At 38.4% G+C, this 144,179-nt stretch overlaps 7 protein-coding genes across 7 annotated transcripts; 3 read left to right on the top strand and 4 right to left on the bottom strand.

Annotated features, from left to right (window-relative positions):
• Positions 1-1,392: 1,392 nt before the first annotated feature.
• Positions 1,393-2,337, bottom strand: LOC121457464 (olfactory receptor 52B2-like). The gene has a single exon (XM_041666143.1). The coding sequence runs from the start codon at positions 2,335-2,337 to the stop codon at positions 1,393-1,395; it is 945 nt and encodes a 314-aa protein (XP_041522077.1).
• A 9,607-nt stretch (positions 2,338-11,944) lies between these two features.
• Positions 11,945-12,943, bottom strand: LOC121457410 (olfactory receptor 52M1-like). Its single transcript, XM_041666081.1, has one exon. The coding sequence runs from the start codon at positions 12,941-12,943 to the stop codon at positions 11,945-11,947; it is 999 nt and encodes a 332-aa protein (XP_041522015.1).
• A 25,007-nt stretch (positions 12,944-37,950) lies between these two features.
• Positions 37,951-38,946, bottom strand: LOC121457409 (olfactory receptor 52M1-like). The gene has a single exon (XM_041666080.1). It carries the CDS (start codon positions 38,944-38,946, stop codon positions 37,951-37,953), a length of 996 nt encoding a protein of 331 aa, XP_041522014.1.
• Positions 38,947-47,819: 8,873 nt separating this feature from the next.
• Positions 47,820-48,812, top strand: LOC121457408 (olfactory receptor 51G2-like). The gene has a single exon (XM_041666079.1). It carries the CDS (start codon positions 47,820-47,822, stop codon positions 48,810-48,812), a length of 993 nt encoding a protein of 330 aa, XP_041522013.1.
• A 22,864-nt stretch (positions 48,813-71,676) lies between these two features.
• On the top strand, positions 71,677-72,627 carry LOC121458107 (olfactory receptor 52K1-like). Its single transcript, XM_041667233.1, has one exon. It carries the CDS (start codon positions 71,677-71,679, stop codon positions 72,625-72,627), a length of 951 nt encoding a protein of 316 aa, XP_041523167.1.
• Positions 72,628-83,074: 10,447 nt separating this feature from the next.
• Positions 83,075-125,188, bottom strand: LOC121457407 (olfactory receptor 52Z1-like). Its single transcript, XM_041666078.1, has 2 exons — positions 125,143-125,188; positions 83,075-84,009 (listed from the first exon to the last, which is right to left on the bottom strand). The coding sequence occupies exons 1-2, from the start codon at positions 125,186-125,188 to the stop codon at positions 83,075-83,077; spliced, it is 981 nt and encodes a 326-aa protein (XP_041522012.1).
• Positions 125,189-135,869: 10,681 nt separating this feature from the next.
• LOC121457406 (sperm motility kinase X-like) lies at positions 135,870-141,241 on the top strand. Its single transcript, XM_041666076.1, has 2 exons — positions 135,870-137,459; positions 141,068-141,241. Exons 1-2 carry the CDS (start codon positions 135,870-135,872, stop codon positions 141,239-141,241), a joined length of 1,764 nt encoding a protein of 587 aa, XP_041522010.1.
• Positions 141,242-144,179: the final 2,938 nt, after the last annotated feature.

The raw sequence follows: 144,179 nt of genomic DNA, 5'->3' as shown, positions 1-144,179 counted from the left end.
ACATTCATATAGTTAGTAGTTGTCTCTCTTCTTCTCCCACCCACTTTGATTTCTCTCTAAAACCCTACTTCCCATCCAGTTCTCCAACTCTGATGTCTTCTTTTTGTCCCATCCACTGATCTTAGAGTCTCTTGCCTGAGCATGTTTCAGATGTTATTCACTGAAGCAAAGACACTTATTAGTGGTTACACTAGTGAAGAAAATGACACCCCCACCAAAAATCCCTTTTGCAACTAATGGCAGCAAACCTGTAGGAAGTAAACTAGCTTCATTTTTTCTTAAGTTCTGTGAGCAAAGTGTGTGATGCCTTCATCAGGACTGTCTTATCATCAGGTTCTGATGGGCAAGCAAGATCAATAGCTTATATTGATTTGGGACCTCAGTGTTCTTCCTGACCAACAATTCACAACGACGTAGCACACAGTTGAAACTACAATTAATTGTTTAATAACCCTTGGTTTCTGGAAGAAACACAGTCCACATGTAGAGGATACTGCCATTCATCTCTTCCAGGAGTCAAGACTTAAATTTTAATTCCTTTTTATCCCCGAGTAAAATCTCATTGTATATACCTAACATATTTTTATTATCAATTATCCTATCAATAGACCTCCAGAGTCATTTCATTTCTTAGTTCTTAACATAGCTGTAGGGAACATAGATGTGTGGGTGTCTCTGTTAAAGAATATATATACATATATACACATGTATTTATGTATATATATATATATATATATATACACACATAATGATTTAGGTATACACCCAAGAATAATGTGTCTGAGTCATCCTCTCATACTACTTTTGCTTTCTAAGTAATTGATTTCCATAGTTAAAGCCCATTTTCTAATTTGGAAATGCCTATCTCTCAAGTCATTTTATTATATAGCCCATATTATTATTTTATTTATTCTTTAAATGTCTTTAAACAGAGAAAAAGGCTCATTACTTATATTAGTTCAAAGATAAGTTTATACATCTGTTTTCATTACAATTCCTTTTTATAATATGATTGTGTGTTGGTGAAAGGGAAGAAAACTTGAAAGGACAAAATTAAACCAACACTATGTTTATGACACACACTTCAGTTGTACTCTTACACCTTTTGTACAATGTTTTCAGTTCATGTGATCCCACTTGATTAAATAAAACATAAAATTTGCAAGAAAGTACTATTTTATTTCATGCAAGCAAGCACTTGGGAGTTAGAAGATTTTTATGCAACAAGATGGAAAGAATAGGCCCTTGTTATATTTTCACACTAACAGACTTCTCTTGGATCAGGAGTTTCTTTCCTCTCACAGGAAAATCCTAAACTGGCAGAAATTATTTTAACTTCTGGCCAGAATAACTTCGGTGCCTCCATGTCTTCTTTTCATCAAAGGTATCAGCTCAGTCTCTGTGACACTTGAGTACCCGAAACACCCACTCCCGTATCTGTTTGGTTTGTACTGCATATATTAAGGGGTTGACCATGGGAGGCACCAGGAAATACAAATTGTCTATTATTATTTGTAAATAGGCATCCATATGGTACCCTAAAATCTGGGATAAGACGGAGAAGACAACTGGAGAATAAAACAGACCAATGACACAAAGATGAGAGCCACATGTGCTCAGAGCTTTCCTTCTGGCTTGCCAAGATGGAATACGGAAGACAGCATGAAGGATTAGTGCATATGACAGAATGACAAAAACTAGATCCACCCCCACAGATGCTGCAATAACCAGGAGGCCATACACAATATGGGTGGAGATGTCTCCACAAGCAATCATCACCACAGCCATGTAGGCACAGTAGGAGTAAGCAATGACCCGGGTTTGGAATAGTTCCAGTCTCTTTGTCAGGATGGGTGTAGGGGTCAGCACTGCCACAGCCCTTGCCAGTATAGCTAGTGCCATCTTCACAAGTAAGTTGCTGTCAGGGATGGTTGTGTACCTCAGAGGGTACCAGATAGCCACAAACCTATCAAAAGCCATGGCTAAGAGGATTCCTGATTCCATGACATAAAAAGAAGGGATGAAAAACATCTGAGTGAGGCAGGCATCAAAGCTGATTTCTTTGGCATTCATCCAGAAGATTCCTAGCATTCGGGGTATAATGACTATTACCAGGCAAAGGTCCACAACTGATAGTGTAGACAGGAGAAGAAACATCGGCTCATGGAGACTCCTCTCTAGCCAAATTATATTAATGATGGTGACATTTCCTATGATGGTTACTAAAAATATCAAGAAAAATGGCACAGAGAACCAACCATGAGAGGATTCCAAGCCTGGGATTCCAGCAAGGGTGAATGTCAGTGGCCGAGGAATGGAGTTATTACATGAGGTCATGGTCATAGGCGCTCTTGAAGGTCTAGTTCCTAGGGGAAAGAAGGATATATTCACGCTTAGAGACAGTGCTCAGTGTAGCAGTTTATGATGGTAATGACTCATAAATTGATGATCAAGTCAGCACAAGCTACTTAGACAGAATGAGAAAACTTCTGGAAAATTTTCTTTCTAAGAGGAAAAAACTTGAACAAATGTTCTTGTAGTATAATTGAGCATCTTTTTGGTATATGCCCAAGAGTGGTATTGCTGGGCCCTGAGGTAGGTTGATTCCTAATTTTTTGAGAATCTGCCATACTGATTTCAGTGTAATTGTATAAGTTTGCATTACCACCAACAATGGAAGACTGTTCCCTTTACTCTACATCCTCTCCAGCATAAGCTATCATTGGTGTTTTTGATCTTAGTTGAAAGGCATAAGATGGTATGTCAGAGTTGTTTTTATTTGCTTTTCATTGATGGCTAAGGATGTTGAACATTTCTTTAAGTGTCTTTTGTCTAATTGAGCTTCTTCCGTTGAGAATTCTCTGTTTATTTCTGTACCCCATTTTTAATTGGGTTATTTGGAATTTTGTTGTCTAATTTCTTGAGTTCTTTATATATTTTGGAGATCAGGCCTCTGTCTGATGTGGGGTTGGTTATAACTATGTTCATAGCAGCATTATTTGTAATAGCCAGAACCTGGAAACAACCATGATGCCCCTCAACCAAAGAATGGATAAAGAAAATATGGCACATTTACACATTAGATTACTACTCCATGATAAAAAAAATGATATCTTGAAATTTTATGCAAGTGGATGGCACTAGAAAAAAATCCTGAGTGAAGTAACCCAGACCCATAAAGATGAACATGGTATGTACTCACTCATAAGTAGATGCCAGTTGTAAAGCAAAGGATATTGAGCCTATAGTTTATGATCTTAGAGAAGCTAAATAACAAGGTGAACCCTGAGAAAAACATCTATAGATCCCCCTGTAAAGGGATTAATAGACAAGATCTCCTGACAAAATTGAGAGCATGGGGTTGTGGAGAGAACGGAGAGCAGAAAAGGAAGAGAAGATGAGATGGGGAGGGAGGAGAAGAACTTGAGGAAATGGGATAGTCGAGATGGAGGAAGGACAAAGATGAGAGCAAGAAAGGAGATATTTTGATTGAGGGAGCCATTATGGGGTTATCAAGAAACCTGGTACTAGAGAAATTCCCAGGAATTCACAAGAATTACTTCGGTTAAAACCCTAAGCAATAGAAGAGAGGGTGCCCAAATTGGCCTTGACCTGTAGTCAGATTGATGAATATCTTAAATATCACCATAGAGCCTTCATCCAGCAACTGATGGAAACAGAGGCAGAGACCCATAGGGGAGCACTGGGCTGAGCTCCCAAAGTCCAGTTGAAGCGTGGGAGGAGTAAGAATATGAGCAAAGAGGTCAAGACCATGATGGGGACACCCACTGAAACAGTTTACCTGGGCTAATGGGATCTCACCAACTCCAACCAGAGAAGGAACCATCATAGGTCCAAACTAGTTCCTCTGGATATGGGTGACAGTTGTTTGGCTGGGGCAGACTGTGGGGGCCACTGGCAGTGGCACCAGGATTTGTTCCTACTGTTTGTACTGACTTTTTGGTAACCTAATCTCTTTGGATGGATATCTTGCTCAGTCTAGATATAGTAGGGAGGGCCTTGGACCTTCCCCAAAGCAATGTGCCTTATCCTCGTTGAGGAGTGGGGTGGGGGTTGTGGGGTAGGAAAGAAGGGAGGGTGTGGGAACAGGGATTGATATGTAAAATGAAAAAAAGAGATTGTTTTCTATTTTTAAAAAAAGAAAACAAATTTTAAAAAAGAGAAAGAAGCTTTCTCAAAAATAAGTTCTCATTAAGCATATACTAATTCCATGGTTTAGATTTTCCTATTGCTCTGATTGTGTAATACTCAACATTTACCATTTTATAATATGACCACCGAGGTGATATATGGCATGCCTTCCACATTACAGGCAGAGTGTGTACATAGTAACAAGCCAGTCTTTGAAGTGCGTGCTTCAGGCAAGGATTCTGAATATAATTATGTATTAGTCTTGCTTGGCGGATTGGACTTGGTGCTTTAGGATTTTCTCTGGAAATGATTAGATGTAAATAGTTCATTCTAATAAAAGATTTAGGAACTCAGTGTGAAATTTACACAGATAGCAAAATGACCACTTTGGTAGAATAATGAATGATAAACCTGAAGTCTCTAAACATCTCAGCAGATAATAATTTAGTATTTTTCAAGATTATTCAGTAAGGCACAATTGAGGTGTGGATAAAGATCAAAGGGAATTTATGATTTTCTGTGTAACTGTTTGGTTGTGTTTGTTTTGGGAGTAGCACTGGGATGTAATATAATAAATATTGCTACCAAAATACCACTTTATTTTAGTTATTAAATATTTTAAACAACTTTTTTATAGAAGTTCAATTTTTTATGTCATTAAATGTAGGTCAGGAATGTATGTTAATATAGTAAAATGGAAATTATATATGCCTAATAAATAATCTAAGGACATGATAGTAAGTTTTTAAAATTTCACAAGTATAATTACATTTTACTTTTAAAGCTTAGAATTCATAATTTTACTAAGTATTTCAAATATATAATAGTAAATAACACAGAAAAGGATTAAAAATTAAGATCATGAACCAAAACATGCATTCCAAAGATACTTTTTAGACAAATATGATGATATGAATCATATTTCCTTTTTGTAGTCAACAGTTTTCTTAGATTACTAGGGTTTTATAGTTATATTGATATCAAGTCCACCTCCTTCTGTATTTAACATGTTCCAAATTACTTATAAGTCTAATGAATTGGTTTTTATTACTATTATTGTTGTTTTCCTTTAGGATTTTACTTTGAAACAGGGTCTTCCTTTTTTTTTCTTTTTAACAATCTTATTTTACATACCAAATCCCAGTTCCCTCTTCCTGCCACTCTACCTGTCTTCCCCACCCCCATCCTCTCCTCAGAAATGGCAAGGCTTCCTGTGGGAAGTCAACAAAGTCTGTAGCAACATTTTAGGCAGGACCAAAGCAGGGTCTTACCTCAAACTCACTAGGCAGTAAGGTTCTTCTCATATTCATGATCCTCCTGCCTCAGTCTAATAAGTGCTGGTATTACAGACACACCTGGGATACTCACCACGCCTGACCCTAAAGTTTTTGGTATATGCATATCCTTGATTTTATAAAGACAATTCAAACACTCACACATGTTTAGGCTTAGGTTATATAATACAGGAATAGAAGGATTCTTATATAGTTAAATCACTATAAATATGTAAGAGCACAATGTGTTTTCAGCTAAGGTGCTAAAATTCTACTGCAGCCATTTTCACTATGCTGGCTGATTCAGACATTTGCATGATACAGTTGCATTTTCTTAAAGGCACACTGGAGCTCAACAATACACAATAAAAGTAAAGACACAAATTGATTCAAGAATAAACACTTGGCAGTTTGAATGCTCACCTTACGAGACCTGGATAGAGGTGGGCAGTCCTTGGGCTTCCCACAGGTCAGGGAATCCTGATTGCTCTTCGAGCAGATGAGGGAGGGTGACTTGATCGGGGGAGGGGGAGGGAAATGGGAAGCGGTTGTGGGGACGAGGCAGAAATCCTTAATAAATAAATAAATTTAAATAAAAAAAAAGAATAAACACTTGGAAAGTTTCTTTTGTCTTTGCTTCTGTTTTAAACAAGTCTCTCTTGCAATTATAAAAAATGCATAATTTTACGGTGGGTTTAGGCATTTTGTGTTATTGTGTTGAAATAACTGAGAATCTATTTTTTTTCTTTATAACTCTCTGAGTCCCAGGACGTTATCATGCCTTTCTCCCCCTTCTTTGTCTCTTTTCCTGGTGTCGTACCTGAAGACAGTCACAAATCTGGTCACAATGAGCCTGGACTAATCCCAGTGCACAGGAGATCTGAGGAGGAGCTGCTTCACTATGAGTATGATGGAGTGTTTGAGCTTGCGGCCCATTTAAACTATTTTGGTTTTCCTCCCTGGGTCCCAAGTGACCTTGTCTTACATCCATTGTGCTGCTCTTAGCTTGAACATTGTAGGAAAAATCTTGAGGCGAATCACTAAGGACAGACAGTAATACCAGTCAGCACCACAACATTTCTTTCTCTCTCTTTTAACTTTTAAAGCATTTTCTTTTTCTTTTTTATTGATTTTTATTGAGCTCTACATTTTTCTCTGCTCCCCTCCCTGCCTCTCCCCTTCTCTCCAACCCTCTCCCACGGTCCCCATGCTCCCAATTTACTCAGGAGATCTTGTCTTTTTCTACTTCCCATGTCAATTATATCTATGTAAGTCTCTCTTAGGGTCTGCATTGTTGTCGAGGTTCTCTGGGATTGTGATTTGTGGGCTGGTTTTCTTTGTTTTATGTTTAAAAACAACTTATGAGTGAGTACATATGATAATTGTCTTTCTGGTCTGGGTTACCTCACTCAAAACGATGTTTTCTAAATCCTTCCATTAGCTTGCAAAATTCAAGATGTCATTATTTTTTCTGCTGTGTAGTACTCCATTGTGTAAATGTACCACATTTTCCTTATTCATTCTATGGTTGAAGGGCATTTAGATTGTTTCCAGGTTCTGGCTATGACAAACAAAGCTGCTATGAACATAGTTGAACACACATGGTTGTGGCACGATTGAGCACACTTTGGATATATACCAAAAAGTGGTATTGCTGGGTCTTGAGGAGGGTTGTTTTCTCATTTTCTGAGAAATCATCACACTGACATCCAAAAGGGCTGTACTAGTTTGCACTCGCACCAGCAACGCAGAAGTGTTCCCCTTTCCCCACAACCTCTCCAGCATAAGTTGTCATCAGTGTTTTTTGATCTTGGCCATTTTTACAGGTGTACGATGGAATCTCAGTGTTGTTTTAATTTACATTTCCCTGATGACTAAGGATGTTGAGCATTTCCTTAAGTATCTTTTAGCCATTTTAGATTCCTCTGTTGAGAGTTCTCTGTTTAGGTCTGTACTCCATTTTTTTATTGGATTATTTATTCTTTTGATGATCAATTTCTTGAGTACTGTGGAGTAGAAACTCTAGACAGACAGGCAAAAACAGGTGAATAAGATGAGTATTTAAGAAAGCTGAAACTATATGGTGTAGTGGGAATCCAAACTCAAAACAGTGTTGGGCAATGTTTTATTACATGAAATTCATTTGTTTTGAAGTTAAAGCTATTTTTTTTGAAACAGGGTCTTTCTGTAGCTTTGGGGCCTGTCCTTGAACTAGCTCATGCAGACCAGGATGGCCTCGCACTCACAGAGATCCAGTTAAAGCTATTTTACTTCTAGTCACTTTTAGACTTTTATAAATAGACTCAAAGTGGATATTAGAGATCTTAGTTCCGTATTCGGTATTAAAGTCTATACCTATACCCATGAAAAGCATAAATCAAGTAAGGTAACTTTTTAAGAGCATTTGCAACATGAAGAAAAGAAAGGAAAGAAATGATGAAAATTTGAGCAGGAAAGGAGTGCTAGCTGATAAATATCACAGAAGACAATGCTTGAGAGGAAATATTTTAGAATGACTCCTGACAAGATTGCAGATACATCTGAAAGAGAAAGATACTGTTGAGAAGTATTTGGTTCAGAAGTTACTGGTAGAGTATAAGTATCTTAAAGAGAATGATTAGGGCTCTAACTATTTACTGTTTTTCATTAAAATTACTTTTATTTTAAACTGTTTCTCTCTTTTTCTCTCTTCAAAGCCTCTCATACACTCCTTCTTTGCATTCTTTCAAATTCAAGACCTCTTATTTATTGTTTTTATATACATATATGTGTATAAATACATATTTACAACCTTCTTGGTCTGTAGAATATAGCTAGTACATATGTTTTCAAAGGCGACAATTTAGTATTGGATAATTAATTGGAAGGCACTCCACATTTAGTTCTCAGCATTTCTTAGTTTCTTGTAGTTCTTTGTACAGGGTTAAGACCTCCTCGTATTTCTGTAGTCCACATTAGTATATCTATTGTTGATATCCATGTTTAGCTCATGTTAGACATTCATGTTGGTGAGATTATGTGGGTATAACTTATGATATTCCTAGGAGATACAATCTCACAGAAAAATGCACTATAAATATTTGTCATTATACCCACAGAGAACTGTACTTCTTATCCCAAACAAGGAAACTTCTCTTTGAGATAGAGACCATTGCAGAAAACCACAACCAATCAAAAGGCAAAGTTGTGAAGCCCAGTCCGATGGATTCATCTGCAATGCAAAAGTCATACTTTCTTTTCATTGTTTTTATTGCTCTATACATTTTTCTTCACTCCTCTCTCTTCCTCCCTTATTTTCTTGTACCCACTCCTGTGACCTCCAAGCTCCCAATTTAATCAGGAGATCTTGTCTTCTTCTCTTTCTTAAGTAGTTCTGTAATGTTTCTTTTAAGGTCCTCTTTGTAGTCTAGGTTCTCTGGGCTTGTGGACTATAGTTGATTTTTCTTTGTTTTATGTCTAACAGCCACTTCTGAGTGATTGCATATTATATTTGTCTTTCTTGATCTGGGTTACCTCACTCAAAATTGTTTTTTCTAGATCCACCCATTTGCCTGCAAATTTCAAGATGTCATTATTTTTTACCTCTGAGTAGTACTCCACTGGGTAAATATACCACATTTTCTTTATCCATTCTTTGGTTGAGGGTCATCTAGGTTGTTTCCAGGTTCTAGCTATGACAAATAATGCTGATATGAGCTTAGCTGAACACATGTCCTTTTGGTATGATTGAGCATCCTTTTGATATATACCAAAAAGTGGTATTGCTGGGTCTGAGGTACGTTGTTTCCTAATTTTCTGAGAAATCACCATACTGAATTCCAAAGCAGTTGTATAAGTTTGCACTCCCACTAACAATGGAAGAGTGTTCCCCTTATTTCACATCCTCTCCAGCATAAGCTGTCATCAGTGTTTCTGATCTTGGCCATTCTGACAGATGTAAGATGGAATCTCAAAGTTGTTTTGATTTTCACTTCTCTGATGGCTAAGAATGTTGAGTATTTTCTTAAATGTCTTTCAGTCATTTGAAATTCATCTGTTGAGATTTCTCTGTTTTTTATTTGTTTATTTGTTCTTTTGATGTCAAATCTCTTGAGTTCTTTGTATACTTTGGAGATCAGTCCTCTGTCCAATGAAGGGTTGGTGAAGATGTTTTCCCATTCTCTAGGCTGCCATTTTGTCTTGTTGACCATGTCTTTTGCTTTACAGATGCTTCTCAGTTGTAGGAGGTCCCATTTATTAACTGTTACTTTCAGTATATGTGTTACTAGGACAACCAGAACACTTAAGGTTCAGGAATCATTGAAGTATAAGAAGAGGAAGACTGAGGACCAGCTAGTTTACTGTAAGGTTATGTCTATTTTCTCATACATCCTTGTTGCCCAGCCTAAGGCAGTCCTTCAAAAATATATGAATAAATATGAGCATTTCTACACACACACATACACATACATACACAACGTTTTTTCACCAATTATCAACATTGAAATTCCTCAATGTAGAATAACATTGCCAAGGTTGAATGACAGTAGAATCTTCATCAGTATGCTTCACAGAGTAAAGTGTATTTGTTATACTCAAGTGAATGAAATTATTTCTTTGATCATTATGGACAATCTGCATTAAGCTATTGTCTTTATTGACAATGAAAGTTCTTCTGTCAATCTCTAAATATAACCTGCTCTGTCAGTACATAGCATTAACTGCGTGTATGTTTTCAGGATCACTTGGTACTGGATAATAAATTGGTGTGCTCTTCCCTTGGTAAGAGTGCTTAATATACCCTCAGCTTTCCTTAGTTGCCTGTAGTTCTTTGTGTAGGATTGTCTTTATGTTTTAATTATTGTTTTCTTAGATTTCGCAAATCAATGTGGGTATTTTTCTTTCTTCATTTATTACAATGTACCCTCTATTCTTTCATATTGCAAGAATAGTTAACTTCTTTGTTTTAAGTCTCAATAATGTCTTTTAAAATGCAAAATTGAATGTAGTTCTTTTCTACACACAACTCACCATGCCCTATTAGGTCAGCTGTGAGCTCGGCATGTAGCTGAGATAGTCTGCATGCCTTCTTACATCTGCCTGCTACTATACCAGTCTTGCTCAAACTTCTCTTACTCTGTTTAGTGGCAACAGTTTCCACCCTATTCTATCTGAAGACCCATACCAGCTCATTCATTCCATTTTCATGAGCTCCCTGTATGTTGACTCCCTTCATACACACACATTTACACACACACTCACACATACATGTGCCCTCACACACCTGTGTACATGCCTATGCACACAAAGCCCTCTCATACATACATATGCCTTATTCAAAAAAGTATAAATAGTGTTTTTATAAAATGTGTGACTATAGAGGAAATACCAAATTCACAATTATTTATTGAGCTCCTCTTGTGAAAATCTATCTTGTGTAAGGCAAGAAGTAAGGAGAAGAGTTAAATTTTTACCAGGAGCATACGTTCAATTGCTCAAATTGTTTCAGGAAAAATGTATTTTTAATAATTTTATTTTCAGTATCACATTTATTTAATGGTTCAAAACTTTAAACTGATTTATTTTTTAAAAATAGACTTTTACATTAGAAATTATTTTTTTATTTTCTTAATACAAATAAATTGAAATCATGATCAATGTGTCTAGCAAGCTGTGGAATTATTCATAAGAGTGTTGAAACAGTCATGAATAAAATTTGAGTGAACTGGAACAAAAGTTTAAAAAGGCCATATTTTAGTTAGCTCATGTTCTAACCAGTATAAGAAATTAGTCTATAATACACGGTGATTTAAGTATTTGTAGAATGAGCTGCAGAGATATCCCAGTGGTTAGAATACACACTGAATATGCAAGAGACTGGACATCCTATCCCAGCATTCACTTTGGACAGCTCAAAACAACCTGCAACTCCAACACTTATGATTTCTGATGACACCTTTATTCATGTGCATATAGCCCCCTATACAATGCACATATTTAAAATTAAATAATCTTAAATTTTTATTGACTGGATCACTATAAATGATATTTTATATTTACTGTAGGAGGTTTTATGTGACAATTTTTTTGAATATATGAGACATTTTCATGTATTCAGGAGCTAAAAATTCAGATATATAATTGTTATGACAATTATTGGCAGTAATCATTAATTTTTCAGTAGCATATTTTTCATGGAGAACATTTCAGAATGATCATGTGTTTCTTTCCTTTGGAATCACTTCTTATTCTAAGGTAAGCTATTATTCCCAGGTGAAGCCTAGGCTAGAAGAACTGACAAGGAAAAAGACTGCATTTGTTTATCACCAAGTTCTAAAGAAGGCTTATTGTAGCAAAGCACAGAAAAAATATCACAACCACTAACTTCATCAAAATTTGGGGACTTCTATATGTAGTAATTCTTATAAATAAATAGAACTAATGTTTGAATTTCCCCCAAAAGTCCATAATTAGAAAATGACTAATTATTTTCATTTTTTCTTTAGTTTCTATTACTATGTTTTCAATCAATTGCAATATCAACATCTACCTTTTACTCTTAGAGTACTAAGAACATTGTCTCGAATTTTCTTGGTTCTAACACCATAGACAATGGGGTTAAGAAATGGTGGAACCAATAGGTACATATTGGCTACTAGGATGTGAATTTGGGGGGCCACATGGTGGCCAAAGCGGTGGGTCAGAAATGTAAACCCAGCTGTGGAATAGAAAACAACAATGACACAGACATGGGAACCACAGGTGCCTAGAGCTTTCAGACTTGCTTCTCGAGATGGAAGGCGAAAGACCGCACGGAGGATCAGAACATAGGAGATGGCAATGAAGAAACAATCACAGGAGCCAATACCAAAAGCGACAGTGAGGCTATAGCGCTTGGTGGCTCCTGTGTCCACACACGCCAGCTTCACCACAGCCATGAACTCACAGTAGGTGTGTGCAATGATTCGAGTTCTGCAGTAGGGCAGCTGCTTGAGCAGAATGGGGTGTGGAGAAAAGAAGCCTACTCCCCGCAGTGCCACAGCTACTCCCATTTGGGCGATGCGACTGTGGGTGAGAACTGTGGCATGGCGCAGTGGATCACAGATGGCCACATAGCGGTCAATGGCCATGGCCAGGAAGAAGCCAGACTCCATGGCAGTGAAGCTGTGGATGAAGAACATTTGGGCAAGGCATGCATCAAAGGCAATGTCATGATCTCCCATCCAGAAGAGACAGAGCATGCGTGGCAGTGTAGATGTGGAGAGGACCAGGTCAGTGACTGACAGCATGCACAGGAAGATGAACATGGGCTCGTGGAGGCTGCGCTCTGCTCTCACCACAGCCAGGATTGTCACGTTCCCCATCACAGCCACTATGTACATGGAGCAGAAGGGAATCCCAATCCAGACATGGAGGTGCTCCAGACCCGGGATGCCCATCAGCCAGAAGGTGCTTGGAGAGAGTTGGGACTTGTTAGCCGGGCCCGTGGTGGCACTGCCCAGAGCGTGGGGATGAAGTCCTCCTCGTACAGTCTCCATGTTTTGCTAAGGTGGTTACAAAAAACCAGAAAATTAATGAGAAATAAAACCGGAAAAACCAAAGTGTTTGGATGTGCTAAATGCTTTAGACATACTGCTATAAAAGTGTGCACTTTGAATTAAGGTCTTATTATAAAACCAGAACATTATGAATTCTATCAAAGAAAGCTTTGTTAACATTTATCTACAATAAAATTTGTCTATCTCCACTCCTTCATATTCCTGGAGTTTCTTTTAAATATTAATAATATTTTTGTAGTCATCAAACTAAAATGAAGAACATTTTCAATACTACTTATTCCAGTTTTCTTCTGAATGTCTCTAGAAAGACAATTTTCTTCTAACCCATCTGAATACTCTCAAGACAAGCCTTTCATGTCTTAGACAGCCCATTATTTGTGTATTTGGCTTTTTTGTTATTGCCTTAGAACCTGTCCTTAGGAGACTTGTGACTTGTGGATCTCTGTAGGACTTCCATAGGGCAAGGAAGTGCAGTCTCTGCAGGATTTGAGAGCAACAGCAAGTTTTCTTCCACTTTTCTTCACTCATGTGGAATTCCCTCACATCTATTTTCACTTGTTTTAAGCTTAACTTTGAGAAATTTTTCTTTTCATCTCTTCTGTACCTTTCCTAGTGTGCCCAGTTTATTTCAAGTTATATTGTTTCTGTACATATTAATCACAACAGAGGTTAATGCACCAATTATTTATTTTGACGTTTGCATTTTGAATTTGAAGCTATATTTCAGTTCATATCATTTTATATGAGGTAATGAAGGAGACTTACTTAATTGCTCCTAGCCTAGGAAAGCCATTAGTTCTTAAGTAGAAAATCACGAAATCTTTCCAGTTTTGACTGTAATCTTTCAGATAACACAATACACCACAGATGCAGAACAGAGACATGGGCATTGTAGCGCATCTCTTCCTGAGTGCTAAGTTTTTGTTGTTTTATTAGTGGCAAACTCACTATATGATGTTTGAAATATAAAACATATAGGCAGGTCTCTGTGAGTTCAAGGCCAGCCTGGTCTACAAAAGCTAGTTCCAGGACAGGCTCCAAAGCTACCAAAAAAGCCCTATCTCAAAACAATATATATAATTTCAACGAAAATTTTGAAATAAGTTCATGTCAAGTGAAGGGTTCTCGGTGTATCTCCGTAATATGCTTTTTAACTTATTAGTAGTAAATATGTGAAATTTAATAGTAATGAAATTACAAAAATTGAGCCCTGTATTTCCCATTATAACTTGGAAGTCTGGTTGAATATTTGTAAAATGGTGTATGCACTCTATGGCATTCTTGTGTTAATGTAGAGGTCATTAACCCATCTGAATGTTTTAATAGCTATACAGGCTTATTTGGAAATTTCTGAGGTTGACATGGGCTTCAAAAATATTTACTTAATAATTTAAATTATTAAAATTTTACCCATAAAAAATCAAGAAACCTTAAAAATCACAAGTATTTGTTAGCAATGTTATTGCTTCTGGCTTTATCTTTAGTGATTTTGTTCTCAGCATAGCTTCCTCTCATATCTTTTTATTTCTGTATATTTATAGCTATATTATGTTTTAAGTTGCCTGATTTACATGCTTTATGTCTCATACCTCAGTGTCCCATTTTGGAGAATACAGAAAACAAAAGTAATGAAAAGATTAAGATCATTAAACTTTTCCAGGCATAGTGACATATGCCTTTAATTCTAACACCTGGGTTAGGGGGTCATAGACAGGTGGATCTCTGTGAGTTCAGTGCCACCAGGTCTATATAGTGAGTTCCAAGATAGCCAGAACTATATAGTAGGACCCTATCTTGGATATACATACATACATGTATATATATATATATATATATATATATATATATTTGTATGTGTTATTAAAGATTTTAATGATTAATTTAATTGTTTATATAATTAAAATTATATATATAATTATAAAATTCCAGTTAGCAATTCAGAATTAGAGAAAGCAATCAATTATCAGTAAAGCAAGCAAGCATTATTATTTTGTTCATCATTTTACAGCAAAAGTGGATCCAGTATAGTGTCTAACTAAAGACATAGCATAATTAGACTATCAAATTAAGTAACAAAACTCATTCTTGTGACTTGTGTGTCCACTTTTCTATGTTCGGAGAGAAGTGATATAAACTTTTTATTGCTCTTCACACACATGATGCTTCTTTGAATAATGGCAGCTGTTTTCATAGAGTCTTTGGATGGTGGTTCCTGCCCACTGCATTCCCATCTTCCTTGCAGCATTTAGACCTAATGAAATTTCATCTGCTTTCCTTTGATTCCTTGCTGTATCACCTCACATGGACACTATTTTTTGTATGTGTTCTCATTGGAACTTTATAATCTTGCTATTTGGGAAAGGCTTAAAAATTATGATATATCTTGTTAATGAAATGTAATTATTGAGTCAACTGACTTCTTTATATGTTTAAATCTCTCAATGTGGAAGTAGGTATTGTACTCCAGCCCAACTATTAGTATCAGATTCTTTATTTTATCAATAATTTTCCAAGTAATGAAGACATGTTTTAATGTGAAAATGGTTTCATCAGGAAACCAGTTTTAGGTATTGTACATTCTATGCAACTAAAATCTACAACTAAAAATCAGCTGAAAAGCCAAGACAATATTTTTTCATTTATTTTAAAAATTGATATTTTATTATAATTAAGGTATAATTGCCTCATATTACTTTTATCCCTTATTTCAACTTTTCTTGTTTCCCTCTTTTGAGTTCCCCCCATGTCTACTTGCTTACTGCCTTTCAAAACCATGAGGTTTTTCCATCTTAAATAAGAGATATTTCTATTTCACTCCAAAATAGTCTTCCTCTCACACGCTGTACTGTGATGGATTAAACTTTAATGCTAAATAGAACAAAGTAGGCATTCCTTCACACAGCTGTGATATGTCCTGGGCAATTACAATGCTAATGCAAGTCTAATTCAGAATGTCAGTACACTTTACTTGGTCAAAAGATATATTATATATCATTTATGAAAGAATGTACTTCTTTGTATATGCATATAATCACATTATTCTTAACTTTATTATGGATATACTTAGAATGGAATATTACCTTTCTGAAGATCTCATAATTCTACAAAATCATGTATTACAATGCAGCCTTATTTCTTCTTTCCCAACCAATATTTCTGTTTTCATTTTTCCAATTTAAAAGATTCTTGTTCTCCAGAGAGCTGCCTTTGATATGCAGATACATACATGGTCCACTAATAGGAGCTGGAATTATGGCTTACTTGAATCATCCCAGATGGAACAATGATTAGTGGTCCTCTGGGGCCTGGGTCCATTTACCACACTAAAAGCCATAAATTGCTTTGAAAGAGAGTAAATATCATGAAATATTTTAAAATAATATCAATACATACATTGTTTTCCTAAGGTGCTTTGAACAGTTTGAAATCTAATATGTTTCTTGAACATATCCAAGAATATTTTTATCATGAGTTTTCCTGATATCAATTACTTGGATAGTGTTTTTATTTTCTAATCTCTATTCTATATATTGAACCTTGAATCAGGTTCCTGGTTGTTGATCTGTTTATCATATATTATTACATATGAAAAACTTATCTTTCCAGACTCTCACCTTCAAATTGCTCATTTGGTGAAGGAGGGTCTTCTGTCTATGTGTTACTTTCATTGGTTAAATAAAGAGACTGCCTTGGCCTTTTGATAGAACAGAAAATTAGGTGGGTGGAGTAGACAGAACAGAATTCTGGGAGGAAGAAGGCAGAGTCAGAGAGAGCTGCTGCCATGAAGCTGCCAGGTCAGACATGCTGAATCTTTCCCAGTAAGCCATGATCTCGTGGTGACACACAGATTATTAGAAATGGGTTGAATCAAGATGTGAGAGGTAGCCAATAAGAGGCTAGAGCTAATGGGCCAGGCAGTGTTTAAATAAATACAGTTTCTATGTTATTATTTCTGGGGCTAAGCTAGCCATGAGGGAGCCAGGTGGGACAAAAAGCAGGCCTGCATGTCTCATCACTACACTCATTCCCTTTCAATAGCAAGCAGTCTAGTATGGTCCTTTCTATATTTCATCTTTCTCAAAAGTCTATTTGATGGAGGCACATCATTGGATAATTATAATAAAGAAACTGCTTGGCCCTCATAGGTTAAAACATAGGCAGGAGGAGTAAACAGAACAGAATTCTGGGAGGAAGAGGAAGTGAGCTCAGATGCTATGCTTCCCCTCTCTGGGCCAGACGCGGTGAAGCAAGCCGCCAGGTCAGACATGCTGAATCTTTCCCGGTAAGCACACCTATACTGCTACACAGAATATTAGAAATGGGTTAGATCAATATGTAAGAGCTAGCCAATAAGAGGCTGGAACTAATGGGCCAAGCAGTGTGTAAAAGAATACAGTTTCCGTCTAATTATTTCAGGGCATAAGCTAGCCAGGTGGCCGGGAGCTGGGGTGGCAGGAATGCAGCCCGCAGCTCCTACAACATCTATTCCTATTTACATCTTACTAAAACAATCTGCATATACCCAAAGTCAGACTCTACCATTGACCTAAACTTCTTTGTCACTTCTCTGACTTTACCCTTGTCTCAAGTGACACGAAAATCAGGATTGTTCTAAATAAGCCCATTCACAAGGAATTCAAGAATAAAAATGGCAATCCTACCAAAAGTGATCTACAGATTCAATATAATCCCCATCAAAATACCAGCACAATTCTTCACAGACCTTGAAAGAACAATAATCAACCTCATATGGAAAAACAAAAAACCCAGGGTATGCAAAATCATCCTGTACAAGAAAGGAACTTCTAGAGGTATCACCATCCCTGACATTAAGCTCTATTATAGAGCTACAGTAATAAAAACAGCTTGATATTGACACAAAAACAGAAAGGCTGATCAATGGAATTGAACTGAAGACTCCGATATTAATCCACACACATATGAACATCTGATTTTTGATTAAAAAAAAGCTAAAATATACAATGGGAAAATAAAAACATTCAACAAATGATGCTGTCATAGTTGGATGTCAACATGTAGAGGAATGAAAATAGATCCATATCTATCTCATGCACAAAACTCTAGTCCAAATGGATTAAAGACCTTAAAATAAATCTGACAACACTGAACTTGATTGAAGAGAAAGTGGGAAATAGCCTTCAATTCATGGGCACAGGGGACCACTTCCTAAATATAACCACAGTAACACAGACACTGAGAGCAATAATAAATAAATGGGACCTCATGAAACTGAGAAGTTTCTGTAAAGCAAAGGATACAGTCAACAAGACAAAATGATGATCTAGTGAACGGGAAAAGATCTTCACCAACCCATGTCAGACAAAGAACCGATCTCCAAAGTATATAAAGAACCCAAGAAACTAGATATCAAAATACAAAAAACATTACCTTCTCTTCTAGCAAAGAAAGAAAATTATTGTATCCATTCCAATAATTGTTGGAATATGAAATATTCTAATACAGGTCCACATGTTAGACCTCAGCTGTTCTATTTTAGGAGGGTCTAGAATCTTAATAATGCCCAACCTAGCAGTAGGGCTACTTTCAATGGAAAGTAGGCATGAGAACTATCTAGTATCATTCTTCTCTCTTTCTCTCCCTTTCCTTGTAAATCTCCATTTCTCATTCTCCTTCTTTTCTTTCAGTTCTTTGAACACTGGTGTGAGAAATTCTTCTGTATATCTGTTGCTTTCATTGGTTAATGAATAAAGAAGCTTCTTGGGCCTATGAGAGGGCAGAATAGAGAAAGGTAAAAATTCCAAGCAGAGATAGAGGGGGAAAAGGCAGAGTGAGGGAGATGTCTTGTAGCTACTGAAGGAGAGAGACCCTGACTATTATCAGTAAGTCATGCCTTGATTCGATATGCAGATGGATAAAAATGGGTTAATTTAAAATGTAAGAGTTAGTTAATAAGAATCCTGAGCTAATAGGTCAAGCAGTTCTGTAATTAATATAGTTTTAGTGTGACTATTTCAGGTTTGGATGATCAGGAAATGAATGAGCAACCTCCATTTACAAAATGGTGCCAAATGTGGGGCACCTACATCCACATAAAAACTAAGAGGGCTTAGGAAGAAATTCTAGAAACAAAAGAACAGAGTACAGCACAGCTTCTTGATAGCCAATTATTTTAGATGGGCTCTGTTTGCTGGTGGCAAGTAGGGGAGCTGTGGCTTTTTTAAGAGTGGTCTTTCTAACTCAACATTGGCAGTGAAGGCTATGTGGCTTCTTTAGGGGAGGTTTTCCTCATTCATGCTGGGGCTGATAGCACAAATAGCTCTGACTCTTCCAGGAAGTCCTGAATTTAAATGGGGTCTGCACATAGCATGTTACAAATTGCTTAATGAAGACATAGACCTGCAGAGTATCTGGAGCTGGGGCAAAGAGCATGGCTCATAGAGTTGGTGATAAATGTATCTCCGCCATGTTGGACTGGGTGGAGCAAGCAGGAAGGGCTATGAAGTTGGTCCTATCGATGTCCACTTAGCATTTTAAAAAATATAAATAAAAAGCATTCCTGACCATAAAATGATTATAGGTATGCAATAAAGACAGATTTAGACAGAAATAAATCCCTAAATTGGTCATAATGTGTTGAAATAAATGAACGTAGGCTTGGGAGAGAGAAAAAAAAAGATTATAGACAGTTATAAAAAGAAGTAAATGTTTTTAAAATATAAAACAAAGTCTTTAAAATCACAGAGTTCAGCCAGAAATAGATTAAAGGAGTAAAAAATAAGCTGTGTAAAGATGGAAAATATACAGAGAGTATGGACTGTGTATATTATTGGGTTTTCTTTGAATATTATGACTGTGAATGAGCTAAGGATAGAAAGACATGTCATTGTATGGGCTGCTAAGCTAATCCAACATAAAAAATTTAAAAATATCTTGACTTCAAAACTTGAGTCTAAGGATATGTTACTTTGGAAAAGATGTTTGTTCTGCTTTTGCTTCCATAGAGGATAGACAGCTGTGGATTCCTTACCTGCATATGTGGTTTGATCAAACAAGACCCCTGAAGGAATGGCCCAGGTGGTAAAACATCCATGACAACTTCAAAACTGCTGGCTGAGATGGACCTACCACACAGAATACCTCATGAAAGACCGGATTAATAGTGATCCCCATCAGCAGTAAATAGTCTAGAGGACAACACCCAAATTCCCTAAATGAGCATTTATAAATGTTTATTTACATACGAAGAAGGATATGATATAGAGATCAATACTTTGCAATGGTATGGATTTTGGTCTACTGATACAAATTAATCAATTTTGTTATATGTATTTTTTGCTCTTGATTAAGGTATTGTGTTTGTTAGCTCAAAAATTAAGAAATAATTAAGAAATACAGGTTAATAGATAGCCATCTATAATAGTCAAGCTTGTTAGTTAACTATGTTAGTTAGGTTTTCTATATGTACAGAGATGTATTTCAGATGGACAGTTTTTCTTCAAACCTTTTAAAGACTAATAGAATATGGCATTTGAAATACTTTAAGAACTTAGGATTTTTCATGGGAATGAGACACATCTGCTCCTAGCAGTACCAATCTTCTTCAAGAGAATGATGAGCAATGAAGAGGCCCCTTAAGAAGTTTGTTAGCAATTTGGGCAAGAAACTGCTCTTGCCTAGACTGATTGATGGTATACTGTATAAACTGGACGTGCAGGACCTGAGGAAAAATGACTGCTGAACTTGCCAAAAGAAGGTGAGACAGTCCTTCAGGGTTCTTGATTTATGATAGAACTGCCAGAAATTTTGCAAGACACAGAAGAAAGCAGCTGATGAACTTTGCCAGTACAAGGCATAAGAGATCTTCAAATTTCCTGTTTCATGGAAAAGTTTGCCCAATACTATGTGCCTGCAGGCTGAAGATGGATACTGCAATGATACAGATGAACTTTGGGTGACTGTCGAGGCAGTAAGATGTCTCTATCAATTCTAGAGTTTTGGAATTTGCTTACAATGCACTTCAGGACTTAATTAGGTAGTTTAGGTAATACTTTATCTGTCTGGGGTCTCTGATGGAGTTGAAGAATATATAGTTATAATTATACTTTTCCTTAGCTATAATAAAAGATAAAGTAACTAAAAATGTTGTATTTGTAATTATTGCTTGATACCTGTTTGATATAAGTAATTTTACATGTTAAGGTTAAAAACTTCCTTTTTATATGGACAGAAAATAGAATATGGTGTGGGAAGTCCTTATGCATATTTGGTACTTTTATGGGTTAATGGATAAAGAATTTGCTAGAGCCTATGACAGGGCAGAATAGAACAAGTTTGGAAATCCAAGCAGAGATAGAGGAGAAAAGAAGGCAGAGTCAGAGAGACGCCACGTAGCTGGCAAAGGAGACAGACATTGGACCCTTATGAATAAGCCACAGACTCATGCTGATACACAGATTAATAGAAATGGGTTAATAAGATGTAAGAGTTACTTAATAATAATCCTGAGCTAATAGGTCAAGCAGTTTTGTAATTAATATGGTTTTGTGTGATTATTTTGGTTTTGTGCAGTCAGGAAATGAACAAGCAGTTTCTGTTTACAAGACCATTGTGTCATTCTGTACTGCATGCCATCATTAACCTTTTACTGTCGCTCATAACATTTCTAGTCTCCTAAGAACCAAACTACAGTACTTATACAGTTTCCTAAAGTTCATGCAAAGATGGCCCATCTTATGGCATGAGGACTTTCTCTCAAATCCTCAAGCTATGCTTTATATTTAAACGCATTTCCTTTATTGCTGTTCTATCAACTGTTTAAAATTTTTCATATGAACTAAGCCAGTTGAGACAATCCATAGCTTCAACAGTTCCTTCTTTTCTCAAAAGGTAAAAACTTATAGAAGAGTCATGAAGAATTTTACCTTCTCTGGACTGCCTGTGCTTTTTTCTGATCGCCAAACACTGCTTCACTTTCATGTTCTTAAAAACCCAAGCCTATTTTTGTTTGTGTGCTTAAATTTTAATTTTTAAAGTTTCCTATTTTTTCTATGGATTTTTCTTTACCTGGATTAGATTGTTTGCACTATAAACTGATCTTATTGGTTTCTCAAAATATCTCACTTCTATCAGATCATACTACTTCACAATTTTAATTATTTCTAAATGTGTAATTTAATTGATTCTAGGTCACTTCCTAGATAATTCCTGTCCAATATGTAGAGATTGTATAAATATAACATCCATGTGCTTCATATAATCTGTAGCATGCAAACACATAGTGGGAGCACAGCGAATATCCACTAAATTTTGTTTCTCATTTTTATTAGTTCTTTGATAATTTCATGTAGATTTTGCCACATTCATTGCCCTCTCCCAACTTCTCCCACATCCACCCCAATTACGTTCTACCTAACTTTCCATGCTCCTTTTTATGTATTAGTTTTAATTTCATCAAATTCAGCTTTTGTTGTTTATATACTCTTAGATATGTGCCTTTCAACTGGAGTGTAGTCTACTTTCCAATGCTAACACCCTTAAAGATGCTATAATAATCTTTTTCAAAAAAGATTATAATGTGGTTACATAACTTCTTCATTGCCATCATTTTTTATTATTTTTCTTTCTGGAAAATGTTATAACTGAAAGATGTTGTTAAATATCAATATTTTGTTTTACCATTAAAGAAATATATTCACACAGAAGTGACCTGGAACAATTACTAAGTGGCAGTTTATTGGTTTCAAGCTGAGCAATATTGATTTTCATGGTCATTTTTGAAAATTTTATATATATGTACATATCTACTACTAGCCAAGAAAATATCAGAATATGGAAAACTAAGCTTGTAAACATCAACAAGAATTATGAAGAAAAAAGATTTTTCTTTATTTCTCAATGTTGAGTTGGAGTATTTAGGAGCAGAAAGTGTAAGATCATTGATGAATGTGAGAGAAGGCTATAGCTTTTAGAAACTTCTCTAGAACAATAAAAAGGGAACAAGAAAAAGAATGTTAGAATTATCTGGAATATTAATAAACCTTTGGGGAAAGTTTTTTATATGCTATTTATCTTCATTAAAACAAATCTAGAGAAGCAGATTACATTTCAAGAATTCCAGCAAGGCCTTTAGAAGGTATATTCAACAGATATTTTCATATCACAATATCAAGTATTAAGGTTACAAACTGCCAATGCTACATTATATATAATATATATGTATCATATACATTATGTGTGTATATATATGTATATGTATGTGTGTGTGTATATATATTAGCTGAAAACAAAATGGAATACTTTTCAAGGAATGTCAACTAATGAGCCAGTAACAATGCATCAGGAATTCTAAGGTGAAATAATAAGACATTTATGTGTGACAGTAGGATAGGCTTGTAGTATCAAATATATAAGCAAAAATAAAGGTTTGGATTCATGCCTCTAGTGAAAGATCTTATATTGCTGTTATTTAATTTGTTTTCATAAACCCTTATAAACCATTAAAAGAACAGTGGATCATTTAATACTTTTTTTTGGATTTCAAAATTTAGGGGAACCATTCTCTGATTTTCTTAGTTCTAATGCCACAGATCATTTGATTTGCCAAGGTAGGAACAAGGACATAGATATTACCTCAACTGTATGAATGTGAGGGGCCATATTATGACCAAACCTGTACATATTTAAGAAGAGAAAAGCTGATGCATAGGCTACTAAGATATCACAAGCATGGGATCCTCATGTAATCAAGGTCTTCAGCTGAGCTGCTTAGGATGGGAGATGGAACACAGTGTAAAAGATGACAGCAGGACTAGTGAGGAGAGAACATCCCACAAAAGACAATAACTACCCCCAAGTTCTGGATGACTGTGTGGGTCAGGATTGCAGCTATTGCAGAAGACTGCAGATAGCCACATAGCAGTCCACGGGCATGACCAAGATAAACCCCAAGGCAATGCAGCAGAGTGAGTTAGTAAGAAAGATTTGTATCAGGCAGGCTTCAAATAGATCTCTCTGTCATGGAACCAAAAATTGCTGAGGGATGTTAGACATGGCAGTTGGAGAGAGGATCATGTCAGTCACGAGAGCATACAGAGGAAGGAACAAATGGGCTCATGCAGGTTGAACTCTGTTCTGACCATAAAGCGAACAGAGAAATTCCCCAAGAGAGCACAAAGGTAAATGAGGCAGAAAGGCACTGCTATATTTAGCTATGTGTGCACAGCTCCCATTTCTGCAATGCCAAGAAGAAGATTCTGGGATGAAGATTGGTAATATTGGACAATGGGATGATGGGAACCATTTGCTGCATTCTTCACACCCATCTGTCCATTAACAAGCAGATTACTTATTAATACATATACAACACAATGTGCTTTACCCCAAGAGCAAACTAAAATCAAATGTATTTTCCAATGTGAAGCATCATCGGTATAGGGGCAGTATTACTATAATTTAATGATTATCTTTCCTATAACTACTGCTTTAAATGCCACATGAGCAAGTACTTTGCATGACCCAGTAGATAAAATTTAATCCACTTGTATTGGTTAATTGATTTGTAGACAAGATGGTTAATCAGTATCCCTGAACATCCTGGAACTTTGAGAAAAAGAAAAAGTAAAAATGTTTAAAATTCACAGCCCCTAGACATTATTTTCCCTGCTGAGAATATCAGAAGAACGTTTTCTATTTATATACCAGGGTAGAATACTTTTTTTCAATCTTATACTGTTCTTAAATACTCAAATTCAAATTTTTACATGTTTTTATACATGGCATGTTCTTTTGAAAGATGCATACATGGTACAACCAAGATTGCTCTGTAGTTAAAGTGGTTTCCACACACAATAGATCCTCAACTCATTATATATTCCTTGGCTGACATTTCCTCCAAGTCTTACTAGTCTTTGATATATAACTACATGTTAACTTTAAATAGGCCAATTTGAAAGAGAAAAGGGAGAGTATTACATTAAGGTCTCAAAGGGAAAATAAACAAAGGATTTTTTGCATATCTGTTGACAAAATGAAAAGTCTGAAACATTATAGCTCTGTCTCTAGCAGAGTTTAGAAACAGAATATCAAAGTCATTAATAAAATATTGATTATTTCTGAAAACATTTCAGAAAATTTTGACATATTCCCTTTAGTAAAAAGAATATTCTAGTGAAATGCCTCAGAACCTCATTTTTATTTTCATTCTTTTCCACCTGTTTATAGCTATCTTTTAAATTTTTTACTTGTAAACAATTTGAAAGTCCATTGTTTATTTTCATTTTCTAAAATTTAATGATTCTGAAATTTTTAAAAATGTATAGTGATTTCTTTTTAATGAATTGTGTATTACTTATTTATGTATGTATGTGCATTTATGTATGTGTGTTTGTGCATGAGTGCTTACAAATGACATGGAACATATTTGGAGTTAGAGTACAATTTGGAAAAACCTAGTTTTTTGGGGAGATCAGACTCAGTACATCAGGGTTGGTGGCAAGCACCTTTTTCACTGAGTTACATACTGGCCTCAGTCTTCTCAAAAATTTGAATCATTTGATTTATCACAGGATCAACCTTACAACAAACCAATCAGATTTACAACAAACTCATCTATGGAAATTATGAAATATATTAAAATGGCAATGCCATCATTATAGAATGAAATGAACTGATTTTTATTTAATTTCAGTAGTTGAAATTATATTCTGACTGGAAATAATGTTGTATAATTTTAATTATCAGGTATCAATACTCGTTTACCCAAGCAACCATAAGTAGGGGGGGAATAGGAATGGCAGAAGGGGGGGGATGAGGAGAAAAGAGGAAGGGAGAAGAGAACTTGAGGGAACAGGATAATTGAGGTGGAGGAAGAACAGAGACGAGAGCAAGGAAAGAGATATTTTGATTAAGGGAGCCATTCATTACTGGGATAGCAAGAAACCTGGTACTAGAGAAATTTCCAGGAATCCACAAAGGCAACTCCAGCTAATTCCCTAAGCAATAGAGGAGAGGGTGCCCAAACTGGCCTTGGCCTATAATCAGACTGATTAATATCTTAAATGCTAGATACTATCTTAATATTAAACATTAGAATATCTTAGAACCTTCATTCATCAACTGATGGAAACAGAGGCAGAGGCCCATATTGGAGCACTGGGCAGAGCTTTTAAAGTCAGGTTGAAGAGAAAAAAAAGTGAGAATATAAGCAAAGAGGTCAAGACCATGATGGGGACACCCACTGAAACAGTTTACTTGAGTTAATGGGAGCTTACCAACTCCAGCCAAACAGGGAAGGAAACAGCATAGGTCCAAACTAGTCCCTCTAAATGTGGGTAACAGCTGTATGACTGGGGCAGACTGAGGGGCCACTGGCAGTGGCACCAGGATTTGTTCCTGCTGCTTGTACTGGCTTTTTTGGAACCTTTTCTCTTTGGATGGATACCTTGCTCAGTCTAGATACAGTAGAGAGGGCCTTGGACCTACACCAAAGCAATATACCTTACCCTCTGAGGAGTGGGGTGGGGGTAGTTAGGTGGAAGGAATGGGAGGAGGGGAGGGAGTAGTGGGAACTTGAATTGGTATGTAAAGTGAAAAAAAGATAGTTTGTTTTCTTTTTTAAAAAAAAGAAAACCAGAATTCTGTGAAACTGAAAAAATACTTAAAGAAACTAATTAAATATTTAAAAGTTTATCAAATAAAAAAACCTCACCTTCCTTATAAAGGGTTCAATTTTATTTAGAGTGGTGCCCTCTGTAGTGTGTATACTAAGTCCCACGATTGACTCTATAATATACTAATGGGGAAAACTGAAGAATTTGTCATCAAAAATTGATATTGGAGAACAAATAGTACTTATTTGGTTTATTTATTGTATTAATTAGTGAAGTTTTGGTTTTTGAATTAATACTAACTAAAACCAAAGCTTCACTCACTTGGTTAGAGTTTGCTCATTTGGATACGGGAGGGCTATTGGGTTTTGTAAGTTAATTTTCTATTCAGCTACTTTGCTGAAAGTGTTAACTAGCTGGCGGAGTTTCTTGGTGGATTTTTTAGGTCACTGATGTATACTATTAAATCATCTGCAAATAAAAAAATAATCTCTTCCTTTCCAATATCTTGATCTACTTTAGTTGTCTTATCACTGTAGACACTATATTGGAGAGGTATGGAGAGAGTGAGCAACCTAGTCTTCTTCCTGATTTTAGTGGAACTGTTTGAGTTTCTCACCATTTAAGTAGATGCTGGCTATGGTCTTGCTATAAAATGCATTTATTATGTTGAGGTAAGTTCCACTCTTCCCTAATCTCTCTAGCACTTTTATTATGAAGGGGTTTCGGAATTTGTCAAAGTCTTTTTCTGTATCTAATGATATGATCATGTGGTTTTTGTCTTTCAGTTTGTTTATGTGGTGGATTACATTTATCTTTTTTCAGATATTTAGAAGGCATTCTTTACCATAGTGCCATGATGAACTTTTGTCAGTATGGGTTGAAGAAATTAATCTTTAAGACAAAGTTGAGGAGTTTAGGTGGTAGTTGAATTTCCAAGAACCCTTTGTTTTTTCTGTGTAAGAAATATGTGGAAAGGAGGAAAATTCTGAGCAAAGACATAAAAGATAAGGAGAATCCTGTGGCTTGGAGGCAGGTTGAGGCTTCATGGCTAGAAAACAGCGCATGGAAGTGCTGAGGGAACTAAGAGAAACTGGAGAACATAGATTTACTAAGCCTTGCTTACACACTCCCATATCTGCTCACAAGCTTACCTATTATCTACCTACCTATCATTCATTTATGTATCCAAAATCTATTTTTACTAGGTAGAGGAGGCACTAGGTATGTAGTTAAAATAAGGATCATTGAAGCAGTTTAGGTGATAACTAAACATTGGACAACTGTATTTATTAGAGTAAATAAACCCAAATAAGTACTTTTAAGAAGCTTCTATATAAAAGAAAAAACAAAGAATGACCAGAGAAAGGTATAAATAATATTTAGAAATTATAAATTTATATAAAGACAATATCAAATTAGTGAAATTAACCTTGACTTTATTGACTATTTCTGAAATTTTTTTGATATTGTCTCTTTTCTTTTTTTTCTTTTTTATTTTTTTTAATTTATTTATTTATTAAAGATTTTTGTCTCTTCCCCGCCACCGCCTCCCATTTCCCTCCCCCTCCCCCAATTAAGTCCCCCCCCCTCAGCCCGAAAAGCAATCAGGGTTCCCTGTCCTGTTTATTTTCTTTATTGACTAAGAAAGGAAGGTAGGAGTTACTATTTTTGAGGAGTAGTAAATGATTATATTTTGCATAAATACATTTGCATTCTCATTTGCAATTTGATTTTCAATATTTCTGATAGAATAGTCATCCAAAAATGTAAAATGTGTTTTACACACTGTTATGTACATTTTATTTAACAAAAAGCATTGTTATCTAATAATATCAAAAGAATCGCCAGGCGGTGTTGGCCCAGGACTTAAATCCCAGCACTCGGGAGGCAGAGGCAGGCAGATCTCTGTAAATTCGAGGCCAGTCTGGTCTACAAGAGCTAGATCCAGGACAGGCTCTAAAGCTACAGAGAAACCCTGCCAGAGAGAGAGAGAGAGAGAGAGAGAGAGAGAGAGAGAGAGAAAGAAAGAAAGAAAAAGAAAACAAAAGAATCAAGTCCATTGCTTTTGACAGGTCTCTGGGTATAAAAATATACCCAGGTGTGAGGAAGGAAGTTACAGAAGCTTTGAGAACTATTATAATACAGACAGATTGTTAGTTAATATAAAAATTCAGTAGTGAATACAAGTTACTGTAATTTTTTTCACAATGCCTACTTTGTGTAGTATTACAGAGTAATCCCTGGGCTTTGTGCATGCTGGATAAATACTCTGATAATGTCTTCAACCACAAGTTACTAACCACAAGTTAGTGGGGAGAAAATATTCTATCAAAAATATGAAGTTTAGATAAGGTGGACTTATTGGCTGTAGTTTTGATCTCTTCCACGCTTTCTTTTTTTTTTTAATTTATTTATTTATTAAGGATTTCTGCCTCGTCCCCACAACCGCTTCCCACGCTTTCTGATTTAGAAATTGCTGTGCCTATTTCTGTGAGTGCATGCAGTATTCCTTATATTCAGACACTACTAGATCATTTAAAATGCCTCTCCAGAGAATATTGTCAGTGGTTATTAGTTTTTCAGTTATATGTTATTCATGGGCTTGTTTTAAGATTTTTATTTAATTATTTTTATGTGGATTGATTAAAATTCTGTTTAGTGAAATGCTAAGATTTCAGAACTGTATAGAATGAACAAAGAGTAAATTAGAACCCAGGCATCATGTTACAAAATAAGCATCCTGTCAAAGATTTATGGTCCTCATTCTGTTTCTTCCTTTCTTTCTAAAAATAATAAAAATGCAGTGATTGTTTTGCTCCTTCAAAATGACAAACCAGAGAGCAGAACTAAAGCCACCAGTACACATGTCCCTGAGCCTGTCAGCCAATCCTCCTGAGGAGCAGCACACATGTTCCTGAGCCTGTCAGCCAATCCTCCTGAGGAGCAGCACACATGTTCCTGAGCCTGTCAGCCAGTCCTCCTGAGGAGCAGCACACATGTTCCTGAGCCTGTCAGCCAATCCTCCTGAGGAGCAGCACACATGTCCCTGAGCCTGTCAGCCCATCCTCCTGAGGAGCAGCACACATGTTCCTGAGCCTGTCAGCCAATCCTCCCGAGGAGCAGCACACATGTCCCTGAGCCTGTCAGCCAATCCTCCTGAGGAGTAGCAGGAGCCCTGTGACTCAGGAAATTAAACATCATGTTTGGTCCCTCGGTCTCCATCGAATTTTCAGTGTCCTTATAAAAATTTCTTCAAGTGTTTGAGGTTGTGCTTGATTTCAAGGTGTGGAGAATAATATCAGTCTCATACCAAGAAGGGATGGGAGTGAAATGCAAATGAGCGTGATTGAAAATACATTGCTCACAGTGTGTGAACGGCTGACTCAGTGCAGCGTGACTGGGAGGTGAGAAATGAAACACACATGGGGTGGGGATGGGGAGGACCGTGCTATCATCAGATTTATCAGATCTGCGGTACACACGGGCTGCAGTCTGAGAGGCACTGACAGCTCTGCTGTGGGCTAAGAGCATCAGTAACTCACCTACACTTTGCACCACCAAACATTTTATCAAGAATTTGGAAGGAATATAGCAACATTCGGTTTAGCTTAAGCTCCTCAAGGCCTCCGAAATCATTTTTTCCACCTCTTTCTCCACCTTCAGCGGCCTCAATGGTCTTGGAACCACATCCCTGAACTGGGCCATTTCACCTCCGGGTGAGCATGTTGGGCCGTCCTTCCTGGTTGAGATGGAGTCTCATTCCTTTTCCAGTCTGCCCATGACTTATCTTTCCCTCAACTTCTGCAGAACCAATCTGTTCATTTTCTGTGAGACAGACTTTTCAGAATTTGAAGCCAGAACTCCCATTTTGCTAGACTACAGTCTTCAAGTGACATTTTCATTTTCCTTCATTATAAAGCTTGGTAAGGGCTTATGGTGTCTCACTACTTGTTATTGGTTCTCTTAAAATGCCAGTTTTAAAATGAGTCACGACCCGGAGAAGTGGGTCTAATAATTCAAAGTAAAATGGGTTCTCTTTTAATTAAGTTTTTTTATTTTCTATTTTTTATTATTATTTTATTACTTTAAAAAAATACCAATCCAAATTGCCACACCCTCCCACCTCTTTCTCCTCCAATCCTAAGAGAGGACAAGGCACCCTGCCCTGTGCGTGTTGATGTCATTCATTTTTTTTCCTTTTTTTTTTCTTTTTTTTTTATTGAGAAAAGGAGAAAAAAAAACAAGTTTCCACCTCCTCCCAGCCTCCCATTTCCCTCCCCCTCCTCCTACCCTACGCCCCCTCCTCCCACCCTTCTCCCCCTCCCCCCACTCCTTTCCCCCTCCCTCTCCAGTCCAAAGAGCAGTCATGGTTTTCTGCCCTGTGGTAAGACCTAGGACCTCCCCCCTCCGTCCATATCTAGGAAGGTGAACATCCAAACTGGCTAGGCTTCCACAAAGCCATCACATTACGTAGGATCAAAACCCCGTGCCATTGTCCTTTGCGTCTCATCAGCCTTCATTGTTCGCCATGTTCAGAGAGTCCAGTTTTATCCCATGCTTTTTCAGTCACAGTCCAGCTGGTCTTGGTGAGCTCTCAATAGATCAGCTCCACTGTCTCAGTGGGTGGGTGCACCCCTTGTGGTCCCGACTTCTTTGCTCATGTTCTCCCTCCTTCTGCTCCTCATTGGGACCTTGGGAGCTCAGTCCAGTGCTCCAGTGTGGGTCTCTGTCTCTATCTCCATCCATCACCAGATGAAGGTTCTATGATGATATGCAAGATATTCGTCAGTATTGATCTAGGATAGGGTCATTTCAGGTTCCCTATCCTCAACTGCCTAAGGAACTAACTGGGGACCTCGACTTAGGCACCTGGGAGCCCCTCTAGGGTCAGGTCTCTTGCCTACCCTAAAGTGGCTCCCTTAACTAAGAATTGTGGTTCCATGCTCCCCTGTCCAACCTTCCTTTATCCCAATCCTCCTGTTTTCCCAAGGCCCGACCTCCTTCCCTTCTAACTTTTCTCTCCCCATCTCCCCTTACCCCCATTCCCACCCCACCCCCAAGATCCCAATTTTCTCCCCGGCGATTTGGTCTACTTCCCTTAGCCAAGAGGATAACTATATGTTTTTCCTTGGGTTCCCCTTCTTACTTAGCTTCTTTAGATTCACCTATTGTAGACTCCGTGACCCTTATTTATGGCTAGAAACCAATAATGAGTGAGTACATCCCATGTTCATCTTTTTGGGTCTGGGATACCTCACTCAGGATAGTGTTTTCTATTTCCATCCATTTGCATGCAAAATTCGAGAAGTCATTGTTTTTTACCGCAGCGTAGCACTCTAATGGGTAGATATTCCATACTTTCTTCATCCATTCTTCCATTGAAGGGCATCTAGGTTGTTTCCAGGTTCTGGCTATTACAAATAATACTGCTCTGAACATAGTTGAACAAATGCTTTTGTCATATGATAGGGCATCTCTTGGGTATATTCCCAAGTGTGGTAATGCTGGGTCCAGGGGTAGGTTGATCCCGAATTTCCTGAGAAACCAAAACACTGACTTCCATAGTGGTTGCACAAGATTGCATTCCCACCAGCAATGGATGAGGGTACCCCTTCCTTCACAGCCTCTCCAGCAAAGGTTATCGTTGGTGTTTTTGACTTTAGCCATTCTGACAGGTGTAAGATGATATCTCAAAGTTGTTTTGACTTGCATTTCCCTGATTGCTAAGGAAGTTGAGCATGACCTTAAGTGTCTTTTGGCCATTTGAACTTCTTCTGTTGAGAATTCTCTGGTCAGATCAGTTCCCCATTTTTTAATTGGGTTAATTAGCATTTTTAAGTCTAGTTTCTTGAGTTCTCTATATATTTTGGAGATCAGACCTTTGTCTGTTGAGGGGTTGGTGAAGATCTTCTCCCAGTCAGTAGGTTGCCTTTGTGTCTTAGTGACAGTGTCCTTTGCTTTACAGAAACTTCTCTGTTTTAGTAAGTCCCATTTATTCAATGTTGCCCTTAATGTCTGTGCTTCTGAGGTTATACATAGGAAGCGATCTCCTGTGCCCATCTGTTGTAGGTTACTTCCCACTTTCTCTTCTATCCTTTTCAGTGTGTTCGGGCTGATATTGAGGTCTTTAATCCATTTGGACTTGAGTTTTGTGCATGGTGAAAGATGTGGGTCTATTTTCATTCTTCTACAGGTTGACATCCAGTTGTGCCAGCACCATTTGTTGAAGATGCTTTCTTTCTTCCATTGTATACTTTTAGCTCCTTTATAAAAAAATGAGGTGTTCATAGGTTTGTGGGTTAAAATCCGGGTCTTCTATACGATTCCATTGGTTGACTTCTCTGTTTTTATGCCAGTACCACACTGTTTTCATTACTGTAGCTCTGTAATAGAGTTTGAAGTCAGGGATGGTAATGCCTCCAGAAGATCCTTTATTGTATAAGATTGTTTTGGCTATCCTGGGTTTTTTTGTTTTTCCATATAAGGTTGATTATTGTCTCTCCAGATCTGTGAAGAATTTTGATGGGACCTTGATGGGGACTGCATTGAATCTATAAATTGCTTTAGGTAGAATTGCCATTTTTACTATGTTGATCCTCCCAATCCAAGAGCAAGGGAGGTCCATCCATTTTTTGGTATCCTCTCCAATTTCTTTCTTCAATGCCTTAAAGTTCTTGTCAAATAGATCTTTCACTTCCTTGGTTAGATTTACCCCAAGATATTTTATGCTGTTTGTGGCTATCATGAATGGTGAAGCTTCTCTGATTTCCCTCTCTGCTTCCATATCCTTTGTGTATAAGAGGGCGACTGATTTTTTGGAGTTGATCTTGTATCCTGCCACATTACTAAAGCTGTTTATCAGCTGTAAAAGTTCTTTGGTGGAGTTTTGGGGGTCGCTTAAGTACACTATCATATCATCTGCGAATAACGAAAGTTTAACTTCTTCCTTTCCAATTCGAATCCCCTTGATCCCATTATGTTGTCTTATTGCTATTTCTAGAACTTCAAGCACTATATTGAAGAGGTATGGCGAGAGTGGACAGCCTTGTCGTGTTCCTGAGTTAAGCGGGATGGCTTTGAGTTTCTCTCCATTTAATTTGATGTTAGCTGTCGGCTTGCTGTATATAGCTTTTATTATATTTAGGTATGACCCTTGTATCCCTAATCTCTCCAAGACTTTTAACATAAATGGATGTTGAATTTTGTCGAATGCTTTTTCAGCATCTAATGAGATGATCATATGGTTATTTTCTTTCAGTTTATTTATATGCTGGATTACGTTGATAGATTTTCGTATGTTGAACCAGCCCTGCATCTCAGGAATGAAGCCTACTTGATCATAATGGATAATTTTTCGGATGTGTTGTTGGATTCGGTTTGCCAGTATTTTGTTGAGGATTTTTGTGTCGATGTTCATGAGTGAGATTGGCCTGTAATTCTCTTTCCTGTTTGAGTCTTTGTGTGGTTTTGGTATCAGAGTAACTGTAGCTTCATAAAAGGAATTAGGTAATGATCCTTCTGTTTCTATATTGTGGAATACATTAAGGAGTACAGGTATTAGCTCTTCTTGGAAGTTCTGGTAGAATTCCGAATTGAAACCATCTGGTCCTGGGCTTTTTTTGGTAGGGAGGTTTTTGATAACAGCTTCTAATTCTTCGCGACCAACAGGTCTGTTTAGATTGTTCACCTGGTCCTGGTGTAACTTTGGTATATGGTATTTATCTAAAAAAGTGTCCATTTCTTTTACATTTTCCAGTTTTGTGTTATACAGGCTTTTGTAGTAAGATCTGATGATTCTCTGAATTTCTTCTGTGTCTGTGGTTATGTCCCCCTTTTCATTTCTGATCTTATTAATTTGCGTATTCTCTCTCTGCCGTTTGATTAGTTTGGATAGGGGTTTATCATTCTTGTTGATTTTCTCCAGGAACCAGCTTTTTGTTTCATTGATTTTTTGTATTGTTTTCTGTGTTTCTATTTTGTTGATTTCAGCCCTCAGTTTAATTATTTCCAGTCTTCTACTCCTCCTAGGTGAGTCTGCTTCTTTTTTTTCTAGAGCTTTCAGGTGGGCTGTTAAGTCTTCAATATGTGCTTTCTCTGTTTCCTTTAAGTGGGCACTTAGTGCGATGAACTTTCCTCTTAGCACTGCTTTCATAGTGTCCCATAAGTTCGAGTTTGTTGTTTCTTTATTTTCATTGAATTCAAGGAAGACTTTAATTTCTTTCTTTATTTCTTCCTTAATCCAGGTATGGTTCAGTAGTTGACTGTTCAGTTTCCATGAGTTTGTAGGCTTTCTGGGGGTAGCATTGTTGTTGAATTCTAACTTTAATCCATGGTGATCTGATTAGACGCAGGTGGTTACTAATATTTTTTTGTAACTGTGTAAGTTAGCTTTGCTACCAAGTATGTGGTCAATTTTCGAGAAGGTTCCATGTGCTGCAGAGAAGAAGGTATATTCTTTCCTCTTTGGGTGGAATAATCTATAGATGTATGTTAAGTCCATTTGCTTCATTACCTCCATTAATTCTCTAATTTCTCTGTTAGGTTTCTGTTTAATTGACCTGCCCATTGGTGAGAGAGGAGTGTTGAAGTCTCCTACTATTAGTGTGTGTGGATTGATGGCTGCCTTGAGTTTTAGTAATGTTTCTTTTACATACGTGGGCACTTTTATATTAGGGGCGTAGATATTCAGGATTGAGACTTCATCCTGATAAATTGTTCCTGTTATGAGTTTAAAATGTCCCTCTCCATCTCTTCTGATTGATTTAAGTTTGAAGTCAACTTTGTTAGAAATTAGTATGGCCACACCTGCTTGTTTATTAGGTCCATTTGCTTGATAAACCTTTTCCCAGCCCTTTACTCTGAGTAGGTGCCTGTCTTTGTGGTTGAGGTGTGTTTCTTGTAGACAGCAGAATGTTGGATCCTGTTTTCGTATCCAATCTCTTAGCCTGTGCCTTTTTTATATGTGAGTTGAGCCCATTGACATTAAGTGATATTAATGACCAGTGGTTGTTAACTCCGGTCACTTTTTTAGTAGTAGGGTTTGTGTGTTTCCCTTCTTTGAGTTGCGCTGGTGAAAGGTCTCCAGATGATTGAGTTATTGTGGGCATTGTTGGACTCCTTGGTTAGTGATTTTCCTTCTATTATTTTCTGTAAGGCTGGATTTGTGGCTACGTATTGTTTAAATTTATTTTTATCCTGGAAAATTTTGTTTTCTCCATTTATAGTGAACGAAAGCTTGGCTGGATATAGCAGTCTGGGCTTGCATCCATGATCTCTTTGTTTTTGCAGTACATCTATCCAGGACCTTCTGGCTTTCATGGTTTCCATAGAGAAGTCAGGTGTAAGTCTGATAGGTTTACCTTTATAAGTAACTTGGCCTTTTTCCTTTGCGGCTCTTAATATTCTTTCTTTGTTCTGTATATTTTGTGTTTTGATTATTATATGGCGAGGGGATGTTTTTTTTTTTTTTTTGATCCAGCCTATTTGGTGTTCTGTATGCTTCTTGAACCTTCATAGGTACCTCTTTCTTCAGGTTGGGGAGTTTTCTTCTAGAATTTTATTAAGTATATTTTCTGTACCGTTGAGCTGCACTTCTTCTCCTTCTTCTATCCCAATTATTCTTAGGTTTGGTCTCTTTATTGTGTCCCAAATTTCCTGAATGTTTTGTGATAAGAATTTGTTGGTTTTGCTGTTTTCTTTGATCAGTGTGTTTATTTTCTCTATGGTATCTTCAGTGTCTGATATTCTCTCTTCTATCTCTTGTAATCTGTTGTTAGTACTTGTCTCTGTCGTTCCTGTTCGTTTACCCAGATTTTCCATCTCCATCCTTCCCTCGGTTTGTGCTTTCTTCATTGCTTCCATTTCATTCTCCATGTCTTGGACCGCTTTCCTAACCTGTTTGATTGCTTTGTCTTGTTTCTCTTGGTTTTCTTGCGTGTCTTTGAGCGATTTATTCATTTCCTCTCCCTTTTTGTTTGTAATCTCTAATTGTTTATGGCAGTTTTTCACCTCCTGTTTAAGGTCCTCTATTATTTTCATATAGTTCACTTTTGAGTCGATTTCTTCTATTTCTTCAGGAGTAGGGTGTACAATTCTTCTTATTTCGGGATCCCTGGGTTCTGGTGGTGTCATGTTGCCTTTCACGTTGTTGGAGGAATTCTTGCATTGGCGCCTTCCCATCTCTTCCTTCAAATGGAGCCAGGAGAGGCCTGGTGTCTTGGTCCAGTCTTTGCCATGATTGACTCTCTGGGTATATCTCTTCAGTGTAGAAGCAGAAACCGTTCCTGTCCCGATGGGATTCCTCAGCAACTAGACAGGGCCGCCAGTAGCCCAATGATCCAGGGCCAAAAGGATGAATGGAGCAAGGTGGGGGTGGTGGTATCCAGGAGCGCGCAGGAAGCCTGGCGCTGGAGCTGAAGGTGTCTGGCTCCCTTACAGGGGACCCCGGAGCCTGCCAGGTAGGCAGGCACTTACGGCTCTGGGTGGGTAGCCTTAGTTTAGGAGCTTAAAACTGTGCTTGAGCACTGGTCCTAGCATACAGCAGGGCAGGGTTGGGGAGGGGTGCTGGGGGGGCTGGGTCATGCGAAAGAAAGACAGCCCTGCAGAAGGAGCTGGGGGAGGGGGCTTTGTGCTCTCTTCTGGGATAGTCCGCCCCTGGATAGCACACACTCACCTGTCCTGATGGGATTCCTCAGCAACTAAACAGGGCCGCCGGTAGCCCAATGATCCAGGGCCAACAGGATGAATGGAGCAAGGGGGGGGTGGTATCCAGGAGCGCGCAGGAAGCCTGGCGCTGGAGCTGAAGGTGCCCGGCTCCCTTACAGGGGACCCGGAGGCCTGCCTCATAGGCAGGCACTCACCGCTCTGGTTGGGTAGCCTTAGTTTAGGAGCTTAAAACTGTACTTGAGCACTGGTCCTAGCATACAGCAGGGCAGGGTTGGGGAGGGGTGCTGGGGGGGCTGGGTCATGCGAAAGAAAGACAGCCCTGCAGAAGGAGCTGCGGGAGGGGGGGTTTGTGCTCTCTTCCGGGACAGTCCGCCCCTGGATAGCACACACTCACCCGTCCTGATAGGATTCCTCAGCAACTCTGAATCATTCATTTTTAGATAAACTTTTTTCCATTACATCACACTTTGATAAATGCAAGGCATTAAGAGGTGTGTTCACTGCTCATCAGGTTCGTAGTACAGCCCCTGAGAGGCAGATAGATGGCCACAAAAAATTATAGTTGCTAGATTTATTAGAATTAACACATTAGTAATAAGTGAAGAGATTCTTCCTAATATAAGATAAATAATATCTGATTTCCAAGAGAAAATACAAAGATGGCAGTTATGAAGAAGCTTGGATTACTTGCATATTTTCCTCCTATATTCTCTCTGAAGACAACTTCAAACATCAGGAGACTTTTATTCTCAGAAAACTAAGAACATACTCTCTAATTTTCTTTGTCCTAATGCCATAGACAATGGGGTTAAGAAATGGTGGAACCAATAGGTACATATTGGCAATGAAGATATGAACTTGGGGGGCCACATTGTGGCCAAAGCGGTGGGTCAGGAATGTAAAGACAGCCGTGGAATAGAAAACGAGGATTACACAGACATGGGAACCACAGGTGCCTAAGGCTTTCAGACTTGCTTCTCGAGATGGAAGGCGAAAGACCGCACGGAGGATCAGAACATAGGAGAGGGCAATGAAGAAACAATCACAGGAGCCAATGACAGAGGCCACACTGAGGCTATAGCGCTTGGTGGCTCCTGTGTCCACACACGCCAGCTTCACCACAGCCATGAACTCACAGTAGGTGTGTGCAATGATTCGAGTTCTGCAGTAGGGCAGCTGCTTGAGCAGAATGGGGTGTGGAGAAAAGAAGCCTACTCCCCGCAGTGCCACAGCTACTCCCATTTGGGCGATGCGACTGTGGGTGAGAACTGTGGCATGGCGCAGTGGATCACAGATGGCCACATAGCGGTCAATGGCCATGGCCAGGAAGAAGCCAGACTCCATGGCAGTGAAGCTGTGGATGAAGAACATTTGAGCAAGGCACGCATCAAAGGCAATGTCATGATCTCCCATCCAGAAGAGACAGAGCATGCGTGGCAGTGTAGATGTGGAGAGGACCAGGTCAGTGACTGACAGCATGCACAGGAAGATGAACATGGGCTCGTGGAGGCTGCGCTCTGCTCTCACCACAGCCAGGATTGTCACGTTCCCCATCACAGCCACTATGTACATGGAGCAGAAGGGAATCCCAATCCAGACATGGAGGTGCTCCAGACCCGGGATGCCCATCAGCCAGAAGGTGCTTGGAGAGAGTTGGGACTTGTTAGCCGGGCCCGTGGTGGCACTGCCCAGTGCTTGTGGATGAAGTCCTCCTCGTACAGTCTCCATGTTTTGCTAAGGCTGTTACAAAACAAGCAAACTAACAAAAATGAATGAGAAGTGTATCCTAAAGGTTCACAATACAACACTACTGAAACTTTAATGAGAGCAGTGGGTTATCAACCTGGTCATTCCCACCTGGGGTGAAATATCCTTTCAAAGGGATTGCTTAAAACCATAGGAAAACACAGATATTTACATTATGATTTATGACAGTAGTAATGTTACAGTTATAAACAAGCAACAAAAATAATTCCATGGTTGGGGGTCAACACTGCATGAAGATCTATATGAAAGTTTTGTCACATTAGAAAAAGTTGACAACCACTGGAACGAGTGTAAAATGGATCCTTAGTGACACTTGGTAAAACCATGCACCCAGATACCAAAATTTATTAGAAATCGAGTGAAAAATCTCATAATTTGAAGAAATCATAAACTTATTTGACAATATATGATAAAACAAATTTCAATCATATTTTATATTCAGAATTCATTTTAATTCTCAGAAAAATATGGTTTATAAATTGAATAAGTTTGATTTTATATGTATATTTTTCTTTCTTAATATCATACTTAAATCTTCATCTCTCTTCCACTTTGTCTCTCTCTCTTTCGTGCTTGTGTGTGTGTGTTCTTTAAAACTCAGGATTTGTGTTCCCCAATCTGTGCCTTGGATTCTTATTTGACAATACTGTTATAGAATTTATTCCCAAGAGATATTTTCTGCCTTCAAATGTGAAGGGTTTTCTGCAAGCTATATTTTCTAAAATTTGAAAATTAGCAAGAATTTACAAACTCATTCTCTGTTTTCTTAAGTAAAATTTCTCAGCTCATATGCTCCATTATTTTACACTTTAATTTCAAGAAACGTAGTTTCTGTTTCAACATATTCCCTATATGCCCAGTCCTTCTTTACCTCCGTTATACTTAACATAGTTGGCATAAAATGATAATTGTATACTTCTCTTGGTGTTTGTATGTTTGTGTGATATTTGTTACCATTTTCAGACAAATTGAGGAAAGAGAATAATGCCTAGATCCTTCTAAAATGGAAATAAGATCACCTTGGAATGCTCACGTATGCTAATGCTTTGCTGAAACTGCCATGCAAAGTAAATTCTGATTTTCAGCTTGCAGGTACTGAATAAGAGCTTAGAATCTTGGTCTGAACCTCTAGAATTCAGCTATACATCTGTCTCTAGCGTCTATTTGCTTTCATCGTGTTAAACTTAACTTTTCTTGTCACATATTAAATTCAAAATCATGTAGCACAAAATGTTGCAATGCCTATTAAAGCATACTCTTGTCTTCCAGACTTCATAACTGATGTCAGGTTGGCGTAGGTGAAGTGCTGAAAAAAGAGACACAAGTGAATGCTTTTCTTTCTAAACTGCAATTCAGGATAATTCTTTATGGCCCAGCAGTGTTATTCTGGAATTCATTGCTCACTCTTTCTCATCTCTACACACTTCATAACTTGGAGCATGATTGAGTGAATAGTTGTTTTTCAGGACAGAGTCTTATGCAACCTAAGATGCCCTCAAATTCTTTACAAACACTTAAGATGGTTTTGAACTCTTGATCCTCCCGCTTCTGCATTACAAGTGCTAGGATTGCAGAGGTGTGCTACCAGATCCAATACTAAAAACATATTTAAAAACATTTATTTACTAATTTAACATTTCCAAACTGACATGTAAGTGTGCGAATTTATTATAGATGTGAATACCCACAATATTTGATACATGTATGAAGTGGGAATTTAAGTCAATGCAATCATACAAACAATCACAAACATCCAAAATGTCCTTATGGTGAAGATATTAAAAAGTTGTTAATTTACTTTTTAAAAAGGCAATTAAGGTAACTAAGAGAATCTAGCAGTTTGGGATGTTTTGAAACATTGTTTCCTGCTAGTTCTTGCTAATTGACCCTCTCAACAAAGGGACTTCTTTAACTACAGACCTCGATATAATAGATCATTTTTTTAATGTTGAAGAGGCCAAAACTAGTTATTCTCTGAATAAACTGTCTGTTACCATGAGCTGTCCTGGTGAAGCTGCCCAAATGCTATTACAATTCTTACCTGGGTTGTTAATCAGCATAGTTAGCTAGCAAGTAGCTATATTTACTGTATTTACAAAAAGCTAATCTTTTTAGCATGTATCTATGGTATTTATCCTTAACTTTAACACTGTTGTTCAACAAATAAACATTACCATGTTGAGGATTGCATCATTCTACCCATGCAAATGCAAATGTAGCTCTCTTCCCATCTCTGTTCTTATTTAACCATGTTAACGACAGGGCTCCAGAGAGCCACCTTCTATAAGAAACAGATTCAAAGCTCGTTCAGCTTACATCAGCATGGTTTACAATTCTTTCTGGGCTTCATCTGATTAAGTGTGTTACTCAAAGAGCAATTAATGGTCCACTGAGACAAGGGTAATTTTCTGAAAGAAGCAGAACTAAATAAATTTTAGGAAGAGTAATTATTATGAATATCTTTCAAAGATAATTAATGAAGATATTTTCCAGATGTCTTCTGGATATTTTGATGTTTGAAATATTTTTGAATATATCAAGGCAACAGCAACAAAAAATAGTAGGAAATAAAATGTTGTATTTATCCTTTGAGAGCTTATCTTTTGATAGGCTGATGGTAGATGTGTAATGTTCTCTTTTGACTTTTTTTGTCTCTTAATCTTTTGTCTTTAATCCTTTGTCAAAGAAACAAGAATTATGGATAGAGTGCAACACGTGTTGGATTTTAACAGCTAAAAAATGGTGATTGTCAGGATCTGAATCCAGACAGGTCTGGTTTCAAATATACTCCATGCAATTATTGAATTACTCAAATTTAAAAAGGAGTATATTTGTCAGAGCTCAGCTGCATACTTTCTTTTATAACGTACTTAGTTCTGTGGGTTATAACTAGCAGTATCCCAAATGATAAGCAGGTGCTGCTCAACCTGGCTCCAATTGCCAATCTTCACATCACTATCTTATTCCTAGATCTCACTTGGTTTCTGGGACATTTGACAGTGTAAAATTTTGTATTGTCTTCTTGTTTGCTCTATGTTAGTGTTCTTCCTAGTTCCTTCCCCATGTATATTCTATGCATTTTGAGATTAAAGACAGAAAGTCTCTGTTTAATAAAGTACTGATATCAAGAACTAGAAGCAAAACTCAGGGAAAAGGGTGACTAACAGGAGAAGCTGTGGAAGAGAGTCAGGTGTAACCCTCTATAGTAATACTGAAGGACAAGAGGCTGCTGTTTTTATCAAAGACTGTTTCAAAGCAGAATTGCTGCTATTGTTGCTCTTACCATATTTGACCTCCCAGTCATGATCCTTTGAATAAATCCATAGTATTATAAGTTCATCCTGCAGAGAAGGAGTCAATTCCACACAGAAAATGTTTGGTAATCTCAGAATAGTCGTGCCTAGGTATTTCTTGACTGACAGGTTGTAATTGTTGTGTTTAAGATCCACAGTAGGATAAAACCATTTATGACTTTTCCTCCTAGTTACCTGATTAGCAACCCCATTTACTATGGAAGTCAGATGTTTCCCAGTTTAATCTCCCTCCACCGCCTATGACTATAATCCACACTAGATTTTAAATTTTGTAAAACTGTGGATGTGGATTGGCCGTCAGTTATTATTGAGTCACCTGATAACTCTCAGGTGTAATTTTTAATTCTCGCATGCTTCCCCACCACCTATCCCGGTTTTGGAGGTAGTTTTGTTGTTGTTTTGTTTTTAGAGACAGGGGTTCTCTGTAGTTTTGAGCCTATCCTGGAGCTAGTTCTTGTTGAGCAGGCTGGCCTGCCTCTCCCTCCCAAGTGCTGGGATGAAAGGTGTGCGTCACCACTGCCTGGCCTTTGGAAGTAGTTTTTAGTTTTTTCTTCATAACCTTTATGCTTTTTGGGGGCTTTTGGGGTATGCTATCACATGGTCTTCCTATCCTCCCTCATTCCCTCTCCACTCTTAATATTCTCATGTACAGTCATACGGAGGATGCTTCTAATACAGCATCTTACACTGGAAGTCAAAACAACACTTGATGTGCTAGAAGCTGACATTAAGTAGGGCAAACTATAGAAAGATGGCCAGCAAAACCCCTGGAATGAGAAAATGTTTCAGTTTAGAATTTAATGATATGTCGAATTATCTGTTAACACACAGAGACAGAATATTGCAGAATATGATTAAAAACTACATGAACAGTGCCTATGGGAGAAAATCTTATTAACTTTTGAGAAAAATGAAAGGATAAGACACAATAAAGAGAAAACATTACACAGAAGACCAAGGAGAACAATCCATGTCATTTATGACCATCCTATCCATTTAAAAACCCAAATTTTAATCCAAGTGTAGTGGAAAACCATTTTCCACATAAATTGTAATATATGTACAAAAAAGAATTTATGCAAATGTCAGAAGTTGATTCAAAGTTGATTCTATAGTTATTTTTCAAAGTCAGATTCAGATTACTTCTGGTTTCCTAGGGCAGCAGTGAAAAACAGAACCCCAAAGCAAAAAAATATCAGAAATATATTTTCTGTATTTAGTTGGTCAGTTGTTGTTGTTTCTGTTATGCTCAGCTATGATGGTCATCATGATGGTCAGCCATAGTGGTCACTTTAGTGGTCAATTGTAGGGTTCATTGTGTTGTTGAGTGATAGTAGCCACTGTTGTGATCATTGGTGTTCACTGTGATCATCAGCCATAGTGAGTGTGTCAATAAGAGGATCTCTGTTTCTTGAGTCTTTTCTTGGACACTTTTCACTCTGTTTGTCTTGTCTAACTTTGATGTGTTAGTTTTTGTTTTATCTTATTATATTATATTAACCCTTAGAAGCCTGATTATTTTCTAAATGAGAGACAGAAAGAGGGCGCTTCAGATGGGAGGAGAGGTGGGGGACTTACTGGGAGAAGTAGAAGGAGGAGAATCTGTAATTGGGATATATTACGTAAGCAAAAAAACCCATTTTCTATAAAAATGAAGAAAAAGTGGAAAAAACAAAAGAAAAAAGAAAAACAATGAGAAAAGCTGATGAGAGTTTTTATCAGTTGTCAGTAGTGTACCTGTCAAGGCTGTCGGTCAGTAGTGTACCCGTCAATGGTGGTGGTTTAGGCAATCAGCAGGCATGCATTAAGGAATCAATATTGTTGACAATATATAGAGAACTTACTCTATGTGCTCGTTAGTTTTATGTCAACTTGGCACAAGTAGTCAAACTGATGATTATCTTAAATATCACCATAGAACCTTCGTTCAACAACAGATGGGGAACAGAGGCAGTGACCCACATCGGAGCACTGGACTGAATTCCCAAGATCCAGTTGAAGAGTGGAGGGAGTGAGAGCATGAGCAAGGAATTCAAGACCATGAGGGGCTCATCCACTGAGACAGTTTGCTTGAGCTAATGGGAGCTCACCAACGCCAACTGGACTGGGAGTGAATGAGCATGGGATCAACTAAGTCCCTCTGAAGGGGGTTGACAGCTGGGGCAGACTGAGGGCCACTGATAGTGACACTGGGATGTGACTCTACTGTATATAATGGCTTCATGGGATCCTATCCTTTTTTGGATATAAACCTTGTTCAACTTAGACATAGCAGGGAAGGCATTGAACTTTCCACAGGGTGGAATACATGGCACTCCATTAGGTTTGGAGGGGTGGGGGGAGGGCCTGTGGAGGGAGAGGGAGGGGACTGGGAGGAGGAGAGGGAGTGTAAATTTGGGTTGTTTTTTTTTTTTTTTAAGTTATAAGAAAAAAAGGGTTATCTGAGAAGAGGGTACCTCAACCTCAATTAAAAACAAAACAAAAACGCATCCAAAAGATCTAGCTGCAAGAAAGCCTGTAGGGTATTTTTAAAATTAGTGATTGATATGAGAAGGCTGGGATTATTATGGGTGGTCCTAGGCTCAACAAGAGAGCAGACTGAGTAAGCTAGGAAGGCCAGTCCAGTAAGCAGTACTTCTTCATAACCTCTGCTCCAACTCCTGTCACCCGGTTCCTGCCCTGTTTGAGTGCCTGCTCTGATTTCCTTCCATGATGAACAGAGATGAGGAAGCATAAAACTAACAAACCTTTCCCTTCCCAAGTCATTTTGGTCATGGTGTTCCATTAGAGAAATACGTTCTCTAGTATCCTTACATATTCTGGATGCAGGCAAATATTTGATTTTATGTAGTTTCATAAAATTTCCTCCGGATACTGAGGCATACTGAGAAATTCCAAAGCTCACTCCAAAGAGACAGCAAAGTACTTCTGTCTGGGAGTAGTGGACAAAGGCCTTTAGGAAGTAGCATGAAAGGAAATGTTGACCCTGAGGTAGCCACAGCCTCTCTTGTATTTGTCTTGGGGCCTCATGTCTCCTAGGACTGTAGGAAGATTTATAAATTAATCCCACTTGTTTGTTGAGTTGAACTGCCACTCACAATGAGGGGAATTTTTGTACCTAGTATGAGAGATCAGGGAAATATTTAGGTGAATGAAAATGGAAATACATGGTTGAAAAGTTGAGAAGCAGAGTAGTTTAGATATTTATCAGAAGTAGAAGGTAAAAGTCTATGAAGCTGTTTGAAGGTAAGTTTATTACTATTATTCAGTTAAGGACATTATTATGTATAAAATATCATAGGTATCCATGCTTGTGCTAAAAACTTCCGATTATCCTCGAGCGTTTCAAACTGACAAGGCTTGTAGAAGATGCCCAAACTGATGTGGCTCTCGGTCTTTGTTAATGGATTTGCTGCATATAGGAGCCAAAGAGACACTTTCAAACTGAACAGATAAGGAACTGCAGCTTATGAACTAATCCTAGGGACAGACGGCAAGTCTGTGAGAGCTGATTTGAAATCACAGATTATAAGCAGCAGAAAGTGGACAGTGAAAAACGAGTCTTGTCACAGCCTAACAGAAGGACTAGCTGCTAGAGAGTAGACAAGATACATCACATATGTATATATTGGGGTAACCACGGAGTCTAGCAGAGATTTTCAGAGTCATAGCTTAGCAAGTCTCAAGGATTTCAATCTTTGTCTAGATGGATTTTTGTATTCCACTCGGGGCACTATTTTATCCACACTCAATAGAATGAAATTTGCCCTGATAGGAATATCATAGTTATCAGTGAAAATTGACAATAGTAAACATTTAAAATGTTATTAATATATTAATGCTTAGCATTCACTGGATGTCGGTGAGTCGAAATTGATAATTCTCACAGTACAGCTGCTCATTATTCCTTTGGGAAAGGCCCATTCATGAGTGTTTTATATTAGGGTGTTGTGTGTCTTCTCTACTTTTAATTTCTGTAGTAATGAAAGACCTCTGTTTTTTTCATTTTCTCTGTTGTGCTCAGATGCAGCAGAAGCATAATTTTGTGATTACTATCTATAGTATTCATTTTTAAATATTGAACTTACCTCCTTTCCTATTTTATTTATCCTCAGTTACAGCTGAGAATGCTTCTTCATAATAAACTGTATGGTCTGATAAATAAATTAATTCCTGATTTTCATACAATATCTCCTTGGTTTCCAGTACAACCCCACTGAAGTGTCAGCTGATAAAGGATACAACTTTAGTATATACTGAAAAGTAATCACTATAAATAATTAAAAAGAGAATCTACATTTCAACCATAATATAATTCATGCTAATATGGTATAGAACCAAAGAAATACTTTTAACTAAGAAGTGGCATCTCAATGATGAAAACAGTCAATTCTATTTTCTTTAAATATTATATTTTTCTCTTTGTTGTAAAGTTTGCTTTGAAAATTATATGTTACTTAAGTACATTTTACTACTTAATTAACTTTCAGAGGATCAACCCAATTTGCAGAGACTGTGACACTCTCACAGGTTTACATCAGACAAAATACCAGCAGGGATAAGAGGAGTGTACAAAAAGTCTCACCCCTAACCCAAACACTGTTTGTAACTGATACCTGCTGGTAAGGGAAAACCAGTTTTATCCATTGTAGTGCTATTGCTTATATCAGCTACAGTCTGGGCAGACCTTATGCCCAGGTGTGTTGATGAGCAAAAAACAGATTCTATGTTTATCTATGTTTATCTATTTTATTGTGTGTGTGTGTGTGTGTGTGTGTGTGCATTTTGCTTTGTTTGTCTTATTGTTTATTTTTTTATTGATTTTTTTAAAGAAAGAGAAAGGAAGGTGGGGAGGCTCTGGTAGGAGTTGGAGAAGAGAAAAAATAAGCAAAATAGATTGCATAATTTAAAAAAAAAACAAAGACTTACAGTTCAAAATCAAATCATGTTTGGAGTCTGATGTTTGAAGAGCAAGATTATGACATCAGTTACACAATAGAGAATAGTTGGGGGAGAATGAAGCCTGTGCTGGCCCAAACTGAATTGATTTCTCTAAAAATGTTCTAGTACTGAGCATGAAATCATCAAATTTAACAGCGTAGCAATTCAATTTAAGTCATCTAGATAAATGGTGGTGTTAGACCTATCAATAGCATGTTTTTGGAAAGTTTTTGTTAGAAAGGGTGGTCTTAATTTGTGTTTATGTGTTGTATCAGAATGATGTCTTTAGAAGCTCATTCATGTTTAAAGGTGTTTGAATGATTCTGCAGAAATGAAGGACTTGGTGGGGAGAGAGAGAGTAGATACTTTAATTAACTGGCTATAACCATCAGTGGTACTGAGAAAGGGAACTAGGATTGGAATGGCTTAAGGAGTTATAAAAGGTAAACACTGAAGTCTCTTTTCGTTTTTCTTTGTCTTTTTCTCCTTTTCTTCTTAAAATGCAGATCCTGGCCTTGTCAAAGCCTTCCCCATTATATAGTAACTGTAGAGCTGGATTGTGCTCCAACAGTCAGCCCAATGGCAACCACAAACTCCAGCAGCATCATGTCCTCCACATTCTACCTCACAGGCATCCCTGGCTATGAGGAGTTTCACCACTGGATTTCCATCCCATTCTGTCTCCTCTACATTGTTGGGATAACAGGCAACTGTTCCATCTTGCATATCGTGAGGACAGACCCAAGGCTCCATGAGCCCATGTATTACTTCCTGGCCATGCTTTCTCTCACTGACATGGCCATGTCGCTGCCTGCCATGGTATCACTTTTCAGGGTGTTGTGGTCCATTTCCCGAGAGATCCAGTTCAATATCTGTGTGGTACAAATGTTTCTGATTCATACCTTTTCCTTCACTGAATCATCTGTGCTCCTGGCCATGGCCCTTGACCGGTATGTGGCCATCTGCCACCCTCTGCGATATGCTACCATTCTCACTCCAAAGCTCATTGCCAAGATTGGAGTTGCAGCCTTGCTTCGGAGTGCAATCCCACTCATTCCTCTCCTGGTTCGTCTAGCATTCATTCCCTTCTGTCGCTCCCATGTCCTTTCTCATTCTTATTGTCTGCACCAGGACATAATCCGACTTGCCTGTGCTGACGTCAGGTTTAATGTTATATATGGAATGGTTGTGATTACTATGCTGTGGGGCATGGATTCTTTGGGTATTTTAATAACTTATGTTTTTATCCTTCACTCAGTGTTAAGAATCGCATCCCGTGAGGGTAGGCTGAAAGCACTTAACACGTGTGCATCCCACATCTGTGCTGTGCTCATCCTATATGTGCCCATGATAGGATTATCTATCGTCCATCGTTTTGCCAAGCATTCCTCTCCCTTTGTTCACATCTTTATGGCTCATATCTATTTAATGGTGCCACCAGTGCTTAACCCCATCATCTATAGTGTGAAGACCAAGCAGATCCGCCAAGGAATCCTCCATCTGATCTGTGCCCATAAAATTAATTCTTCTGCAATGCAATCATGTCATCAAGACAACAAGGTGTTAAAATAATGACTCAATGCCATGGTGAATTATCTATCCTAAGTATGTTGTACTCAGAGGTGACAAAACATCAAGCAGAAATAACCACTCCAAATGTGCTCATGTTGACTCAAAGAACTAGGCATCCTTACATACTTTACATACTTTAAAATCATCTTCAGTTATTAATGTATTAGAGAGATAGGATGCAAATCACTGTCCTCTGTCCTTGGCTGTTAATAACCTTAAGCTTCATATAAGTAACTTATCTACAAAGTTTGCCTTAAATTGGAAAAAAAAGATTCTTTTTTGTCTTTTTGATATTTGATAATGTTTGGCATAGAACCTTACATGACCTTTTAATTTTTATTAATATTGTGCTTGAAATCTCATTATTTGTTCATATCTATAGATGGTAATAATTTGACCAAAATCATTTTGTTGATCTGTTTGATTTCTTTCTCTTGATTTTCTTTAAGGGATTTGTTGATTTCTTCTAATTTTTTGTTTGCCTTTTTCCTCCATTTCTTTGAGGAAATTTTTCATTTCCTCTTTAAGTGCCTCAAACATTCTCCTAAAGTTATTTTTTAGGTTATTTTCTTCTGCTCCAAGTATATTTGAATGTTCAAATCTTGCTGTTGTAGAGCCACTAATTGTTGTTGGTGTCATGTTGCTCTTTGTGGTATTGAGTGTGTTCTTATCTTGTCTACCCATCATTTCCTCTGATTGGTGTAGTTCTGGCTGTGTCTCTGATGATTAATCTTCCAGGTGTGAGCAGATCCAAGGATCATGTTGCAGTCAGGGCCACGGTTTCAGTCATGTGGAGGTCACTCTGTGTTCCCTGAGGTCGCTTGATGCTCCTGGGTGTCCCTCTCCAATCCCAGAGATTTTTCAGACCTCCTCCTAAGGAGGTTGCTGGCTCAGGCCTGCTGTGGTGGAGGTCGCTGACTCAGGCTTGTTCCTGTAAATGTCCATGGTTTGGGCCTGCTCCCACAGAGGTTGCTCCCTGTACTGCTCCTCTGGAGGTCGCTGACTTAATCTGAAAGTGTAATTTTAAAGTGTTTAAATTTAACTAAATTCAGCTTATGCTAGTAATGTTATTTTTTTCAAAATAGTGTTTTTAAAGCAATTTTCATTGTAATTATTTTAAAGATCAAATATTATCATTTTTGAGATTAACAGTCCTTAAATTGTTTCTAATGAATGGTTCTTTGGTGAAATTGAATGTGCTGAAATAGAAGAGTAACAACAAGTATTCTCAAGTAAAGGATCCGATCTGGGGGAATGAGACATAGGTGTATAAAAACAAAACAAAACAGAAAATAAAACATAAACTATCAAGGAGCAATAAGGAGACCATGGGTTCTTCAGGAATGAAGGGAATGACTGGATCTGAGATCCTAACTTCAAGTTTATGGGTTCCTTTCTATTGTTTTAAGTGAGACATCATTACAACACTTCTTTTTAAAAGATAACACCCAAATTACTTCTCTTTTACTCAATGACTTGTTTATTTCTTTGGGTTTATGCATTCAGTATTTAGGGCTGCTCTTACACCAAGGAAAGTCAAATTCTTGGACAACATCTAGTACAAGATATATGAAAACATATTGTCTTTCAGCAAGGCAGGGACAGTCAGAAGATATGAAAACATATTGTCTTTCAGCAAGGCAGGGACAGTCAGAAGATATGAAACACATTGTCAGCAAGGCAGGGGCAGTCAGAAGATATGAAAACATATTGTCTTTCAGCAAGGCAGGGACAGTCAGAAGATATGAAAATACATTGTCTTTCAGCAAGGCAGGGACAGTCAGAAGATATGAAAATACATTGTCTTTCAGCAAGGCAGGGACAGTCTGAAGATATGAAAACACATTGTCTGTCAGCAAGGCAGGGACAGTCAGAAGATATGAAAACATATTGTCTTTCAGCAAGGCAGGGACAGTCAGAAGATATGAAAACATATTGTCTGTCAGCAAGGCAGGTCAGTCAGAAGATATGAAAATACATTGTCTGTCAGCAAGGCAAGGACAATCTGAAGATATGAAGGACCTTCCCAGCTACTTCTGCATTTTTTAATTCAGGCTGAACTAAATTTCTATTATTATTCCACAATTTATGTACGATTATGAATTGGATTGTTTCAAAGATAGAGAATTTAATTTTAACTAGTGATCAGATTTATGAGAGAATCTAGGAATAATTGGGGAGAAGAAAACATGATCAAAATATATTGTATGGAAAAAATTAAAAGAATTAAAACAAAATAAATATAACAACAATAGAGTCACCTACAGACATTATCTGAAATTTCTTATTTTCTTCTTCCAAAAATTCTAAATAGTTAAACCATGTTTACATGCACTTGCATGTAAATGCTTTTTTACCAAGTATTCTTATTTAAAAAATGTTAAACTAATGGATTTTTGTTATTAGCATCACATAATAATCTCTGGGAACATGACAAAATTATTCTTAAAATTCTTTAAAGTTATAATCTTTTCCACAAACCAAATAAAGAAAATCAGTATTGATATTGCTCCCTTTTAAAGCAACCACACCTCCCCGGATAAGAATGAATATGCATATATTTTCTCTAATAAAAAATAGTGATGCTTAGGCAATGGTTAGTTACCATATAGCAACTTCTGTTTTGACCTACAGTATAAATTCAAGACTTGAAAACCAAAATAGGGACAATAAAGAAAACGTTAACCAAGGGAATTCTAAAAACAGAAAATATGAAAAGATGATCAGGAGCCACAAATGCAAGCATAAACAGCAGAATGGAGAGAATCTCAAGTGTTGAAGATACAATAGAGGAAATAGACTCATTGGTCAAAGAAAACATTAAATATAACAAAAGCTTAACACAAAATATCCAGGAAATATGGGACACTATGAAAAGACCAAACTTAAGAATAATAGGTATAGAAGAAGGAGAACTATAAGTCAAAAATCAAAGAAAATATATTCAACAAAATTATAGAAGAAAACTTTTCCAATCTAAAGAAAAATATGTATAAAGATATGTATATGGAGATACAAGAAGCTTACAGAACACCAAATAGACTGGATATCAAAAAAGTCTCCTTGCCACATAATAATCAAACACTAAACATACAGAATAAGGAAAGAATATTAACGGCTGCAAAGGAAAAAGGCTTAGTAACATATAAAGGCAGACCTATTGGAATTACACCTGACTTTATAAATATAAAAATATAAAATATAAAAACCAAACGTTCCTGGTCAGGCATTATGCAGACATTAAGAGATCATGAATGCTAGCCCAGACTACTATACCCAACAAAACTTTCAACCATGATAAAAGGACAAATCAAGATATTCCATGACAGAACCAGATTTCACTAATACCTAGCCACACACCAAGCCCTATACAAAGTACTAGAAGGAAAACTTCTACCCAAGAAGGTCAGCTACATCCACAAAAACACAGACAATAGTTGATCTCACAGCAGCAAATCCCAAAGAAGTGAAAAGCACACACAATAACATCACCACCAACAAAAACTAAAATAACAAGAACTAGCGATCACTGGTCATTAAAATCTCTTATTATAAATGGCCTCAATTCACATATGAAATTATACAGGCTATGAAAACAGAATCCATTCTTCTGCTGGATACAAGAAACACACTTCAACCTCAAAGACAGACATTGCCTTAGAGTAAATGCTTGGGAAAAAAAAATCCAATCAAATAAACCTAAGAAAGAAGCTGGTTTAGTTATCTTAATATTGAGCAAAATAGGCTATAAACTGAAATCAATCAAAAGAGACAAAGAAGAACGTTTTATATTAGTCACAAGAAAAATCCATCAAGAGGAAATCTCAATACTGAATGTCTATGCTCCAAATTCAAGGGCACACTCATATGTAAAAATACTACTAAAGCTTAAAACACACATAAAACCCCACACACTAATAGTGGGAAACTTCAAAACCCCACTCTCACCACTGGACAGGTCTGTTAGACAGAAAATTAACAGGGAACGAAGGGAACTAACAGATTTATGAATCAAATGGACTTAGCACACATCTACAGACCATTCCATCCAAGCATAAAAGAACATGCCTTCCTCTAAGCATCCTGTGCAACCTTCTCAAAAACTGACCACATATTAGGTAACAAATCAAACCTCCACAGATACAAAAGAATTGAAACAACTTCATGTATCCTATTAGATAACCATGGCTTAAAGTTAGAATTCAACAGCAATACTAATTCCAGAAAGCTCACAAAAACTTGGAAATTAAACAATGCTTACCTGAATCATCAATGAGTCAAGAAAGAAATAAAGGAAGAAATTAAAGACTTCCTAAAATTTAATGAAAATGACCACACAACATACCCAAATTTATGGGACACAATGAAAGCAGCATTAAGAGGAAAGTTCATAGCATTAAATGTCTACATAAAGAAGTTGGAAATATTCCACACTAGTGAGTTACTAGAACACCTGAAAACTCTAGAACAAAAAGATGCAAACATATCTAGAAGGAACAGATGACAGGAAATTATCAAACTGAGAGCTAATACCAACACTCCTCAAACTGTTCCACACAACAGAACAGAAAGAAAAGAAACATTGCCAAACACTTTTTATTAAGCTACAGTTATTCAGATAACCAAACCACATAAAGACATTACTATGAAAGAGAATTACAGATCAATCTCACTCATGAACATTGGTGCAAAAATACTCAATAAAATACTGGTGAACCAAATCCAAGAACACATTAGAAAAATCATCCACCATGATAAAGTTGGTTTTATCCCAGAGATGCAGGAATGGTTTAACATACTAAATCTGTCAGCATAATCCACCATATAAACAAACTGAAAAGAAAACTACATGATCATTTCATTAGATGTTGATTGAGTTTTCTGTCCTGCCCAGTTCCCACAGTTGTTAAGTTCCAAAGAAATCACACAGAGGTCCACCTTAAGTATAAACTGATTGGCCCATTAGCTCAGGCTTCTTATTATCTCTTATAACTTATATTAGCCCATCATTCTTGTCTATGTTAGCCACATGGCTTGGTACCTTTTTTGGTGAGGCAGTTACATCTTGCTTGCTTTGTGACTGGGTCAGGACAGCAGAACAAGCCTTCCTCTTCCCAGAATTCTCCTGTTCTCATTGACTTGCCTCTTTCCTGTCTGGTTGTCACACCTATTCTTCCAACCTGGCTACTGGCCAATAAGCATTTATTTAAAAATATAATTGACAAAATACAGACTATTGTCCCACAGCAATTAGATGCTAAAAAAAGTCTTCAAAAATATACATAAAGGTCTTGGAGAGAGCAGGGATACAAGAAACATATCTAAACATAATAAAGTCAATATATAGCAAGCCAATAGCCAATATCAAACTAGATGGAGAAAAACTCAAAGCAATCCCACTGAAATCAGGAATAAGACAAAGTTGTCCTTTCTCTCCATATGTATTTATTATAATGCTTGAAGTTCTAGCTAGAGCCAAAAGACAACAAAAGGAGATCAAGAGGAACAAATTGGAAAAGAAGAAGACAAACACTCACTATTTGCTAATGATATGATAGTTTACCTAAGCAACCCCAAAAATTCTACCAAGGAAGTTCTACATCTCATAAACACCTTCAGTAATGTAACAGAATACAAGATTAAGTAAAAAAAAATCAGTATCCCTTCTTTACACAGATGATAAAGGGCCTTAGAATGAAATCAGAGAAACATCACTCTTCACAATAGCCAAAAATAACATAAAATATCTTGGAATAATTCTAATCAAACAAGTGAAAGACATGTATGACAAGAACTTTAAATATTTGAAGAAACACCAAAAAAGGACATACCTCCCATATTCTTGGGTAGGTAGATATAGCATAGTAAAAATGACAATCTTACCACGAGCAATCTACAGATTTAATGCAATGCTCATCAAAATTCCATAAGAATTCTTCGCATTCCTTGAAAAATAATTTTCAACATCCTGTGGAAAAGCAAAAAACCTAGGATAGCAAAAAACAATACTGTATAATAATGGAAATTCTGGAGGCATCACAATCCCTGACTTCAAACACTACTACAGAGCTACAGTACTGAAAACAGCCTGGTATTGGCATGAAATCAGACAGGAAGACCAATGAAATTGAATTGAAGACCCAGATGTCAATCTATACACCTATGAACACCTAATTTTTGACAAAGAAGCAACCAATATAAAGTGTGAAAACAAAAGCATATTCAACAAATGGTGTTGGCATAACTGGATATTAATATGTAGAAAAATGAAAATAGATCCATATCTAACTGCCTTGGATGCATACACATACAAGCAACAATAATAAGCTGAGTAGGTTCTAGGTATATATATCTGTGCATAAACATGTGTGTATACATAGGTATATAACAAAAAAGTCAAAGGCTATAAAATTAATACTGTGGGGAATGGGAGAGTTATGAGGGAGAGTAACTGAGGTGTGGGGAGGGAAGAGTGATATAATTCTTCTACTTCAATTAAAATATTAAAATTGCCAGGTGTTAGTGGTTCACACTTTTTGTCACAGTACTCAAGAGGCAAAAGCAGGTAGATCTCTATGAGTTCAAGGCCAGCCTGGTCTACAAGAGCTAGTTCCAGAATAGGCTCTAAAGCTACAGAAAAATCTTATCCTGAAAAAACAAAAAATTAAAAGTTAAGAGAAAATAAAACATTGTATTTTATATATAGGCTCTCTATATAAAGTGATCAATAGGATACTTATTAGGTATAATAATTAGCTTTTATGATTTTATTGATTAAATTATTTGCCTGGTTTATGAATTCATTTATTTCTATTGTTCTTCAGACTAGGATAATGAGCAATTCCTAAGTTCAGAAAGGCATCATTTTATTCTGTCTATTGGAAAACTGACATAAAAGATACATATAATATAAAAACATTTAACTTATGCTAGCCCAATGACTTCACTGTAATTAGTATAATAGGTTGATACACTCAGGGGAATACTTCTCCACTGCTGGTTGGAGTGAAAGCTTGTACAGCCACTCTGGAAATCAGTTTGGCTGTTTCTCAGAAAATTGGGAATCAATCTACCTCAAGACCCAGAAATACTACTCCTAGGAATATACCCAAAGGATACTCAATCATACCAAAGGATACTTGCTCAACAATTCATAGAAACATTATCCATAATAGACGGAACCTAGAAACAACCTCGATGCCCCTCAACTGAAGAATGGATAATGGACAGAGGTGGAGCGGCGGCTCGGCCAGACGCACAGAGGTGGAGAGGTGGCTCGGCCAGACGCACAAAGGCAGAGCGGTGGCTCTGCCAGACGCTCAGAGGCGGAGCGACACCACATACAGGAAGAGGCTTTCGGGGACCAGCGCAGCGGCAGACCCAAACGGCGGGGACAGGCGTGCAATAAGGAGAGCAGATCGCCCTACTACAATTGAATCAAAGAGGTAGGCCTTTGGTTGGCCAGGTCACTGGCACACGGGGAGCCTGGTCCTGTCCTGAAGATCCTTCAGAGGGGTGAGAGTGTTCTTGGCCTGCAGCAGGAACCACGAAAGAGAGAGAGGGCATTTTGTAAGCAGAGCCCTTGGCCAGCAGGGATACCTGATCCGGTTTTTAAAGGACCCATTGGATAGGATCAATAGGAGGAGATGGGCAGGCGCCAAGGCAAGAATTCACCCAATAATGTGAAAAACAACATGAAAACACCAGAACCCAATGATCTTACAACAGAAGTATTTGAACAACCTAACACAGAAGAAGTGGAAAAAATCGAATTTATGAAGACAATAGAGTCCCTTAAACAACATGTAAAAAATGCCCTTATAGAAATGGAGGAGAAGTATAACAAAAAGTTTGAAGAAATGAGTAAATAGGTACATGATACCCTGGGAAACCAAGAAAAAATGATCAAACAGGTAATGGAAACAGTTCAAGAATTGAAAACTGAAATGAAGGCAAGGAAGAAAATACAAACTGAGGACCAGCTGGATATGGAAAATCTAGGCCAACGAGCAGAGTCTACAGAAACAAGCATAATCAATAGAATACAAGAGCTAGAAGAAAGAATCTCAGATGCTGAGGACACCATACAGAAAATAAACGAACAGATCAAAGAAAACAGCAAAGCCAACAAATTCTCAACACAAAACATTCAGGAACTATGGGACACAATAAAAAAAACCAAACCTAAGAATAATAGGAATAGAAGAAGGAGAAGAGTCACAGCTCAAAGGCCCAGAAAATATTTTCAACAAAATTATGGAAGAAAACTTTCCCAACTTAAAGAAAGATATTCATTTAAATATTCAAGAAGCATACAGAACACCAAACAGACTGGATCAAAGAAAAACATCTCCTCGCCATATAATAATCAAAACACAAAAGACACAGGTTAAAGAAAGAATATTAAGAGCTACAAAGGAAAAAGGGCAAGTAACTTATAAAGGTAAACCGATCAGACTTACACCTGACTTCTCTATGGAAACTATGAAAGCCAGAAGTTCCTGGATAGAGGTTCTGCAGAAGCTAAGAGACCATGGATGCAAACCCAAACTACTATACCCAGCCAAGCTACCGTTCATTATCAATGGAGAAAACAAGACATTCCAGGATAAGAACAAATTTAAACAATATGTAGCCACAAATCCAGCCCTACAGAAAGTAATAGAAGGAAAATCGCAACCCAAGGAATCCAACACTGCCAACACTGCCTACAATAACCCAGGCATCTAATGACCATTCACGAGCACATCTCAAAGAAGGGAGACACACAATCTCTACTACCAAAAGCAATAAGAATAACCGGAGTAAACAACCACTGGTCAATAATATCACTTAATATTAATGGGCTCAATTCACCTATAAAAAGGCACAGGCTAAAAGATTGGATACGAAAACAGGATCCAACATTCTGCTGTTTGCAAGAAACACATCTCAACCACAAAGACAGGCACCTACTCAGAGTAAAGGGTTGGGAAAAGGTGTTTCAAGCAAATGGTCCTAAGAAAAAAGCAGGTGTGGCCATACTAATTTCTAACAAAACTGACTTCAAACTAAAATCAATCAGAAGAGATCGAGACGGTCACTTTATACTTATAACAGGAACAATTCATCAGGAGGACGTCTCAATCCTGAATATATACGCCCCCAATATAAAAGCACCTACTTATGTAAAAGAAATATTACTAGAACTCAAGGCAGACATCAAACCACACACACTAGTAGTAGGAGACTTCAACACACCTCACTCTCCAAGGGACAGGTCAATCAGACAGAAACCTAATAGAGAATTAAGAGAATTATTGGAGGCAATGAAGCAAATGGACTTAACAGACATCTATAGAACATTCCACCCAAATAGGAAAGAAAATACCTTTTTCTCTGCAGCCCATGGAACCTTCTCAAAAATTGACCACATACTCGGAAACAAAGGAAAACTCCACAGATACAAAAAAATATCAGTGTCCACCTGTGTCTTATCAGATCATCACGTATTAAAGTTAGAAGGCAACAACCACGCTGCCCCCAAAAAACCGACAAACTCATGGAAACTGAACAGTCAACTACTGAACCACACCTGGGTCAAGGAAGAAATCAAGAAAGAAATTAAAGTCTTCCTTGAATTTAATGAAAATAAAGGGACAACATACTCAAACCTATGGGACACAATGAAAGCAGTGCTAAGAGGAAAGTTCATAGCACTAAGTGCCCACTTAAAGAAAACGGAGAATGCATACATTGGGGACTTAACAGCCCACCTGAAAGCTCTAGAAAAAAAAGAAGCAGATGCGCCCAGGAGAGGTAGAAGACTGGAAATAATAAAACTGAGGGCTGAAATCAACAAAATAGAAACACAGAAAACAGTCCAAAGAATCAATGAAACAAAAAGCTGGTTCTTGGAGAAAATCAACAAGATCGACAAACCCCTATCCAAACTAATTAAACGACAGAGAGAGAACACGAGGACTACTGAGAATTCAAGAACAATTGCAGTGGGTTTTTGATCCTACTGCACGTACTGGCTTTGTGGGAGCCTAGGCAGTTTGGATTCTTACCTTACGAGACCTGGATAGAGGTGGGCAGTCCTTGGGCTTCCCACAGGTCAGGGAACCCTGATTGCTCTTCGAGCAGATGAGGGAGGGGGACTTGATCGGGGGAGGGGGAGGGAAATGGGAAGCAGTTGTGGGGACGAGGCAGAAATCCTTAATAAATAAATAAATTTAAAAAAAAAAAAAAAAAAAAAAAAAGAAATGAAAAGGGGGACATAACCACAGACACAGAGGAAATTCAGAGAATCATTAGATCTTACTACAAAAGCCTGTATGCCACAAAACTGGAAAATACAAAAGAAATGGACATTTTTTTAAATAAGTACCATATACCAAAGCTAAACCAAGACCAGGTGAATGATCTAAATAGACCGGTCTCTCACGAAGAATTAGAAATGGTTATCAAAAATCTCCCTTCGAAAAAAAGCCCAGGACAAGATGGTTTCAATGCAGAATTCTACCAGAACTTCCAAGAAGAACTAATACCTATACTCCTTAATGTATTTCACAATATAGAAACAGAAGAGTCATTGCCAAATTCCTTTTATAAAGCTACAGTTACCCTGATACCAAAACCACACAAAGACCCAACCAAGAAGGAGAATTACAGACCTATCTCACTCATGAACATCGACGCAAAAATTCTCAATAAAATACTGGCAAACCGAATCCAAGAACACAAGAAAAATTATACATTATGATCAAGTAGGCTTCATCCCAGAGATGCAGGGCTGGTTCAACATACGCAAATCTATCAATGAAATCCACCATATAAATAAACTGCAAGAAAAAAACCATATGATCATTTCATTAGATGCTGAAAAAGCATTCGACAAAATTCAACACCCGTTTATGATAAAGGTCTTGGAGAGAATAGGGATACAAGGGTCCTACCTAAATATAATAAAAGCAATTTACAGCAAGCCAACAGCTAACATTAAATTAAACGGAGAAAAACTCAAAGCCATCCCACTAAAATCAGGAACACGACAAGGATGTCCACTCTCTCCATACCTCTTCAACATAGTGCTTGAAATTCTAGCAATAGCAATAAGACATCATAAGGAGATCAAGGGGATTCGTATTGGAAAGGAAGAAGTTAAGCTTTCGTTATTTGCAGATGATATGATAGTGTACATAAGCGACCCCAAAAACTCCACCAAAGAACTCCTACAGCTGATAAACACCTTTAGTAGTGTGTCAGGATACAAGATCAACTTCAAAAAAATCAGTTGCCTTCCTATGCACTAAGGAAAAGGAAGCAGAGAGGGAAATCAGAGAAGCATCACCTTTCACGATAGCCACAAATAGCATAAAATATCTTGGGGTAACTCTGACCAAGGAAGTGAAAGATCTACTTGACAAGAACTATAAGTCTTTGAAGAAAGAAATTGAAGAAGACACCAGAAAATGGAAAGACCTCCCTTGATCTTGGATTGGGAGGATCAACATAGTAAAAATGGCAATTCTACCAAAAGCAATCTATAGATTCAATGCAATCCCCATCAAAATCCCATCAAAATTCTTCACAGATCTGGAGAAGACAATAATCAACTTTATATGGAAAAACAAAAAATCCAGAATAGCCAAAACAATCTTATACAATAATGGATTGTCTGGAGGCATTACCATCCCTGACTTCAAACTCTATAACAGAGCTACAGTATTGAAAACAGCTTGGTACTGGCATAAAAACAGAGAAGTCGACCAATGGAATCGTATAGAAGACCCTGACATTAACCCACAAACCTATGAACACCTGATTTTCGATAAAGGAGCCAAAAGTATACAATGGAAAAAGAAAGCATCTTCAACAAATTGTGCTGGCAAAACTGGATGTCAATCTGTAGAAGAATGAAAATAGATCCATATCTATCACCATGCACAAAACTCAAGTCCAAATGGATTAAAGACCTCAATATCAGTCCGAACACACTGAACCTGATAGAAGAGAAAGTGGGAAGTACTCTACAGCACATGGGCACAGGAGACCACTTCCTACGTATAACTCCAGCAGCACAGACACTAAGGGCATCATTGAATAAATGGGACTTCCTGAGGCTGAGAAGCTTCTGTAAAGCAAAGGACACTGTCTCTAAGACAAAAAGGCAACCTACTGACTGGGAGAAGATCTTCACCAACCCCACAACTGACAAAGGTTTGATCTCCAAAATATATAAAGAACTCAAGAAACTAGACCGCAAAAGGCTAATCAACCCAATTATAAAATGGGGCACTGAGATGAACAGAGAATTCTCAACAGAAGTTCAAATGGCCAAAAGACACTTAAGGTCATGCTCAACTTCCTTAGTGATCAGGGAAATGCAAATCAAGACAACTTTAAGATACCACCTTACACCTGTCAGAATGGCTAAAATAAAAAACACCAATGATAGCCTTTGCTGGAGAGGTTGTGGAGAAAGGGGTACACTCACCCATTGCTGGTGGGAATGCAAACTGTGCAACCACTCTGGAAAGCAGTGTTTCGGTTTCTCAGGAAATTCGGGATCAACCTACCCCTGGATCCAGCAATACCACTCTTGGGAATATACCCAAGAGAGGCCCTATCATACAACAAAAGTATATGCTCAACTATGTTCATGGCAGCATTGTTTGTAATAGCCAGAACCTGGAAACAACCTAGATGACCTTCAACGGAAGAATGGATGAAGAAAGTATGGAATATATACATATTAGAGTATTACTCAGCAGTAAAAAACAAGGACTTCTTGAATTTTGCATACAAATGGATGGAAATAGAAAACACTATCCTGAGTGAGGTAAGCCAGACCCAAAAAGAGGAACATGGGATGTACTCACTCATATTTGGTTTCTAGCCATAAATAAAGGACATTGAGCTTATAATTCATGTTCCTAGAGAAGCTAAATAAGAAGGTGAATCCAAAGGCAAACACATAGGCATCCTCATGAATATTAACCTTCATCAGGCGATGAAAGGGGACAGAGACAGAGACCCACATGGGAGCACTGGACAGAAATCTCAAGGTCCAAATCAGAGGCAGAAGGAGACGGAGCATGAGCAAGGAACTCAGGACCATGAGGGGTGCACCCACTCACTAAGACAATGGGGATGTTCTATTGGGAACTCACCAAGGCCAGCTGGCCTAGGTCTGAAAAAGCATGGGATAAATCCGGACTAGCTGAACATAGCGGACAATGAGGAATACTGAGAATTCAAGAACAATTGCAGTGGGTTTTTGATCCTACTGAATGTACTGGCTTTGTGGGAGCCTAGGCAGTTTGGATGCTCACCTTACGAGACTTGGATAGAGGTGGGCAGTCCTTGGGCTTCCCACAGGTCAGGGAACCCTGATTGCTCTTCGAGCAGATGAGGGAGGGGGACTTGATCGGGGGAGGGGGAGGGAAATGGGAAGTGGTTGCGGGGACGAGGCAGAAATCTTTAATAAATAAATAAATTTAAATAAAAAAAAGAAAAAAAGAATGGGTAATGAAAATATGGCACTTTTATACAATGGGGTATTTTTCAGCTATAAAAAAAAACAATGACACCATGAAATATGCAGACAAATGGATGGAATTAGAAAACACTGTCCTGAGACAGAGACCCACATTGGAGCACCGGACTGAAATCTCAAGGTCCAAATCAGGAGCAGATGGAGAGAGAGCACGAGCAAGGAACTCAGGACCGCGAGGGGTACACCCACACACTGAGACAATGGGGATGTTCTATTGGGAACTCACCAAAGCCAGCTGGCCCGGGTCTGAAAAAACATGGGATAAAACCGGACTCGCTGAACATAGCGGACAATGAGGACTACTGAGAACTCAAGAACAATGGTAATGGGCCAGGCAATGGTGGTGCATGCCACCTTTAATCCCAGCACTCGGGAGGCAGAGGCAGGCGGATCTCTGTGAGTTCGAGACCAGCCTGGTCTACAAGAGCTAGCTCCAGGACAGGCTCCAAAGCTACAGAGAAACCCTGTTTCGAGAAACCAAAAAAAAAAAAAAAAAAGAAAGAAAAAGGAAAAGAAAGAAAAGAACAATGACAATGGGTTTTTGATCCTACTGCACCTACTGGCTTTGTGGGAGCCTAGGCATTTTGGATGCTCAACTTAATAGACCTGGACGGAGGTGGGTGGTCCTTGGACTTCCCACTGGGCAGGGAACCCTGATTGCTCTTTGGGCTGACGAGGGAGGGGGACTTGATCAGGGGAGGGGGAGGGAAATGGGAGGCGGTGGCTGGGATGAGGCAGAAATTTTTAATAAATAAATAAATTTAAAAAAAATATCTAAAAAAAAAAAGAAAGTAAACACTGTCCTGCGTTTGGTAACCCAAACTTGAAAGACAAATATGGCATCTAATCACTCATAAGTGGATATTAGATGTTAAACAAAGGATAACAAGACTACAATTCATGGCTCCAGAGAAGCTAAGTAACAAGGGACACTCTAAGAGGGCTACATGGATCACCCAGGGAAGGGATATTAGATGAGATCTGCTGGGTAAAATGTGAGCAAAGGGGAATCATTAAGGGGGATGAGATGGGTAATGAGAACATGATGGAATGGGATGATTGAAAGGGGGAGAGGGACTGACTGGCAGAGCAGTAAAAAAGGTATCATTATAGAGAGAGTCACTATGGAGATAGGGAGAAATCTGGTGCCAGGCAAATTCCCAAGAATACACAGGTTTGACCCCAGCTAAGACTCCTAGAAATAGAAGAAAGGTTGCCTGAATTGGCCTTCCCCTGTAATCAGATTGGTGAATAACACAAATATTATCATAGAAACTTCATCCAGCAACTGACAGAATCAGATGCTGAGATCCATAACCATGCACCAGGCTGAGCTCCAGGGATCCAACTGAAGAGAGGCAGGAGGGAATATATGAGCAAGGGAGGCCAAGATCATGATGGAGAAATCTACAGAGACAGGTGAAACAAGCTCATAGAAACTCATGAACTCTAGATTTACAGCTGTGGAGCCTCCATGGAACAGAACCAGACCCTCCACATGTGGGAGGCAGCTTTGAAGATTGAACTATGAGGCACCTGACAGTAGGACCAACATCTATCCCTGGTGTATGAGCTAGCTTGGTGAGATGCCACGATCAGCCATAATACATGGGGAAAGGTACTTGATCCTGTTGCAACTTAATATGTCGGTCTTTGTTGTCTCCACATGGGAGCCTTTAATCATGGGCAGGAATGGATGGGGTGGGCTGGGGGAGATGTGGGGGGGTGTCAGGAGGAGGTGGGGAGCTGTGGTTGGAATGTAAAATAAAATTTAAAAAAACTTAAATAAAAATATTTTCCACAGTTTCATCAAACACTTGAAATTAAAAAATGGCATTCTCTAACATGATTTTGTATCAACCACAGTCACAAATCAGCCTAGGAATTGGCAATATAGTATAAATACTAAGTGATAATAATTGCATACAATTATGAATGATTACAGTCTGATGAGTCATTTCCTATAACTTAAAAGAAATACCTTTTATTCAATGAAATATGAGTGTATATCATTTGCTATCATTTCTTTTGTCAATTTCATGTGAGCAGAAACCTGGATATTTAATAATATACAGTGCTTCTTTACTGATACAGAGATGTCAGTTTCAGAATCTATAATTTTAGCCATTGATAGATTCTAATTTACCATGTAGACTCATAGCTTGTCTGAGTCAGTAAGAATGGTAATGGTTTAACCATTCTCTTAACAACTCTTATTGTGATATCCATAAAGCTTCTGTGAAATGACCATGTCCTTCTAGTATGCACACAGGGGAGAGATATACATGCCTTTCTCTGTGTTTCTCACAGATATTTTTAGCATTAACCTAGGGAAGCTTCTCTCTGGGTTGAGAAATCTTTTGAGAATCATTTTCATTGAGAAACTGCTGTGGGACAATGGTCTTGTACCCTGTAAAGATTTGTTACTTAAAAATGCTGATTGGCCAGTAGTCAGGCATTAAGTATATTCAGGGTGATGGGAACAGAATTCTGGGAAGAGAAAATTTCAGTTTGCAGATGTAACCCAGACACAGAGAAAGCAAGATGGGAATGCCTCCCTGATAAAAGGTACCAAGCTACGTGGCTGACACAGACAGGAATTGTGTAGGATGTAAGAGTTAATAAGAAGTCTGAGCTAATAGGAAAAGCAGTTTATAATTAATGTAGACCTCCGTGTGTTTCTTTAAGACTGAATGGCTGAGGGATCTTGTGGGCAGAAACCTCTGTCAGCAAGTAACTATTTCCACATCTAAGACCACAGTTGGAATCTGACTACCAGACTTGCTTGATAATGCCTTTTACATGTCTTAATTGATATTTTCCCATCTTGAACTGAATTTGGTTGTTTTTTTAACTAAAATAAATCTGCTTGCAATGTACGTGCACACTGTTATCAGTTCTATGTTCAATCCTCAAAATATATGAAAGTTTTCTTTTCCATGACACCTATGAAGCATGAACATCTGCAACAAAACAAAACTCCTAAGGGTATTTGTATTTATTTCAGTAAAATACAAAATGCCTGTTAGTGTAATGTTTATGTCTGTTGCTGAAGAAGATTCAATATGTGGTATAATGAGAACTCTCACTTTAATGTGACTTGAAAATTAATAGAAGACTTAGTATGATGTCACATGTCTTTAATCTTAGCCCTTGGGAGGCTGAGACAGGTACATTGCTATGAGATTGAGGTTGTCCTGTTCTACATAGTGAGTTTCAGGCCATCCAGCACAACATAGTGAGATTCTGTCCCAGAAAAACAATCAATCAATCATATTATATTATGCTCTATTGAATATATTATATATAGTATGCTATATATAGTATATAATGCATATGATGTAATATATTATATATTATATTATATATAAAGTATGTTATGCTCTATTGAACAGTTGTATGTTTGTGTAAAACATAAAAATTAAAGAAATGATGCTGGCATAAAGGACTGAGCAACTACATACATAAAGGGAGGTGGGAAACTACAGAGAATCTGTCTGCCAACGTGACTCTGTTCTATTAGCAACATGACCTCACTCCATGTCATGAACCATATTTACATTTAAACACTTTAAACTTTTGTTTACATGAGTATACCTACACAAACTAAATAATTTGGTACTTACAGACGTGTAATATATGTATATGCATAATTAAGAATTATAAATTAGTAATTAATATGACTAACCTTATTGGGAAAACATGTTTCTGTCGTTCTATCAAGTTTAAATTCATTAATAAAATTAATCTACAAGTTTAAATTCATTAATAAAATTAATCTTCACACATAAAGTTAACTCAAATAAAGAAATAATTTCTATTCAATTTATATGGTTTTCATTTTGCTGTTATGAATGAAAATCACTATTTTTGCACACTAAGTTTCTATATAAAATACACAGTTTGGAGACTTGCTTTTTAATGAAATTATTCCATTTGCAAAGGGTATTATTTAGTGCAGAGACTCAAAAATGATTAAAGTTCTAAAGGTGGTTCCTGTGTCCTTACCCCTAAAATGAATATCAGTATCACCTTTCTCAAGGCCAGGTAAAGCTTCTGATAGACGGCAAAAGTCAGAAGATGGAAAGAAAAATCTATTAAAACTCTGCTTTCTGAGTATGTCATGCCTTTATATTATGGCATGCTGCAGTTGTGGCTACCCACAGAGAACTGCAAATGCACACATGCATCATGCATGCACACAACACACAGATACACATCCATTTTCACACTTACTCACACACACATACCACTTGAAGGAAGAAGATGAACTAGTTAGCAAGAAAAGAGGTGTCAATTGGAGTGGGAAAGGAAGTACGAAAGAATATTAGGGGAATGAATATGAATAAATAAATTGAATAAATTATGAAATTGACAAAAATAAATAAAAACATTAGTAAAAAAGCAAAGAAATTATCCTGGAACAACTCTGCCTTGAACTAAAGTGAAAAACTTTCTCCATATTTAGTTAGGCAGCTGCATCTATACCTAAGAAATCCATGCCTTCAAAAGCTATATATTCAAAATATAGAAAGTAGAATGTATTTTTCCTTACAATTGTATTTTTAATTAATATCTCCACATATTTAAACAAATTTTATTAACATGCATGCGTTGTGCATGGGAACGAATAGTATAATTATTTACCTTTAAGTATATCATATGCTCTGACTACATTCACATTTTAAAGTCTTCTGTCCTCCTTTTTCCCTACTGTTAGTGTCCTTCTTCCCAAATAGTTCCTTCGTCAATGTCTACATCATGCGGATGCATTAATGTTTGTATTGCAATAATTGTTTTGAGGTATACCACCATACTCTGACTTATATGATTTCTATTAATATTAAAATTAAGTATTACCATTGAAAATCACTTTTTTGTTTCCTCTAATGATGGACAATTTTCTGTAAACACTGAAAGTTCAATAAAAAATAAGGTCAACTAATATTCCTTAAAATTAAATTAATATTTTGGCTATTTTCATCTTCCCTCAATATTATTTGTTAACAAAGCTGCTATAAAAATCAGTGTGAAGGGAATCTTCGGCATCCACATCTATATGACTTACATTTGTATGGTTCATAAAGTCTTGTGAAATTTTTAAATAAAGTAGTAAAATACCTATAATAAATTATGGTAGAAGATGTAATAAACAACAAAATCACAGTGAATTTTGACCTCAAGTTAAATCATAAATACACAGTAATTTGGGACTACTGGTCTAACTACAAACAAAATTTCAAAATGTGATAAGAAAATGTAAGAAGATGTACTCTTACCTTTAGAGTAAGTTTCTTAAAATATATTATGTTACTGATCAAAAAACTACCTTAGAATTACTTTACTGGGAGATTTTGTGTGGTTTCAATGAACATAAACGCATGTGGAATCACGATAAAATCATGACAGTCAGATATCCATTTTCCAACGCTGTATATGTTGTGTTGAGACTATTGAAAATCTCTTTCAACTATGTTGAAATATATAATACACCGGTCTCACTTTATTCATTTTACTTTGCCATTGTGCATGAGAATGTGTTTCTCACCCTTTCTAACTAGATTTGATACAGTGATTGACAAACTTCTTGTCTCCTTCTCCTTCTACCCTTTCTATGTGCTGGTGACCATTCTAACTTCTTCCGGGATCAACTTTGTAAGTGTTAGGTATGAGAGCTAGAGGTTTAACCTTCTACCCCTAGCTGTTTTCACATAGTTCCTCCAGTGTCATCATCTTTGTATTTTCTAATGATCAGATTTCGTTCTAGGTTATACTGAAGAAAATTCAGATACAATAAAGTAAAGCAAAGCTCCAAAGAATCCTAAGAAAAAGCATCCTGGGAGAAATGACAATGAAGTTGAAATTAAGATTTAGAGGATGAAGATTGTCTCACTTCATTTTGCAGGATTTGTAAGTTCAGGATTAGTTAACATGGCTGAGCGGGACGGGGGGATGGCACCATTCTGTTACACGTTGTACAAATCATTTTCTATGTAATCCAAGGGACATCTCCTTTGAGAATGTACGTGGCCTCCTGAGCATTGGACTAGCACAAAGGAACCATGGCTACTGCTTTCTAGAGTGCCTCCTGCGTGATGCAACACCATCCTCACTGCATTAGAGGTTACAGGACAGTGTCTCATATAGAGAGAATAAGGGCAAGTGAGACATGAATGCTGAACACAGAAACGGCATCATAAGATATATATTTGAAGATAACAAATAGATATCTGAACAGGTTGATTTGCTAGTTATAAAGTAACTATTTCTAAATATCTTATTGTTCAAGAAAGAATTCTTTTGTGTAATGAATGGGTCACGCTCTGTATGTTACCTGTGATACAAATTGCAAAGATTATTCCAGGAAGATAGTTGAAGAAAATGAAGTTTGGACAATAACTGTGAGTAAGCTTCCATGTAAGCATGGACAAAGGCTTTAGGTAGAAATTGAAACAATCTATGGACTGCTTGTGAAAATACACACTATGTTAAGAGCTTCTTATCTACCCTAAGAACTGACTGTCCATCTATTGGCTTACTGTAAGTTCTTTCTTGTGCTCAGAGTCTGATGAATGAGATGATATTGGATGGGAAAAGTGTAAAACTAACAGGACTAGAGTTAGTAACTATTGAATAAACATTGGAGTTAAATGAATCCAGGTGACAGGGATCCATTTAGGGCCTCTGCTATTTATGACTGGGTGACTGGTGATGTACCAAACAAATTATCAGCAACTATGTACACCTAGCAACCTAGGAAAAGGTGTCTTAGAGGAAATGGCTTTGCTTCTTTTCTCTTGAGACGGAAATAAACAGTCATCATGAAGATGAGTTTATAGGAGACAATGATACACTTGCAATTATTGCACATATTTACCAAGGTCAGATGTGTTATTTTTATCAGTAAGGTTTCCTTGCTAAACTATAAGGGAAAAAAAGTGTGCTAATTTGCCTCTCATGGTCGCAGCTGTGCTTAAAGTACTGCCCTGTTATGTACAAATTGTCAGTTATATGCTTGATTACCAAGTGCCAGATAAAAAGGTTAACCTTATTTCGTAAAAGATATAGAAAAACATAATTTTACAGTAATCTCACTCCCTGAAAATACTAAATCTCAAATTTAAGCCATCTATACTAAATTTTCAAGTCCTCAAAATGAAACTCAAGCACATTATCAGCTCACTTTTTCAACACGTAATGTGGTAGAAATAGCAAAATTTCCCAAACAGAAAAGTTTTTATTTTATTTTTTTTATTAAAAATTTCCGCCTCCCCACTTTCCCTTTTCCCTCCAGCCTCCCCCAGAAGTTAGAATGGTCACAAGCACATAGAAAGGGTAGAAGTTTGTCAATCACTGTATTGAATCTAGTTAGATAGGATGAGAAACACATTCTCATGCACAATGGCACAGTGAAATGAATGAAGTGAGACCAATGTATTATATATTTCAACATAGTTGAAAGAGATTTTCAATATTCTCACCACAAAATATATAGCATTGAAAAAATGGATATGTAACTGTCCTGATTTTTATTATGATTCCATGTGTGTTTATGTTCATTGAAACCACACAAAATCCTCCCAGTAAAGTAATTCTAAGGTAGCTTTTTGATCAGTAACTTAGTATATTTTAAGGAACTTATTCTAGGAGCCAGCAACCTGGGCCAGAGCAGACCCGAGACAGGGAACACCACAGGAACAGCTACAGGGAAGCAACTGCTGAGCAAGTGAGCAAGAGCCAGAGACCGCTGAGGGTCCAGACGTGAATCTGGGACCTTCAATGGAGTAGACCTAAACCAGGACCCCTGTGGTTCTGGACATGAGTCTAGGACTTCTGAGGAACTAGGTTTGAGCCAGTCCCCTGCTGATCTAAGCATAAATCTGGGACCTCCAAGGGAGTATGCTTGAGCCTGGACCTCTGTGGGTCCGGGCGTTGGTCTTGTATATCAAGGGGAATAGGAAGGAACAGAAAGCTCTGTGGGTTCAGTCCAAGCGTGAGTCTGAGACCTCTGAGAGAGTAAGCCTAAGCCAGATCCTCTGCGGGTCTGGGAGCACCCAAGCCTAGGAATTCTTTTTTTTTTTTTTAATAAAAATTTCTGCCTCCTCCTCCCCTCCCACTTCCCCCTCCCAATCTCCTCATCCCCCTTCCTCTCCCTCTCCAGTCCAAAGAGCAGTCAGGGTTCCCTGCCTTGTGAAAAGTCCGAGGTCCTCCCTCCTCCATCCAGGTCTAGGAAAGTGCGCATTCAAGCAAACTAGGCTCCCATAAAGCCAGTACATGCAGTAGGACCAAAACCCAGTGCCATTGTCTTTGGCTTCTCAGCAGCCCTCATTGTCTCCCTTGTTCAGAGAGTCTGGTTTTATCCCATGCGTTTTTCAGTCCCAGGCCAGCTGGCCTTGGTGAGCTCCTGTTAGAACAGCCCCACCGTCTCAGTGGGTGGGTGCACCCCTCGCGGAAGGGTGGATATGGGAGCAAACAGAAAAGTTTTTATTCATGTCTTATAGATATGCCATGTGCCTTAGTCATTACACTGGAAAGGCAGTTGCTGTTCTCCTGATGGTAGCTAATTATCAACAGCCCTACTGATCACACCCCTCTTCCTCTCTTCCCAGGAGGGCAACTTCGATGCAACCAATCTACTTCTGTCTCTCTTCTTGCGTTTAGGGTTTCAGTGTCTTAAAATCAACCACCCCTGCACATGGGAAATTTTATGTTTTACAAAATGAATGACCACCCAGTGCTAGAATAGAAAATGAAGAAGACATTTAAATATGTATATTCTCCTTGCAGATAGAAAATATGTATAAACAATGTCTGTGACATTGTTTGCTCTTATTATATTTTATTTGAATGCTCAACTGTTTAGTTATCACTGCTTAGTTATAACAAAGATTAACATCAGTGTTTTAAATGATGTTATATCAAAATATCTTCTAAAGGCTGGAGTATTGGCATATTTTATATTTAAGTCTTTATAGATTAGTTAAGTTTCTCACAAATCATTGGTATAAACAACATATATTTGTCTTATTAAATTCATTTTCTGAGAAAATGACAAATATATCATAAGGCTTAATTAAATATTCAATCGACAAAGATCAACAATTAACAAATGTAATGTATTTAATATTTTCTTTTGCAGAAAATGTTGCTGATGCTCCATGAGATGGGTTAGTTTATCTGAGCCTTTCTAGCATTTTGGAGATGTAGGTTTCTAGATTCCACACTTAAGAACCTTGGAAGAAATGCTTTGCAATCTATCTCTGCATTTTGGAGATTATCCTAGTTATTATCAACTAACCTTAAAGCATCCCTAGTTTTAGCATGGTCAACAATACCACACATCACTACATTTCATTTTTCTACTTGGTTGGTATTCCTGGCTTGGAAAGTTTTCATTGCTTCATCAGCATTCCCGTCTGCTTCCTGCTTGTCCTGACCTTGCTGGGGAACACCATAATCCTTGCTACTGTCAAGCTAGAACCAAGCCTCCACCAGCCTATGTATTTCTTCCTTTGCATGCTGGCAGTGACTGATATGCTTCTTACATGCTCCACAGCCCTGAAAATGCTTGCTATTTTCTGGTTTGATGAACACTGGATTGAGTTTGATGTCTGTCTAACACAAATGTATTTTATCCACACACTTTGCATTTTTGAGTCAGCCATCTTGGTGGCCATGGCTTTTGATCGCTTTGTGGCCATTTGCATCCCACTGCATTATTCGACCATCCTTACATCTTCTATGGTTATTAAACTGGGCTTAGTTGGGTTGAGCCGAGCTCTGTTCATGGGTTTGCCTTGTATTATTTTGATTAAGAGGCTGCCCTACTACACAAGCTATATTATTCATCATGCATACTGTGAGCACATGGCTGTGGTGAAGTTGGCCAGTGCTAATACTCTCATTAGCAGAGCATATGGAATTTCAGTGGCCCTTTCAGTGATAGTGTTAGATCTATTGCTCATAGCCTCATCCTATATAAAAATTCTCCAGGCAGTGTTCCGTCTGTCTTCCCAGAATGCCCGCTCTAAAGCCCTGGGCACCTGTGCTGCCCATGTCTGCACCATTCTTGCATTCTATACACCTGCACTGTTTAGCTTCCTAACTCATCGCATTGGCAAGAATGTATCTCCAAGTGTCCACATCATCTTGTCAAGCCTATACCTTCTAGTGCCCCCCACAGTCAATCCCTTGGTATATGGTATCAAGACAAAACAGATTCGGGACCGAGTGCTTAGCCTCTTCTCACATTTGAAAATAATTGGGTACTAATTTTTAAATAATATTTGTGAAGGAAGAATGCATCATGAAATAATGAGGCATTAAATTTTGCTATAATGATCTTATTAATATTATTTCTCTTTTAAGTTATATTTCATAGTAGAGATTTATGGTGTGTGATATTTATCTATTAATCTTCTCATTTTAATTTCACATAAATCATGTCTAATTTATTTTTTTATTTAGTATATTCACTTTATACAGTCCAGGTTCAGATTATGTACGTATTCCCCAACATTATATATTTTATTGTAAAATTCTCTAACTATAGATTTACGTATACTATTTATTTATTTAGTGATAAATTACAGAGCAAACATATATGCAATGATTTCAGTTTTAGTTTCATTTATAAGAAACTGAGGGGCCTGGAGAGATGGCTCAGCAGTTAAGAGCACTGACTTTTCCTCCAGAGGTCCTGAGTTCAATTCATAGCAACCACATGGTGGCTCACAACTATCTGTAATGAAATCTGGTGCCCTCATCTAGGGTGCAAGTATGCATGTACAAAGAATATTGTACACATAATAAATAATAATAATAATAAAGAAACTGAATACTGTCACTGTAGTCCTTACTTCAGAATAATTTGCAGCAGCTGTGCCCACCTGTACAACAGCTGTACTAGATCAGGACAGTGAATGAACAATTTCTATCCTTTAGTACACTCAATCATCAATTTTCTTTGTCTAGTGTCATCTGAACTTTTTAAAGCATTTTATCTTATTTATGACTTTGTGAAAAAAACTGAAAATTGATCATGTCTCTTCTTTTTACCAGAGAAGTAAGTTTAGCTGGCAAATTTCTTCTTCAATATCTGCAGTCAGTAAATGCAGACAACATGAACTTAATTGAAACAGGAACATTTGAAGCAGGTATGCTGTGCTGTAAAAGAATTTTAAACATATACCCTCTGAGATATGGAACTTAAAGGAGGTGAATGAAATATCTGAGCATATGTGAAGAAAATATACCATTTAAGCTTCATATTCTTTTAAGTCTCAAAATATTTAATATATACCTAGATCATCAATAAAAGTATTCAGACTAAGATACTATATGTTACCAAATGAATGAGAGAAGTGAAAAGCTGCAGTACTGTAAAGGATGTGGTAGAAGGAGAGAGAGGCCACTAAAGGTACCCGCAGTTGCTGGGAGAGAAAACTGCGGTTTGAAAGTGTGGTGAGTGTGCAAAAGCACCTCTAGTTTCTTTTAGAGACATAAGAGATAATACTAAAACTCTATGTAATTCTCAATTAAATACAAGGGAAGCCACAAAAAGAAAAAGAATAAATAATGAATCAATATTATTGTCTCAATAAATAAAGAAAAACTGTAAGTTTGGATAAAACATGAGAACAGAACATATATTGCTACAGAATTTAAATTTTTTTCCCTCTGGAAAATTGGTTATTGATTTTCAGTGTTCATTTTAAATTATTAATATTCAAAAAGATGAACAGCACTTGTATCCCAACTAGAAAATTAGAGATTTTGTCTACTAATAATTGAAGCCATTTCAATGAGCTTCAAAATTTTTTTTCTTTTGCCAACTGAGGTTTTCTGAAACTCAGCCATTGACATAATACAATAACAAAGGAGATAGTCTGTCTTCATCACAAATTATGATTAGATTAATTTTGAGTTAAATGTCATGTAATAAATTTGCTGAATCATTTTATTATATGATATATATTTATTGAATATACATTCATATGTACATGCAAAAACAAATAATAAAAATGAGCCCATGAGTGGGAAAGAGAGCAAGGATGGATGGATGTGAGGATTTTAAGGGCAAAAAGCAGAGGGGGAAATGATGTAATTATATTATGACCTCAAAAAATAGATAACATATGTGTGCCATTTATTTTATTATATATAGTTATGTATATATATAAAATTACTTTATTTTCCTCCCTCCAACCACTTCACGTAACCTATATCTTCATTTCTTCCCTTCTTCTGGCTTCCTCCTGCATGTTGTCATGCACGCGTGCACATACACACACACACACACACACACACACACACACACACACACGTATTGGTATCCCTAAATATATAATTGACCTTGCTCAGTCTTTATACTGCATGATTTCAGGGTTGATGGCTTCATAGTGACTGATGAATTGAGGGGCTGTTTCCTGGGCAAGCTGTTTTCTTCCATTCTCGGCATTCTTTAGTTCCCTGTAGGCTTTTGTCTAGGCTTGGCACCCCATGAGATGTATTCCCTTCCATATTTGCATGTCTGCTTGTGTTGTCCCTGTTCAGATCCTGCTCAAGCAGCCATATTATTGGACTCCATGGGTATAGTTTTCATGAGATTTCTAGAAGGTGTGGCTGCACAGCCAATATTCTGTTCTTCTGACTCTTTATTTTTAAATTAAATTTTTTCCTTTTACATACCAACACCAATTCCCTTACCCTCTACTCCTACCTAGCGTTCTCACCACCTGCATCCTCTCCACCATTTCTCAGAGGGGGTAAAGCCTCCCTAGGGGAATCAACAAAGTCTGGCATATGAACTAGAGGCAGGTCCAAGCACCATCCCCCCTGTACCAAGACTGAACAACGTATCCCACCATAGGGAATAGGCTTCAAAATGTCAGTTCATACACCTAGGATAAGTACTGGTCCCACTGCCAGGCCCCCAAACAGATCAAGCCACATACCTGTCACCCACATTGAGAGGGCCTCACTGAGTCCCATGCAGGTTCCCTAGCTGACAGTAGAGTCCCTGAGCTCTGGGTCACTCTCTCTGTGGTTTTCCCCATCATGATTTTGACTGCCCTTGCTCATATGATCCCTCCTCCCTCTCATTTGAACTCCAGGAGCTCAGTCTAGTGCTTGACTATGGATCACTGGAATTGTTTCCATCAGTTACTGGACATAGTTTCTATGATGAGAATTAGGATAGTCACTAATTTGACTATAAAGAAATTCAGGCACTCTCTCCACTACTGCTAGGAATCTTAGCTGGGAATCATCCTTTGAATTCTGAGCCATTATGGGGTTAGGGACAAACCTCTGGCTTTTAAAATCTTTCTTCCACAATATTTTATGAGCCTTGGGTATAGGAGTAGTGCAGAGGGTGGATCAACTGGGACTGGGAACCCACAATCATTTATTTACTCCTTTGAAATTGGTTGTTATTTTCTGTATTGTTTCTATCTGTTGCAGAGAAGATTCTTTGTGATGAGAGCTACACTGATCTATGGTTAGAAGCATAAGCATTAGAATGACGTGAGGAATTATGCTAGATTAATACAGTGGTGGCTATAAGTTCTCATTTACAATCCATGACCTTAAAAAGCTCCAGATAATTGTCTGGCTTTCAGATACAAGACAGGACTTCCTTCTTGCAAATCAAAAACAAAAAATAAATAAAATATGCAAGATGTTCATCAGTATTGCTCAAGGATAGGGTCATTTCAGGTTCCCTATTCTCAACTGCCCAAGGAACTAACTGGGGACCTCAGCTTGGGCACCTGGGAGCCCCTCTAGGGTCAGGTCTCTTGCCAAACCTAAAGTGGTTCCCTTAACTAAGAATTGTGGTTCCATGCTCCCCTGTCCAACCTTCCTTTATCCCAATCCTCCTGCTTTCCCAAGGCCCGACCTCCTTCCCTTCTAACTTTTCTCTCCCCATCTCCCCTTACCCCCAACCCACCCCACCCCAAGATCCCAATTTTCTCCCCGGCAATTTTGTCTACTTCCCTTAGCCAAGAGGATAACTATATGTTTTTCCTGGGTTCCCCTTCTTACTGAGCTTCTTTAGATTCACCTATTGTAGACTCCGTGACCCTTATTTATGGCTAGAAACCAATTATGAGTGAGTACATCCCATGTTCATCTTTTTGGGTCTGGGATACCTCACTCAGTGATGGATGGAGATAGAGACAGAGACCCACACTGGAGCACTGGACTGAGCTCCCAAAGTCCCAATGAGGAGCAGAAGGAGGGAGAACATGAGCAAAGAAGTCGGGACCACGAGGGTGCACCCACCCACTGAGACAGTGGGGCTGATCTATTGAGAGCTCACCAAGGCCAGCTGGACTGTGGCTGAAAAAGCATGGGATAAAACTGGACTCTCTGAACATGGCGAACTATGAGGGCTGATGAGACGCAAAGGACAATGGCACGGGGGTTTGATCCTACGTAATGTGATGGCTTTGTGGGAGCCCAGCCAGTTTGGATGTTCACCTTCCTAGATATGGACGGAGGTGGGAGGTCCTAGGTCTTACCACAGGGCAGAAAATCCTGACTGCTCTTTGGACTGGAGAGGGAGGGGGAAAGGAGTGGGGGGAGGGGGAGAAGGGTGGGAGGAGGGGGCGTAGGGGGGGAGGAGGGGGAGGGAAATGGGAGGCTGGGAAGAGGTGGAAACTTGTTTTTTTTTCTCCTTTTCTCAATAAAAAAATATCAAATATAAAAAATAAATAAAATAAAAATACAACTGTTGATTGTTACCAAGAAAAGACTGCCACTATGCACTATGGTACTTTTAGAGTAATTGTAGCATGTTGGTCATTGTTGTAAGTCATGTTATCATTTAATATTTTTTTTCTTGCCTTATTGTTCTGGCTAAGAATTCAAACACTGTATTAAACGTTTTGGTGCCCACAGATTCCAGAGGAGGGCCTTAGATGCTCTGTAACTAGGAGTTACAGATAGTAGTAGACTTCACAAGGTGGGAATTAAGTAGGATATTGTGTCCATTGCAAGAGTGGCAAACAGTCTTATCTGCTGACTTATCTCACTAATACCTTAACAGAATTATATTAGTTTAATATTTTGACAATTTCTTATATGAATAATATGAATCATTATATCCATCCAACTCTTTCTGTGTTTCCTCACTCTGTATGAACTTTATGACCTCCACTTTTTTAATTATTATGTACACATTTGAATACAACATTTTTAATGAAGACATACTGAATTGTGTCCAAACGTTGTTTTTCCATCTTTTAACATCTGTAAAAAAATGAAAACCCTTATGTTAACAGAATTAAAATTGTAAAGACAAATTGTTATTATATATATATATATATATATATATATATATATATATATATTTCATTGTGGCTGGAATGTTCTCTGCATGCTATCGGATGATAAAAGCAATCAACAGTTTCACCAAGCTGTGAGTCTTGTTATCTTTGTGAGCTCTGGCAAAACAAGCACACGGGTACAACAAACTCTATGGAAGTAACCAAAAGCTTTGTGACTAGATTTAATGTCCACTTTCACAAGGCAGAACTCATCCCAGGTACCATTAACTGGAGCCAAAACTGGTAGTTAGCTAGGTCAGGATCCTAGGAGAGAACCTAATACTGTATTACTGCTTAATAAACAAAGTATTGAACATTTCATTTTAAAGTTCTTATCTTTCTAATCATTGGTTGGTTCATCTCTTATCCCTCATTAGAAAAGCTTCTTTTTAGAGTATTTGTAAATTTATATAGAGACCTACAACTGACCAATGTACAGAGAGAAAAGACTGTAGAGGGATCATTGGTATCAAACTCTTCACTCAAACTCAAGGATCATCATGGGAGAGGGTTTGGAAAGACTGTAAGAGCCAGAGGTAGTAATCATCAGTGTGGAACATATTTGCTGAAATAACAAAGTTTCTGCGCACACAACCTCTTGCAGTACAGACTGAATGCACAGTACCTGCACAGATTTAAGCCAGCCAAAAGATCAGCCTAGATCTGGGAAGAGCTTTTGACACCTTAACACAATCTGAGGAGCCAGTGATGTTTTCTTCAGAGACTTAACCCAGGAGACTTACTCATGTTCCAGTTTGATAATTCTACCCCATGCACTCTCACAAATCCAAGTGGACTTCAAAGACGAGCACAAGAAGTTGGGGGCTAAAGTTAGAGGTGAGTAAAGTGGGGGTAGATTTGATCAAAGCAGATTGTTTTTGCATGAAAATCTTAAACAAGACCAGTTTGTGCTGCCCAAACACTATGTGGGCTCTCTCTTGTAAAGTGATAAATATCAAACAATACTGATTCCTTCTCTCTCTTAACAGCCACCACTTACAAAGAGTTCCTCAGTTAGGGGTGGTACTAGTGCCCATCTCCTTCCTTGGCCTGGCTTGGGTCTTCACAGTTCTTGCGTATGCTCTCCCAACCACTATAAGTTCATATAGGCAGCTGCTTGTCTGAGTTCAGTTACCCTGTTTCATTGCAGTCATGAATCACCTGAGTCTTGAGAGGAGGGGTACATCATAGATGTCCTACTCAGGGGAAAACATTCTCCAGCCTCTTACTGTCTGCACCTTAGTTGTGTGTCACCGTGTCAGCTAGTGACTGTCATAGAAGCCTCTCTGATGATTGCTGAGAGATGCACTAATCTATGGGCAATTGGTTCAATGCCATGTCCATGCAGCAGAATAATAGTAATAGGTCCTTCCCTAGGGACTATGACCTGTCTAGACATAGGTTTTTGGCACAATAACAGTGCCAGCTATAGATTACATCTTGGGGGAAAGGATTTTAAAATCCAATCAGAATGTGCTTGTTTATTTCCATTATGTTTGTTCCAGTTGTACCAATGGGCATGTCTGCCAGACCAGTCATTTCTGTAGATTCAGCTTTCACTGCGGGGTAAGGCTGATAGTACTTTCTTTCTGTGGTGGTGTGCATGGCTCCTTTCAGCACTATAAAAGCTATCTAGCCAGTAGGGATGAGATAATCTTAAGCCTGCAGCGATGGCTCAGTAGTGAAGAGTGCTTGCTGCCCTTGCACAGTACCTGAGTTTGGTTCCCTGGACAAGTGTTGGTTGGCTTCCAGTGCCTGGAACTGAAACTCCAGGTGATTTGCCGCTCTTCTCTGACTGCTCTTATAGCCACATGGGAAGTGCATTCTCACAGATACAGGCACATAAATAAGTACCTTCATGGAAACACTGTTCTCACTAATATTTCTCACAAGTTAAAACTGATTAATTTTTGCACCCAACCTGAAACAAAGTACTTAGTAAGTACTTGCTGAGATTGAAAATATTACACTATTTTTTCTGCTTTTATTAGATCAAGTATGGGAATACTTTTCTGGATCTTGACTGTGTACTGTTGTAGTAAATTCTTGATTTCAATGGGTAAACATACACCAAAAAATTTTAAACATAAATCCCACATTTTAAAATGTATCTCTGATTTCTTATTGTTCTCAGATTATAAAATATTAAAAATCTCTCTTACCCCAGTTCAAACCTTCATTTTCATCATCAGGCAGCTCACATCTTGGGGTGGTAGGCTCTGAGACAAAGGCACAGTGGTTACTTCAGTCATTGGCCATTCATCATTATGATGCCATTCATGTTCCTCTGACTGAAAATGGATGGTCTGAACTGGGGGAAGACAGCAGACACATAAGGGTCCTCAACATCACAGGATCCAGCACTCAGTTCCCTTCAGAGCCCCACTGTGATGTGAACTCCAAGGCATGTTCACACTAAAATAAAAATAACCTTACCTGGGAGGGGACTGGGAGGATAGGAGGGAGTGCGAATTTGGATTGGTAGGTTTTTTTTTTTTGTTTTTGTTTTTGTTTTTTTGTTTTTTGGTTTTTTTGTTTTGTTTTGTTTTGTTTTTCGAGACAGGGTTTCTCTGTGGTTTTGAAGCCTGTCCTGGAACTAGCTCTGTAGACCAGGCTGGTCTCCCGAGTGCTGGGATTAAAGGAGTGTGCCACCACCGCCCATCTGGATTGGTATTTTTTAAAGTAATAAAATAATAAAAAATAACCTTACAAACATTTTAACCCATGTTCTCAACTCCTTTATATTAATGATTCTCAGAATGATTTTTAGATGTAACTTCAAAAAAAAGATCAAGTAAAGTTTTGTCTTTAAAATAAAGCTTTGTTTAAAATACAAAATAAAAAAACAAAATGAATTTATTTAATTTGCACTTGTTTTCATGTATTTCTTATTGTGTGTCAATAAAATTTCTATTCTAATTGCTAAAATAAACTAAATTGGCTATTGACTTCAGGGAGGCGAGGCTAACTTCCTTATCGACTATTCAATGAAGAATGCTCAGCCTTGGATGCATATACACAAACAAGAAAATGAATTTAACTGGTTGTATATATATATTTGTACATAAACACAAGTTTGTTTGGCAAGTACCAAAAAAAAAATTGAAGGGTCAAAGAGGCTATCAGTTTAAGTCTGTAAGGGAATGGCAGGGTTTTGAGGGATGAAACTGTGGCATGGTGAGGGGAGAGTGATATAATTGTACTTAAATGAAAGACATGAAAATTTAAAATAAAATAAAATAATGTACTTTATGAATAGATCCTTTACCTAGGTGGTTTGTAGGGAGCTTTTTGGTGCCTGGTGGAGCATCCCCCAGCAGGGCAGGGCTCAAAGGAGGTTCAGGAATTGGTGCTTGCTAAGCCATTTTTATCTGAGGGGGTTAAGGAAAAAAGTAACTCACACATCTCGCACACTTGCTCAGTGAATTCTTTCAGACCACTTCTTTATTCTTCTTTTGTGTTCTCAATTCTCTATTTTCCTGGTGATTTCCTTCTCTCATTCTCGATGTTTAAGTTCTAACTCTATTCTTGATGCTTCCCTTCTAACTCTCTCATTCCTGATGTTTTTCTTCTAACCCATTTTAACTCTTTCTTTATTCTTTCCCTTGTAGCTTATATCCCAGCAAAAATCTTTCAGGTAATATAAAAATTGCAATGTGGTTACATTCTGTTTTTCAAGTGAAAGATAACAATGAACATGTAAAACGCAACATATTCTCTGAATCCCTTACATGAATAAACATTTATATATTACTGATGAAAAATAAATTATCTCAAGAAACCACATACATTCATACCCAAGCAAATTGTTACGGTATTAATGATGAAGGCAAGCAAGGCATTCTTCTCAGTCAGTTCTTTTACTGGCAGGTTGCATTTTGCAGTTGCAAAAAAAGGACCAGTTATTTTATTATTTATCTTGGAAGGTAATCTTATAAGGAATCTTATAGGAATCACAAACCTATATGAAGAAGAATCAGCTCTATTTTAAAACTTTAAGATGCACACATACTTGTAAGTAGTTTTTATATCAGGAGATTGAGGGCAGAATCGAGTATAAAGAATTGATCTCACTTTTGGTCATCAACTGATTCTAGCAATAAAAGTGTATCATCAGTTAGCAGTAATTGGATTCTTTCATTCTTGTTCCCCAACCCTTAAAGAGTTCCTCACTCAGCTATGTGTCTTTTCTAAAACTTTAGATTTTCTTATTAGGTTTTTCCAACCTATTATCAAAACATCTGATCTAACCTGCAGTTATTATAAGGCTTTATTTCAGCTAACGAAGAACACTGCAACCAGTGACTGGATCTTTCTGCATTAAGATTAAAGGAATTCAAGACAACCTGGCTCTTGGGACTCAACTGTTTTTCTTAATCACTAACTTGAGCTGTAATCTATGCAGTTCCTTAGGTGAAACTTATAGGTCCTGGCTGTGTATATATCTTTATTCATCAATGCTCTGTATAAACTTACTTTATTATTATCAATTAGACAGTACAGCTTAGGAAGGAATCATCTTCATAATAATCCACAGGTAAGAATGGCCAGTGGAACAGGATGTTTCCATGAGATAAACACTACATTACGTGCAGTGAAGATGTCTCAGTACCCATTCACACCACACCAGATACTAGAGACAGATAGCAGCAGCAAACATGTAAAGGCACAGCAGCAACGAAAGACATTCTGGAGTCTGTGGTTTCGGGGACTTGCCTATCTGAGATTCACCTGTCTGGGAGTTTCCTCCTTCAATTTGCCACCTGTTACTCCTCTGACAGGGCCACTGGCAGGAACCTATTATATATGCTCATTAGCTTTTATTATTTGATTGCTTAAATTGCCTATCTGGTGAGCATTTATGAATTCATTCATTTCTGTTATTCCTGAGACTGAGATAATTAGTAATTTTTGAGTTCACAAAGGTATCATTTTATTATGTCTATGCAGAACTGATATAGAAAGATGCATACAGTACAAAAACATTTAACTTTCTCTAGTACACTGATTTCCCTTGATTACTGTAATATGCTGATACAGTCTTCAAAGGTACTTATACTTCCTGTAAACTTTCTATTTATAACACAATAATTTTAGGAATAATATATTATGGTTTTACTTATTTTTAAAACATTTTGCGTATGCTTTTATTTAAACTTTCATACATTGTATTTTGGTTATAGATTCCCCTCTCCCATCTCTTCCAAGATCCTCCCGACCTTCTCACCCACACAACATTGTGTTCTTCCTCTTTTTAATTCTATTCAGAGTTTTTATTGAATGGCAAATGCTCCATGGCTACATCCAAACAGACTGTTTTTGGATTTTTATTTAAGCCTTATGGTTTGTCTTGGATTCTCTGGTCTTTGCTGTTCCATAGACTTGAATCATTCTGATCGGAAACAAAGCCCTACTACTCGAATCCTTATCTCTTTGGTCTTTATTCCATAAACAATGGGGTTCATGGTTGGGGGTATCAGTAGATACAGATTTGCCAGGAGTATGAGGGTGTGGCTAGGCACATGGTGTCCAAAGCGATGAGTAAAGAAAGAGAAAAAGGCCAGTGTGTAGAATACCAAAATAACACAAATGTGAGCTCCGCAGGTGCCAAAGGCTTTTGTCCTGGCTTCCCTGGATGGCAGTTGTAGGACAGTTTTCAAGATTAGCCAGTAGGACAAGGAAATGAAGACAAAGTCCAGCCCTGTGGTGAGGAGAGCCGCCGAGAGCCCGTAAATGCTATTTAAGGTAATGCTGTTGCAGGCCAACTTGGCGATGCCCATGTTCTCACAGTACGTGTGGAGGATAATGGTGCCCCGGCAGAAGTCTAGGCGGAGAATAAGGAGAACCCCAGGAGTGACAACAGCCACACTCCGAGCTCCCAGGGCCAGCCCAACCTTGAGAAGGAGAGGGCCTGTAAGCAGGGTTGTATAATGCAGTGGTGTGCAGATAGCCACATAGCGGTCAAAAGCCATGGCCAGTAAGACTGCAGATTCAGACAGGAACAGAGCATGGACAAAAAACATTTGTGTGAGGCAGGCAGGGAGGGCAACTGCCAAGGGACCCTGCCAGAAAATGAGCAGCATTTGGGGCACTGTGACAGTACAGAGGAGAACATCGTTGAATGCCAACATGGCCAGGAAGAGATACATGGGTTCGTGGAGGCTGTGGTCCAAGACCACCACTGCCACGACCAACACATTGCCTAACACAGCCAAGAGGTACATGAAGCTGAAGGGGATGGAGATCCAAATTTGGATATCTTCTAAGCCTGGCACACCAGTGAGAAAGAAGAAAGTGACTTGAGTATGTGTAGTGTTCAGTTCTATAAAAGAGAGATGTGGAAGAGTTTATTTAATATATGAAAAATAGATTAGTTAGAATATATATACATATAAATACACACAAGTATATATATGAAATGCTTTGAAGCTAGTGAAATTTTAGTTATTTTGGTTTAATGCGGAGAATGGAATAAAAACCATGAATGAGACCATCTTTATAGGGAATGCTTTTCGGATAGTTCTTTGAAAACTGTGAGGATGAGAAAGAGCTCACCTCTCTATTTTCTCTGATTGATGGTGTTTGTTACCATCAATTAATTTATTTTGTGGGTTCTGAACTTCTGTTCTAAATGCCTAGATTTGCTAGATAATAGCCACAAGACCCATGGTTTTCTTCCTTTCTTCACCTAAGTAAAGATTGGAGAGAGCATTCCACTTGTTAAACCATCACCTGGTATAACATACACAGCAGTAGTTTGCAAATTATTTCAGATTCTAATTCTTTTTTAAAAAAATAAATTATACTATCCCCCTTTGTGCATGTATGTGTGTGTGCACATGCACGTGTGTGTGTATGTGTACCTGCATGTTGGTAGGTGAGACATGCATGGTCTAGAGTGCATGCAAAGGTGAGAAGACAACTTGCAGGGCCCCATTAGACCCTGGGGACTGAAGTCACATTCTTAGTCTCAGCCTTAAGTCATTTTATTTGCCAACCATCACACGTGTCCAACAGGAAAAATTTTAATTCCTATTGGAAGACTGTGAAATTTTTATTGTTGGCCTAATTTTTCTAGTACCAAAGGAGCAATTTGATTAACTAGTCTTTCATACAAATTGTTAAAGACAATAATTGAACAAACATGAAATTTAAAGAGCAGTGCAAAAGTTAAATTTTTCATACTTAAATTAATACTACTTCTGAAGGATCAGGACATAGAATCAGATAGAGATCCAGACCATTGTTGATTTTCATTCAGAGAAAGAAAATACAGAAAAGTGACAAGGTTCATCACTATTCAACACCTAATACTGGCAGGGTTTTCCAACTATGAGAAAACCTAAGTTGAGGATAATGGATAATTTTCTATTTGAAAAGTAACCTACCATAATTTCTAGTACACACAGGCTCAATTTTCCATCCTGGATCCTCACACAAAGTCTAGAGGAAATCTGTGTTAAAATACAGCCATCACTCTCCACATTAAATAAATAAAATTAGGATAGCTAGTGTTTAAAATATAATTAGGTCCATGGTTTTATCAAACACCTGAAATTGAAAATTTGCATTCTCTAGAATTGTTTTATAGCAACCACAGTGAAAACATGAGACATTTAAATAGAAGGTAAGCCACATATCAGCCTAGGAATTGGTAGTATAATATAAATATTAAATGATAACCAGATACAATTTTGAATATGAATGCTTTCGTTTAATAAGCCTTTTCCTAAACCTTAAAAAAAACTTTTTCATTCAATAAAATAGTAGGTATCAACTACTTTACTATCATTTCTTATCACAGTTTCATGTGGGCATAAACTTGGATACCTAATTATATACAAATCTTGTTTGCCGATTCAGAGATGTTACTCTAAGAATCTATAATTTTAGCCATTGATATATTCTGATTTACCTTGTGGATTCATAGCTTGTCTGAGTCAGTAAGAAAGGTAATGTTTTAACCCTTCTCTTAACAACTCTTATTGTGACATCCATAAAACTTCTGTGAAATAGCCATGTCCTTCTGATATGAGTACAGTGTATGGTATACATACACTTCTCTGTGTTTCTCACAGATATTTTTAGCATTAACCTAGGGAATAGCTTCTCCCTGGGTTGAAAGATCTTTTGAGAATTATTTTTATTGAGTAGCTCTTTCCACAGCTGAGACCACAGCTGGAATTTGACTGACTTGACTATGCCGTTCATACCAGTTAATTGATATTTTCCATTCTTGAACTGCAATTGGTTATTTTTTAACCAATAATATATATATATATATATGTATGTATGTATTTGAAATATATGTGTACACTCTTATAATTTCAATGCCCAATTCCCATATAATTCTATACATATGCAGAAACTTTCTATTTAATGTCCCCTATGAAATGTGAACACTTCTTTCATCAAAACCAAACTCTTAGGGTATTCATAATTATTTCAATAAAATACAAAATGCCTCTTAGTTTGATTTTTATGTGTGTTGCCAAGGAAGATATACAATGTTGTATTTGGAGGACTTCCACTTTAATGTGATTTGAAATTTCACAGGGTATGCTGTTTCATATCTTTAATCCCAACACTGGGAGGCTGAGACAGGTGGATTTCTATGAGTTTGAGACAATCCTGTTCTACATAATGAGTTTCAGGCCATTCAGCACAACATAGTGAGATTCTGTCTCAGAAAAACAACAAACAAATAAGTAAATAGTATTACATTATGCTGTATTGAACAGTTGTATGTTTGGTAAAAAGTTATAAAAATTAAAGAAAAGAAGTTTTCATATAGGAATGAGCTTCTGAAGGTGAGAAGCTACAGAGAATCTGTCAGTCAAAATTGACATTTGTCAGTGGTCTGCATGTGATTCTCTTCTTTTAGTAACATGACCTCACTCCATGTCATGAGCCTTCTTTACATTTAAGACATTTAAACATCTTAAACTTTCGCTCATATGAGCATACCTCACTAACTCAATAAACTGTTACTAATGGAAATATGTATATACATAATTAAGGATTATACATAATTTGTTAATATGACTCATCTTATTGAGAAAAATGTTTCCATACATAGTTGTATAAGTTTAAATTCATTAATAAAATTAATCTTGGCACATAAAGCTAGCCACATAAAAAATAATTTCTGTTCAATTTATATGATTCTCATTTTGCTGTTATGGATGAAAATCTTTATTTTGGCACATAAAGCTTCTATGTAAAAAACACAGTTCATAACATACATTTTAATATTTTTTTTCCATTTGCAAAAGGTAATGTTTGTTTATTTGGTTGGTTGGTTTTTTTTCAAGACAGGGTTTCTCTGTAGCTTTGGTACCTATCCTGGAACTTGCTCTTGTAGACCAGGCTGGCCTCAAACTCACAGAGATCCTCCTGCCTCTGACTCTTTAGTGCTGGGATTAAAGGAATGCATCACCACCGCCCAGCTGCAGAAGGTAATGTTTAATGAGTAGACTTAATCATCAAAGCTCTACAAATGGGTGGCTGCTATGCCTTTATCCCTAAAGTTGACATCAATATCACCTTTGCTGATTCCAGGGAGAGGGTCATAAAGATTTTGGGGCCAGAAGATGGATAAAAAATCTGCAAAACTCTGTTTTCTGAATATGCCATACCTTTAAAATCATGAACATACTGCACTGTGATTATCTACACAGGCTTGCAAACACACACACACATTCAAGCAGATGCATGTGAGACACGTGCATACACACACATACAACATCAAGGTAGAAGAAGATGGAGGTACAAATGGAGTGGAAGAGGAATTAGGAGGGATTATTAGGGGGATGAATAGGAATGCAATGTAGAGAATACAATATGAAACTGAAAAAATAAACAAAAACATTATCAGAAAAGAAAAGAAATTCTCCTTGCACAGCTTCTGCCTTGAATCCAAATAAATACCCTTTCCATGCTAAGCGAGACACTGGCATACTATAGTTCAGTATGCCTTCAAAAGCTCTACATCCAACATCCAGATAGTACAATGTGATTTTTTTCCTTGTAATTTTATTCTTAATATATATCTCCATGTATTTTGAAACAAATGTCATTAGCATATATGCATTATGCATGGGAAAAAGTAGTATAATTATATTTACATTCAATTATGTAATATAGTCTGACTACATTTACATGGCCCAAATCCTCTCCTGCCCCCTTTCTATCCTCCTCCAAGTACTTTTCTTCCCAAGGAGTTCTCTTTTCAATGTCTGCATCATAGCGATGCAACTCTGTTTGTGCTGCAATATTTGCTTTGAGGTATACCACTAAAATTAGGTTTCTATAAATCCTATTAATATTAAGATTATTTTTTCACCTTGAAAGCTAACATTTTTTTGCTTCTAATAATTAAACACTTTTCTGAAAAAACACCAAAAGGTAAATGGAAAGTAGATCAATTAATCTTCCATAAAATAAAATATCTATCTACTTTTCTTAATATGTTGATTATTTTACATCTTTCCTCAATACTGTTAGTAAAGCTGCTTAAAAAATCAGTACATGACTTACATTTGTATGGCTAATAGCATTTTATGAATTTTTTTTTATTTTAATTGATTTTATTGAGCTATACGTTTTTTCTCTGCTCCCCTCCCTTCCTCTCCCCTCCCCTTTTACCCTATTCCATGGTCCACATGCTCCCAATTTCCTCACGAGATCTTGTCTTTTTCTACTTCCCATGTTGATTAGATCCATGTATATTTCTCTTAGGGTACTCATTATTTTCTAGGTTCTTTGGGATTATGAATTGTAGGCTGGTTTTCTTTGTTTTATGTCTAAAAGCCACTTATGAGTGAGTACATATGATATTTGTCTTTTGGGAACTGGGTTACTTCACTCAAAATGATATTTTCTAGATCCATCCATTTGCCTGCAAATTTCAAGATGTCATTAGTTTTTCTGCTGTGTAGAACTCCATTGAGTAAATGTACCACATCTTCCTATGCATTCTTAAAGGGGCATTTAGGATATTTCCAGGTTCTGGCTATGACAAACAATGCTGCTATGAACATAGTTGAGCACATGTTTTTGGGCACGATTGAACATCCTTTGGATGTATACCCAAAAGTGGTATTATTGGGTCTTGAGGAAGGTGGTTTCCAAATTTTCTGATAAATGGTCATGCTGATATGCATAGGGGCTATACCAGTTTGCATTCCCACCAGCAATGCAGAAGTGTTCCCTTTACCCCACAACCTCTCCAGCATAAGTTTCATCAGTGTTTTAGATTTTGGCCATTCTTACAGGATTAAAATGGAATCTCAGAGTTGTTTTGATTTGTATTTCCCTGATGACTAAGGATGTTGAACATTTCCTTGAGTGTCTTTCGGCCATTTTAGATTCCTCTATTGAGAGTTCTCTGTTTAGGTCTGTACTCCATTTTTTATTGGATTATGTGTTGTTTTGATGACCAATTTTTTGAGTTCTTTGTATATTTTGGAGATCAGACCTGTAGCTGATGTGGGGTTAGTGAAGATCTTTTCCCATTATGGAAGCTGTCATTTTGTCTTATTAACCATGTGCTTTGCCTTACAGAAGCTTTTCAGTTTCAGGCGGTCCCATTTATTAATTGTTTCTCTCAGTGTCTGTGCTATTGGGGTTATATTTAGAAAGTGGTTCCCTGTGTCAATGCGTTCAAGTGTACTTCCCACTTTCTCTTCTATAAGATTCATTGTGGCTTGGCTTTATGTTGAGGTCTTTGATCCACGTGGACCTGAGTTTTGTTCATAGTGATAGATATGGGTCTATTTTCATTCTTCTACATGTTAATATCCAGTTATCCATATCCACCTCTTGTTAAATATGCTTTCTTTTTTCCATTTGATATTTTTTGCTTCTTTGTCAAAAACATGTCTTTGAAGGTGTGTGGATTAATATCTGAGGCCTCGATTCAGTTCCATTGGTCCTCCTGTATTTTTTTATGCCAATATCAGGCTGTCTTCAATACTGTAGCTCTGTAGTAGAATTTGAAGTCAGGGATTGTGATGCCTCCAGAAGTTCTTTTATTTTACAGAATTGTTTTGGCTATCCTGGGTTTTTGCTTTTCCATACGACATTGAGTAAAGTTCTTTCAATGACTGTAAAGAATTTTGTGGGTATCTTGATGGGGACTGCATTGAAACTGTAGATTGATTTGGTAACATTGCTATGGTAGTTCGAACTACCCAAACTCATGGGAGATCTTTCCACTTTCTGGCAACTTCTTCAGTGTCTTTCTTCAGGATAATTGTAACCTCATAAAAAGAGTTAGGTATTGGCAATGTTCCTTCTGTTTCTATTGTGTGGAATAATTTGAGGAGTATTGATGCTAGTTCTTCTTTGAAAATCTTGTAGAATTCTGAGCTGAAACCATCTTGTCCTGGACTTTTATTAGTTGGGAGAAGGTATAAAAGGTTCTTCTGTTTTGTGTTGCTTCCATTGGTTGAATAAAGAGACTGCCTTGGCCTTTTGATAGGGCAGCCCTTAGGTGGGCGGAGTAGACAGAACAGAATGCTGGTAAGAAGGGAAGTGTGGTAGATGCCATGAATCTCCAGCCTGAGACAGAAATAGGTTAGTCTTGCCAGTAAGCCACAGTCACATGGTGATACACAGATTTAATAGAAATGGGTTAATCAAGATGTGAGAGTTAGCCAGTAAGAGTCTAGAGCTAATGGGCCAGGCTGTAATTTAATTAATACAATTTCTGTGTGGATACTTTGGGGGTTAAGCTAGCCAGGTGGCAGGACACAGCCCGCTGCTCCTCCTACAACATGGAGACTTTTGATGACTATTTCTATTTCTTTAGCAGATATAGGTCTGTTTAATTTGCTTATCTGGTCTTGATTTAATTTTGGTAAAAAATTATTTATCCAGAAAGTTGTCCCATTTCCTTTAAGTTTTCCAAATTTGTGGAGGACAGGTTTTTGAAATATGACCAGATGATTCCTTATATTTCTTCCATGTCTGTTGTTATGTCCCCATTTTCAATTCTGATTTTGTTAATTTGGATATTCTCTCTCTACCTTTTGGTTAGTTTGAATAAATTTTTGTCTATTTTGTTGATTTTCTCAAAGAACCATCTCTTTGTCTCATTGATTCTTTGTATTGTTTTGTTTGTTTCTATTTTGTTAATTTTAGCTCTCAATTTGATTATTTCCTGCCATCTAGTTCTTTCTGGTAAGTTTGCTTCTTTTTGTTCTGGAGTTTTAATTCACCAGTGTGGGATTTTTCCAGCTTCTTTATGTAGGCATTTAGTGCTATGAACTTTTCTCTTAGCATTGCTTTCATTGTGTCCCATAAATTTGGGTATGTTGTATGGTAATTTTCATTGAATTATAGGAAGTCTTTCATTACTCCCTGTATTTCTTCCTTTACCAATTGATGATTCAGGTGAGCCTTGTTTAATTTCCATGTGTTTGTGGGCTTTCTGGAATTAGTATTGCTGATGATTCTAGTTTTAAGCCATTGTAATCTGATAAGATACATGGGGTTATTCCATTTTTTTTTGTATTTGTTGAGGTTTGTTTTGTTTGTGGTCAATTTTTTGAGAAGGTTCCATGAGGTGTTAAGAAGAAGATATATTCTTTTATGGTTGGATGGAATATTCTATAGATGTGTGTTAAGTCCTTTTGAGTCATAACTTCTGTTAGTTCCCTTATTTCTCTGTTCATATTTTGTCTGACTGACATGTCTATTGGTGAGAGGGGAGTGTTGAAGTCTCCCACTAGTAGTGTGTGAGGTCTACTGTATGATTTAAGCTTTATAAGTATTTCTTTTACATAAGAGAGTACCCTTGTATTTGGGGCATAGATATTCAGTAGTGAGATTTTCCTCTTTGATTTTTTCTGTGGCCAATATGAAATATCCTTCTTTGTCTCTTTCAATTGATTTTAGTTTGAAGTCTATTTTGTTAGGTATTAGGATAGCTACACCTGCTTGTTTCTTAGATCGATTTGATTGGAATATTTTATCCCAACCTCTGTTATAATATCTGTCTTTGAGGTTGAGGTGTGTTTCTTATAAGCAGAAGAAGGATGGATTCTGTTTTCATATCCAATCTGTTAGCCTGTGACTTTTTATAGGTAAGTTGAGTCCGTTTATAGTAAGGGATATCAATTACCAGTGATTGCTACCTCTTGTTAGTTTAGTTTTCATTGTTGGTGATGTTAATTTGTGTGTGTTTCCCCTTCTTTGGGATTTGCTGCTATGAGACCATCAATTGTCTGTGTTTTTGTTGATGTAGTCAACTACTTTATGTTGGAGTTTTCCTTCTAGTATTTTGTGTAGGGATGGGTTTGTGGCTAGGTATTTTAAATCTGGTTTGTCATGGAATCTTTTGTTTTGTTTTTCTATGGTGATTGAAAGTCATAGTCTGGGATGGCATCCATGGTCTCTTAATGTCTGCATAACACTTGACCATGACTTTCTGGCTTTCATTGTCTTCAATGAAAAGTCGGGTGTAATTCTGATAGGTCTGCCTTTATACATTACTTGGCCCTTTTCCTTTGAAGCTCTTAATATTCTTTCTTTACTCTGTATGTTTAGTGTTTTGATTATTATGTGGCAAGGGGACTTTTTTTCTTTTGTATCCAGTCTATTTGGTGTTCTGTAAGCTTCTTATATCTTCATAGGCATGTCTTTCTTTAGGTTGGGAAAGTTTATTCTATGATTTTGTTAAACATATTTTCTGTGCTTTTGAGTTTAACTTTTTTTCCTTCTTCTATACCTATTATTCTTATGTTTGGCTTTTTCATGGTATGCCATATTTCCTGGATATTTTGGGTTAAGATGTTGTTAGATTTAATGTTTTCTTTGACTGATGAGTCTATTTCCTCTATTGTATCTTCAGTGCTTGAGATTCTCTCTTCCATCTGTTATATTCTGCTGTTCATGCTTGCATTTGTGGTTTCTGTTCATTTTCTCATGATTTCTGTTTCTATTATTCATACGGCCTTTGTTTTCATTGTCTCTATTTCAGGTTTCAAGTCTTAAATAGTTTCTTTCATATGTTTGATTGTTTTTTCTTGGTTTTATTTAAAGAGATTTGTTGATACCTTTTATTTTTTGTCTTTTTCTCCATTTCTTTGAGGGGATTTCTCAATTTCGCTTTAAGTGTTTCAAACATTCTCCTGAAGTCATTTTTTAGGTCATTTTCTTGTGCTTCATCTATATTTTGTTGTTCAATTCTTTGTTGTTGTTGTAGGGTCTTTAGGTTTTACTGGAGTCATGTTGCTATTTATAGTGTTGTGTTTGTTCTTACCTTTTCTTCTCATCTTTTCCTCTAATAGGTGTGTTTGGGGGCTGTTGTAATTCTGTTGATTAATCTTCTAAGTGCCAGTGAATCCAAGACGCAGATGGTTGTTCCTTGTGGTACAGTTAATGCCACAATTCTAGTTACCCCTTTAGTCACTCTGTATTCCTGGAGGTCACTCAGTGCTCCGAGGCTTTGCTCCACTCCCTTGGAGTTTGCTCTCTCAGGCCTGCTCTTGCCTAGGTTGTCAGCTTTGACCTGTTTTTATAAATGCTGGTCTGGATCTGCTCCTGCAAAGGTCCCTGGCTTGGTGTTCGACCTGCAGAGGTCTCTGACTTCCATCAGAATTCCTAGGATTGAAAACAGCTTGGTATTGGCATAAAAATAGAGAAGTTGACCAATGGAATCGAGTAGAAAATCCTGATATTAACCCACAAACCTATGAACACTTGATTTTCGATAAGGGAGCTAAAAGTATACAATGAAAGAAAGAAAACATTTTCAGCAAATGGTGCTGGCATAACTGGATGTCAACTTGTAGAAGAATGAAAATAGATCCATATCCATCACCATGTGCAAAGCTCAAGTCCAAATGGATTAAAGACCTCAATATTAATTGGAGCGCACTGAACCTGATAGAAGAGAAAGTGGGAAGCAGCCTGTTACACATGGGCACAGGAGACTATTTCCTATGTATAACGTCAGCAGCACAAACATTAAGGGCAACATAGAATAAATCAGACCTCATGAAACTGAGAAGCTTCTGTAAAGCAAAGGACACTGTCATTAAGACAAAAAGGCATCCTACTGAATAAGAGAAGATCTTCACCAACTCCACAACAGAAAAAGGTCTGACCTCTAAAATATATAAAGAACTCAACAAACTAGCCTTTAAAATGCTAATTAACACAATTAAAAAATGGGGCACTGAACTGAACAGAGAATTCTCAACAGAAGTTCAAAGGGCCAAAAGACACTTAAGGTCATCCTCAACCTCCTTAGCAATCAGGGAAATGCAAATCAAAACAACTTTGAGATACCATCTTACACCTGTCAGAATGGCTAACATCAAAAACACCAATGATAGCCTTTGCTGGAGAGGATGTGGAGTAAGGGGAACACTCATCCATTGCTGGTGGGAATGCAAACTTGTGCAACCACTTTGGAAATCAGTGTGGTGGTTTCTCAAGAAATTCAGGATCAACCTACCCCAGGATCCAGCAATATCACTCTTGGGAATATACTTAAGAGATGCCCTATCATACTACAAAAGCATTCGTTCAACTACGTTCATAGCAGCATTATTTGTAATAACCAGAACCTGGAAACAACCTAGAGGTCCTTCAATGGAAGAATTGATAAAGAACGTGTGGAATATATACATATTAGAGTACTACTCAGTAGTAAAAAAAATGACATCTTGAATTTTGCATGCAAATGGATGGAAATAGAAAACACTATCCTGAGTGAGGTAACCCAGACCCAAAAAGACGAACATGGTATGTACTCACTCATAAGTGGTTTCTAGCCATAAATAAAGGGCATTGAGCCTATAATTCATGATCCAAGAGAAGCTAAATAAGAAGGTGAACCCAAAGAAAAACATATAGTTATCCTCCTGGATATTGGAAGTAGATAAGATTGCCGGCAAAAATTAGGAACTTGGGGGTAGGGATGGGATGGGGGTAAGAGAAGACGGGGAGAGAAAAGTGAGAAGGAGAGGATGGGGAGAACTTGGGGGAATGGGATAATTGAGATGGAGGAAGGGTGGATAAGGGAGCAGGGAAGTATATATCTTAATTAAGTTATCCATTTTAGGGTTGGCAAGAGACTTGACTCTAAAGGGGTTCCTGGGTGTCCACGGAGATGTCCTCAGCTAGTTTCTTGGGCAGCTGAGGAGAGGGAGCCTGAAATGGCCCGATCCTATAACCATACTGATGAATATCTTGCATATCACCATAGAACCTTCATCTAGCGAAGGATGGAGATAGAGACAGAGACCCACAATGGAGCAATGGACTGAGCTCCCACGGTCCAAATGAGGAGCAGTAGGAGGGATAACATGAGCAAGGAAGTCAGGACCGTGAGTGGTGCACCCACCCACTGAGACGGTGGGGCTGACCTAATTGACCCTCACTAAGGCCAGCTGGACTGGGACTGAAAAAGCTTGGGATCAAACCGGACTCTCTGAACCTGGCAGACAATGAAGGCTGACTGAGAAGCCAAGGACAATGGCACTGGGTTTTGGTCCTACTGCATGTACTGGCTTTATGGGAGCCTAGTTTGTTTGAATGCGCACTATCCTAGACCTGGATGGAGGAGGGAGGACCTTGGACTTTCCACAAGGCAGGGAACCCTGACTGCTCTTTGGACTGGAGAGGGAGGGGAAGGGGGATGAGGAGATTGGGAGGGGGAAGTGGGAGGGGGGGAGGAGGCAGAAATTTTTATTTTTTCCGTTTATTTATTCATTAAAGATTTCTGTCTCTTCATGCCACCTCCTCCCATTTCCCTCCCCCTCCCCAAATCAAGTTCCCCTCCCTTGTCAGCCCATAGAACTATCAGGGTTCCCTGCCCAGGGGGAAGTCCAAGGACCACCTACCTCCATCCAGGTCTAGTAAAATGAGCATCCAAACTGCCTAGGCTTCCACAAAGCCAGTACGTGCAGTAGGATCAAAAACCCACTGCCATTGTTCTTGAGTTCTCAGTAGTCCTCATTGTCCACTATGTTCAGCGAGTCCAGTTTTATCCCAGGTTTTTTCAGACCCAAATTCTTTGTCCTTGACCAATGGTCTACAGAAGCTCATGTAAAATACTATTATTCCTAATATCTTAAAAATCATTTCAAAACATTAACAGAGATGCTGAAAACCACACCCTATTTCCATCTACCCAAAGTTCTTCAGTCTCACTAACTTCTCATCAGTTCAGAAATCCTGTAACTCATCACCTATGATCTACAAATCGATGAGGGGAACTGCCTTCAACCACTCATGACTCCCCACTGTGTGTAGAACTATTTAACTAGTTGAATAGGTTGACTGCTATCAATATTCATACATACAATGACAGAGAAGGTGTAAGGTCAAATGTATGGCCTCCTTGCTCAAAGAAGGGACAAGAAAAGTCACAAACAAATCATTGGTCCAAGGAAATTTTGAAATGTTGCCAGGAAATCTCTGAACTCTCCTGCATCCCACCCAGCAGGAAGGACTCTGTCTCTGTCCCTGAACTCTCTCCTCTGTTCTTGTCTTGCTTCTCCTTTCCTAACTTTGATACTAGTTATATAGTAAGCATAGTTTGATTAGTTTGCTTTCTATCTGTAGAAACTTAATGATCCACAAGTATTTTCTTCACCATCATGCATTTCTTCTTATTTTAAACACTTTTATTTGTCATGCTGATATCAAGTTTTCAGGAAATGAGTGAGGTTTGCATGTATTCAACAGGAAAACTTCATTTTTAAAAAATGCTTAATCATAGTTGTTATGGATGTAACTTTCCCCCAACAATTCTTATTTTGGAAGTTTTGTTTTGTTGAGATGAGTAAATGGCACAGCCTTTTTCTTCTAAGTTCCTCTGACTTGATTGCAAGATGCATTTATGATTTAAAACAGACTTATTATGTGTGATTTGTACTCTGAAAAATTCATGTTTATGACATGCTGGCAAAGAATTTCTAAGCTAAATGCTCAGTTGTTCTATGTCAATCTCTAATTATTAGTCTTATTTTAACCATTAGCTATACTGATTGAATCTTTGAAAGATGGAGACAAAGAGATACAGGAGCCGGAGTGCTCAGAGACACCACAAAAAAAAAAAAACTCACAGAATCAACTAGTCTGCCTGGGCAATTAGGAGCTCACAGAGACTGAACAAACAGCTATGGAGCCTGAATAGGACTGATTTAGTCTCTCTGCATTTATGTTACAATTGTGTAGCTTGGCCCTCCTCTGGGACTCATAACAGTGTGAACAGGGGCTATCTCTGACTCTTTTATGGACTTTTAGGATCCTAGTCCTCATACTGTGTCACCTTGACCAGTCTTAATATATGAGGTGATACTTAGTCTTACTGCAACTTGATATGCCCTGTTTTATTGATACTCATGGGAAACCTGTCCTTTCCTACACAGAAACAGAGGAGGAGTGGATTGGGGTAATGCAGACAGGGGTGTGGGGGCGGGGGGGGCACTGGGAGGAAAGGAAGGATGGGTATCTGCAGTCAGGATGTGAAACAAATAAATTTATGAAAAAAAGAGATTCTTCTCCCATACAATAAATTTGAACGACAACTTTCCTAATTTCCCTTCTCCCCAGAATCCATTCCCGTTCTGCCACCCATAAAAAAATAGCAGATATCCAAGAGAAAACAATCAAACACAACAACACAACGTACAGTAATATGGGGAAATCCCTTACACCAAGAAGGCAATCCAACAGGGAGAAAAGAGTCCAAGATATAAGTTCCCCTAAAATTAGAAGTCCTGCTGGCCTTGGGGAGCTCATTTGGATGCTCACCTTCCTAGACCTGGATGGAGGAGGGAGGCCCTTAGCCTTCCCACAGGGGAGGAACCCTGAGTGCTCTTTGGACTGGAGAGAGTTGGGGAGGGGAGTGGGACGTGGGGAGTGGGGGAAGGGGGAAGGAAAAGGGAGGTGGGGAGGAAAAGGAAATTTTTAAAATAAAATAAAATAAAATAAATTAGGAGTCCCACAAAAGCACAAAGCTAACAGTGACAAAGTATGTGCAGAGGATTTAGTGCATAACCATGTAGGCCCCCTGTTTGCTATTTCAGTCTCTGTGAGTTCATATGAGTCCTGTTTGGTTGATTCAGTGGACCTTATTCTTCTGGTATCCTCTATCCACTCTGTCCTTTACAAGGCTTGTTACCCTTTGACAAGGGAATCATTCCCTGAGCTCCAAGGATAAAGAACTAATGCATACCTCAAATTTAGGCACCCAGCATATCAGACTATGGGTCTCTGTATCTTCTCTCATCTGTTGCTGGAGGAAGCTTCTCTGATGATGACTGGACATGGTACTGATCTATGAGTATAGCAGAATATTATTGAGACCCATTCCATTGACTTTATTTATTTATTTGTTTTGTTTTATTAAGGCCAGTTGTGTTTGGTTGTTCCCTATATACCCTATGTCTCTGGGCTATCTTGTTTCTGGTTCTGAGCCATCCTAGCAGGATGAGGTATGTGCTCCTACTTCTGAAGTGGGCCTCAAGTTAAATCATACATTGGTTGACTACTCCCCCAAGTTCTATTGCCTCAGAATATCTTTCTAGCAGAATAGATTGTAGCCCAAAGATTTTGTGCCTGGGTTTGTGCCCACATATCTATTTCTGTAGCCACATACTACCTTCCTGCACCAAAGCAACTAGAACATGAGGGAAAGGTTTCATGCAGGCATCACCCGATTTCTATATGTTCAACGAGCTATGTGGATGTTGCCCAGGGTAATGGGTCCCTGTTTTCAATTTGAGGTGAAAAATCTTCTGTCCTAACATCAGTGTCTTGTTGTTTGGGAATCTCCAAAGGGCCACATCAACCAATAATTCAACAGAATACAACCCAGTCCCAACAGTGGGAGCCTTGACAGGTTATAGGAGATGATTAGTTCAGACTCCATAACCCCATTACTTGGAGTCCTCACTAGAATAACCTTCAGAGATTGCAGAATATTCCCACAGCACTAGGATTCCATATGGCTACCAAATACATCCCAATTCCAGCCACCATCTCTTAACTTTCTCTCTCCCTCCATCTCACCTCCTTCCCACCTGATTCCTCCTGCATCCATCCCCACCCACCCCCAGTCCACCTGCAAATTCTATTATATTTCGTCTTTGCTGATATATAGTTGCTTCTCAGCTAGAGCCTTTCTGTTTGCCTAAATTCCTTGATTCTAGGTAATTAAGTTTATATCTTCATTATCATTTACTTAATGGCTATTATCCACTTTTAAGTTAATATGAACCACATATTCTACTTTGATCTTGGTTACCTCACTCAGGATATTTTTTTCTAGTTCCAGTCATTGGCTCGCAAATTTCACAATGTCATTTTTTTAACAGTTGTGTAATATTGCATTGCATAAATGTACCACATTTTGCTTATCCATTCTCCTTCCTTATGAGGGACATTTAGGTTTTTCCAAATTCTGGGTATTATGAGTAGTCACAGTAATCAAAATAAAGAAAGTATCCTTGTGGCAGGATGGTATGTCCTTTAAAGATACACCCAAGAGAGGTAGAGCTGGGTAGGTAGATTGATTACAGGTTCTCTAAGGAGCCACCATATTGAGTTTCACAGTAGCTGCAGACGTTTGCACTCCTAACAGTAAAGAAAAGACTATTCCCCTTGCTTCTTCTCCTTGCCACAGGAGCTGTCATTTGTGTGATTGATCATAGCCTTTCTGACAGGTCTAAGATGGAATCTCAAAGTAGTTTTGATTTGAATTTCCCTAATGGCTAAAGATGTTGAGAATTTCTTTGACTGTTTCTCAGACATATAAGATTCCTCCACTGAGAATTCTGTTTAAATATGTATCCTATTTTTTTTTTAAATTTAATTATTTGGTTTTAATATCTAGTTTCTTGAGTTCTTTATATATTTTGGTTATTATACCTCTATCAGATCTGGAATTAGTAAAAATGTTTTCAATTCTGTAAGTTGCTGCTTTATCTAACTAATGCTGTCCTTTGCCTTTTATGAGTTTTTCAGCTTCCTGAAATGACATTTATTAAATTTTGACCTTAGTGCCTATACTATTGATGTTCTTTCCAGAAAATATTTTTGTTAGCCAAAGCATTCAAGACTTTTTCCCAAATCCTCTTCTGTCTTTTTCAGTGTGTCTGTTTTCTTTATTGAGACCTTTTATCCATTTTGATTTGATTTTTATATATGGTGATAAATATGCATCTATTTGGATTCTTCTGCATGCAGACATCTAGTTTGAACAGAACTATTTGTTGAACATGCTTATTCTTTTTCAGTGTGTATTTATGGCTTCTTTATTGAAGATCAGGTGTCTATGGGTATGTGGAATTATGTCTAGGCCCTAAATTTGAATCTATTGATCAGTATGTCTGTTTTTATGCCAATATCATGATGATTATTATTACTATAGCTCTGTAGTACAGTTTGGAATCAGAACTGATAATAACACTAGCAGTTCAATATTGTTTTAGTTATGCTGTGTTTTTTTTGTTTCTACTTATGAAATTAAAAATAGCACTTTCAAGGTTTGTGAAGAATTGTATTGGAATTTTAAAGGGGAATGATTTGAATCTGTAGAATGCTTTTGGTAGGATGACCATTTTCACTGTTAATACTACTGATTAAAGAACATGAGAGGTCTTTCCATTTTCAGATAACTTCTTCAATTTCTTTCTGCAGAGACCTAAAGTTTTTGTCATACAAGTCTTTTACTTAGTTGGTCAGAGTTACCACAGAATATTTTATAGTATTTGAGACTATTGTGAAAGGTTTTATTTTTCTGGCTTCTTTCTCAGGTGGCTTGTCATTTGTATATCCCAAGGCTATATTTTTGTTTTTCAGTTTATCTTCTATTTAGCCACTTGCCTGAATGTGTTTATAGGAGTACCAGGTGTAAAAAAATCACCTCAATTATAGGATCTGAGATCCCTCATATTTAAAAAGTGTTATTTGGGGCAGAAAAAAATCTCTTAGTGGTTAGGAAAGAGCACTTACTGTTTACACGAGATTTGAATTCAGTTCCAGGAGCTCCCACCAGGTAGCTCACAATTGCTCCAGGTCATCTTATGCCCCTGGCTTCCTAAGGGAAACCCTCATGTATATTTACCCATATATAGATATGTCCATATACCACTGAAAGTAAAAATAAACCGTAAAAAAGAATAGAGTGATATCATATTTAGATAAGCCTTTCCTTCTTATTGACATCTTGGAGAACGATTTTAACAATTGCTTGGAAATAAGCATATTTTTATAAAGGTATCTTAATTAAGGGAGCCATTTTAGGGTTGGTAAGAGATTGGACTCTAGAGGTGTCCCCAGGTGTCCATGGAGATATCCCCAGCTAGATCCTTCGACAGCTGAGGAATGGGAGCCTGAAATGGCCCTATCTTTTAGCTGTACTGGTGAATATCTTGCATATCACCATAGAACCTTCATCTGGCAATGGATGAAGCTAGAGACAGAGACCCACATCGGAGCACTGGACTGAGCTCCCAAGGTCCAAATGAGGAGCAGAAGGAGGGAGACCATGAGCAAGGAAGTCAGGACCACAAGGGGTGCGCCCACCCACTGAGACGGTGCGGCTGATCTAATGGGAGCTTACCAAAACAAGCTGAACTGGGACTGATGGAGCATATGATCAAACCGAACTCTCTGAACGTGGCTGACATGGAGGGCTGACTCAGAAGCCAAGGACAATGGCACTGGATTTTAATTCTGTTCCATGTACTGCCTTTGTGGGAACCTAATCTGTTTGGATGCTCACCTTCCTAGACCCGGATGAAGCGGGGAAGATCTTGGACTTCCACAGGGCAGGGAACCCTGACTGCTCTTTGGACTAGAGAGGAAGGGGGAAGAGGATGGGAGATGGGGAGTAGAGGAGGTGAAGGGAAATGGGAGGAGGGGAGGAGGTAGAAATTTTATATTTAAGTAAAAATAAAAAAAAATAAAAATGGAAAACTTGTCACAGAACTTATGACAGAAAAAGACAATACATTAAAGATGTCTAATAAAAGTGGAAAAGTGCAAACTTTATAATCCTATTAATTTTTCTACTTAATGATTTATACACACATATTTAAAAACCCATGAAGCACGAGAATATTGAATATATAAATGTATATGTAAACAAAATATTATATTAGTTACATGCTTGCATCTATATAGCATATCGATGTGTTCATGTGTAACATTTGGCAAAATTATGAAATGTGTATGTACAAGATGATTCAAACATGTTGCTATGCTAGCAAAAGGTGTTTGCTCCATAGTTTATTTTTCTTTGCTGATAGGACTAACCTAGAACCTCAGCCTTACTAATCAAGGTGTCTACATTTGAGTCATAGTCCCATCTTCAATAAATAATATACATTTTATTTTATCTTTTATTAATTTCTCAAATGGCTTCTGTATGATAATATAACCTATTCTATGTATTACTAAGAGTGTATTGAATACTTTGTCCAGAAATTCTATGTAAGTTCTATCTGCTTTTAACTTTTAAGGATATAGGCCATTTATGTATCAAAGGGTTGATGAAAGTATAATATCTGCTTTTGTTTTTAGTTAAACATAGTCAACAAGTACTGGTAAAGTTTTTGCCAAAAGTAAGATTGTTTCTATAAGGTAAATGAGGAATGAATATTTAATATCTCATTCATAGTCAAGAATTTTAGTAGGATATACAGAAAATAAATAACTAAATTCAAAAGTAATAGTTTAGCAGAAATACAGTCAATGTCAAGGGAGTGCAATATTTTCATATACAAAAAAGGCTAAATTAAGAAAACAAAGGTCAAAATCTTAAAAAATAGCTATAGAAAAGTTGTGTATTGTTTAGTCTGAATTAATTATAAGACAAAGAATACACTAAGATGAGACAGGAGGTTTTGGGAATGATCTCAAACAGACAGGAGCAAGGCACACGCATATGATCTCCATAAAGATGACAAAATGGAGAACAGTACCATGTGAGTTTCAAGCGGCAGCCCTTGTCTAGAAACTCCAGAGTATTCATGAAGATAATAGAAATTATTCAAGAGGTATAGACAAAATATAAAATAAAGACAAAGTAAAGCAGAGGCAAGATATATTTGTAACATTCAAAATATTGAGACCTTTCAGATATAGAGGTTTAGAAAGTAACTTTTATATCACTGTTTGTTTACTTTGAAAAATTAAGAAGCAGATCAAAAAGAGAATAAAAATAACTTTAAATCTTAGAAGAAAGAAATTAAAGAAGACACCAGAAAATGGGAAGATCTTCCCTGGTATTGAGTAGGTTGAATTAATATAGTAAAAATGACAGTCTTACCAAAATCTCCTGATTCAATGGAATACCCATTAAAATCGCATCAAAATTCTTCACAGACATCAAAAGAACGGGGCTTGCAGGTGTCCAGGGAGATGTCCCCAGCTAGTACCTTGAGCAACTGAGGAGAGGGAACCTAAAATGACCCTATCCTATAGCCATACTGATGAATTTCTTGCATATCACCATAGAACCTTCATCTGGCGATGGATGGAGATAGAGACAGAGACCTTCACTGGAGCATTGGACTGAGCTCCCAAGGTCCCAATAAGGAGCAGAAGGAGGGAGAACATGAGCAAGGAAGTCAGGACCAAGAGGGGTGCACCACCCACTGTGACAGTGGAACTGATCTATTGAGAGCTCACCAAGGCCAGAGGGACTGGGTCGGTCTGAATAAGCATGGGATGAAACCGGACCTTCTGAATGTGGCAGACAATGAATGCGGATGAGAAGCCAAGGACAATGGCACTAGGTTTGACCCTAATACACGAACTGGCTTTGTGGGAGCCTAGCCTGTTTGGATGCTCACCTTCCTGCTCCTGGATAGAAGTGGGAGGACCTTGGACTTCCTGCAGGGCAGGGAATCTGGACTGCTCTTCATTCTCGAGAGGGAGGGGGAATTGAGTGGGGGGAGGAGGAGAGAGGGAGGGGAATGGAGGGAAGGGGCGAGGTGTGGGAGGAGGGGGAGGGAAATGGGAAAGGGGGAGGAGGCAGAAATTTTTTTTATCAACTAAAAAAATTAACAAAAAATAAAAAAATAAATAAAATAAATAAAAAATAAAAAAACAATACTCAGCTTCATATGGAAAACAAAAATCCCAGGATAGCCAAAACACTTTTGTTCAATAAAGGAACTTCTGGAAGCATCACTATCTCTGACTTCAAACTCTACTATAGAGCTACAGTAATGAAAACAGTCTGGTATTAGCATAAAAAAACAGGAGGACCAATGAAATCTAATCAAAGACCCAGACATCAATCCACTTACCTACAAATATCTGATTTTTGACAAAGAAGCTAAATATACAAGATGGGGAAAAAAGCATCTTTAACAATGATGCCAGCATAATTGGATATCAATATGTAGGTTCCATATGCATTGCCAATAAAAATCTCAAGTCCAAATGGATCAAAGACTTCAAAATAAAACTAATTACACTGAACCTCATAGAAGAGAAAATGAGAAGTACACTTGAATGCATTAGCACAGTAGACCACTTCTTAAATAAAATCCCAGTAGCAAAGACACTGGTAGCAACAATTAATAAATTGAACTTTCTGAAATTGAGAAACTTTCGTAAAGCACAGGACATGGTCAACAAGACAAAATTGCAGCCTATAGAATAGGAAAAGATCTTCATAAATTCCACATTGGACAGAGGACCAATTGCCAAAATATACAAAAACCCAAGAAACTTGACAACAAAAGAACAAATAATCCAATAAAATAGTGGGGGTACAGACCAAAAGAGCAAATTCTCAACCAACGAATCTTAAAGAGCTTAAAGACATTAGAGGAAATGTTCAACATCCTTAGCCATTAGAGAAATGCAAATCAAAACAACTCCAAGATTCCATCTTACATTTGTCAGGATGGCCAATGTCCAAAAGACTGATGGTAACTTATGCTGGAGAGAATGTGGGGTAAGAGGAACACTCATCCAGTACTGATGGGTGTGCAAACTTGTATAGCTGCTTTGGAAATAAGTATAGCGATTTCTCAGAAAATTAAGAAACAATCTAGCAATACCACTTTTGGCATATACCCAAAGTATGCTCAATCATAACACAAGGACATGTACTCAAATATGTTCATAGCAGCATAGTCAGAACCTGGAAACAACCTAGATGTCCCTCAACTGAAGAATGGATTAAGAAAACATGGTATATTTACACAATGGAGTACTATTAAGCAATAAAAAAAATGACATCTTGAAATTTGTAACCAAATGGATGGATCTAGAAAACATTATATTGAGTGAGGTAACTGAGACACAGAAAGAAAAATATAATATGTACTCACTCATAAGTGATGTTTAGATGTAAAGCAAATAAAAAAGCCTACATTCAACAACCCCAGAGAACCTAGATAACAAAGAGGACTGTAGGAGAGACATACATGTATCTACATAGGAAGAAGAAAAAGAGAAGATCTCCTGAGTAAATTGGGATTGTGAGGGTCATGGGATAGGGAAGAAGGGGAGAGGGGAGGAAGGGAGAGGGGTAATCAGACAAAGATGTATATCCCAATAAAAACATTAAAAAAGTGGGAACTAAAGAAAACAAGAAAATAATTGCATAGGAACTTTTTTTTTCCATCATTTGTTACAACTGCAATGAAATTTATAATTATTTTGAAATAAGAAAATTGATAAAGGAAATGTGTACATATATTTATTAAGTATTTTTATCAATGTTGCAGATGAGTTTGTTTTAATTTATGTGTCACCTTTTAATAAACTCATTGGTAATCAAAAACAGAGAGAGAATGTAGGAATAGGAACTCATGTGTACTACCTTCTCTCAGAGAGATAATTCTTTCGGGATTAAATCAATACAGGTCCTGTGATTGCTGCCATAGTACTTTGAGTTCTTATGTACATTTGTCCTGTTTTTATTTTTTATTTTGGAAGGGCAGTATTTCCTTGTGAACAATATTTCTTCTTCTTCTTCTTCTTCTTCTTCTTCTTCTTCTTCTTCTTCTTCTTCTTCTTCTTCTTCTCCTTCTCCTTCTCCTCCTCCTCCTCCTTCTCCTCCTCCTCCTCCTCCTCCTGCTCTTGCTGCTCCTGCTCAAGCTCCCCCTGCTCCTCCTCCTCCTCCCTTTTCTGCCTGTGAGCCCTTAGGAAAGAAGTATTATAAAAACATCTTATGTAGGATGGGTGGTCCACAAACTCTCAGTCTTTGCACATTGTTCAAATGTTGGTACTTGTATTAATTCCAATCTCCTACAAGAGGAAGTTTCTCAAGTGATAGTTTAGTGAGGCCCTGACCTATAGGTATAGAAGAATATCATTAGGAGTCATTTTATTGTTGTAATGTTCCTTTAACAAAAGAAGAATTTTGAGTTTTGGCCCTAGGCCAATGGTCTATCCAATCTCAGGTTTTTAGACATCTTTAGTGGTGGTGTCAGGCAGAAGTTCCACCTCATTGAATGAGCCTTAAGTCAAATCAGAGGTTAGCTACTTACACCGATAAAGGTTATGCTACTGTGCACCAGCATTTCTTGTGCACAGGACTCCATGGTAGTTACAAATATTTGTAACTGGCTGGATGAATATCATTTTCCTTTGGTTGTATACAGAGTACCTTCTAGAAGGATGACTCAGTGAGCAAATGTGAATTCTCTAGTTGTGAACCAGCTCAACATCTCCATGATGAAAGAGATATGTAAACGTCACCTTTAAGAAGTGACCGTACACTTCCCATAGCCAAGAGGGCAACTATATGCTTTTCCTTTGGTTCACCTTCTTACTTAGCTTCTTTGGGATCACCAATTGTAGACTCCGTGACCCTTGTTTATGGCTAGAAACCAATTATGAGTGAGTACATCCCATGTTCATCTTTTTGGGTCTGGGATACCTCACTCAGGATAGTGTTTTCTATTTCCATCCATTTGCATGCAAAATTTGAGAAGTCATTGTTTTTTAACGCAGCATAGTACTCTAATGTGTAGATATTCCACACTTTCTTCATCCATTCTTCCATTGAAGGGCATCTAGGTTGTTTCCAGGTTCTGGCTATTACAAATAATACTGCTATGAACATAGTTGAACAAATGCTCTTGTCATGTGATAGGGCATCTCTTGGGTATATTCCCAGGAGTGGTATTGCTGGGTCCAGGGGTAAATTGAGATCTTGGGGGTGGGGTGGGATGGGGGTAAGGGGAGATGGGGAGAGAGGGGGGAGAGGGGGAGAATGGGCGGAGCTTGGGGAAGGGGGAGGATTGGGATGAAGGAAGGTTGGATGGGGGAGCACGGAAGCACGGTTCTTAGTTAAGGGAGCCACCTTAGGGTTGGCAAGAGACTTGAACCTAGAGTGGCTCGCAGATACCCAAGCCGAGGTCCCCAGTTAGTTCCTTGGGCAGCTGAGGATGGGGAACCTGAATTGACCCTATCCTAGAGCAATAATGACGAATATCTTTCATATCATCATAGAACCTTCATCTGTTGATGGATGGAGACAGAGACAGAGACCCACACTGGAGCACTGGACTGAGCTCCCAAGGTCCCGATGAGGAGCAGAAGGAGGGAGAACATGAGCAAAGAAGTCGGGACCACGAGGGGAGCACCCACCCACTGAGACAGTGTCGCTGATCTATTGGGAGCTCACCAAGGCCAGCTGAACTGTGACGGAAAAAGCGTGGGATAAAACTGGACTCTCTGAGCATGGCGAACAATGAGGGCTGATGAGAACCCAAGGACAATGGCACGGGGTTTTGAACCTACGTAATGTGCTGGCTTTGTGGGAGCCTAGCCAGTTTGGATGTTCACCTTCCTAGAAATGCACGGAACGGGGAGGACCTAGGACTTACCACAGGGCAGGGAAATCTGACTGCTCTTTGGGCTGGAGAGGGAGGGGGAAAGGAGTGGGGGGAGGGGGAGAAGAGTGGGAGGAGGGGGAGGGAAATGGGAGGCTGGGAGGAGGAGGAAATTTGTTTTTTTTTTCTTTTCTCAATAAAAAAAAAAAAAAAAGAAGTGACCATACTGTAAGTTTATGAAGAGCAGCCAAAACTTAGATAATAGCCTAAGTAGAATGTTGTGGCTTTCCATGAGACCACTTTTTCAAAAATAAATGAATGAATGAATAAATAAATAAATAAATAAATAAAACAACTTGATATATCCTATTCCTGTCACTAGAGGTTTCAATAGGTTTCATAGAATTTATGTTTAGTTTTGAATGTTTTTATAATCTAGATATAAACCCTCTGTAGATTGTTCACATAAGTAACATTTGAAAATTTTTGGTTTTTTTTCTAATTTTCATGAGATACTGTTCAGAAAAAACCTTTTCTGTATCTGTAACTTTAAGCATACTCCTTTCTTTCTCCAATATCAGGATTCTTTTGGCTAGCCTACATATTTTGATTTTCCATATTTAACTTCAGTCTATTTTTTTTAATTTCTGTGAAGAATGATAGTGGGATTTTGATAAAGTTTGCATTGAATCTGTAAACTATTTTTGGTAGAATGACCATTTTTACAGTATTGTTCCAAACACTGTTTGTACATGAGAGAGCTCCTCTAGTATGTTCTTCAGTTGCCTTATGCAATGTCTTAAAGCTTTTGTTGTGTAAGCTTTATTATTGCTTTGGTTAGATTTATTATGAGATATTTCTAGGATGATGTGAATGTAATTGTTTTTCTTATTTTTCTTGCTATATTTTTCCCATTGTGTTTAGAATAGCTATATATTTCTGTTCTACCTGATGATACCTATGATACCTATGATACTTTTGGTATGTTAGGAAAAGAAGGGACACAACTGAACATTAAAATGTAGTCAGGACCACAAGGGGTTGGTCCACCCGCATCGGAGCACTGGACTGAGCTCCCAAGGTCAAGTTGAAAAGGGGAAGGAGGGAGAATATGAGCAAGGTGGTCAGGACAACAAAGGGTTGGTGCACCCGCTAAGACAGTGTGCCTGAGCTTATGGGAGCTCACCAATTCCAGCTAGACTGGGACTGAAGGAGCATGGGATGAAACTGGACCCTCTGAATGTGGCTGACAATTGGGACAGACTGAGAAGCAATGTTAATGGCAATGAGATTTGTCTCTCCTGCATGTACTGGCTTTTTGAAATCCCATTCTATTTCGACACATACCTTCCTAAGCCTAGAAGGAGGGGGGGAGGGCCTTGGACTTCCCACAGGGCAGGGTACCTTGCCCTCTCCCAGGACTGGAGGGGGAGAGTAGGAGGGTGTGTGTGGGAGCGGGAGGGAAGTGGGAGAAGGGGAGGAAATGGAAATTATGATTGTTATTATTTATAAAGTACCTTGCCCTCTCCCAGGACTGGAGGGGGAGAGTAGGAGGGTGTGTGTGGGAGCGGGAGGGAAGTGGGAGAAGGGGAGGAAATGGAAATTATGATTGTTATTATTTATAAAGTAATACAAAACAATAAGCACAATCAAGCCATATGAATGAAAGAAATAGAACTGCCAAAATAAAAATAAAATAAAATAAAATAAAATAGCAAGCCTGAAAATATGAAGCTATATTAATAGCAAACAGAAACTTTTGGAGTGGATTGCTTTTGAAGTGATGGCCAGCATTGTAGTTATATTTCCATCACTGTGACAAAAATACTCATTCATTTTGTATCTGTATATTTTTCTCAGATGATGCACTCTAATGTCACTTGCCGGCAATTTATTGTCTTGAGATGGAACTTTTTGATGATTCTGTTTTACTTTTTGACAAGGATCCTATGGTACAGCAATGATACTTACTTCAAGGTGTCTGAGAAGCCAAGAGGGTGATAGACCCAGTGATCCATTATAGAAACACTCATAACTGCCTAACGACCTACCAGCATGGCACATCTCTTAGCTCTTAGAAGATCAAATGACCCTCATGCTCTCATTTTTTGTCAGGCGATCTTGTCTGCTTCAAAATTTCAGGTGGGCCTATATATATTTTTCTTAGGGTTTGCCTTATTGCTTAACTTCTCTAAGATCATGAACAAGGCTCAGTATTCTTTGTTTATGGCTAGTATCCACTTATGAGGGTGAAAGTAATGAAAATACAAGCAAAGAAGTCAAGACTATAATGGGTTCACTCGCTGAAACAGTTGTCTGCGACATTAATCCAACAACTTTGGAGGTTAAATCAGATGGATCATAAGTTCCAGACTGCCCTCAGACAGAAAGCAAAACTGAAACAAACCTCAGTTTCATAATAAACTGGCTCAAAAAAATTGAAAAATAAAAATTAACAAAATGTAAGACAAATAAACAAAGAACAAGAAATGATAACTTCTTGCTTGAGGAACTTCTATTTTGAAACTTCAAAAAAATATTTAGATGGTTCAATGGAGAAGGCATTAATCACAAATCATGATGACTTGAGCTCAGAACAAGTACCCACACAGTGAAGGAGAGAATCAACTTATGCAAACTGTCCTTTGATCTCTATATATACATATATGTGTGTTTATGTGTGTGTGTATATATATATATATGTGTGTGTGTGTGTGTGTGTGTGTGTGTGTGTGTGTGTGTATGGTATGTATGTATACAAACTGCCATACTCTATCTATATCATCTATCTATCTATCTATCTATCTATCTATCTATATCATCTATCTATCTATAATTTATCTACAAACACACATATACCTAAAGTTTAAAAGACTCCAGCCAGCAGGAAATAAATTTCAGGATATGATGCCCACATTCCCAAAAGTGGGATGAATGATTTTGTTCATTCAGTGATTTGTGGATATTTGTCGTTTGTTTGTTTGTTTGTTTTTATGTTTTAAGTTGTTATTAGTTATGGTCAGGAAGAAAGATAAACAAAAGAGATTAGATTAATAGTTCTTGTGAAAATAAAAAAAAACAGGGGATATAGCTATGATAGTAAATAAGGATATATTATTGAATCTACTCTGAATATAAATAAGGGGAATATAGAAATAGGATTAATAGGTAGATTATTGTATCTACTTTTAAAACAAAAAAGCAACTACTAGGCTTGAAATCTTTTGCATTAACTTGAATTTTTGTATATTGATACAAAGTTGAGATTATTTTTGTTAGAACTAACTGTATATGCATTTCTAATCATATGCAAGGCATGGTACATATGCAAGACATTTAACAATGTAATGCAAATTTCTAGCCTTTGCAAGTTATTATTACTAATTACTTAGTTATGATAATAAGGAAATGTAGGTTAGCAATTAGTCACCTGTTACAATCGAACTTGTAATCCTATATGGTATCTTTTCAAGGTCAAACAGATGGATTTTAGATAGACATGTTGTCAACAAGTACTTCAGAGATCTACAGAATATGACATTGAATATGTTTTATTAACATATGTTATTTTCTTTTCGACAGTGAGACACATCTGCTCCTGGAAGTTCTAATCTTTTTTATAGAAGATGATAGGAATCAAAAATATTCCACTTTCTCTGTGACAAAGGTTAACCACTGGATTAGACAGTGTCTTGCCTCAAAGGCTGAAAGTATGCTGTACAAATTGAACACACAGGACACAAAAGAAAGTACCGCTGAACTCTGCCAAGACAAGGTAGGACAGCTCTTAGAATATTCTGCTTCACATAAAGAGTCTATTAGATATGCTAGGCCTATAGGGCTCGATGTGTGCAACAACACCGAAGAAGAATCTTTGGTGACTGTCCAGGCAGCCAGATGTTTCTGTCATTTCTCACGTTTTTTGGAAATTGCCTGTTTGCACTTTCTGAATGAATAATGTAATATTATTTCCTTCTGGAATTCTGATGGAGTTGAAAACTTTATAGTTATAGTTTTCTTTGTTACCAGATTGAGAAAAAAAATTCGCTTAAAAAATGTAAAGTGCATATAATGTTGAGAGAAATAAAAGGATAGTTTTGGTAATGTAAGTTAGATTAGAAGGTGAATTAGGGACAACTTTTGGACTCACCAAGGTAGGACAGATATGGAGTACTTTCTCTGAATTTGTCACTTGTTAAGTTACTAGACATTGTTGATGTCAGGGCTGTGTTTGTGAACAGATGTCATTTAAATTTGACTTTGTTATAAAATATCTTACTCTTTCCATCTATGGTGATTGAAAGTTTTTTTTTTTAGCATTGCATGACATGATTTATTTATTTATTTATTTATTTATTAAGGATTTCTGCCTCGTCCCCGCAACCGCTTCCCATTTCCCTCCCCCTCCCCTGATCAAGTCCCCCTCCCTCATCTGCTTGAAGAGCAATCAGGGTTCCCTGACCTGTGGAAGCCCAAGGACTGCCCACCTCTATCCAGGTCTCATAAGGTGAGCATCCAAACTGCCTAGGCTCCCACAAAGCCAGTACGTGCAGTAGGATCAAAAACCCACTGCGATTGTTCTTGAATTCTCAGTTTTCCCAATTCTACCAAAAGCAATCTATAGATTCAATGCAATCCCCATCAAAATCCCATCAAAATTCTTCACAGATCTGGAGAAGACAATAATCAACTTTATATGGAAAAACAAAAAACCCAGGATAGCCAAAACAATCTTATACAATAAAGGATCGTCTGGAGGCATTACCATCCCTGATTTCAAACTCTATTACAGAGCTACAGTATTGAAAACAGCTTGGTATTGGCATAAAAACAGAGAAGTCGACCAATGGAATCGAATAGAAGACCCTGACATTAACCCACAAACCTATGAACACCTGATTTTCGATAAAGGAGCTAAAAGTATACAATGGAAAAAAGAGAGCATCTTCAACAAATTGTGCTGGCAAAACTGGATGTCAATCTGTAGAAGAAGGAAAATAGATCCATATCTATCACCATGCACAAAACTCAAGTCCAAATGGATTAAAGACCTCAATATCAGTCCGAACACACTGAACCTGATAGAAGAGAAAGTGGGAAGTACTCTACAGCACATGAGCACAGGAGACCACTTCCTACGTATAACCCCAGCAGCACAGACACTAAGGGCATCATTGAATAAATGGGACCTCCTGAGGCTGAGAAGCTTCTGTAAAGCAAAGGACACTGTCACTAAGACAAAAAGGCAACCCACTGACTGGGAGAAGATCTTCACCAACCCCGCAACTGACAAAGGTCTGATCTCCAAAATATATAAAGAACTCAAGAAACTAGACAGCAAAAGGCTAATCAACCCAATTATAAAATGGGGCACTGAGCTGAACAGAGAATTCTCAACAGAAGAAGTTCAAATGGCCAAAAGACACTTAAGGTCATGCTCAACTTCCTTAGCGATCAGGGAAATGCAATTCAAGACAACTTTAAGATACCATCTTACACCTGTCAGAATGGCTAAAATAAAAAAACACCAAGGATAGCCTTTGCTGTAGAGGTTGTGGAGAAAGGGGTACACTCACCCATTGCTGGTGGGAATGCAAACTTGTGCAACCACTCTGGAAAGCAGTGTTTCGGTTTCTCAGGTGATTGAAAGTTTAGCCGGTGTAGTCTGGGGTGGCATCTGTGGGATTTTTTTTTTTTTTTTTTTTTTTTTTTTTTTTTTTTTTTTTTTTTAGAGTTTGCAGCACATCTGTGAGGACCTTCTGGATGTTAGAGTCTCTGTTGAAAAGTCAGGTGTAAATCTGACAGGTCTGCCTTCCTATGTTACCTGACCTTTTTCCCATGCAGCATTTTTTTTTCTGGTTAGAAAAGGTTATTTACTTTAAAAAATTATTGCTTTATAAATAATACCATTCAAAGTTTCCACTTTTTCCCCTCCTCCCATTTCCCTCCCGTTCCCCCACTCCCCTTCCTCCCTCTTCCTCCAGTCCTAAGAGAGGACAGGGTACCCTGCGCTATGGGAAGTCCAAAGCCCTCCCCACTCCTTCCAAGGACTGACAAGGAGCAAGGAAGTGGTGAGCGGGGAGAAGAATCCCAGGGAACAGTAACCATGGAGGGGAATAGTTCTGCTGGTATGAGGGTCACTCCTCAATTCTGGCTGGTGTCCAAATTTGTCTTTTTTAATATGAATTTTTCTCTTTTTTCATTTCATTTGTTTCTTGATTATTTTGCTCCATATTTTTATCCTTTCTACCCCTTCCCAGATATTCCCAGTTACACTTCTCAATCCTTCCAATAGCTTGAACTTGCACTGTTTTTCTCTGTTTTTTAGCTACTATGTGCTCATATGTAAACTGAACTTTTGTGTTGAGACAACAATGTCTCCTTGTAGTTGTCCACAATCTGTGCCTCCTACAATTTCCTGTCCACCCTCTTCCACAATAGAAGCTTTGGCATAAGGGGTGTGATACATATATCTAATTTAGGTCTGAATATTTCATAGCCTATAAATCTTTGAACTTTGACACGTCACTGATTGCCATCTACTGCAAAAGGAGGTTTTTCTGATAAGAGATGTAGGATAAAGTAATCTATGAGTATAACTATAAATTATTACAAATTTGCTTAATAATAAATGTTCATTTAGCAAACAATAGCAATAGATACTTCCTTAGGACCCATTATCTACCTAGTCATCGATTCTTGGCAGCCAGCTTTCAATTTTCAAACAGAATGTGTTTGTTTACTCTCCTGGTATTCACACTACTCTTGTACTAATGGTCATGTCTTTCCAAGCAACTGTTACAGCACACAGGATTTACAACTGGGTAAAACTAATTATTACTTTTCTTTTCTAGAATTGTGCATAGCATCTTTCAGTACTGTGGAAGATATCCAATAGAGACAAAGTCTCCATCTGAATACCAGAATAATTTTCTACATCCTCTCACTCAAATATATACTATATTGAACAATAGGGACTTCCTGTCAACTGCTAGGGGGTGGGGAGTAACCAATACAGGTAATAAGCCTGCAATGATTGCGCATCTATAGAATCTCACTTGTCAGCAACTTCTAAAGAGATATTCCCTTTCTGGCATGGGGCTTTTGGTTTCTTACCCCTTAGTAACTATCAGGGGCATTGTTGCTGCCCTGTTATTTAGAATGTTTTTCTGTATGTATGTGTACATATTTGGGGAAGTTTCTGTGGTATAGATTTCTATATTGGTATTTGTCTTCTTCGGTGTTTGTTATACCTTCCCAAGTTTCCTCCTTGCCATACACTCAAATTCCCTGCCCCATTTATCCCTGAATAGTCCCATTACTTCCCTTTAACATTTCATCCTACCTTATTCTTTCTCTTCTATCTTAAAGCTAGTTTTCTATGGCTTCTTACTAATTCCCTGACCTCTATGGTTATTCTAAATGGATCACACATATCAGGAGATTTGAAGCTAATATACATTTGTGTTTCTATATCTGTGTTACCTCACTCAGAATGCTTGTTTCCAGATCCATCCATTTACTTGTGAAGGCAGAAATGATGGGACGCTTAACATAAAAGGAATCTCACACTATCTCAGAGCTAAGAAAACAGATAGGTGTTTATTAAGGTGCAGACTTACAAGGTCAGGGTGTTCTGCTTGAACGATGGATGAAGATCTGATCCAAAGCAAACCGAACAACCAAAATGGGGCCCAGAGGCAAGCAGAGAGGGGAAGGAAGGGGCCAGAAATGCTTCCTCATCAGGGTAAATAGTCCATGAGGCCACGGCCCAATATGCAGGTAGGTATTAGCTTCCCACAGCATACCTGTAAAATCCAAAGGCTTTTTTTTTTCTGAAAAACTAAATACAATTCCATTGTGCAAATATAAAACCTCTTCTATTATCAGTCTAGCTGTTTATAAATAGCTAAGTGGTTTCTATTTTATAGGTATTGTGAATCCAGCAATGCATGATCATGTATGGGCATGCATCTATATAGCAGAATATGGGGTCCTTTGAGTATATGGTTTTAGCTCTATTTCTTGGTCCTGAATGAAACTCCAAACTAATTTCCATAGTGGTTAAATCACTTTGTGTTCCATCCAGCAGTGAATAGGGCTTTTCTTTTCCCTATATCCATGCCAGTTTTTGACATCTTTTTTTTTGTGCATCATACCTACTATAATCAAGTTAAGATAAAATAGCAAAGGAGTCTTAATTTTTAGTTCTCAGATAGGAAAGGTAGATAATTATAAATGTTTCTCAAACATTGTATTTTATCTTTTAATAACTCTCTGTCTGGCTCTAAGACAAATTTTTAGTTGCTTTCATTGTTCATTATTAGTCTTTTTTATTGGGATGCACATTTTTGATCCATTATAATTCTAAGAATATATAAATTTTGTAATTGTGATTAGAAGATTTTAGTAGATTAGTAGATTTTAATTAATATTTTCCCGCCACCTGCCTCCTGGCTATCTTTACACGAAATCATTACATGGAAACTGTATTCATTTAAACACTGCCTGGCCCATTATAGCTAGCCTCTTCTTGGCTAACTCTCACATCTTGATTAACCCATTTCTAATAACCTGAATATCACCACATGACTGTGGCTTACCAGCATGAGTCTAACCTATGTCCGTCTCAGAGAAGAGAGCCATGGTGTCTGCCTCACTGCCTTCTTCCCCCTAGCATTCTGTTCTGTCTACTCTGTCCACCTAATTTTCTGCCCTATTATAAGGCCAAGGCATTCTCTTTATTTAACCAATGAGAGCAACAGAAATACATAAGGACCTCCTACAATAACCCACATAAAGTCTTTGTTCCACACATTGATTTTTGTCATGATGTCTATCAGCAATAAAAAATATAGTAGGTCAGTATCCCAAGACTGTCCTCAATCTTAGGATCTAACTGCCTCCACCTCCTGAGTGCTAGGATAAAGGTATGTACTACAACACTAACTAGATGAATAGAACTTTAAAGATGAGACAAATTTGTTGGAGAAAATAAATTAGTGTGTATGCAAATAAAATTCTAGTGCCAGAATATTATTAAGGAAGCTGATCATAGAAAGTATCTTCAAGAAAAAAGACTTGAGAGATTTTGTAGAAAACAAAGAAATATGACACTTGCAGAACACAGGTCTGGCAGAGTAATTCGACTTTATTTTTAGTTATTGAGAATCAAGTTTTCTACTTGCCCAAAAGACTAGGTTGCAATAGCTTCTGAAAGAGAGAGAGTCAGTCTCCTTCAGGGACAAGCTCCCACATTAGTTACTCAGTCCCCAGTGGTCTGTGCCAAACACATGAAAGCATTAACAAAGCTAAATGGACTCATCAGGGTAGAAGTAAATGTGTATATGTAAGCAGGAGGTCACATGGGATAAAATGAGACACAAAGGGGAAGGGAGGTAGCAGGAGAGATTTAGAAGCAATCTTTCTGTGTGAAGTTCTCAAAAAGCACATGATATCCAAAAGATCTTAAAAGAACTAGTTGGTCAGGAATACTCAGAAAATAAAATATAAACACTGTATCCAGGTTTGAGGAATCGTTCTCCAAGTGACTAACAGTGTTTTCCTAAAGTTCAAGAAAACAGGAATGGAATAAATTTTGGAAATTGCTACTGTTGTTATAAAGAGAATTTTATTCTTTGGATTAAAATGATCCACCACAAAAGCAGTGCAAGGAATTGGGAAAGTCAGTAAGGAAAACAGTGGTGGTTTGATTATGTTTTGTACTGTTTTACTTTTAGGCTATCGATGACCAGTGTAGTTATAACAAGCCATAAATACTTGATGATGTAACATTCAAGTTCACAAAATAAAGTATTTACATAGACCTAAGCAGTGTTATTAAGGTAGAGAGAGGGCTCTTGGGGTAAGGTCAGCACACATTCAAGGCAAGGATGCTGTTTTTTTTTTTTTTTAAGAAAGTGTGACTTTTCATTTCAGAGTATTAGTTCTTCAAAGACACAAATTACTGGAGGTCAGTTCATGGGCCATTTATGGGTGATCACAAGTCAACAGTGCACAGATATTGCCTGAATACCCATTCACTCAGGACAGACTAGACACAGACCAAACACAAATCTGATCTTTAGAAACCAAGTCTATTTTTACAACTTAAAGGAGACCCTGGAAGGGAACAAGTGTGAGGTGATACAACTTACCTGGGCTGTTCCTGCACAAAAGACTCACATCAAGCAAAGCTTTCTGCTGTAACCTTGCCCTCACAGTAGCCCACCATATGATCACTAAAGCATTATAGAGCAGAAACAAGTCACATGACTTCAATCTGACCAATGAGAGCTTCCCAATTGGCTACCAATTCTGATTGGCTCCGTCTTGTATATGTCACCAATCAGGACACAGATCAGGATGCAAAATGTAAATTGGTTTGCTAGGAGACAGTTGGTGCCAGTCCTGGCAGGTTGAAGGCAGAGCTTTCACTTCAAGGACACCAGTGACAGACACAGTGCTCACAGACAGTACCCGAAGCCTGGAATTTGGAGGAGTTTCTGATCTACTCAAACAATACCAGGTACACACTGAGTGGCTGCTGTCTTCCGAGACTGTTTTGCTTTCATGGGACCCAAAATAGTCTCCTTGTTTGTAAAAACCACTTTTGAGTAGGGATTAGGATACAGGGTCCATGTTCCTACTGGTTGAGCAATCAGGAGACCAAGACTGGATTATGAGCTACCTAGGATTTGTATATCAATCTCTCATCTAGAGTCTGTGCTGGCATAGACACTGTGGACAGTTCCAGGGAAACTGCTGTCCTCCTCTGCCGTATCCTCAGTGTCCTGTCTTGTATTCCCTTGGAATTTACATTTTGAGACTGTCACATCACACATGACAAAGTCATCTTTTTTTGCAACTGTTTTCTGGAAAATGAGTAGAATTCATTATTGGAGCTATGGGCTTTATACCTTGTATCATCTTCATATATTATATTTGTCAAATTTATAATAGAATTATCTTTCTGTTCTTCAGTAATGAACTCAGCTTAATCATGGACATGACCTCCTTTATGTGTTGTTGAACTTGATTGAAAATTTGGATTACTTTAAAAAAATTGTCAAATCTTTGTACATAAAGTATTGGTTTATAATATCTGCTTATATTACATTTAGGGTTATTGTGTCCTATTTATCTATTTTGCTGTGTGATTTATCTGTCCACAAAACCCATATAGAAGTCAGAGGAAACTTGTGGGTGGAAGTCAGTGCTGTATTTTTTATCATGTAGTGTCAAGAGGGAAAACTCATGTCACCGTGCCTGATAGTATGTGCCTGTATGCTATTTAGAACAAGTTGGAAAGTGTTTTATTTTTCTTCTCCCTTATTGAATATTGGATATTAGTCTTAATTTTTTAAACATAATGTAGAATCCATACATGAATTCATTCATACTAGTGTTTCATTTTTTGACATTTCTTAATTAAAAGTCTTTTATACAATATACTTCAATCATTTTCCTCATTACTCAGTTTCTCCAAGAATTTTCGAATCTCACTTCCTGTATATCATTATGGCCTCCCTCTCTTTCTATAAAAAAGAAAAATCAAAATATGTAATTAAGACCTGTAAAATACCCACAAAAATTAGCCCAAAAGTCAGCCACATTTTTTACTTGAGTTAATTCTGTGATTGCCAATGATTTCAGGGCATGGATCCCACCAATAAGAGTCATTAACATAACCAGTGAGAATCTATTAGAGGACACTGATTCTTCCTATGCCATCAAGAAACAATCATAGATGTGGTTCAGGATTTAACCCAGTTTCCACTTCCTCTTTCAAATGACAGAACCAAATCCCACTTGACCCTTTGTATGCTTCTGTGTACTTCTAGTCTCTGCAAGCTCATGTGTTCATGGGCCCTGTTGTACCTGGAATACGCTACTTCTTATATAACCCGTCAGACACACATGCTAGACTCTGATGTCAGGTTCTGCTACAGTTTCCATTTCCCTAAAACAAAACTTTACACACAAGACTAGCTTTACACACTGTCCTGCAGAGTCTCCCACCCTACAGACACAGCCACCTAAAGTATGGTTGGGTGTCAGGTACTTCTCAGAATCTCCTCTTCCATAGCCACTAACACAAATACACACATGATGTGTTTTCTCCCTAATAATTAAAACACATAAAGACACACACACTAGAGTGCATGCATACATGCCTCACACACACATGCATGAATGCCATAGTTTGTATCAGATTCTGTATGTTATCGCCTCACAGACAAAGCTTACATAAACATAAATTGTAATAATGTAAATTATATAAGTCTTTCTATGTATCTCCTCCCCTATACTGAAAATCACCTATGGCTAAGTAACAATTCCTCAAGAGTATCATTGAATAAAAAACCAAACCCATGGTATTAAGCCCTGAAAATATACACAGGGATAGTTGCCATGGCCTCTCTGTTTCTCCCTGTCCTACAAAGTCCCACATGCAAGAACTCAATATATCTCTTTTCCTGTGCATATTTGTGTGCATAATTTATCTATTCAGATTTGGCAACTCAGCAGTCCCTGACACCTATTTGTGTACGTGTGTGTATATTTATCTACAGGGCAAGATATGGCTAATTGACTGTCATTCCTTGAAGGCGTAAGTCATAAACAATCCCACACCAGTTTGGAATTATGATTAACAGGGTGGTATTTATTTAAAGGGGAAAAATCTTACAGATCACCGTCCCAGACAACAGCCCTCTGTGCAATCAGGAAGAAGTCTAGTCACCGGAACCAGAGCAGGAAGCAAAAAATAGCGAGAAGGGAAGTAGCTGCTTTTTTAAAGGGAGAGAGACCACACCCCAATGGGCTGGTATCTCAGCGGCTATTGGCTAGAGGAGCGGAAGGACCTCCCGCAACAATTCCTATCCATGTGACTTTGCCTATGTAGGGGAAAAAGTTAGGAACTGACAACATGTGCCCATACATCACTGTAGTTCACATACAATGGAATGTATTCAGACTCTCTTATGCTCAACATTCAGTGTTAGATAAAAGAACATTCTACACATACATAAATTCTACACATACATAAATACACACCTTGAGACACTCATGTATTCACATTCAATTACACAGTCACATAGGCATGCAGTCATAAACACATAAGAGTAGGTGCCAGGTCCTGCTAAGTATCTATTCCTTTATATCAAAAGCTCCACACATATGGCTAGGAATCTTGTCTGGCTCGGTACTAAGATTTCTATAGTAACAGCTGCACATTCACACTCACTCACACACACACATATACACACACATACACTACTAGGCAACATGTCCAAAGGACCCATAGTACTTCAAAAAACTGTCAGAAATCCAAGAAATAAATTCCTATTGTCAAAGGCGTCATACATGTCTATGTGTCAGTTCATTCTCAATAACACCTCCGCTCAAGCAAAGGTACACAAACAAATGCCTAGCTAGGGGTAACATTATACTGGGTATACCCTTTGCTACAGAAAATGCCATACTTATACCCAGGGATGGTATTAGGTCATCTTAGGTGTCCACAGTTTTTCAACAAACACCGATGAAGACATATGTTGCGTGAGGTCCTTCCGCTCCTCCAGCCTATACCCTCTGAGATACCAGCCCATTGGGGTGTGGTCTCTCTCCCTTTAAAAAAGCGGCTACTAGCCGGGCAATGGTGGCGCACGCCTTTAATCCCAGCACTTGAGAGGCAGAGACAGGCGGATCTCTGTGAGTTCGAGACCAGCCTGGTCTACAGAGCTAGTTCCAGGACAGGCTCCAAAGCCACAGAGAAACCCTGTCTCGAAAAACCAAAAAACCAAAAAAAAAAAAAAAAAGTGGCTTCTTCCCTTCTCGCCCCTTTTTGCTTCCTGCTCAGTTTCTGGCAACTAGACTCCTTCTTGATTGCACGAGGGCTGTTGTCTGGGACGGTTATCTGTAAGATTTTTCCTCTTTAAATAAATATCACCCTATTAATCATAATTCCAAACTGGTGTTGCATTGTTTGCAACTTAAGCCTTCAGACATACACACACACACGTACACACACTAGTATATGCTATATCAGTTCCTGACTTTTCCTATCCAGAGCATACACAACATGCATACACATATTGCAAAGGGCAAATCGTTTGTTCCCAGATGCTTATCTGCAAAATAACCACATAGTAACTGTATTGATTAAAACACTAGTTGGCCCATTAGCTATAGCTTCTTATTGGCTAACACTTATATCTTAATTTAACCCATCTCCATTAATCTGTGCATCATCATGAGGTCATGGCCTGCCAGCAAAATATCAGCACTCTATTTCCAGTGGTGGCTCCATGACTTCTCCTGACTCTGCCTTCTTACTCCCAGAATTCAGTCCAGTTTTCTCCACCTACCAAAGTTCTGCCCTATCAACAGGCCAAGGCAAGTTCTTTATTCATTAATGGTAATCACAACACACACACACACACACACACACACACACACACAAACACACTAGTATATGCTATATCAGTTCCTGACATTTTCCTACTCAGAGGCAGAACCTCACAGAAAACCTGGAATGAAATCAGATTCAGATAGTTATAGCCTACCCTACACAAACACACCAAGGAGAGAGAGAGAGAGAGAGAGAGAGAGAGAGAGAGAGAGAGAGAGAAGGGTAGAAACAAAAGAACTTGAGACCAGAAGATAGGAAGATAGGTATCAGGTTCAATATGTATTCCTCCCCCATAGTCACACTATATCCTGGTGCCAGGTTCTGATACATTTCCCATTTCTTACAACCAACGCCTCACAAAGTCTAGGTGTCATTTTTATACAATGTAACCCCACCCTTACAAGCACAACTCACTATGCACGGTTTGGTGTGATATACTGCACAGAATCCTCTTCTATCGCCACACATGAGTAGTTGTAGGTCATTTGAGGTATACCCTGCCTAACAAGTAAATCACCCATAAATACACACACACACACAGCACAATTACAACCAAAACATCACAAATATTGGCACTGCATATCTGTGTGTCTGGCTCTTCATGTAAATTCCTCTCTGTAGGTAAAAATTCACAAAATGTGACTACTATTTGAGTGGTCTGCTTGGCACAATCTCACGCACAACTCACATCCCTACCACACAACTTGATGTGAAATATTATTAGGTGTCCTTTCTCCTGTAGCCAAAGCCTTGTACACAAACATGGCTGTGTCAGGGTCACCACATATTTCCTCTCAAGTATCCAAAGCTCCCAAACCACATGAAGTTATGTTTCCCCTACTGCTAATTACACCTCCACTACAGCAAAAGTCCCACTTACACATACAGATCAAATTATCCAGCCTTGCCAGGCAGTGGTGGTGCATGGCTTTAATCCCAGCACTCGGGAGGCAGAGGCAGGCGGATCTCTGTGAGTTCGAGTCCAGCCTGATCTACAAAGGGAGTTCCAGGACACGCTCCAAAGCTACAGAGAAATCCTGTCTTGAAAAACCAAAAAAAGAAAAAGAAAAGCGAATTATCCAGCATTGCTAGGTAGCTCTTCACCTCCATGTTTTTACTCGCATCTGAAGAATGGAAGCTAAGAACAGTATATGTAAAGAACTTTCAGCATTTCTCTTTCTTGATCTGGACTCACTCACCCAACATAAACTCCTCCTAATCCATGCTTTTTCCTAGGAAGGTGGCTCACTAACAAAAAGGGTTAATGTGCTGAGCATCTGAAAGTAGGCTTGTGACTTTGCAGTGGATGACCAGTTAAAGGACACATTTTCATTTCTAATATGGGAGATCCCAGTCCACTGTGAGAGACTCTACTCCTTCAAGACAGTCCTTAGTTGTATAACAAAGTTGAGTAATCCCTAAAGAGCAAGGCAGTAGCCAAATTTGCTCTTTTCTGCCTCAGCTCCTGTTTGAGTTATGATAAAACTTCCCTGAGTGACAAACATTGATCAGAACATGTAAGCCAAATAAACTCTTTCTTCCCCACATTGTTTTCGTCATGATGTCAATCAGCAAGAGAACACATAGTAGGTCAGTATCCCAAGAGCATCCTCAATCTTAGGATCTTATTGCTGCCACCTCCTGAGTGTTGGGATGAAGGTATATACTACAGTACTAACTAGAATAGAACTTTGAAGATGAGATAGATCCATGGAGACAATAAATCAGTCTGTAGGCAAATAGAATTCTGTATCAGGATATTATTGAGGAAAATGATCATAGTAAGTATTTACAAGAAGATGAACTTGAGAGACTTTAGAGAAAAGAACTAGTTGCAGGTTGCACAGGAATACTGAGGAAATGTACAAAATGTATCCAGGTTGAGGACTAGTTCACACAGTGTATGAAGCTGCGAAATTTAGGGGGCATATTCGATCTACTCTAGAAAATCCAGGTACAGCCTGATTGACTGCTCTCTTCTAGGACCATTTTGCTTTTATGGGACCCAAAATGTTATCTCTGTTTGTCAAAACCTCTTTCGAGTGGGGAATAGGCCACTCGACTTTTTTTCTACTACCAGGCTAATCAGGAGCCCATGTCTGGTTTCTGAGCCACCTAGTACTCTGTTCATCACTCTTTTGTCTAGAGTCTGTGCTCACTGTGAAATGCAGGCCTCTTCCCAGAACACTGTGGACCATTCTAGGTTGACTAAAGTCCTCTTCCATGTCCTCAGTAGCCTGTCTTATGTTCTCTCAAAATTTACATTTTGAGAGTCGCATGTCACACATAATAAAGTCATCTTTATTTGCAGCAGTTAGTTTTTGGGAAAATACTTAAATTTCATTATGGAAGCTATGGGCTTTTTAACCTCTATCTTCTTCATATGATTTATTTGTCAACTTTTTTGTTAGAATTGCCTCTCTGTTCTTGAGTAATGAACTCAGTTTGAACATGAACATGGCCTTCTTCATGCGTTATTGAACTTGCTGGAAAATTTGGATTTCTCTCAATAAGGATTGAACATAAACTGTTGATTTACATTTTCTGTTTATTATACATTTAAAGACATTTTGTTTTATTTATTTGTTTTCATGTGTGTGTATTAATCTTTCTGTGCCACAGCACACACACACATATATGTAAGAGGAAAACTTGTGGGTCAAAGTCAGTGCTGTTTTTTTTTTTTGATTATGTGAGATAAAGGGAGGAAAGCTCAAGTCATCATGTCTGTTGTAGGCTCCTGCATGCTGTGTAGAACATGTTGGAAAGGGTCTCCTTCCTTTCTCCTTATCGAATAATTGGATCAATATTAGTGTTAATTCTTTTTAAAAGTCAGGTAGACTCCATACATGAATACATTCATGCTAGTTGTTCATTTGATTGACAGTTCATCATCGAAAATCTCATATACAATGTACTTTTATCAAATTTCCCGTTACACAATTCCCCCTGAACCCTCCCTTCTTCCCCTCCCATCCAGAGTTATACTAGAGTCATACACTCTTTCTATTAAAAAAATCAAAAGATAAAATAAGCAGTTGAGACCTATGAAAAGTTCCACCCACAAAGTAAAAGAACCCACAGTCTGCCACATTTTTATTGAGTTTATTTTATGTTTGTCGATGTTTCCCGTACATAGTGCTGCCAAGAGGAGTGGTTAAGATACATAGTGAGAATCCATTGAAAGAAACTATTTCTTCCTTTGACAGCAGGAAATGATTACAGATGTGTCCTTGCTTGGGGATGGAACCCTATTTTCACTTACCTTTTTCAATGAGCGAACTCCCATCTGACTTGAACCTTGTATGCATTGCTGCAGTCTCTGTGGGTTCATGTTCATCAGTTTCCTTGTTTCCTTGGAATCATCTATACCTCTGGCCCTTAGTATCTTTCTGCATCCTCTTCTGACTAGCTCCCTGAAACTTGAGGGAAAGTTTTCATGAAGCCTTCATACATGGACTGAGTATCACAAAACCTCACACACCCTCTACATTGTTTGCGAATGTCTGTGTTAATTCCGTCTTCCACAAAAACAGGGTTCACTGTGTGGGTTGTTTGAGACATTGATCTCTTTGTGTCGTAGTCTGTCATCAAAAGTAATTTTGTTCACTGTATCCCTGTAGCAGAATAATAGTCATAGGTTTTCTCATAGCCCATGACCTATCCACAGAGTTTCTTCTTCATGTGAGCAGTATCAGTAATGGTGTCTATCTCCTGGAGTGGCCTTAAATCCAATCAAAAGTGGCGGATTATTGCCACAGTGCTTGTACCACTATTACGTCAGTCCATTTTGCAAGTGGGACCCTGTTGTCCTTAAGTTACAGCTGGGTTGTTGATGACTATCTTTCTCCTTCAGCAAAACAGTGAGTACACTTCTGTATCATGAATATCAGTCAGTAGGGGTGAAGCTTCATGAATGTATGACAGCAATAGTACAGGGCAATAAAGTTGCATATTAGCAATAGACTTGGCAGTAGAGGTGAGAATTGGGGCTTTCATAGGGGCCCATTTTCTTTCTTTTCTTTTTTTTTAATTGAGAAAAGAAAAAAAAACCAATTTCCTCCTCCTCCCAGCCTCCCATTTCCCTCCCCCTCCTCCCACCCTTCTCCCCCTCCCCCCACTCCTCTCCCCCTCCCTGTCCAGCCCAAAGAGCAGTCAGATTTCCCTGCCCTGTGGTAAGTCCTAGGTCCTCCCCCCTCCGTGCATTTCTAGGAAGGTGAACATCCAAACTGGCTAGGCTCCCACAAAGCCAGCACATTACGTAGGTTCAAAACCCCGTGTCATTGTCCTTGGGTTCTCATCAGCCCTCATTGTTCGCCGTGCTCAGGGAGTCCAGTTTTATCCCATGCTTTTTCCGTCACAGTTCAGCTGGCCTTGGTGAGCTCCCAATAGATCAGCTCCACTGTCTCAGTGGGTGGGTGCTCCCCTCGTGGTCCGGACTTCTTTGCTCATGTTCTCCCTCCTTCTGCTCCTCATCGGGACCTTGGGAGCTCAGTCCAGTGCTCCAGTGTGGGTCTCTGTCTCTGTCTCCATCCATCAACAGATGAAGGTTCTATGATGATATACAAGATATTCGTCATTATTGCTCTAGGATAGGGTCAATTCAGGTTCCCCATCCTCAGCTGCCCAAGGAACTAACTGGGGACCTCGGCTTGGGTATCTGGGAGCCACTCTAGGTTCAAGTCTCTTGCCAACCCTAAGGTGGCTCCCTTAACTAAGAACCGTGCTTCCGTGCTCCCCCATCCAACCTTCCTTCATCCCAATCCTCCCCCTTCCCCAAGCTCCGCCCATTCTCCCCCTCTCCCCCCTCTCTCCCCATCTCCCCTTACCCCCATCCCACCACACCCCCAAGATCTCAATTTTCTCCCCGGCAATTTTGTCTTCTTCCCATAGCCCAAGAGGACAACTATATGCTTTTCCTTTGGTTCACCTTCTTACTTAGCCTCTTTGGGATCACCAAGTGTAGACTCCGTGACCCTTGTTTGTGGCTAGAAACCAATTATGAGTGAGTACATCCCATGTTCATCTTTTTCGGTCTGGGATACCTCACTCAGGATAGTGTTATCTATTTCCATCCATTTGCATGCAAAATTTGAGAAGTCATTGTTTTTTAACGCAGCATAGTACTCTAATGTGTAGATATTCCACACTTTCTTCATCCATTCTTCCATTGAAGGGCATCTAGGTTGTTTCCAGGTTCTGGCTATTACAAATAATACTGCTATGAACATAGTTGAACAAATGCTCTTGTCATGTGATAGGGCATCTCTTGGGTATATTCCCAGGAGTGGTATTGCTGGGTCCAGGGGTAAGTTGATCCCGAATTTCCTGAGAACCCGAAACACCGATTTCCAAAGTGGTTGCACAAGATTACATTCCCACCAGCAATGGATGAGGGTTCCCCTTCCTCCACAGCCTCTCCAGCAAAGGCTATCATTGGAGTTTTTTATTTTAGCCATTCTGACAGGTGTAAGATGATATCTCAAAGTTGTTTTGATTTGCATTTCCCTGATTGCTAAGGAGGTTGAGCATGACCTTAAGTGTCTTTTGGCCATTTGAACTTCCTCTGCTGAGAATTCTCTGTTCAGTTCAGTGCCACATTTTTTAATTGGGTTAATTAGCATTTTAAAGTCTAGTTTCCTGAGTTCTCTATATATTTTGGAGATCAGACCTTTGTCTGTTGCGGGGTTGGTAAAGATCTTCTCCCAGTCAGTAGGTTGCCTATTTGTCTTGGTGACAGTGTCCTTTGCTTTACAGAAGCTTCTCAGTTTTAGTAGGTCCCATTTATTCAATGTTGCCCTTAAAGTCTGTGCTGTTGGGGTTACACATAGGAAGCAATCTCCTGTGCCCATCTCCTGTAGGGTACTTCCCACTTTCTCTTCTATCAGGTTCACTGTGTTCTGACTGATAGTGAGGTCTTTAATCCATTTGGACTTGAGTTTTGTGCATGGTGATAGATATGGGTCTATTTTCATTCTTCTACAGGTTGACATCCAGTTATGCCAGCACCATTTGTTAAAAATGCTTTCTTTCTTCCATTGTATACTTTTGGCTCCTTTATCAAAAATGAGGTGTTCATAGGTTTGTGGATTAAAATCCGGGTCTTCTATACGATTCCATTGGTCAACTTCTCTGTTTTTATGCCAGTACCACACTGTTTTCATCACTGTAGCTCTGTAATAGAGTTTGAAATCAGGGATGGTAATGCCTCCAGACAATCCTTTATTGTATAGGATTGTTTTGGCTATCCTGGGTTTTTTGTTTTTCCATATAAAGTTGATTATTGCCCTCTCAAGATCTGTGAAGAATTTTTGGGACCCTTATGGGGATTGCATTGAATCTATAAATTGCCTTTGGTAGAATTGCCATTTTCATTTTCTGCTATGAAAATGATAGAACACAATTTTGTCACTGGACCCAAATTTTTTTCTTGCAATTTTTAAATTGCAATTTAATTGAATGTTGAACTATGATTCTCATTATTGATCTGTTTAGGTTTGGTATATTACACATATTTCGAAATTTGCCTTTTCCTAATAGATAGGTTAGTCATTGATTCTTTTCTATACTTAAGGTAACATTTTCCTCCTTCTTGATATCAGAGTTTAGTTTTAAGTTGATTGCATGTACACAGTCTTATAGAATCATATTATACTGGGTTTGATTGATATGCCTGGGAGGCCTGCCTTTCCTGAGGAGAGATGGTGGTAAAGTAAATCTGGGAAAGAGAGGTGAGAGCAAAGGGGAAGAGAGGGAAAATTAGGGTCAGAGGGAATATATGAGATAAGAATAAATATTTAACATGACTATTAAAAAAAGAAAGATAAAAGTACTAGTAAACTTAAGGAATTTGAATTATCAATGGGTTGACATTATTGACTCCTTAACAGCCTTTTTGTTTTATCTCTATGTAGAAAACAGAGAAACCTTGGGACATTGGCTTCAAACGTTTTATGTTAACAGGAAACATCACACCTGTTACACCTGCCCTTAAAGAACATGGGTACTTGGTGGGGAGGGGCAGTATAAAACAATGTAAATTGAATAATCATGTATAAAATTGTTAAAGAATATTAAAAGATGAAAATTAAAATTTGAATTAAGTTGAAAATAGGCACATGGTTTAAATTATATCATCAATGCCATAGATATCTGAAAAAATATTTTATCAATTAGTTTGCATGAAAGCAAGTGGCTAACACAGAATGATATTCCACATTAAAGACCACTTTTCAGTATCAAAAAGAATGATATCATCATATTCACCAAAGAAGCTCAGAGAAAATATAAAATCTTGTAACTGAAAACTAGACAAATTTGATGGCACAGACTGTTAAAGAATTATTGGTAATGGAAATATTTTTATAAGAAATTTCAATTCTTTCCCTCAGCATAAAGTAGCATTTGTATATTACATATCATAATTCATACGGTTCGCTCTGATTTAGTTATATCTTCAGGGATGTTGATCCGCAAGTTACTATTTGTAGTCTATAATTTCCTAAGTGTCTCTGATTCTATAATTTCCATTGTTCCAGCTAATGGAAAGAAGCAAAATTCTTCTCAAGAATTGTAAAGTAATGGTTTTGTTTTCATAAAATTATTAATAAATTTTGCCTTCAGAAATGTTTACAAAATAGATATGTTATCATCTACATAGCAAAATAAAATCTCTGATTAGTGAATAATAAAAATTTTTCCAAATGATTCTTTAGTCATCACCATTTTATTTTATTGAAATTTATAGAGCTCTACATATTTCTCTGCTCCCCTCTCCCCTTCAACCTTCCCCTCAGGTCCAAAGCCAAGAAAACTAGCCTACAGACCATAATCCCAAAGAACTTTGACAACAATGAGGACACTAAGAGACACTGACATAGATCTAATCTACATGGAAAGTAGAAAGTGGAAAAAGACAAGATCTCATGAGTAAATTGGGAGCAGTTGTAGCCATTTTTGCTGTAACAGGACCGAATGTGGCTAAAGACTTCAACAGTATTTTCTCCTACTTGATCAGTTTTGGTAAGGTTGCATTAAAAAAAAAAATAAAAAACCGAGAAAAAAAACGAGGAAAGTCAGTAAGGAAAAGAGTGGTTTGATATAGTTGTGTTTAGTGCTGCTTTAATTTTAGGCTATTAATGACCAGGGTCGGTATAACAAGGCATGAGTAGTTGACAATGTAAGGTTAGAGTTTATACAGCAAAGGCTTTTACATAGACCGAAACACTGCTCTTAAGGAAAGATCTGCATGCACTCAATAGATGGATGCTGGATTTTGAAAAGAGCCTGACTTTTCGTTATAGATTATTATTTCTTTGAAGACAAAAATTTCTGGGGTTCTGTTGATCTTGTATTTATGGGTGTTCACAAGACAACAGTGCACCAATATAGCCTGATGATCCTTTCACTAAGGAAAGCCAAGAAAAAGACAGCACAAATCCCATCTTCAGAAACAAAGTCCATTTTCACAACTGAAAGGGAATCCTGGAAAGGAAGAAGTGTGCATGTGATGCTGACCAGCGTCGCAACACAAAAGACACAAAAAACAAAGCCTTCTGCTCTAATTCTGTTCTCACAGGACTCCGCGTGCAGTCAAAGCATTCTCGTGCAGACATGCATCCCATGATTTCAACCTGGCCAATGAGGGAGTCCTGATTGTCTACCCAATTCGATTGGCTCAGTTCTGTACACGTCACCAATCAGGTTACAGATCAGGATGCATAGCACGAGCTGAGTGGCTACCAGACAGTTGGTGCTAGTCCTGGAAGGCTGAAGGCGGAGCTTTCACTTCGAGGACACCAGTGGCAGAGGCAGGACCTACAGAGAGTGTATGAAGCCACTCTTGGAGGAAGACTTTCTGATCTACTCCAACAACATCCGGTACAGCCTGATTGACTGTAGTCTTCCAAGAAGACTTTTGCTTTCATGGGACCCACACTATTCTCTTTGTTTGTCAAAATAACTTTGGGGTGTGGATTTGGTCACTGGCCCTTGTTCCTACTGGTTGATTAATGAGGATCCCAAGCCTGGATTCTGAGCTACCTACGACTCTGTTCATCACTGCTGTGTCTAAAGAGTCTGTGCCAGCTGAGACACCCAGGTCCCAAGACCGTGAACTGCGCCCGACTAACCAATGTCCTCGTATGGGTACTCAGTGGCATGTTTTAGGTTCCCGCAAATTTTACATTTTGAGACTACCACGTCACAAATAACAAATAACATCTGCATTTGCAGCAGTTTTCCGAAAAATGATTAATTTAATTATTGGAGCTATAGGCCTTGTAAACTGTATCCTCTTCATAAATTGACTTGTCGTCTTTTATGTTATAATTGTCTTTCTGTTCTTCAGTAATGAACTGAGCTTGAGCATGAACATAACTGGTTTCATGTGCTGTTGAACTTGCGGGAAAATTTCAAGTATTTTTAATATGAATTCTCATGTCCAAGTACATAGACTGTTGGATAATAATTTTTTATTTTACGTTAAGCAATATTTTCTTCTATTTATTTATTTAGATACATGTGTATTTATCTGTCTGTGCCACAACACACTGTTTTTTTTTAATTGAGAAAAGGAAAAAAAAGTTTCAGCATCCTCCCAGCCTCCCATTTCCCTCCCCTGCACCCACCCTTCTTCCCCTCCCCCCACTCCTCTCCCCCTCCCTCTCCAGTCCAAAGAGCAGTCAGGGTTCCCTGTCCTGTGGAAAGTCCAAGGTCCTCCCCCCTCCGTCCATGTCTAGGAAGGTGAACATCCAAATTGGCTAGGCTCCCACAAAGCCAGAACATGAAGTAGGATCAAAACCCCATGCCATTGTCCTTGGCTTCTCATCAGCCCTCATTGCCGGCCATGTTCAGAGAGTCCGGTTTTATCCCATGCTTTTTCAGTCATAGTCCAGCTGGCCTTGGTGAGCTCCCAATAGATCAGCCCCACTGTCTCAGTGGGTGGGTGCACCCCTCGTGGTCCCGACTTCTTTGCTCATCTTCTCCCTCCTTCCGCTCCTCATTGGGACCTTGGGAACTCAGTCCAGTGCTCCAGTGTGGGTCTCTGTCTCTATCTCCATCCATCACCAGAAGAAGGTTCTATGGTGATATACAAGATATTCGTCAGTATTGCTATAGGATAGGGTCATTTCAGGTTCCCTATCCTCAGCTGCCCAAGGAACTAACTGTGGACATCGCCTTGGGCTCATGGGAGCCACTCTAGGTTCAAGTCTCTTGCCAACCCTAAGGTGGCTCCCTTAACTAAGAATTGTGCTTCCCTGCTCTCCTATCCAACCTTCCTTTATCCCAATCATCCCGTTTCCCTAAGTTCCCCCCATCCTCCCCTTCTCATTTTTCTCTCCCCATCTCCCCTAACCCCCATCCCAGTGTGGAATATATACACATTAGAGTACTGTGCTGCGGTAAAAAACAATGACTTCTCGAATTTGTCATGCAAATGGATAGAAATAGAAAACACTATCCTGAGTGAGGTAACCCAAACCCAAAAAGATGAACATGGGATGTACTCACTCATAATTGGTTTCTAGCCATAAATAAGGGTCGCGGAGTCTATAATTGCTGAATCTAAAGAAGTTTAAGAAAGTGAACCCAAGGAAAAACATATAGTTATCCTCTTGGCTATGGGAAGTACACAACACACTCTTATGGAAGTCAGTGTATTATAACAACATGTTGTTTCAAGTTAGAAAAGCTCAAATCGCCTGGTCTTGTAATAGGCTCCTATAGGCTATGTAGAGCATATTGAAAAGTGTCTTTTCCTTCTTCATCATTGAACAGTTATATAATTTTTTTGAAAGTCATGTAGAATCCATACATGAGAGAATTCATATCAGTCTTTTATTTTCTTGACAATTTATCATTGAATGTCTTATATGCCATGTATTTTGATCATTTTCCCATTCCCAATTTCCTCCAACACCATCCTATCTTCCCATAACACCTATGGTTATGGTCTTATACACTTTCTATTATATAAAATCACAAAAGCAAAAGAAAAAAATAAAATAAAAAATTAAGACCTATAAAATTTACCCCCAAAAGAACAATGAGTCCAAAATCTACCACATTTCTATTGAGTTGATTTTGTGTTTGCCATCAATACCGGGGTATGGGTCCTACCAAGAGGAGTGGTTAAGTTACCCAGTGAGAATCCATTGGAGGAAACTGGTTCTTCTTGCCATCAGGAAACAAATGCTGATGTTTTCCTGGTCGGGAATGGAACCCTATTTCCCCTCTTCAGTGACAGAGCCCCCATCTGACTTGAACCTGTATATGCTTGTGCGTATTGCAGCAGTCTCTGTGGGTTCATGTATTCATCAGTTTCATTGTTTTTTTGGAATCATCTATGACCTCTGGCCCTTAGCATCTTCCTTCCGCTCTTCTGACTAGCTCTGCAACTTGAGGTAAGGTTTTCATGAAGACTTCCAATTAGGACAGAGTATTATGAAACCTCTCACTCCCTCTCCATTGCTGTGAGCCTCGGGGTGAGTGTCATCTCCCATAAGAAAGGGCTTCACTGCTGTGGGGTGTTTGAGACATTGATCTCTTTGTGTAACAATCTGACATCAAAAGTAATTTTCTTCACTGTGTTCCTGTAGCTGAATAATAGTAGCAGGTTTTCCTGTAGCCCATGAACTATCCACTCAGTATCCACTCTTGTCCACGTGAGCAATGTCAGTAATGGTGCCAATCTCCTGGAGGGGTATTAAATCCAATCAAAAAGTGACTGGTTACTGTTATTGTACTCATGCCAATAGTACATCAGTCCATTGTGCAAGTGGGTCACTGTTGTCCTAGGGTTTGCAGCTGCGTGATGCTGATGATTATCTTTCTCCTTCAGTAGAATACAGAGTACTTTTCTGTATCATGAGTGTCAGTCAGAATTGGGGAGGCTTCTAACTGTTGAAGCACCTGCTCTACTACACCATGTCAGCTGTCATCCATGAGTGTTGTTTCAGCAATAGGACACAACAGTAACGTTGCATAAGAGCAAGAGTTTTGGCAGTAGGTGTGAGCATCGGGGTTTTCATGAGGCTGACTTTCTGCTGTGAAGAACAACCCAGTCATGTCACTGAACTCAAATGTTTTCCTTGTGATTTTTTTTCAAAGAATATTGAACTATATTCTCATTATTAATCTTCATAGGTTTTTATATGCCATCTTTTGAGATTTAAGAGGTTACATATACTTAGAAATTTGCCATTTGCTCCAGTTTCACAATTCATGGGACCATAGGTTTCCAAAATGCTTCCAAATGAAGGATCAGAGCACCAGGGAGTCAGGGACACCGTGGGTATCCAGCCTACAAAATCAATTGACTGGCACTCATAATTGCTCAAGTCAGGGAGCCTGTGAGACAGGGATCTTTCCTAGATCCTGTGCATATATGTTGTTTTCCATAGGCTTGATGTCACTGTGGGATTACTAACAGTGGGTGACTGTGGCTGCAAATCCTTAGGTCTAATTATGGTGCCTCTTCCTTCATCTAGGTATCTGAGTTCAGTCTTGATATGATAGTATGTACACAGTTTAATAGAAGAATATGATGGCGTGTTTGGTTGATGTCTCTGGGAAGCCTGCCCTGTTCTGTGGGGAGATCAAGGGACAGAAAACCTGAGGGAAGAGGCAGGAGAGCCTGGAGCAGGGGAGAGAGTGAAACCTGGGTCAGAGTATAATATATGGGAGAAGAATAAAAACTTCACATTACTGTTAAATAATGGAACGATAATATTATTAGGAAACTTGAGAAATTTGAATGAGAAATGTGTTGACACTATTGACTCCTAAATAGCCTTTTTGTTATATCTCTACATAGAGAAAAGAGAAATCTTGGGACATTGGCTCCATTATTATGTTTTCAGAAAACATCACACTTTTTACACCTGCCCTCAAAGTAACATTGTCAGATCTTTAAAAAGGAAAAAAAAATATAATAATGTAAATTCAATAATCATGTATGATATCAAAATTAAAAAATTAAAATCTCAAAAGCAGTTGTAAATGTACAAATAATTTAAAACATATGATTGATGCCATAGATTTCTGAAAAATGTCCTATCAATTATGTTTGCATGAAAGCAAGTGACTAATACAGAATAATATTCCACATTATTTAAAGACCACTTTCCACTATTGTATTGACAAGTGTGATATCATTATACTCACCAAACTATCTCAGAGCAAAATATACAATTGGCGAACAGTAAAATAGGTAAATTTGATGTCATAGGGTGATAAGGATTATGTAAGACTCCGGTAATGTAGAATGTTTTTCTTAGAAATGGCATTTCCTTTCTCTCAGCATAGGAGCAGATCTGCAAATTGTTCCTTACAATTCTTTCTACTCCCTCATTTTCGTTATTTCTGCCGGAATGATGATTATCTGCTCTCACTTGAACACTTTACTTTCACTACGAATGTTTGCCAAGTGTATATGTTAAAGAGAACTTAGCAGTGAAAAAAGTCTCAAAATTTTTCCTAAAGAGTGATTCAGAAATGGTTTGGTTTGCATAGAATTTTTAATTCATTTTCTCTTCAGATATGTTTACAGAATGAATAGAATATCATTTTCATACCAAAATAAAACCCCATGTTAGTTGTCAAAAAAAATGTCTTCCAAATGGTGTTTTAGAAGTAGCCATATTTACTGTAACAAGACCAAAACTTGACTATAAATTTAAACTGAACTTTCTCCTCTTTGATCACTTTTGGTAAAGTTGTTTCTGCTTTGCTTGTTCTTTTCAATAATTAAGCATTTATGTCGTTGCAATGTTCACTCTGGTCTATTTCCTTATGTTTAGTTCTCATCTTCAGTACGTTTCTCGGGATTTTTTTAGAGTTTGGCTTATTCTTATTTTCTGTGACCCAGAAGTTCACTGTAAGGTTGTTTGCATCTGTCACACTTGTCCATGAAGAAACAGAAAGCTAAAAACTTTACCCCTTAACTTGCTTCTCATTGTTTTTAATCTGATTTTCTCAGTTGGCGTTGGCATGGAAATTATCAAGAAGCTTTCGAGCAAGACCAGAGAGGAGGAGACCATGCAGCTGGACCTGAATGCCAGCACCTATGAAGAGGAGACAATTACAGATCACTATGTCTTACTAAATACCCTCGGCAAAGGGGCCTTTGCTGAGGTGAAGCTGGCTTGCCACCGCCTTACAAATATGAAAGTCGCAGTTAAAATCCTTGCGAATGGTGAGGAGCGTGACGGTAATAATAGGAAAGAACTCAACTTCATGAAAGAATTGGACCACCCATACATAATAAAGCTCTTCCAAATCATTAACAGCAAAGACCATACCTATATGGTGTTGGAGTTTGCTGCACATGGCGATCTAGTCACGCTCATTGAGGAGGGTGGACCTCTTCAGCAGAAACAGGCCCAACACATCTTCTGCCAGATTGTGTGTGCAGTGCACTACTGCCACGATAATGACATCGCCCACAGGGACATCAAGCTTGATAACATCCTGCTTGATGGCAAAGGAAACATCAAACTGTGTGACTTTGGCATGGCCGTCAGAGTCAGCTCTGGGCAGAGATGCAAGGGATTCTGTGGCACTATTGAATACTGTGCTCCAGAGCTATTTTCTGACACAGAGTATGATGCAAGGGCAGTTGACATCTGGAGCATGGCAGTGGTTTTATATGCAATGGTGACAGCGAGCTTCCCATTCAAAGCAAGAACCTATCCAGACATGAAGGAGGTGATGCTGAATCCCATATACTACATTCCTTACACACTCTCTCAAAACCGTTTGCTTATGCACCTCATTGTGCACTTGTTCACTGTGTACCCTGAGCAGAGGCCCACAATATATGACATTAGGCAGCACCAGTGGATCAGAGACAGGGAAGAATTTTGGAAACTCCCATCATCCTCAGAGTCATTCTGTAACAAACCAAATCCCAGCATTGTTCAGGCTATGTGGGGTATGGGCTACCATCCCAAGGCTATTAGTGATTGTCTACGTGAGAAAAAATTCAATAACATCATGGCCACATACCTAATTTTAAACCATGGATCACCTCAGGACCACACTAAATCTATCACTAATTCCTTGCAGGCCTGTGTGGCTGTGTCATCAGCAGATCCTCTCATGTCCCTTCCTCCTAAGAGGAGAGTGAGTGAGCCTGCCCTTCCCACCCTCGCCCTGCTGGCTGAACATCAGGGGCATGATGAGAAGTGTTCAAGCAAGCAGGGGAGCAGAAGTCTGAGCATGCCTGCCACCCTGTGCTGCCTGCTGGAGGAAGAAAATCCTCCCCACCCAGTACCCACAAGTTCTTCTGAGGTTACTCCTCTCCTGAGCAGAAGTCTGGCAGTAGGTAGCATGGTTTGCAATGAGTGGTCCTCAAGAAGCCCAGTATCTGAGTGCATTTCTTCTGCACAGTGTTTGTCCTGTGAGAAACCCCAGGAAGTTAGCACCCCAAAGAATAGCTCTGATGCTCAGAGTACACCCTCTGTAAGAAAGGAAAGGGAGACACCTCAGGGTATGAGCACCACTGAAATCCATGTCACTCAGAGATCTTCCCTTCAGACAACATCCAAGAACAACTTAAAAGGTGTCCTTCCCAAAGATGTAAGTGCAGCCTCTGCCAGCAGTCTGTCCAAAGGCTGGAAAAGGGTTAAGAAGAGAATTGGGAGTTGTGTGAGATTTCTGTGCTGCTGTCTGCCACTCTCAAGAAAAAGCTATGTTTCTCAGAAGAAAGAGGCACCACTGGAAGGAGAGAGCAGTGCAGGTGCACACACACAGCTAAATGGGGTGCCCAAGATGCACTTCAGTGTTTATTAATCTATATGATTTCTAATGTCCTTTGCGACCATCGTATGATAGTTAGGGTAGGTAAATTAGGAAATCTTATTTCAAAAGGAATGCTCCAAAACCCCACCACAACATTTACCCTGAAATGTTTAAGCTAAAGTAGACAATAGTTTATGGGAAGTAGAAGCTTTAGAGGCAGTCAGAAGTAGTGTTATCTAAAGGAAGAAAGAATTGTAGAGCATCAGAGGCTTTGAGGGAAGAAAGCCAAAAAGACCATGAAGAGTATAGGAAGAAGAGCCAACGGAAAACAGATGATCCAGAAGGATATATGAATCAAGAGTCTGAAGAATATATTTCAAAGTTCTTAAGACTGTGCCTTCCATAGGTCATTATCATCTTATGTACTGAGTCATTCTAGAAGATGAGGTTCTAGTTCTATTGACTGAGATAGCCAAATTGGGAGCCATGCAGGAAGTCCAGATGACAGAGTGTCGTGTACTCCAACAGAGAAGTCCAGCACCTACCACAGACAACCATTATTAAAAGGAGGTATGTCCAATGGCTGGCCTTCAATAGCATCATTCTCCGAGAGCAGCCTGTGCCAAAATTCTCCCCAAAGATACACTTGAATTAGAAGTCCCAATGTGCTGGTCTTCCATGACAAACAATATCAATATTAATTCATCTGTCTTTCCCTTCAAGGTCAAGGCCAAGAGAGATTTTTTTTTCCACACTGGACAGAAGTGAGTCTCCTCCTCCCTCCCTTCCCCTCCCTATGTTGTGTTTGCAGGCAGCCTGTATCCATTTCCCTCTTTTCACCTGAGACACACCCACTGCATGCTGGTTCAGTCTAGCTGTTGGTGAAGGGGCCATTACTTATGGGGTGCTTGTCAGAACCATATTTGTCTCCTAACAGGAAAGTGACAGCAAGCAGAAAGGAAATGGTTACCACTATAGAAGGAATTCTGGAATGTTGCTCCAGTTTGCAAGGTGGGTATTGTTTGATTGTCCTGATCCTGGGGAACAGTGAACACACAACTCAGTCTGCATTCTTGGAACTCCTTTTTAGTTAGATCCCACATCACGGGTCAGAGGGTCAGACCTAGACAGAATCTCGTTACTGTAGATTAGAAGCATTCTGCTAGGATCTTCTTGTGAAAGTTGCATTGGTGTTGTCATGGACACCCTCTATGCAGAACCAATGATGTAATGAAGAGTACACACTCAGAAGGGACTGAATACCAGGGCTTATCTGTGAGTCTCATGGCTGAAGGCAACCCTGAGACCACTAATTTCCATCCTGTTGTATTAGAGAGCTATCTGTGATGTGTTTTATCCTTGACACTGATCCACAGAAAGATAAGCGTGAGGCTGCCAGAGTCAACTGTTTTCAACTCCAGGGACATGGTCATTAAGCTCAAGATGCAGAGGAAACAAGGTAAGAGGACAGACAACAGAGTCATGGATTCAGAGTGATCTTGATATAAACTGGGGCAAGTAGCTCATCTTTCCCCTCTGCCCCTAGCTGCTATGGAGGAACAGATTGTGTATAACGGGTGAACATCATCTTACCCCTGTATGGAAGAACAATCACTGCAACTGGCAAGATGCTTAGTCTGTACTGGGTTGAAGAACCATGAGAACAAGAGTACAAACTGTCTTGCAATGAAAACCAGACTGGAGTGACAGGCCTTCTTGTTTATGTGGCCATACCTGCTCTGTATCAGTGGGTGATTACTAAGGCAAGTAGCATTTGTGATTTACTTTACTGAATGCAGTGCATGGGAAAGGAGACTTGGGTGCTGTAGCCAGATCATTGAAACCAAGGAGATACAACCAATGAGAATCATGGGATCCAGACTCACATGACAGACTCTCTACAAAGGCAAATCTCAGAATGATCAGTTGTGGTGTTTATTTTGACATTTGCCTTTGGACTAACGAGGACTTTCACTGATACTAAAGCAAGTATCTATCTTTAGCATTTTATCTGAGAGAACCAAAGTCAGGTGAGTTCTAGACCCCCACTTCCTTCACTTCCCTCCTTTACCACCTCCCTGTTAGATGAAGCAGGGGCAGGGTCCATGATTACCAGCCACTTGTAGCAGGAACTCCACACACTTCATCCCAAAGCTGTCCACAGGTGTCCTCCTCACAGAGCTCAAGACTGAGGCCTTAGATGCTCTTCTGGACATAACATATTTGGTTGGCACAATGATTAAGTACACCCACCAGCCACTTGAGACAGCTGTGATGAGTAGTTTGGTACAGGTGGGTCACATGGAGTTTCCCAAGTCAACTCCAGGTGTCTTATTGGTCACCCTTTCTCTCCTATTATCTGCAGGTTCTTTGGGACATCACCTTTTGTGGAAGCTCATTTTCACCAAGTATGTATCCTGTCTAATGTAGACAAGAGTAAGTGAGATAAGGTGCAGGAAGCAGAGTGCCTATATTTAGACATGCTGGTGGGAAAATGCTTTTCCTCCTTTGTTTCCAGAGCCTGATTCCTGAAAAGTTGCAGGGCTGTAATGAGGAATTATTCCCTGCCTTCTGCTGTCCCTGACACACCTTCATGATGTTGGCCTAGGGAATGTCACCTTGGATGACAATGAGCATTATATCTGCCTCTTTAGTCCCTGAATTTCATAAAGTAAACCTGCCATTATCTGCCAAGACCACAGATCGTGTGCCTGTGGATGTGGAACTCTCAGCCAGTTTTCTCATTGATCTGCAATATTCCATCTCTTGTAGGTGCCTGGCCACATCCTGAATCGTGTCCCCAAAGGATTCCTAACCTGAGGACTTGGACACTCAACACTGGTGTCAGCAATGAAAAAGGTCGTCTCTGAGTTCAGGAAAACTCAGAAGTTCTACACAGCTTCAGGAGGACATTCTGTGCAGGGCAGTGAGATGGCTCATGTTCCAGCATCCAGCTACAGAACCTGCTCCAATTCTCATCAAGATCTGAGGATAACAGAGGGATCCCCTAGGAAAGCCATCCAATGTATGTTACCTTTAAATCTCCAGCAAAGATTCCTGCTGTGTGTTTTTGGATAGTGTAAAAATGTCACCTATGCCTCTCTTTCCTCAGAGATGACCCTGGAAAACTACCTGAGCAGAGAAAGAACATGCCACTACAGAGCCTTGGGACACACGAGTGCATGTGTGCACAGCCTCTAAATTGGAGTTCCTGAAAAGGGCAGTGTCCTTGGACCTTCTCTGTCAGGCCACCATCTGGCAAATGTACATGATGATGGTACACTTGATGTCAGTCACTTATACTGAGAAAATACACAAACAACAAATACCAAAGTAGATTTCCTGCTGAATTTACACCAGTTGGCAAATGGAACATTTATTTTTTATCCAAAGAAATATAAACACTCAGAGACCCCTGTTTCTCCACTCTTGTCACTGTTGTTAAGCTGACAGATGGTTTCTCAGATAGACTAGAAATTGAAAATCTGGTCCCCAAGCACCGAAACATCAAAACGGGGTCTAATCCTAAAAGTGATGGAAGAGGACAGGAGCGACTCATCCAGACCCTGCACTTCTGGTTCCAGCCCTTCACACAAAGTCCCAGAGATCCACAGAGTTAGACAAAGAAGAAACAGAGATGGAAACATGGATTCAAACACAAATCCCACCTACATCGCATCAGCGGATTTTATCAGGCCACCTTTGGAAATCAAGGCAGAGAAAATGATCTGTCCACAAAAGTCTGCAAATATGCAAAAGTAAACAATAAGGAACCCATTAGAAAACTGAACACAAATTCAATTACTACAGCTGACCCCCATGCAAACACTACAAAATTCACATAAGAGATGCAGAAGAAATCCACATAAGTTTCAGCCTCTTAAGGAAGAAGACAGAGACAGCACAGAAGATAAACTCTGGCCACATAAGCTTTTATGACATTAGCCAAGAAAATACAAATGCTGAAGCATGGCTGAGGGAGACTGTATCGTAGGATATCTAGAGAAAGCCTGGACACTGTTGTCACAGCCCAGCAGACAACAAATACCTGTCCTAAGACATGATGATGGTTCAGTGCTATGCAGCAGGAAGGAGTGTCCAGGCTGATAACCAGATGTGTACTGCTCACCACTCTTACACCCATGGGACCCTCAACGTTACTGCGTAAAGATATGATAAGGAAGCAGAATGAAGACTCTCCAAAGCTGGGGGCTCATTTCCCCCTCTGACAGTCAACTGTACTCTTCACTCTCAAACACCCCAGCCCAGGAGAAGAGGGATGCTGAGCATAGCACAGATGTAAGACTTGCTTGAGCTCATGAGTCTCCATGCTGCTGCTGGAGGCCAGAGAGCCTAGTGTTGCACACTCCCCAACACTGCTCCACTCTCAATGCTAAATGTCAACCCATGCAGACCACACCACCCTTGCTGCCTCACAATGAATACATGGAGCCAGGCTGTGCTGACAACCACATACATCCCAAAAGAGCTATCTGTCAGACCCTGATGGACATTCGCAGCCACAATCCACATATCCATTTAGATATCATCCCTTACCTGACACTTTTCTTACCCGTACACTCATATATTGTCACCCATATACATTACTATGGCAGTTCAGGATGTCCCTTCCCCCAATAACTCCCACACCAATAGTAGTAAAGATCCTACACAAATGTCCCCTCCCATAAGCTGTGCTAAACAGCATTGCTAGTAATTGACACTGCTTGACATTGCCTGCCTGCCACCATCTCAATGCACTGGGTGCTATTAGAACCAGCTTAATACCAGCTCTCAAACTGCCCTATGTGAATTCTTTCATATCTGGCCTTGCAGGACCCCAACCATGAAGCCCTAAACATACTGTATATCAAATTCAACTAGAACATGCTCCCACCACACCTTCAAATCAGTTTTTAGTGCTACTAGACAAAAAGTGCACCCCCTTGTCACTTGGTCAGAGAGTTTCCTGCATAGTTTTCACATAGCATGAAGGTGATGATAACTTCCAATTCATTGTGGACTACAGGGTAGTTTAGTTTGCAGCACTGAAAGCAGAGGGAATGGTTAGGAGTTCTTCAGGGACTGTAATCAAGCAGCACATTTTGAACATGGAGTACAGAGAAGGCACATAAACAGGCTTGATATATAGCAGTGTGTGTAGGAGATATAGACCAACAGGACCTGATACCTAGAAATTCAAGTGTATTCCATTCTCCCTTGCAAAATCCACACACAATTCTAGGTTTGTGTCAGTGGTAAGCTTCTGCTAACTGCAATACTACATATACTAATTTGTGAATCCCTGCTGCACACCACCATGTTTCCCAGCACACACTGCTCAGTATGAGCCCAAGGGGATCATTCCCCACACCTGACACCAGTCAGCATACAGCAAGATCAGGCCAAGCTGTGTCTCTCTTGTTTCCAGGAACTTTTGTTCCTATATCCTCTTCTGTCTTTCTCTCTGTCTCTGCCTCTCTGTCTGTCTCTGTCTCTCTCTTTCTCTCTCCTGCATGTGTTTGTGTGTCTAATTTGTATATTCAGGACTGGGGACCCAGCCGGCCCTTAATCTATTTGTGTGTGTGTGGATTTGGCTATAGGAGAGGCTATAACTAGCTGAATCTGGTATCTATCCATGTATATAAAAGGCTTTGCCTATGGAGGGGAAAGTGACAGGAACTGACAGCATGTCTGCCCACATCACTGCACTTACACGGACATTTTATTGTGTTAAGAATCCCCTGTGCCAACATTCTTACTAGATAAAAGAACATACTACACACACAAACACAAAAAACATGCAAAATATGATATGCTATGATCAGTTCCTGCCTTTTGTGCCTCTAAAGTCAAAGCTTCACACACACATACATGGATGCAGATCAGATTAAGTTAGTTATATCCTCGGCTATATCCAAATCCAACACCCACACAAAGAGATTCAGGACCTGTTGTGTTCCCAATTCTGAAAAGCCAAGTTACACACACAAAAACATGTCAGTGAGAGAGAAAAAGATGGGTGGGAGAGAAAGGGAGAGGAGGGGACAAGAATAGAGAGGAAGACAGCAGATGGGAGGGGAGGAGAGGAGAGGGGAAGAGAGGGTTGGAGAGGAGAGGAGAGTGGAGGGGAGGAGAGGAGTGTGGAGGGGAAGGGAGGAAAGGAGAAGAGAGGGGAGGGAAGGGGAAGGGAAGAGAGGGGGAAAATGGAAGAAGAGTAGAAGAGAGGGAGGAAAGTAAAAAGGAGAGGGGAGGAGAGAAGAGGTGAGGATAGGGAAGGACAGGAGTGGAGAGGAAAGGGGAGGAGACGGGAAGAGAGGGGAGTAGAGGAGAAGAGAGATGAAGGGAAGAGAAAGGGGAAAATGTGAGTAGAGGAGAGGGGAGGAGAGAAAGGCAAGGGAAGGATAGGGAGAAGATTGGAGGAAAGGGGAGGATAGGAGAGGTGAGGAAAGGAGGGGGAAGGAGAGGAGGAGAGGGTTGATGAAGAAGAAGAGAAGAGATGAGAGTGAAAGAGATGGGAGTAGAAGAGAGGAGAGATGAGGGGAAGAGAGGGGAAGA

The sequence above is a fragment of the Microtus oregoni genome, unplaced genomic scaffold, assembly GCF_018167655.1.
Source record: "Microtus oregoni isolate MIOR12 unplaced genomic scaffold, Mior012 000016F_ref0000370, whole genome shotgun sequence".
NCBI lineage: Eukaryota > Metazoa > Chordata > Mammalia > Rodentia > Cricetidae > Microtus > Microtus oregoni.
Note: the sequence above shows the minus strand (reverse complement) of the source record. Positions and strands in the feature narration are given on the sequence as shown.

Excerpts from the sequence above, each read along its gene's own strand:
- LOC121457464 (XM_041666143.1), bottom strand. The coding sequence starts at position 2,337 with ATGACCTCATGTAATAACTCCATTCCTCGGCCACTGACATTCACCCTT.
- LOC121457410 (XM_041666081.1), bottom strand. The coding sequence starts at position 12,943 with ATGGAGACTGTACGAGGAGGACTTCATCCCCACGCTCTGGGCAGTGCC.
- LOC121457409 (XM_041666080.1), bottom strand. The coding sequence starts at position 38,946 with ATGGAGACTGTACGAGGAGGACTTCATCCACAAGCACTGGGCAGTGCC.
- LOC121457408 (XM_041666079.1), top strand. The coding sequence starts at position 47,820 with ATGGCAACCACAAACTCCAGCAGCATCATGTCCTCCACATTCTACCTC.
- LOC121458107 (XM_041667233.1), top strand. The coding sequence starts at position 71,677 with ATGGTCAACAATACCACACATCACTACATTTCATTTTTCTACTTGGTT.
- LOC121457407 (XM_041666078.1), bottom strand. The coding sequence starts at position 125,188 with ATGCATACAAGGTTCAAGTCAGATGGGAGTTCGCTCATTGAAAAAG. Across the intron at positions 84,010-125,142 it reads GAGTTCGCTCATTGAAAAAG|AACTGAACACTACACATACT; the intron begins GTAAGTGAAAAT and ends TCTCTTTTATAG.
- LOC121457406 (XM_041666076.1), top strand. The coding sequence starts at position 135,870 with ATGGAAATTATCAAGAAGCTTTCGAGCAAGACCAGAGAGGAGGAGACC. Across the intron at positions 137,460-141,067 it reads AAGGTGTCCTTCCCAAAGAT|CTGACAGATGGTTTCTCAGA; the intron begins GTAAGTGCAGCC and ends ACTGTTGTTAAG.